General features: G+C 42.5%; 1 protein-coding gene and 2 long non-coding RNA genes across 8 annotated transcripts; 2 read left to right on the forward strand and 1 right to left on the reverse strand.

Moving 5' to 3' along the window:
- Positions 1-4,277: 4,277 nt before the first annotated feature.
- Positions 4,278-71,872, forward strand: GPCPD1 (glycerophosphocholine phosphodiesterase 1). 5 transcript variants are annotated; one of them, XM_082744429.1, is made up of 20 exons: positions 4,278-4,357; positions 23,816-23,892; positions 26,809-26,905; positions 31,089-31,173; positions 36,902-36,977; positions 38,874-38,915; positions 40,703-40,826; positions 44,568-44,799; positions 46,467-46,629; positions 46,953-47,085; positions 48,023-48,077; positions 51,198-51,290; positions 53,706-53,783; positions 54,474-54,513; positions 56,866-56,927; positions 59,431-59,496; positions 61,246-61,382; positions 61,881-62,016; positions 62,546-62,706; positions 68,465-71,872. In XM_082744429.1, the coding sequence occupies exons 2-20, from the start codon at positions 23,844-23,846 to the stop codon at positions 68,652-68,654; spliced, it is 2,019 nt and encodes a 672-aa protein (XP_082600555.1). In that variant the 5' UTR covers positions 4,278-4,357; positions 23,816-23,843; the 3' UTR covers positions 68,655-71,872. The 5 variants fall into 5 exon arrangements, with proteins under 5 accessions (XP_082600555.1, XP_082600557.1, XP_082600554.1 ...); XM_082744428.1 differs by lacking the exon at positions 4,278-4,357 and adding an exon at positions 18,162-18,376; XM_082744430.1 differs by lacking the exon at positions 4,278-4,357 and adding an exon at positions 22,151-22,317.
- A 25,476-nt stretch (positions 71,873-97,348) lies between these two features.
- LOC309870716 lies at positions 97,349-104,188 on the forward strand. Of its 2 annotated transcripts, none has more exons than XR_014314764.1 (3): positions 97,349-97,547; positions 99,368-99,685; positions 100,382-104,188. It is a non-coding gene; the product is annotated as an uncharacterized lncRNA (long non-coding RNA). The 2 variants fall into 2 exon arrangements; XR_014314765.1 differs by having other exon boundaries at positions 97,349-97,534.
- Positions 104,189-115,972: 11,784 nt separating this feature from the next.
- Positions 115,973-120,109, reverse strand: LOC309872345. The gene is made up of 3 exons (XR_014315800.1): positions 119,929-120,109; positions 117,802-118,119; positions 115,973-117,124 (listed from the first exon to the last, which is right to left on the reverse strand). It is a non-coding gene; the product is annotated as an uncharacterized lncRNA (long non-coding RNA).
- Positions 120,110-144,179: the final 24,070 nt, after the last annotated feature.

The raw sequence follows: 144,179 nt of genomic DNA on the forward strand, positions 1-144,179 counted from the left end.
TTGATCAGAGAACACTAGGATGTATTAATGCAGAGGTGCTCACTAGTTTGCAACGTAGCTATTGTTTAGTGGTGTGACTTCTTCCAGCTCAGCCTCTCAAGTTCAGGAAGAGAGGAATAACTAGCAGGTCTGGGAAAGATTATTATTTTGCCACATGACATGAAGAGACAGCAAACCAAGGGGTGATAAATGAGCATGTAATGAAACTAAATTTGATTTAAAAAGGAGGCAAAGAATCCAGAAAATGGAGATATGGCTCCCAAAGTCTTGTTGTCTAGGGCCAGTGTTGCTCCCAAAATTAACCTGTTAAAAAAAACCCACAGCTAATAGTTGACCATTAGCATTTTCCTTGTGAACTCTTGGCCACATCATTTCATCACCCTTTTCTGTCTTCCACTGTAATAACTTAGGCACTGAGTTATTCCCAGCTATGATGTGATGACAGTTCATAGGGCAATGGCCATCTTGTTCTTTTGAACATCCTGGTAGCCCCCTGCCTTGTGCTTCAAACAGGCCTTCAATGAAGGTTTGTAGTGCTGTTAGTTATTTAGTTTTTAAGAAGAAACATCAACATCCTCTTATTGTTAACATTTTTCTTGATCATGAAGCAGAGTGCTGGAAGCTTATGGTACTGGCACCAAAATAGACACATAGATCAATGGAACAGATTAGAGCCCAGAAATGGACCCTCAACTCTATGGTCAACTAATCTTCAACAAATCAGGAAAGAATATCTAAGGGAAAAAGGACAGTATCTTCAACAAATAGTGCTGGAAATATTGGACAGCCACATATAGAGAAATGAAACTGGACCATTTTCTTACACCATACACAAAGACAAACTCAAAATGTGAGACTGAAATCCATCAAAATCCTAGAGGAGAACACAGGCAGCAACCTCTACAACCTCAGTCACAATGACTTATTGCTAGAAACGACTTCAAAGGCAAGAGAAACAAAAGCAAAAATGAACTATTGGGACTTTATCAAGATAAAAAGCCTCTGCACAGTAAAGGAAACAGTCAACAAAACTAAAAGGTAACCTACAGAAATGGGAGAAACAACATGTCAGATAAAGGACTAGTATTCAAGATCTATAAAGAACTTATCAAACTCAACACCCAATAAACAAAGAATCCAGTCAAGAAATGGGTAGAATACATGAACAGACACTTCTCCAAAGAAGACATACAAATGCCCAATACACATGAAAAAATGCTCAACATCGTTTGGCATCAGGGAAATACAAATCAAAACCACGATGAGATACCACCTCATTCCAGTCAGAATGGCTACAATTAACATGTCAGGAAATGACAGCTTTTGGCAAGCATATAGAGAAAGGGGAACCCTCTTACACTGCTGGTAGGAATGTAAGCTGATACAGCCACTCTGGAAAACAGTATGGAGGTTCCTCAAGAAGTTCAAAAAATGTCTACAATAGCCAAACTATGGAAAGAGCTGAAATGTCCATTGACAGATAAATGGATAAAGAAGATGTGAGACATGCACACACACACACACACACTGAAATATTACTCAGCCATCAGAAAGGATGAATACTTGCCATTTACATAGATGTGGAGGGAACTGGATGGTATTATACTAAGCTAAGTAAATCAATCAGAAATAATTATCATATAGTTTCATTCACATGTGGAATACAAGAAATGGCAGAGAGGAGCATAGGGGAAGGGAGGGAAAATGGAATGGAAAGAAATCAGAGAGGGAGGCAAACCATGAAAGACTCTTAACTATAGGAAACTGAGGGTTGCTGGAGGGGAGGTAGTGGGAGGATGGAGTAATTGGGTGACGGGCATTAAGGAGGACACGTGATGTGATGAGGTGCTGGGCGTTACATGCAATTGATGAATTATTGAACTTGATATCTGAAACTAATGATGAACTATATGTTGGCTAATTGAATTTAAGTTAAAAAAAACCACTATAGTGGCGACTGGCTGACTCAGTCAGTGGAGCCTGTGACTCTTGATTTCAAGGTTGTAAGTTTGAACCCCATGTTAGTCATGGAGTCTACTTAGAACAAACAAACAAAACACTGGAAATATACTTCCTATCATTGTTTTTGGTCACTTTGATTACTTCTTTTGGTCAGGTCAACCTCCTCAATCTTGGGCTGGCTCTTGACTTTGGTAAGGCTTCCAATAACAAATACTTCAGACTCAGCTATTATGTGTTGACCATTTAATAATGAAAATGCTTATTCTTCAGGGGAGGTAGGCTAAGGTAGGATGTTTGTTTTGGTTTTGGGGTTTGTTTTTTGTGTTGTTTTTTTTTTTTTCCAATATAAGCCTTTGGCAGGGCCTTCGGCTGGCAACAAAACGATATTTGAGACATTAGAGAAAGGATTTAGGAACTGAGTGTTCCCAGGCTTATCAAGTGGATGGTTTGTTCTAGACCGTCAAGAAAGAAGGATTTATTTTCAGAAAGGAGGTACATGCTATTAAGAGAGTTAATGGGATGAAAGTTTTCTCTCTTGCCTTGTATACCTGCTATTCCGAGGCTATTCTGCTTGAAGAACAAAATGTGAGAATTATCGTCTGCAGTTTTCCATAGAAGTTGTCTCGATGGTTGCTGATAAGTTACAGACTCTACAACAACCACTCCCAAGCCATTAAAACAGGTCTGAACCCATCCTGTCTGGTAAGTTGCTGATACTTCACAAAAAAAAAGTGAGAAGAGTAAATGCAGTTGGAGCCCAAGATTTCAACCCAAGACTGCGGTGACTGGGCGTAGGATAGGAAATACACCGGTATCTACGGAGTTGGGTTTTTAATCTCCATATCCAGAAAGGCTCAAAATCTTTTGTGCAGAGACAATTAAATGCAATTAGTACCTATCCTACTGTATTGTGATTAGTACATACCCTACTATGTCTACCAAAGCCTGAGAATTCAGGGATAGGAAACACTGGCTTTCATTTCCCTAAAAAAGTAAAAGACAAAGGTTATTTACTATATACCTTGGGAAAATTTTTAGATGACTTAATATTTGGCAACCAAAGCAGCTAGAATTCTATAATCTCACCATATCAAATGAATAAGTAGGATATTTTATGAATGTATCATTTAACTTAGAAGACTTTTTTTTTGGTCACTTAAAGAACACTTTAGGGGTGGAGAGCTTTAATCCTTTTGTTACTGAACAAAGTGGCATTGTGAAATTAAAGTGGGTAGATTTTTATAGTAATAAACACAATACGGGTAAATACCTTTGGAATGCAAAAATCTTTATTAAGTTAAATAAATTTTAAAAGTTATGAGCTAAGTGTAGCGGCGCCCAGGTGCCTCAGTCAGTTAAGCATCGGACTCTTAATGTCAGCTCAGGTCTTGATCTCAGAGTCGTGAGTTCAAGCCCCACACTGGGCTCCACACCAGGCATGGAGCCAACTTAAAAAAAAAAAAGTTATGGACTAAGTATTTAAATAAACTTTTATCTAATTATCTTTCCATTTATTTGATCAATAGCACCTTTTTTTTAAAAAAAGATTTTATTTATCTGTTTGTCAGAGAGAGAAAGAAAGCATGCACAAGCAAGAAGAGTGGCAGACAGAGAGAGAAGCAGGCTCCCTGCTGAGCAAGGAGCCCAATGAGGGACTCAATCCCAGGACCCTGAGATCATGACCTGAGCTGAAGGCAGATGCTTAACCAACTGAGCCACCCAGGTGTCCCCTGATAGTATTTTTAGTACGTCATATTGCAATTGTTTACATTCTAAGCTATGATTCACATTTAATACAAATTGCTATCCTTTGAGCAAGGATACTCTTCGAGGAAGGACATTTTTCCCAAATAACCAAGTCATATAGAATTTTTAAGCCCCAAAGAAAGATCTCTGTAGGTGAAAGGGACATGGTATCCTTTAGCTCAGCCTAACTTCTACTTGACTTGGGAAATTTGTAGAGTTTATCTCTGTTTTTTGTTTTTTGTTTTTTGTTTTTTGTTTTTTTTTAGAGAGATCACCAAACCCAAACGTTTTCACAACATCCCTCATGGGTTGTAAATATATTGCCACTGCTTACTGGCTGTGGAAATAGCCGAAGAAATTCAGGGATTTATCAAAGTTCTTGGCAAATGTGTTGTTGGAAAAGGTAAATGAAATTGGAGCCAAGGATATTGGATATAGTCTTGATGTTCGTTATTTACCTTCTATGCAAATATTTTCCCCGCTTTTGGTTTGCTTTCGTGAGTCATTATGTAAAAGCAACCACACAAGGGCAGGGTGTAAATTATTAGCTGGTGTCTGCCGGAGGCGGCGGGTGTGGGACCGAGCTAGTCTGGTAGAGGAGGCCTATGATGCAGCAGTGAAAGGATTCGCCTAAAGCACGACAAAGGAGGTAAGATACAAGTTTACTGAATACACTACAAGGGAGTGGAGGTGGGGCAGGACATCCAAGAAGAGCCCAGAAAGCAGTAAGGGGTGGGAGGAAGGGAGCTGTTTTTAGGGGGAACGAGAGGAGGTATGGGAAGTATGGAAGTTTCCTTTTTGGGTACCTGTGCCCAGTTGTAAGTACCCCATTGTTCAACCAGGACATGTGGATGTTTTGAGGTGGGCCGTCTAATGGGCCTGTTGTATTCGGTCTGCTGGTCCCTGTGGAAACTACCTTACTCAGGTCTCCATTGTTCAAGCCTGCTGCCTAAAAGCAGCCTTTACAGGGGAGGCAATTTAAACTCGGGATCACAGTACCAGGTCACGTGCAGTGAGTGATGAGTGCTTTCGTTCAAGAGGCAACCCTCTGATTGTAGGTGTCCATATCGTGTTTTGATGACTCATATTGGCATCACCTTGAGGTCTAGATGGTGGTCCGCCCTCTGGAGCTCCTGAAAATACATGACATAACCCAAGAACATCAGGCGAGAGACGAATCACAGACACGAAAGGCCTACAGCAAGACGTATTCCGCTGTGGCTAGACTGCGGTAAGACTCTCTACTCAAAGTCTTGCAACTCAGAGTACTTTCTTGCTCAAAGAGGTTGATAGCATCAGCCACCCCCTCCCCACCCTCCTCCTTTGTTAGAAATTCAGAATTTCAGGCCCCAGACCCGCTGAATTAGAATCTGCACTTTAACAACATCCTTGGTGATTCAAGGGTTAAGTTGGAGTTTGAGAGGCCATGATTTAGGTCCTAGATTCTAGGGTATCCCATTATTGTATTTGATTTTCCTGAATTATCCAAAAGACCCAGGACAACCTCTCTCCCACTTCCTTCCATCCATTTCTCCTCTGTTCTCTTTATTCCTCCTCCCCCTGCTTCTTAGTCTCTTTCTCTCTCTCTCTCTCTTCCTCCCTCCCTCCCTCTCTGCTTTTTCTCCTCTCTCCCCCTCTAGAACATATGCCAGGGAAATAGAGACCTTCAACTCATGCGTTTTTATGTGTATTCGCAAAGCCAAATAATTCCAACCACAAGGAGCATGAATCTATAAAGGAGCTGAAAGAGGAGTATCGAAAGGTGGTGGTGATGGGTCTCTCCACTGAGTTGGAGCAGAGCCAGGAGGGGAGAAACAGGTGGATGTGGATGGATGTGGAAAGGTGTGAGTTTTGCCTCCCTCCTCTGCTAGCCTGCGGTCAGTCACTGAGATCTCATCACTTACTGAAGTTGCTGAACAGGAGGCAAGGCATCAAGATTCTGCCCCTTTTCTTTTGTTACTGTTTTATTTTGAAAGAATTTCACACTTCAAGAAAATTGCAAAAATAATGCAAGGACATTCTGTATATCCTTTATCCAGATTCGCCTTTTTTTTTTTTTTTTTTTTTGTAAAGTAAGCTCTACCCTACCCCCAACATGGCGCTTGAATTTATAACCCCAAGATTAAGAGCCAGATGCACTACTGACTGAGCCAGCCAGGTGCCCCCAGATTCACCATTTTTAACATTTGACAATATTTGCTAGCTCTCTGTCTCTTTGTACATATATGTACACACACTCATGAATTATTAGCTCAGAAGGCTGTATCTATTTTATCCCTTACCCCCACCCCGCCCTTTTTTAAATGTAGGGTCGGTAAGGATCATATCTTATTTTCTTAGGCTCATGATTTGAGTTTTAGATTTTGGAGATTATTTATACTGATTGCTTAACAAGAAAAAAGAAATTCAAAGTTTGCAGTATTAAAATCTTGCCTTGTCCATGAATTCCAATCTTAGAGTTAATTAGGATTTTTGTTTGGTTTTTCCTCTATGCCTGCTTAGATATTCCATCATCCTTGAGAACAAATAGCCAGATTTTAAGCTATCTTTCCAATCATTTTTTTGTGTAATTTTTTTTTACATATCATGGGGAGACCTGACAAGAGCTAACCACCTTTTGGGTTTGAGTTTGTGTGGAGTTGGTTTTTCTTCCCTCAGCTTTATTGAGATAACTGACATACAACCTTGTGTACATTTAAGGTGTACAACTTGTTGATTTGATACATTTCTATACTGCAAAATGATCGTCAAAATAGCATCGGCTCTCACACCTCTATTCCATGCAAAAATATCATTTCTTTGGTAAGATCTACTCTCTTAGCCACTTTCAAGTACAAGATACAGTGTTGTTGGCTTTAATCACCCTGCTGTACATTAGGTCCCCATGTGCATTAGACCTTATAATTGGGAGTTTGCTCCCTTTGACTAATACCTCACAGTTTCCCACATCCCCCAACCCCTGGGAACCAACACTTAGTCCTGTTTCTCTACTCATAATACTTCAGAGTATATTTCTTAAAAACAATATTCTTTTATGAAATCACAGAAATGTAACGTTGGTAGAATACTATTCCCTAATGTAGTCCATATTCCAGTTTCATCAATTGCCCCCAAAAAGTCTTGTATAGGAACTTTTTACTGAAGCAGGATCCAGCCCAAGAACACATGTTATTATTATTATTAATTTTTAAAGATTTTATTCACCCATCTGCCAGGCAGAGATCACAGGTAGGCAGAGAGAGAGGGAGAAGCAGACTCCCTGCCGAGCAGAGAGCCCGATGCAGGGCTCCATCCCAGGACCCTGAGATCATGACTTGAGCCAAAGGCAGAGGCTTAACCCACTAAGCCACCCAGGCACCCTCATTTCAGTTTTAATGGCTATTTTAACCTTTAACAAGTAACACAGATAGTATTTATTACAGGATCTCTTTTTATGTGATAAATTTGGCTTCATGGGGGAATTTATGGCATTTCCTCTGTATTTCTCATTTCTCTTCTGGCTAGTGCACATGGCTCCAAGGAATCATTACTTGTCCACACTGACTTTGGGGAAATCACTCTTCTGGGCAGAGTTCTAACGGTTTTACAGTATCCAAAGAGTCTCTGAAGTGAACGAAAATAAAAAAAAATGAATGTTTTCATGGCAAGGAAGCATGGAGATCACACCATCCATCTTTCATAGACTCTTCTTTCTGCTTCCCTCTGTACATCTACTCTGCTTGTCATTTCCTCTTCCTATTGCCTTCCCCTGTTGACTCATCTTGGACTTGCCCTGATTATTTACAACCTACTGGCCTAAATACATAGCACTTACAGAGAACTTCCTTCTCAGTGTCTGTTATGGGAGGAACTGTGACCCACCAAAGACAAGTTCAAACCCAACCCCCATCCCTGTGAATGTGACCTTACTTGGAAATAAGGGTCTTTGCAGACATAATCAGGTTAGGATGAGGTCATGAAGGTTGGCATGAATCCAATGTAACTGGTGTCCTTAGAGAAAGAGAAGAAACACAGAGACAGACACACACAGAGGGAAGATGTCTCCAAGACAGACAGACAGGGAGAATGCTATGTGAGGATTGAGGCAGAGACTGGAGTGAGCAATCCAGCTACAAGTCGAGGAATGTTGAGGATTGCTACAACACCAGAAGAGGAAAACATAGACTAGATTCTCCTAGGGCCTTCAGAGACAGCATGGTTCTTAGAACTTGATTTTGCTCTTCTGGTGTTTAGAACTATGACAGTAAGTCTCGGATGTTTTTAGCCACTGACATTGTGGTCCTTGGTTACAGGAGTCCTAGGAAACTATCACAGTGTCCCAGCTAAAGTCGCTGAGCGAAGCTGCTTGGCTGTCTAACCCTGGTCTGGTTAGAGGTCAGCTTTGCTTCCCAGCCTGAGTAACTGTGAGTGGGGCCGTCTGACCTACATGTCTAATATAGGAAGGCTGGCAGTCTAGGACCCACTTGGAGAAAGGCCAGGGAGTGTGGCCGTGGCTTGAAGACACAGACAAGGAAGTAGGACTCTAACTCTCTGTCTTTGTTGGCTTGCAACTTTGCTTTCAGGAGGGGGCAATGAACCCCAAAATTTCTCACTTCTGCAGCCATACTGAGAAGCTCTTGAACTTTTATCATGGAGGAGAGGGAAGCTTTCTAGGTTTGAATACCAACTGTTAAAATAGTGTTGACCAATACTGTCTTATTTTGATAAACTATCTTAATTTCTCCATGCCAGGCATTCTTGCAAGATATGGGTCCATGGGAGAAGAAATATGGTCTGATTAATGAGCTTGCTTATTCCAAGGCACAAGTATGCCACAAAAAAGGGAGGGGGCTATTCATAAAAATATTAATCTGGGCCCTTTATGGCAACAACAAGCAGGATAGAGAGTCAGAAGAAAAAAAAAAAAAAGCCCACATCAACATCCAAAGATCCTGTATGTGGTGTATTGTTTCTCTAATCAGATTGAAACAGCTGAAATAGGAAAAATCTTTTTCTGGGGCTTTTTTCCATTCTTGAAATTCCTTCACATTGCACTGGGAAAATAGACCTCATGACATGCAGAGCCAAGTGATGAATCATTCTCCCTAAATACATAAATAAAACCTGAATTTGAGCCAAACCAGTAAATCCATTATCTTTCAATCTAGGCGTTGTGGCTTGCTAGTAAATATCCAACAACCAACTCTTGGGAGGGAAAAGCTCTGATCCGCAGTGCGTGCTGGTTTCCGACTCCCACCGTGGCTCATTTCAAGTCGCCAACCTTAAAGACAGTGAACTTGAAGATGGGAAAAGGTGTGCACAACCCACTCACGAGCTAGCTCCTCCCTGCTATTGCTTAGGAATTTATTTTAATACTTAAACTTGACACCTGTAGAGAAATTTTAAAATGATGTGTTCTTTGGACTGAGTGTTGCACATAAGAACTCCTTCACATTCGACATTCTTTTTCATCTTTACACTTGATGAGGTCAAAGACATCTTAGGTTTATAGGCCATAAAATTGAGTGCCTAAAAGAATGAGGCGTTCATATAAAGCCAGGTAGCGGAGCTGAACTCAGCAAGTTATTTCAACTCAAGGGCCTTTGTTTCCTTTGCTGAAAAGTGGTCTAATATGAGTATCCCAAGATGGTTGGGACGGTTTAATAAAATAATGCATGTAAAATTCTTAGCACATTGTCTGGTATGCAGTTCTTCCCTATTTCAAATGCAATAAATATTCATTGTAGAACATTAGAAAGTATCAATCGGCAAAAAAGAAGAAAATTTAAAATTTAATTTAAAATATTAACTGCGGGGGCGCCTGGGTGGCTCAGTGGGTTAAAGCCTCTGCCTTCAGCTCAGGTCATGATCCCAGGGTCCTGGGATCGAGCCCCGCATTGGGCTCTCTGTTCAGCGGGAAGTCTGCTTCCTCCTCCCTCTCTGCCTGCTTGTGATCTCTGTCTGTCAAATAAATAAATAAAATCTTTAAAAATTTAAAAAAAAAAAACATTAGCTGCGAACAATCTTGGTACAAAATTCTGGTTCTGCAGAACCATGAGTTGGATAGGGCAGACTGAGCATATGAAATACTTTACCAGTGATGAAGTATTTGAGCAATGGTTGAGTGCAATTTTGTTTGAATCATGATGGGAGCTTAGGTTGCATACCGATGTATGCAAATGACTTTTTAAAATAAATTAGAGGAATAATAATGTCATTGTCAATTCGAGTGTGCTATGATGTTTTTTTTTCTGGATTGTGAGTCCTAAGAAAGGAGATGCTACCAAGGCCCAGAGTCAGGACACCCATGGAAACACATAGTGGCTAAAAATTATACCCCCCATGAATGTTGCAAGAGAGATGGGGAGAGAACAAAGTCAGACAAATTATTATTAGGGAAAGCTAATGTGTTTCTTCCAAGCCCAGTCATTGGTAAGTGTTCCCTATGTTGTACGCTCTGTTGCAAAGGAGAGCAGGGCCTCTCCTCTGAGGGGTACAGCAGGGCTATGTGTGCATAATGCTTACTGTGGACAGAGGAGGGGCACTTGCGGTTTGCATGCCAAGGATGTGCTATTTTTGGTAGATGGCATTTCTCTGCCTGATTTGACTGAGGATTTTCAGTGGAAACAAGAAGTGATACTTTTCTTTTGTTCCCCAAATTTTATATTCTCGTTTTATTTTTGTTTCCTTTGTTACCACAATTCAGTATTTAGAAGATGGGCTTGTAGTTTAGAGTGCTTATATATGAAAAATCTTTCCTATTGTTCTCAGGCACAATAAAAAAATTAACACTTACAGGGGTGCCTGGGTGGCTCAGTGGGTTAAAATGTCTGCCTTTCGCTCAGGTTGTGATCCCGGGGTGCTGGGATCGAGCCCCGTGTCAGGCTCTCTGCTCAGCGGGGAGGCTGCTTCCTCCTCTCTCTCTGCCTGCCTCTCTGCCTGCTTGTGATCTCTGTCAAATAAATAAATAAAATATTTTTTTTAAAAAATTAACACTTATTCACATCGAATCTTTGAAAAACTGAGAAAAATGCAAAAACGCCACAATATTATAGCCCTACTGCCTTTTTGTGCATTTCTTCAGCCTTTTAAAAAGTATGATAGCAACATCCATTGCTATAAGTGTATCTACCCACCTATCTGTCTATCAACATATACTTTTTTAAAAAGCGGCATCATATGCACGCTACCATTTTTTTTTTAAACTTAAAAATAGACTGTTGAACGTCTTTCTAAGTGGGTGCATGAGGAGTAATCAGATCCTTTCAGTGGCTGTGTCTTTCATGTGCAAATAAATAAGCATCACTTAAGTATCCATTGTCACCCTTCCCATTGCCAGATGTTTACCTTGCTTTACTGTTCACTTTTGGTTTTTGTTTCTGGTTTTTTGTGTTTGGGGGGGTGTTTGTTTTAGGCAATTTCAAACTATGCTACATGAATATTCTTGGTATATCTTTATGTGCCTGAATTAGTATTTCTGTAAATATACATTTCTAGACGTGCAATTCCTGGGTTGAAAACGATGCATGCTTAAATTTTTCATAGCTGTGATCCACATAGTCTCCAAAAAAAAAGTGTTATCAATGAATTCAATAAGGATTAACATGCCAGAGCACTCATTTCCTCACATCCTTCCAGCAATGGGTACTATAAACCCTTATCACAGAAACAGATGACTTCCGTGATTGCCTCCTTATTAAGGATTCTTGGAAACTGAAGTGGTTGAAGGCCACAGAACTAGAGACTGGGTGTACTGCTCCATGGGCTGCTAGGAGAAGTCTTTGGACCCAGAGTCAAATGGGACTCTCCTGAGGCCTGGGAGGAAGAGAGTTGTATTTGGCCTCAAACCTCAAAGACCAATGCACCGCACACAGTGTAAGCCTGTTGTGGCAATACAGTAGCATAGTAGGGTGACAGATCGCTTCATTTTGGCTCAGGGCATCTCTTGTACTGGAAACAGGATCAGGAGCTAATTTGTACGGGGAAAACAGGATGGAGAAGAGTTTAGTGCTCAACCCTGTGCCAAATTTAAATAGTCATGTGAGATTCAAGATTTGTGATTCTGAAATCCCTTAAAACTCTACTAAAGATTAGATGATCCTTTAAGTGGCTGAGTCTAATTATAAGATAGGATGGGCTCTAAAAGTCAATCTTTCACTTCCTCAGGCAACAGAACTCATCAAGGCCATCTTGTAGGCATTGTTCTTGGCACTGGGACTTCAAAATAAAAATAAAATAAGGTTTTTGACTTAAAGGAGGTTACAGCCTCTGTTGGGGAGGGCAGAAAAGATTGAAAACCAGAAACTAATACCTTCCATAGAGTTCAGTCGGGTTGTGAGGGACATTTACTTAGGCAGATTTACCCACAGAAAGTTTTGGCACATCCATAATGGAAGAACTAAGAAGAAGGGAGGAGGGTGGTTACAAAGAAATGCTTCCAGGATGAGCACCAGATCACTTGATTGCTTCTTGGAGATAATTTTCACCTTGGTTCAAGTGGGTGGGTTGGTGGGTGGCCAGTGAAGAAGGGTTTTTTAAGGGATCTTCTCAAATTTTCTGTTCATACAAATCCTTAGAGTTCTTGTTAAAATGGAAATTTTGAATTGGCACGTCTGGGGTAAGGCCCGAGATTCAGCATTTCTAATAGGCTCCCAAGGAATGTCAGTGCCGCTGGCTCAAAAACCACACATTGAACCTTGAATGCCAAAGATCTAGATTGAGGAGGCCCTGAATCCTTTAGAATGACTGGGAATGAAAGAAGTGGCTTGGGTCAGAAACAAAACTGGAGAGGTAGTGGGAACTAGCTAAAGAAAAACTATCTAATGGTGGAGAGCCATTGGGGTACTAAAAAGAGAAGGGATAAATTGGGGGAGGTGGTGGAATCTAATTCAGAGAAGCAGACTATGGAGAATAAATCTCCTGACCTCCTCCCTTTCTCCTTCTTAGCCATTTTCTTCTAAGAATTCTTCTTCCTCTCCTTGTCCTCTTTCTCCTCCTTTCCTTCCACCTCCTCCTTATCATCATCATCATCATCACCATCACCATCTTGTATTTAGGTCATATAATTGGAGAATTACTTCGTGCAAGCAAAGGGGAAGACTTCTAAAACCATAGATTCCTAATAATACAGTTTCTGACACAACTTGGCCTATACAACCCAGACAACATATGCCAACAATATTTAAATAGATGAATAGATATCCTGGAGGGAATTTTGGTTTGGCTGAGTTTAGCACACAGTGAAGTCAGCACTATTTTGGGGACAAAAAGAGATTTTTGGCTATTGCAGGATTCTTAGGTCTTTGAGTTCCTTAAAATTTCCAAAATGAGTTTTTATCTACAGAACAATTCAGATTGTTTGCCTCACACAATGGGTGCTGCTTTGACCATAATTCTACGATTTGAATGGTGACTTGGTGACTCTGCAGTGGCTTCTCTGGGCCCTGACCTGATACCTAAGGAAATAACCACTGATTTTAATGACAAGCTTTCTCAGGCTCAGAGGCCATTTTTTTATAGAATTTTTCTATAATAAACTATAATATCTGTCTTCTTTCCTCAGACTCAGTAAAGTAAACATCTCTAAAGCCAAATAGTTGAATTTATCAATGCTCATTTCTGCTGTTAGCTGGGTAAGAAAATCATCAGGGAGATGATTTCCATTTCTGATGGACTTTGGTTGACTACACATGCTAGAATTTAGTCCTCTAACCATGAATCATAGATATGATGTCTGTATTAAATAAAGGAAGGCCACTTAATCAGATTTTTAAAATTTTTTATAAGATTTTATTTAGTTATTTGACAGAGAGAGAGAGAGAGATCACAAGTAGGCAGAGAGGCAGGTAGAGAGAGGGGGAAGCAGGCTTCCTCCTGAATAGAGAGCCTGATACAGGGCTCTAGCCCAGGACTCTGAGATTAAGACCTGAGCTGAAGGCAGAGGCTTAACCTGCTGAGCCATGCAGGTGCCCCTCTTAATCAGATTTTAAAAACCCAGCTTAGTAGTTAGATATTCAGAAAAAAAGATGGCCCCCAAATTCTAACTGCCATCACTTTCATAGGTCCTTGGTGTCTTTTTCCTCTTCTTTAGGAAAATATTTTGATTATTTTAATTTTTGAGGGCTTAGCATTTTTATGTATAGTCACATTAATTGATTGCATAAGGTGGATGAATCCCAAGTGATTTGGATGATTCTCACCCTCTCTCCGTGCCCCTTGGGTTGGGACTTACAATTGCTTTTTCAGGAGGAAATGCAATAAGGAGCGTAGCCACAGCATACACTTTTTTTCATGAAAAGAAGACAAGGTTCCTTTTAGCCTAGCTGGACTAGGATAATCAGTTTGTTCTGTTGCCTTGGAATCCAAACTCAGAGGCCTATCTGGGCCAGGAAGGACATGTGAAATGTATGATTAGTACAATGGATGAGTAACAGGGAGTGGCGGGGTCTATGCTGGATGAGGGTGTGTACTCACAACTAAATTTAAAACAACAACACTGATATGTGAGCCACACATCCATGACTGCAGGTTTGAATGTCATCTAACTCAATGTCAGTGTTGATAGCCAGAGCAGTACTCTCCTAAGATGAAGTGATGTGAGTGCAAGGGGAAGCCATACCACAGAACCCATAGCATGAATCCCTGCTTCCCCAGTGGGTAGACACAACATTGCTTAGTATTAAATGTTCACATCTGGAATTGACACACTTGCTTCATACTTTTTCCTGAAATTTTCAGTAATTTCTATAAGCATGTGTATACCTGCTCTGTGCCAACCACTGTGCTGGGATGTGCAGATCAATAATACAGAGTCCTTGCCCTTGAGAGCCTAATGATAGGAGAACAAAGTAGAGACATAACAGATTAAGGCAATCAAGTGTTAGTTCTCACTCTCATTTTTGTTTTATAGGAAAAATAACAATGGTACGGCATAAGCCAACAAGTTGGGAGTACAACAGAGAGCAGAATCATTGCCTCTAATCTCCCCCATCTAAATCATTCACATAATAAATGCACCACTATTGCCAAGAACCTCTGCCTTCCTGACTTCACTCCCGGCTCCCTGGCGCTCTGCCAGCCGGGAGGGAGCAGCTGGGATTTTGAGGCCGCTGTGTGGTAGTGGTGCTGTTAGAGTCCTTTTGTTCAAAGTAAGGATATGCCCAGAGGACAACAGCTCATTCTGTGGACAGTCATCAATAGTTTCACTAAAATAATAAAATGGTAGCCAGTCGCTATTGGACAATTTGAGCCGTAATGGGAATTCCCTTGGGGAGTCCATTTTAATGCAGAATGTACGAGACTGAGAGGCATTTGGAAAGACAAAAAATAATAAGTGGAAAAGGCTAAAAACAAAATGGCTCAGTTCAGTATTTTCTGATGTAACTCGTACTTCTTAGTTTTACAACATCTTCATTCCTAGAGCCCGTAAGACAGATGCCTTCCAGAGTTGTAATTATGTTTATGTTACACGTGGTCATTTTTCTTCAGAGACTGTTTCATCATATCTGGTTTTACCAATGTATTGGTCATTTACAGATAGTATCCTATTACTCTAAATATGAAAACTTGAGCTAACACCTCTGTGGGGCTGGTTAGTGACCCACAATGGGACCCATAGATACCTTATTTATAGATGAAAACTCACTGTAGTCAAAATCAAATTGAAGATGTCCCCATTATGAAAAACGATTATTTATACTCAAAATGTCAGAGATGGGGAGGGGCAGAATTCAAGTCTAGGTCTGGCCTCGAAATATGGAGCTTTTCCATCGATATCATTATTGTAACCAAGCTTGTGTTAATTTGTTTCTTGGTGACCCACAGAAACTACACCACGTGAGTTGTTGCACAAAGAAAAAAAAAACTTCATTTGCAGCAAATAAGGAGATGATATAGGACAGCTTCCAAAGTCATGACTCCCTAAAAATGGGTGAATGGGTACCTTATGTTTAGGGTTAGGATGAATATTTAGATAGGGACGCCTTGTCAGCATGTATAGGGTCAGGCGTAAGGTAGAATATGGGCCTTAAAGAAACATGCCTATAGGCACATTGTTATGTCCTGTAAATGGGGCTGAGGCTCCTCCTTGGCCAGACATTTTAATATTATAATGAGGTAAAAGTAATGGTAGGTCATTCCATTGATCACTCCATGGTACCTCTGCACAGGGTAAAGTTGGGATTTAGCTCAAAGGGTCTGAGTGTTCTGGGCCAGGGAAGACTTGTTAAGGCGGTTGCTATCACCTAAGGCGTGGTTTCAGGTTTTCATTTGCCTGAGTTGAGAGGAAAGCTGGAAGGAAGAACTTAAGGGAAAATATAAGAGGACAACAAGTACAAGCAGGTAGGCTGTATAGATCAGATCTTGAAGTCTAGCTGGGGACATTACCACCTTCAAAAAAATTAAGGTATAAAGTGAGATCATGCCGTGTTGATTTTAGGCAAATGAGATAACCTATTTCATTATGTAATCTAATAAGATGTTAATCTTTTGTAAAATTCAATACATATGGAGCCCCTCTGGAAATTACAAGTTAATTAACCTCATTAACCATGTTTTTGAGAAATTGTAACATTCCACAGAAGTGACAGGAGGAAAGAATATATTCTCTATATTCTATTTCGGTATCTCAATATCTCATATAAGTTGTAATCTAAATATGTTGCACTAATTTTTTTGAAAATTTTATTTATTTAAGAGAGAGAGAGAGAGAGAGCATGAGGAGGGAGGATCAGAAGAAGAAGCAGACTCCCTGCTGAGTGTGGAGCCTGATGTGGGACTGGATTCTGGGACTCCAGAATCGTGACCTGAGCTGAAGGCAGCCACTTATCTGCATGTTGCACTATTAAAGAGTTTCTAAGCAAAGTTTTGTAAAATGGCATTTCCCGGAGTATCTTCTTCCCCTGTATGGGTCCATGTTTCTCTGTTCTCATTATTCTTCCTATCATCTAATGCTACTGGTTCATTTTAAATCTTGAAGAAGTTCCTCAGCTTCCAACCCACTGATGACATCTCTCAAATATGTATAATTCTTCTATAATTTCAATAGGATTTAAGGAAAGAACATGGATTTGGTCCATCAACTTGAACTATGAACATCAGACAAATAATGGCTTGACTAAGTGGTGATCACAGGAAAATAAAGATCTATTATAAATATTTAAGGGAAGCAAACTGGAAGGGAAGAAATCCATCACTGAAGTATGGCTAACAATAGTGAAATGAAACTCCAAGCTATTAGGAAATGTACAACAGCAGGCTTGAGCAGATAATGGTACATAATTAGGAGGAAATTTTAATTCTTTAAGAAATTTGGGATTAAAAGGAGTGCCATCAAAAAACCATTGCATCCTATGCCTGGCACAAAGCATACACTTAATAATTATTTAGTAACTGAATGGGTGACATTGTCAGAAATGCTGTGGGATCTCATCCAAGCTGAAATATCAAGCTGTGAGTCGTGAGTGGTTGTGAGTGCTTTGATTTATAAAACTAGAAACTCTTTCTAAATCTAGTGTTTATCTAATACAAATGCTTTTTTTAGTAGGCCCATTTCAACCAATTCGCAATTGGGAGCTATCTCTTACTGCAAGAGTTCTTTGACACCCACTAAAAAGGCGGCTCTTTAATTTTCGGGATCTCACTTAAATGAAATATTGATAACGTAATTTTATATTAGAGGTTAACCAGACGTTAACTTTGACGCTGGGAAGGTAACACTTGAAGTTAGGTAAGTGGTAAATGCTGATTAACTTTCTGGGACCTTCAAAAGAGAGAAAAAACTTTTTTTTTTTTTTTTTTTTTGGTATGGTTGATTTTTCACAAAATCATAAAGTACATTTGCAGAGAGAGTCTGTGAGGGTCTGTCTTGCTTTCGGAAAAGTTCCTTCAAACTTCAGTTTGCATACAAACAACCCGGGCGTCCTGTTAAATGCAAATTAGGTTAGGCAGGTCTGAAAAGGTCCTAGGAGTGCAATTTTGACAGCTCCCAGGTGGTGCTGCCCGCGTTGTAAGAGTCTGCGTAGCAAAAGTATAAACGCTCCAACATCTTACGTCACTCAATTTTCGTTTTCGACTTAAAAGATTTGATCCAAATGTGCTTGCTGTTTTATAACGAAAGTAAGTTCCCAGAAAACACTAAGCCTGCTATCTTCCCTCACTTTTGAACGGCAAAAAATGCGATTCAAAACTGCAGCTCCGGCCTCCACGTTTGGTCGTCCTAAGGCGGCTTTGGGGACCAAGGAATGCGTCTAATACCCCAGTCCGGGTGTTGGCGCTGCATCTAGCCGGGCTCCGGGTCTGCGGAAAACACTCACGGGCGGGGGAGACCCCGGGGATGCCCTACCGCCCCCGGTCGCCGACGCTAGCCCTTTCCAGGAACGCGCGGGCCCGCCCCCTGCGCGCGGCCGCCGATTGGCCGGGAGGCGCCGGCGTGACGTCAGGCCCCGCCCTCTCTCCCCTCCGGCCCCGCCCCGCGGGGTGGCCTGGCGGTTTGGTCTGGAGCAGCTGAAACCGGTTTGAGCGGAGCCGCTTCCTGCCGCTCGGCGCCGCCGCGGGCTGCCTGGGGGAGCGCTGGCGAGGCGCTGACGGCGGGTGCCCGGCTTCTCGGCCCGCGGCCCTCGCTCTCGAGCGCGGCGGCGGCGACGGCGTCGGCGACGACGACGACGACGGCGCGGACCCGCGGACCCGGCAGGTGAGGCGGGCCGCCAGGCCTGGTCCGGCGCTCGGTGCGGAGGCCGCGGCGACAGCTCACGTGGCGGCCGAGCTGTCAGGGCGGCCGGACCGGGGACGCAGCGGGGCGAGGGGTGGGCAGCGTGCCCCGGCGCCCGCGGGCACTGCCCTCTCCCCCACCCGCCGGGAAACAGCGGCCTGGACGTTCGAGCCGGTCCGTCGGTGGGCAGTCTCTACCTGTTTCCACTTTTATTGTTTGCTGCCACGATCCCGTTGGGCTGCCTGGTGCTTAGTTCCCCTCCGAAAGATTTGTCAAGTGCGGGATTCTCCCTGTGCCAGAATGCAGAGAGCGTACGACCGCCACGAGTACGCGAACTTCGGGAACGAAGAAACAAAAATTGCCACTGAAGTCGTTCGTGCACCCCTAGCCCGCAGCTGGCCCCTCGCCTACCCCTACTCGCTCTGTCCATGCGTAATTCATAGTGTTTTGGCAACTGCTTATTTTCTGAAATTGCCTAACCACATAGTTGAAGGCATGCTTGTATAATTCAGTTATTCTAAAAAAAAAAAAAACCCGAAGTCCCTTCTTATCCTAAGGAGAGGTCCCAGCCATAGACATCTTTGCTCTCCATGCAATTTTGGGAAATCTGCATCTTCTCTCCCAAACTGCACTTGGCCCAAGGCTCTGCAGATAGCCTTGGTGACTGCTGGGGGAAAGCCTCGATCAGTTAGGGGCTTCATCAGCCCCCTCTCACCCCACTGCCCGGTTATAAAGGAAATCGTTCATGAATTCAGTCATGAATTTTTTGTAGAGAATTCTTTCATTTTGAGGCAGCTGTGGAGTCCGTGTAGTGCCGACATAGAAAAAGAGAGGAACCAAGCAGGATGTTTAGACTTGATGTTTTCTTCATGGTGTTCTCTGACGCTCCCTATTCTTGCCGCGTAACTACCCTCTCCTCTACCTCTTCATGTTCTCCCTCTTGCTACATTTTTGACAGTTGTGATTTAGTTAAGAAGTAAATACAAGCTGTCAGTCCTTTTTTCAACTCCTGATGGTCTGGATACAAATAATTCAGGATAAAGCAAACAGGTAAAACTGCACACGGCCTAATCTGTTCTGGACTTAAGAACTAGGGAGAACCAGTATTCTGGACAAAATAAGACTTAGGAAAGTTCTGTTGAGAAAAATAATGACCACAAAAGAAATCTCATAGTGACCGAGTAAAATCTGATACCTACAAAAAGTCGGTTGATGAATCAAATCCTTGTATGTAACCTAACCAGGGAAAGTATATGAACTATACATGAAGTAATATCAAGACCAAGTGAAATGGAAAACATTTGGAAAACTTTTACAGCATTGCTTAGAAAGTTGAACCAGGAATAAAGTAAAGCTGGCTTAGTGAAATCTCCAGAAATGCTTTCTTTATGAAAATCCATTCATTTTTGCATACATTTGTTTAAAATACTGGCTCAAGTATACTGGGGTCAGAATAGTGGGGTCATAACGATCCTCCAAAAGGATGACCAGAAATTAACTCAGGAAAACGTAGGCATTTCATATATTCCTTATAGCCAGCCAGTTAAGAGAACCAAAGCTGCTGGAGTCTAGGAAAAAGCAAGACTTGGAAATGGCTTTTTTCTTTGAAAAAATTTGAAGGAAGACAGAGATGTTCTTTTTGGCCAGAAAAACACATTTTAGCTAAAAATATCTGTGCTCTCAATTTAGCTCTAAACTAAATGTTCCTGTACCTTGGTTTGTTTAAATACCCCGTTTGTTCCTCAAGCTGGTAAACCAGTAAGGTCATGTGTTGGGATAGTTTCTCTGACCACAAAAATAAAGTAGAATTTATTTCAGCAGGTAGTGTAAACTCTGAAATATTTCTTTTTTTTTTTTTTAAGATTTTATTTATTTATTTGACAGAGAGAAATCACAAGTACACTGAGAGGCAGGCAGAGAGAGAGAGAGAAGGAAGCAGGCTCCCTGCTGAGCAGAGAGCCCGATGCGGGACTCGATCCCAGGACCCTGAGATCATGACCTGAGCCGAAGGTAGCGGCTTAACCCACTGAGCCACCCAGGCGCCCCAACTCTGAAATATTTCTTGAATGTAAATTACAATGTCACACTTTACTGATTGCTTAATTCTTTTTTAAAAAGTGCTAAAATACAGTTAGATGCTACTCAAAATCTCAGATGAGAATCCTGTTTGATATTTATCTGAAGTTATATATAAAACAAATTGAGTTGGTTGAATTACATTTACTATCAGCTCATGTACATGAAAATGGCTAGATTTTTTCATCTGACTCTTGTTTTGTTTATATCTGGAAGACCTCCCCAGTCCAAGTTGGGATGATGATGATGATGATTTTTTTGGCTTGTTTGAAAGAAGAGGAAGTGTTGGTGTGTAAACTTTGCATTCCACAACAGGACAATATTTTAATTTGTCACTACTGTCTTGGTGGTAGCTGGGTGCCAAAATTATGCATGCCAATCCTGCACCAGAATTTTGGCCTCTGTCCACAATCAAGTAAACTGGTGTAGGAGCAGCTCCCCAGGCTTTTATTTGGTATGGTATTAAATTGTGGGAGGAAGACGGCAGGAAATTAAGCCAGACTATAGGACTTTTGGCAATTCAAGTGGAAAATGATGCTTTGTTGACATCCAGGAAGGTTTTTGGGTGGTGGGGGGGGGGAGGTATTTTTGTGCTTGTGTATGTAGTTTGTACAGTACATTTACTGCAGTTGTTACTATAGCTGTTACCAAGTTACAATAGCCACTTTTACAAGCAACCTTAAGAATGAAAGTCAATTTTAATAATCAATTGAATTTGTATAAGTTTCCCATTTAATGCAGTAGAAATTTAGAGGTAATTTTGTGCCAGTTGTTGATTTTAATACATAGGAATAATTACATTTGATTTCCCTAAAATTGGCTAAAATAGATATTTAAAATTGATCATAAAATAGTTGTAGCAACTGTGTAATTATGCAGATGAGATTATGTAGTCCTTTGCTGAAAACTGTAACTGTAAATACTGGGTGAAAGTAGAAGTTGTAGGTTGAGATTAAGCTTGGTTATTCAGCAGTTTTGCTAGATGATGGGGCTTTTTGCTGTGTCTCAAAATTAATTCAGTTATGTAAAAGCCAAGCTCTTTTGCTAGTCTTGAGGTTTCTTCATATAACATAAAATAAATGTTAGAGTGTGGTGTTTAAGTGAACTATTTAATTATTAGAAGGGAAATAATTCCTTTTCTTAGAATTAGTACTCTGATTCCTATCAGATGTCATATTAAAGGAGAGCTAATAAGATACTTGGATAATGATTGCTTAATGAGAGGGTTGATATTCTACAGCTATTTTTAGATTTAGAACATTCTTTGGCAGTGCTAGAACTGGATGTATATGCTTTAAATAGATCATGTTTATTCTTAGACACAAATTATTTTGATCAAGGACAGGATTTTCTCTAGTGCACAGTCTTAGGTTTTCTAACTGAAATGGTAGAGTTACAAATAGGGAATTCTGTATTCAGGTGATATGAAACCACATTGACTGGTGGTCTTGTTTAATATGAATATTCAACATTTACATTTTATCACTGATGTGAGGGGGATGATAAATAGTTCATAGCAAACATTGAGTCTGGATTCTTGGCCCTCATAGCAGTCCCTGTGGATCAGGTTTCTCAGTCTCAGCCCTAATGATATTTGGAGCTGGACAGTTATTTGTGAAGAGCTGTTCTATGCATTACATGGTGTTTAACAGCTCTGTTGACCTCTACCCACTAGATACCAGCAGTATCACTCCCAGTTGCGACAACCGAAAAGGTCTCTTGACATTGCCAAATATCCCTTGGAGGGCAGAATTGTCTCCAGTGAGAACTGCTGCTGTATATTACCTTGACTTGGAAGTGTAGTTACCTGAGCAGCAGTGTTGGTTGAATGGTCATTGCGGAGTTGGGTATGTGTTCATGGAGAGGGAAAGGGAGCAAAGGGGAAATAGAAGAATGAATAGCTATAAAAATTACTTTATGGTTTTTAAAATAATGTAGAAATACAAATAACCTTTAAGCTGGTAACTTAATGAAATGCAGGGTAAAGACATTGGAATTGGTTTAGGAATATTGGTGAATTGGGGCACAAAATTTGGGGGAGGGTTTGGAGAAGTTATGTAGAATCTGCTCTTTGTGTCAAGTATGTGTTCTTCCTATATATAAGTTATATAGCACTCTTTCGAATTGATACTGTACATGTTTTTAAGAAAATCTGTTATCTTCCCTCAGGTACTTAAATTAGGGAGTGGTAAACAGATTGTTTTGGCTGGGAAAACAACCAAGAAATGAAAAATCAGCTATGGAGATAATGTGAATAAGAAATCAAGGATTAGGGGTTTAGATTTCTGTTAGTAATGGAAGTAATTCCAAGTCAGGGACATGAGGAAGAATTTTTTTTTTTTTTTTTAAGATTTTATTTATTTGACAGAGAGGGAGAGTGCACTAGTAGGGGGAGCAGCAGGCAGACAGAGAAGCAGGCTCCTTGCTGAGTGCAGGGCTCGATCCCTGGACCCTGGGATCAGGACCTGAGCAGAAGGCAGGCGCTTAACTGACTGAGCCACCCAGGTGCCCCTGAGGAAGAATATTCTAACTGACATAAAATGTATTATTAGGAATACAGAATCCAAAACATAGCTTAGAATACTTAGGATTTTGAATGAAATTCAGACCGTACAAAGAAAGTCATGTATGTAGGATCAATTAGAATCAACAGGGTTCGGTAATAGATCACAGAGTTGAGACTTTAAATTTGAGTCTACAGAACTAGAGCAATGAAAGTCCTATGGTTAATACAGAGAAAATTTGAAAAAAGAGTGGTTTATGGGGGAGGATTTTTTTGGTAAGTTATTAGTTACATTACTTAGAAGCAGAACCTGCATCTTGTTGCAGAACATGACTAGTTTGTTTCAGTGAATGGTACTTAAGTTCTTCAGTTGTTTCCTTGTTATTAAATTTGTAACCTTACTGAAGTAGACTCTTGAGCCAAGTTTTTTCTATCTGCAGTTGTTTTTTTGCTTTTGTTTTTGTTTGGCTTTTTTTTCCCCCTCCATCATAACATGAACCTGGTTGTGAAAGATAGGTCGAATTTGGAACAGCTGCTTATCAGAAGAGAAAGTTTGTAACAAAATCTTAAATCCTTTAAAAAAAAGTGTTTGGACACACTTGTTTTGCATTTTTTCTGGTCCGTACACACAGAATAGGTTTTAATATTAGGTCTTAAATATTTCTAGGTATTTCCTAAATAACTCAACCTTTATGTAAGTTTTCTGAAATCTTTTGTTCATAGTTTTGATTTATTTCTTTTTGTTTTTTTTTGTTTCATTTTTTAATTTGTTTCTTGGTGGCAGCTATCTAGAGCTAAGTTTTTTATGTATTTTAAATGACATCTTCTCTTTTTCTTCCTAGCTCAACATTGTAAAATAAATCCATCAGAATGACACCTTCTCAGGTTACCTTTGAGATAAGAGGAACTCTTTTGCCAGGTATTGTAAAGTTTTAGTTTAAAACAAAATTTTAAATGAGTATTTTCCCCATCTTGATTGTCTTAAATATGCTATTTGTTATTACAGTAGGCCTCATTTTTAGATGAAAATATCTTTAGGACTTCTCTGATTTCAGAAATGTGCTTGGAGTGTAATAAGAAGGAAAAACATACTTCCCCAAACAGTAAATGTCTTAGTCTCATATTTTCCAAGAAGGCTATGAATGTATTTAATTTTGCACAGGATGAAGACTATGGGCTATGATTTTTAAGTACCATGAAAATGAGGGAAATTTTGCCAGTGCAAGAAGTTGGTGAAATATTTGGTTAAGATAATTTTGTTTCCTATTTGTAAATTTTTTGGCTTATTGTATTTTTTGCTGTCTGCTAACACAGTGTGAAGTAATTTTAGGGTAAATAGCATATCAAAATAGTATCAAGCCTGAGGCATGTATCTCCTTATTTAATATACTCACCAACTGGCCAGTTCCTCAAATCTGCTACATTCTTTCTCTCTTTGGGGCCTTTCTTAAAATTGTTTCCTCTGTCTAGATCTGTGGCCTCCCTTCTTCCCTTTAACTCTGCTTCACTCCAGCCCTGCATTTAGCTAGGTTAGGATTCCGGTGAAATTAAGGGTTCTAGGACTTTTTGTAGTACCTACAGATTTTATGGAATTATTTGAGTAATTGTGTTTATGGATAGATTGTCAGCTCTGTGAAAATGTGACTATTTTTTCATGCTGAGTGCATGTACCTAACACAGTGCCTGACTCAGAGCAGGAGTAAATACATGTTCAAGGAATAAATAAATGATTAACTCTGTATGTCCAACGTCTTTGGCCTAGCAGCCATCAGAGTGGCTGACGGAGTGTATATTTGTCCCAATTCAAATTCTTAGCCAAGATGATCTGGTAGAGAGCTCTCATTTCTGGGCAGGATTCTGCAGATTGAAAATTGCTAGTCAGCTGATAAGTTGGCTCACTGAGGTCCAGAGCTCACCTCTAGTCCAGTGTGTAGCCTTCTCTGTGGAGAGAAGACTGCAGAGCTGTATCATACCCTTTCAGGGAATTGTACATAGACAACTTAAGGTAGAAGGAGCTGGCCATGTCAGGCATATGGACCAACCACAAAATTAGCCCTAGAAGGGTGAGCTTGGCAAGGTCTTACTCTCAAGGACTAGAGGGAAGATAGTGGTGGACGTGAATGTAAGAGAGGACTGTGTGCACAGCAGTGTGTTTGACTCTGGGAATGAATATTTGTATTTAGCAACAGCCTTTATCTTTCTTTTTAATCAGAGAAGGTAGTGATAACTTAATTACAAAACAAAATCTGGTTGCTCTAAAGGATTGGTGAATATTTTAACGTGAAATCTCTTTATATAACCACTCCATTCTTGACAAACATGTATTTAGAACCCCCCAAACTCCTGAGTGATTATTGCATTTGAAATTTCAGTTAAATTTTAGATAGTCCAACCTTAAAAAATGCTCATGAGGGCAGTTAAAGCCAACTACAATTTTGGTTTTACTAGAGTAGTGCGTAAAAGCCACTTGGAATGTGGAGGAGTTTGTCTTGCACTGTTCACTTGGCATCAGTTCATTATCTTTTTCTCCACGAATTTTAATAATAGTAATTCAGAATATATCACTGTGTAAGTCAAAGACTTCTCCATACTTCTATCCAAGAATTTTTTTTAAAGATTTATTCATTTTAGAGAGAGCATGTGCAAGCTGGGGTGGGGGCTCGGGGGACCGGGTGAGAGAGAACCTCAAGGAGACTCCCTGCTCAGTGTGGAACCCAAAAGAGGGCTCAATCCCATGACCCAAACATGAACCCAGCCAAAACCAAGAGTGAGATGCTCAACTGACTAAACGACCCAGGCACCTTGTAGACTTTTGCTGAATGCGTATAATTCAGCAAATACAGGTGACAGTTGTATTTTGGTTTGTCTATTGATGAGAAGCGTTCAGATAAAACAATAGTCATTATTTAGTAAGGAGAACTGATTTTTCAGTAAGTCTTTGGAAGAAGTTTTGTTGTTGTTGTTGTCCCATTGATAATTTTCTTAATCTTTAGTTTGTTTTAATAGCCACTGTTTGAGTTCCTGGAAAATAATGGTTACTATTTCTCTAGAATGCTTCTTTGCATTTAGTGTGGGCCTTTTTTTTTTTTTTAAGATTTTATTTATTTATTTGACAGAGATCACAAGTAGGCAGAGAGGCAGGCGGAGAGAGAGGAGGAAGCAGGCTCCCTGCCAAGCAGAGAGCCTGATTCGGGGCTCGATCCCAGGACCCCGGAATCACAACCCAAGCCGAAGGCAGAGGCTTTAACCCATTGAGAGACCCAGGCACCCCTAGTGTGTGCCTTTTTAAATCAGAAGCTGCCTGGGGCGCCTGGGTAACTCAGTGGGTTAAAGCCTCTGCCTTCGGCTCAGGTCATGATCCCAGGGTCCTGGGATTGAGCCCCACATTGGGCTCTCTGCTCAGCAGGGAGCCTGCTTCCTCATCTCTCTGATTGCCTCTCTGCCTACTTGTAATCTCTGTCTGTCAAATAAATAAAATCTTAAAAAAAAAAATCAGAAGCTGCCTTGAAGACAGGAACTGTGGCATGATCACTTTGTCTTCTTGGTGCTTGTTATTAGCTCACTTAAGTGGTTGAACAAATGAAGTAAGTTCACCCCTATCCATCCCTCCTTTTCTTTGGTTTTGGTTCTGTAGAGTTAGGTCAAGTTAAGAAGTCAGGTATTAGTGTGGTACCTAGGTCTGAAACATGTCTCAGTGAGGCTCCTCCATCTCTGCTAGTGGGGGCTCTGCATCTAGGTGAACTAGTGCAACTGACTGCTCTTTTTTGGCTTCCTAAAACTACAGTCTGAAATTTCCTTACTTAGCCCACTATAACTGGTTGTTCTCTTTCTTTAGGAGAGGTTTATGCCATATGTGGGAGCTGTGATGCTTTGGGAAACTGGAGTCCTCAGAATGCTGTGGCTCTTCTTCCAGAAAATGAGACAGGTGAAAGGTAAGAAGGGTAATAAAAGGTTACAGAATGATTGTGACACCCAGATTAGAAACGTGGAGGGTTTCTAAGATACCTTCATGTAGTTTTTCTCTTTTAATTTTTATGATAGTTCTTGCTTGTGCATAGAATGAAGTAGTTGTACAAAGTTGGTTGTTTAAAAAAAAAAGTTTCTCTGTTTCTCAGTTTCCCACTTCAACCATTTCAACTTTTGGCTGGTTCTTTTGGTAGTTACCACTATATTTCTGAATAACAGCATTATATTGCTATTTTTTATTTTTTTAAGCTTTTTTAAGGTATTGTCTTTTAGCTTTCAATATATATTTATATATATGGATACATCTATCTATCTATAGGTATATATATTTATTTTTTTAATTTTATTTATTTGAGAGAGAGATCAAGAGAGAGAGCACACCAGCGGTGGTGGGGGAGAGGCAAAGGGAGAAGGAGGAGCAGGCTCCCTGTTGGGCAGGGACTCTGACACAGGGCTGGATCCCAGGATCCTGAGATCATGAACTGAGCTGAAGGCAGACACTTTACTAACTGAGCCACCCAGGTGCCTTTCGGCACAAATTCTATTTTTTTTTTTTTTAAGATTTTATTTATTTGAGAAAGCAGGGGGAGGGGCATGGGGAGAGTGAGAAGCAGGGTCCCTGCCTATCAGGGAGCCCAATGTGGTGCTCTATCCCAGGGATCATGACCTGAGCCAAAAGCAGTTGCTTAACTGCCTGAGCCCCTCTCCATACATATTCTTAATAAAAGATCTGATTTTTTCTTTAGTCTATAAAATATTTTTCTAGAGCAGAGTGTGAAACAGGTATTTTAGCTAATATACTGAAATGAGTTTGCAACTGACATTAAATAGAATGCTAAAGTTAGTGTGGGTGTATTGGTGCATTGCACTGTTGAAAGAAGGGCCTGGGTGCAGGTTTCAGTTCCACAGTTAACTGCAGTCTTGGGCAGATCTGATTTCTCTAGGCCTGGGTTACCTCATCTGCATTGTAAAGGGGTTAGGACAAAATCAGTGAATATTAGGGATATTTGGGGCATTATGGGTTGTCAAGATGTATATGTGGGAGGTAAAGAGAGAGGAGATCTTAAACAGTATACAAATACATGCAGTGCCCCTAGGGAGAAACACCAGATTACATATTATTAAGCTCAACTTGTTTTCCATGTAGAGCATGGCTACTGAAAATGTGGCCTGTGGGCCAGTGCTAGGGGAAAAAAAAAAACAAAAAAAACCTTTAGTTTTTCTAATAATCAGTGCATTATATGAAAAATACATAAATTAAGAGCAAGCATTTAGAAATGTTTATAGCACTTTGAGATCGTTAGGGCATTCATGTATGTCACCGTGGACTCATCTCTTGTTGTGCTAGATACATAGATCAGACGTGTTGGTTACAGGACAGACAAGCAAACAAAAACTGGTCCTTTGCAGCAGATAGCTTGAGGAGCACTGATGACAGAGCAAAAGAAAATAACAAATACAGTACCATAACACAAATCAAGGAAAAGGAAAACGGACACCTGGGTGACTCAGTCAGTTAAGCATTCGCCTTTGGCTCAAGTACCTCACTGGGCTCCCTACTTAGCAGGGAGCCTGCTTCTCCCTCTGCCTGCTGCTCTCCCTGCTTGTGCTCTTTCCCTCTCTCTCACAATATAAATAAAATCTTAAAAAAAAAAAAAGTCTATAGAACATCCTTTTCCTCTTTGCCATGATTGGGACATATTTTCTCAGCCAGTTCGCAGCTGTTTTTATAAGTGAAGTTGATAATACTGGAATCACAGAGGAATGAAATGTTTATTCCCTTCAAGTGGCTATTTTTTCCTTCATTTTCAGTTCAGCCATTGCTGTCTGAAGTAAAACCTTATACCTTTCTGAACTTGTTCCTAAAACACACCTTGCTGTGAACGTTTGAGCTGCACTGTCACCTGTCTTAAGTCCATTTCAGCTAGCCTGATCAAAGTTATGTGAACAGATGAGATAACACTTAACTACATAACTTGAAGGGACCAGCCACTTTACCTTGCTGACATGCACTGAAATGTAATTGATTGACATATGGCAGATAAACAGTGTTTCCTTCCTGAGAAAGGAAGTAGATGATACAAGAGGATACAAAAACATTTGCCTTGGACACCGTTCTTGTGTTTTAGAATTGTGTCTATTTGGATTTCAGTGTCTTGTGCATCTAAGCCCTTTGCACAGAGCTCTTTTTCAGAGTCTCTTAAGCTTCTCCATACCTGTAGGCTTATAGTGACAAGAGCTCTGTTAGGATTTTTTTTTTCAACTTACAGATAATTTGAAAGTCGTGGTATTGTTTCCTAGTAATGCAGAAAATGTGGGTCACTTGTGGTTTTATTTGCTCTTGTAGATTTTACGGTATTTGGGGGGAGGATATGAGGGCATTCAAAATAAAGCAGGTGCACTAAGACTTGTTGCCCCTCTTTCCTGACTTTTCTTGAATTTCATCAGATTATATTCATTTTTGATGTCATTGAACAGTTCCGGTTCATTTTTAACTTTGCAGCATTTACTTAGGAAGGTAAAATAAAAAACTCATTGCTTTGCTCTCTGCATCTCTTTTAACCAGGGGCTCACTTAGACTCACTTGTGAGGGATTTAACAAATACACATGTCTAGATCCTACCCCTGGGGAATGAGGAATAGTGCATGAGAGAGGGATCCCATACATTTTCAGAGCTTCCTGCTAATTCTGCTGGTCACATCTGAGGTTGGCTTCACAGTATCTGGCTGACCGATTTATGAATGAAATAGTACTAGAAATTTGCCATTTTTTGTAGCAGAGATGGGAAATAATTTCACCTTAGAGTTGGTAGAGTGTGCCTGGAATGCTGTGTTGAAAAGGACTCTGAGGCTTAACAGAGAAAAGTAGTACGGATGCCTGTGCTGAGCATTTGCTGGTCTTGCTTTATAGCAGTGGCCCTCAACCAGTCTTCTCTCTTCACCTATCCTGTGCAAACTCCACATGACCGGGCTCCACCCAGACCTCTGGAATCAGAGTTTCTCAGCGTGGAACCAGGGCATATGTATTTTATTGCTACTAGATTAATCTAATTGTTGACCAGGGGTGACAGGTGGTTGTGGGTATTTTGTTGGGAACCCAGGATTGAGTCCGAGTGAAAATAATGCCCTAAAGCCTGCCTTGGCAGAGCCAGGTGGGAAACAGTGCTAGCCATCTGGTATCATGGAAGAACATTTGGAGCTGATGTTTATTCACTAAACTATTCATGCTGAATTAATGTTTGGGTAATGGTCTATGACAGCGGCTCTCAAACTTTAGTGTTCATCATCAAGAGTCACCTGGAGGCTTGTTAAATTACGGATTGCTGGACTCTCCCCCCAGAGTTTCTATAGTAAGTCTAGGTGTGGCCTGAAAATTTGGATTTCTAACAGTCTCCCAGGGTGATATTCATGGTCCTTGGATTATACTTTGGATACCACTGGTGTGTGATTAGAAGGTAATAAAAATCAGTTACAATCATGAGTTGTAGTCACTGCTTTCACTTGAGTCAAAGCTTTAGAATAGCAGTAGACTATGTTAGCATAGCATAGTTCAGAGCAAGACATTGAGTTGAAACAAGTAAGATATAGATGCCAATTGTTTGGCCAGGGGATTAGCCGGAAGCTGGGGAAGAAATCAGGACAAGGGACACTTGGGAACGTGAATATAACTCACTTGCCTCAGCCCCAAAGCCTTTTAGCAGCCCTGTAACATCTCTAACTAAGTGGAAAGTCAGAAAAGATTCTAACTCTCACTTCCACCTTTGTGTTACTTTTTCTGTTTAAAATACTTCTCCTTGTCTTTGTGTGGCTGGTTCCTTCTCATTACATAGGACTCCGCTCAGACTGTTCTTCCTCATTGAGGCCTCTCCTCCAAAACTTGCTGTCACGTCAGAAAGGTCAAATAGCCCTTTCTATGTATGTTTGGTTATTTGTCTCCCTTCACCAGAAAGCAATCTACTTGAAGATAGGGCTCTTTCTGCTTTATTCTTCACTGTGTTCCCAGTGCCTGATGCAGGGTCGCCCTGGAGTATAACTCTGTGTAGGAATAAACAAGTGGTATTGGTCACAGACCTTGCTGGAGGGGTTTTATGCATTATGAAGTCTATGCATTGTACTTTGATATTAATGCTTCTGCTCTTTTCCTCACAGCATGTTGTGGAAAGCAACCATTGTACTCACTAGAGGAGTATCAGTTCAGTATCGCTACTTCAAAGGGTGCTTTCTAGAACCAAAGGTATGTTTTCTTTATCTCGTTTCCAGTTTCTTTAACAAACTTACTTCTTTCAAAAGCAACTAATTTAAGTTTGGAAACATTGAAAGTAATGCGAGTTTGTTTTGATCAAATAAGGGAAACCGAACTCTAGATTAATGATATTTTAGTGCTAAAAAGCAAGCAAGTAGCCACTTCAGAGGCAGACGATGTCTGCAGTGGAATTTTTAAGACTAATAGTAAGTATATTCTGCAGTATTCTTGTTATGAGATTGGTTTTAATGATAAACGAGTGTTCTCAGTAGCTGTGCTTTTTCTCTAACTTTTGTAAAGTAACCAGTTAAAAGGGTTTTCTTTTTGTTTCATTTTTTAATTCTTATGTGGTATAAATACATTTGAAGGAGTATATAGCCAGCTTTAAGTGAGTAATTATTTTTAAAAAATTATTTCATAAAAGCCATCTCTTAGTGGCTGAGTTTGTTTAACTCCTATCAGAACTGAAGTAATTCCTCTTAGATTTTTTTTTTCAACCATGGTGTTGATAGAGTAGGATCTTTTCTGAAGGCCTTTGGAGTATCTGTTAAATCTAATCTGCTTGCTCACAATGATTTATTATTTTGGGATTGTTTTCATATTTGGAAAAGAAAAAAGTTGATTCTTTCCCTCTTATTTTAAAGATGCTTATTTCCTGAAAGGATTCTTTTCCTTCAGATTTTTATCTTTGAGTACACTTAGGCTGCATGTGAGCAGGGGTTTAGGCAGGCATCTAGGAAGCAAAACGTGGATTAAACCGTTTTAAAATTTTTATTTCCCTTTGGGATCATTGAATACTTGTTACATGTGAAAAATGCAACCAGCCACTGTTACCTCATGCTCTTAGCCACCATTATAGAAAAGAAAAAACTGACAAAGCCACTTCAGCTGTCTTTTGCACCTATTACGTTTCTTATTCCAACAATATATTGTAAATACTCAGTAATTAAAATTACATTATGGTTGATCGTTGTGTTGGCTTATCTTGACAATAGTCTCATTTTAATGACTTAATATCATTTATTTGGCTTAAGGGTTGTGCATTGTGGCAGAGTTTTTCAGTTTAAATTGAACAGTTGTGCAGTGATAAATAGGTCATAGCACTCATGACATTGAAAGTTAATTTGAGGATCCTGGTATGTGAAATTTGTAATACGTGAAGTCAACTAAATTTTACGTAAAGGGGCATTTGGACAAGACAAATCATAATGAATCCTTTGGGCATAGTTTTCTAAAGTAAGACTATTGTCAACATAGATAAATTAAGCCAACCTACAGTATTTTCCCTCTTCATTAAAGTGTAACCAAAAGCAGCAAATCAGTCCAAACTGCCTTCTGAAAAAATTGGCAAGAAGTCTGCTTACAGTAAAAAACAAGTTTTTCCCCTTGTAATACTTGCAAAAGTTTACAGTATGTGTTGGTGAGTGTGTTTCTTTAAGTAGGTGCTCTGTATCGTGTACACATGTACCGTGTGATGCAGGGGCTGCCATGGTAAGTATGTTTTTCATGGACTAGAGTAAATAGATACATAAAATCCCATGCATATAGCTAGAGGTTTTTTTTTCCACATGCCAGCTTAAAGTGACACTTCTTTTCTTTTAAAAGTTGGTGGCGCTCTTTAAATGACACTTAATTTTAAATAGAAATAATTATGAAACTTTATCTCAGTTGTGCATTGTCAAATGATAAAACTAATGTGCAAAGAATCTTAAATTGTAAAATGAAATTATTGGAATATATATTTTATAAATATAAAGAATGATAGGAAAGCAAAGTAATTATGAAACAGTGAAAAGCCTGAAATGAGTAATAAGATTAATTTTGCTGAGGTAGTCTACCCACGCATTAGTAGAGCTTAAGCTAAAAATCTTAGGTCTTGTCAATTGACCTTCATATTTCAGTTTTTTTACCTATAAAATGAAGGGTTTGGACCATGGATTTCTTAGGTCCCTTCCATTGTGAAAATTTTATTGCAAATAAAATTTTACCATTTGTATTTTCTCATTTTTTGCTCTTTCTGGCATATTCTTTTTAGCTTATAAGAGTCCCTTTACTTAACTTTTTATAACTAACTGTTGTCTTCCACTCTGTAGAATTAGAATGAGGTGTTAATATGTTGATTTTAAAATAATTTTACAGGTGACAAATCAAATACTATCTTGAACATAGCAAACAAAGGTTGTAGGTAATCTTGGAATGAAAACACAGGTGGGAGCTGCAGATGGTCCCTTAGTTTCACATCTTCACCAGAGATAATTTTTCAGTGTGAACATCAATTAAAACATTTTTTTTTTTTAGTCCATGTCCATCCTTCTATACTTGTGGGCAGAATTAGTGATGTAACCTGATGAAATGTTAGCCAATTTATAATAATGTTGTCTTTGATTTTCCCTTCATTTCAGTGGAAATAGCTCTTTATTTTTTAGTAACTTCTGTTTCTAATTTTTATAGGTGTTCACATTCACTCATAATTAGATTTGTTATAAACCCTTATTTTGTTCTTAATCTCCCTTGATTTTTGTTTAAATTCTTTAACAAAAGAATCAGTCATCTGTGATAGGCAGATCATTGTTTATTTATAGAATAGCCCAGGTATCTTATTTTGCTGAGTGGTTTTCTTAATGAAATTCTTCTGTATGCTAAATACCCTCAGCTGTTAACCTCAGACTTGAACCATCTCACAGATATCTGTCTGCCTAGCTTCTTCACCTCCCACTTTAGTTACCCATAAGTGACTATTTTTCTTATTAGTCTTATCCAAAATCGTTATTTTTAAATGAGTGTTGGTCTGGCTTTACCATCATAGATGCAAATTCCTCAGAGCCCCTTTTACATGCCCCCCCTTTTTTCAAAATGTGGAAAGACAACAGTAAAATTTTAGACGTTTTATTTTTCATGATATTTGAAAGCAGTGATACAACTTGACTAGTTGACGATTTTGCTACATGTTTTGTTCAAAACAAAACAGACCAAAAACCTCGGTCTACATGTTGTTTCTCTCAGGCTTGATATAGCTAGCTCAGTGATGTTGATCATTGCTTACGAAAGCAGTCATTATACTTTTCTTTCTTTGCAGAAATAGATTACTTTGTATTTTTTTAATATGCTTAATAGTATTGATAGAGTTGTTTCACAACTTAACATACATTTTAGCAATCAACTGATTTAATATATGTTAAATTGTGAAACAACTCTATCTATCTATTAATGGAATAATGTCTTAGACTGATGATGTTACTTTTTTCTTCAAAGATCCACCTTGCACTTGACTCCAAAGTGCTTAAAATTGTGGCAGCCTTTTATGGAATGAAACTGCTCTTTTTTCTAAGATCTTGAAGAATGAGTTTATTACATTTAGCTTGTTAAAAAGGATTGCAGGTTTTGGAGTCATTACTGAGATTTTAAATTTTAAGAAGTTCAGTAAGCTAAAATTTAAGATTACCTTCTAAAGTTTGACAAAGTAGTACCATTTTGAAAGATAACTGTATTTTAAAACTTGGTTAATTTTTTTTTTTTATTTTAACACTTTGTTGTACCAATAAACATGATTTGTAGTGTGAACACTTATATACCCAGTTAGAAGTCATCTGTTGAATCAGCTCTTTGGATTGCTCCTCGAATGCCCCATTCAGTTCAAGCCTAGGCGGTTTTATGCTGTGAGTGGGTTTGCTACTAAAACAGATGAGGGTAGAGTTATTAAAATACTATTAAAATATATTTCCTGCCGAATATTTTAACCACAGGGCTATTCTGACATTAGATGTAGATATTGTAGTCAACAGTTTGTAAAGATCCCCTGACACTGAATTGATACAAAAACAAAAATAAACTCTCCTTTCTTCTGTCCACTTCTTATCGTTGCTGGTATTTAATACTATGTTCCTGGCACCTTTTAAAGTCACCTTTGTTTAGTAACTTCTGTAACAATGTAGAGCTAGCTATACCATCTTTGTAGCAAAGAGGATTATTTTTTTGGGAAGGAGGATGTGCAGGGGACATGAGAGGAATGGGGGAAGATTATAGGTTAGACCTTTCTGGATACTGTCTATTGCTAAGAAACATTGTTCCTTTTTTAACGTATATATTGTATCTTTTGAGGATCAGAAAGTTTGATGTTTAAGAAATTCAAAAAAATGTGACAGGAAAGTCGTGATAAAAAACATCTAACAGATATAGGAATAAAACTATCTCCATGTTTTAGTGTAAAGGAAATGAAATTCACTATATTTAAGATGAGCAGTTTCACAGTAAAAAAATTTTAAAAACATCTGCCCAGTTTACCAACTTATAAGTTGAACCCTTAAAACAAGGAGTTATTCAGCAAGAGAAAATGAGGATTTGATAATTATCCTATTTGCTTTATGATTTGAATGAATAGCAAATGCTGTATTAGTTTTCAAAGTTCAGAAGTTTGCAAGTTTTAAAAAGAATTTCAACCTCTGGTTATTTTTAAGTAGAATATCTCTTGCATTTAATTACTTAATGTGCTTAATTTGTCTCATCATTTAGCACATTATTATTAATACTGAAAGCTATAAAATGATATAGAAGAGTATTTAATACCATCTAAAGGCATACACAGTGTATAGAGAGCTTATATGTTCTGTGCTTTTTAAGAGTATGTAATATATGCCTAGGAAAGGGGTTGAAGATTTATGTATGAAAATATCAGTAGTGATTATCACTAAGTGGTGTGATAATGAATGACTTTTGTGTTTTCTTTTTGCTTCTTTGTATTTTATTAAATGTCTTCTGAAGATGTGAAGAGAAATATAAAATACCTTGTAATGTTACAGTTTGAAATTTTGCTTCTAAATTATGTATTTAATAGTTTTATTTTGGCACACAAGTTCAGTTGATTTTTTTAAATAATTAAAATTAGGAAGCATTTAGTTAGTAGTTCAATCCTTTAGGTATACATAGAGAATCTTAGTCAACAGTTCATTTTTATTTTTAAATCGCTGTAGATGTTAACGCATAAAGCTCTATTTTCCCTTTTAGTAAGAGAATTTGATAACAGAAGACAGTATTAGTTTTCACTCTGTATGAGTTTTTGAACTGTAGGGCATAAAGAGAAAAACTAGATGGTAGTTCCCTTTTTGTCAGACTTATTCTTCGAATTTACTCATGCACATGTATTTTCTTTTAGGGTTTTCCTGTACTCTTTAGAAACAATGGTTACTATAATACAAGAAATCTGATGTTCTTCCTGTTATTTACTTACTATAATAAAGAACCTTGTTATGCCCTCTAGTTCCTTGTGATCACTGATCTAGTACTTGTACCTACTATTCCTACTATCACAGAGTATAGGCTTTTCCCAAACACTTGGAGAGTTACTTGAGATAACTTTATTCAGTAATACCTCATTGACCACTGACAACCAGGCATAAAGTATATTTGGTGTTAACTTTAATTTATGGGAGTTTACCAACTAATTAGGAGTACTGTAGGCAGATTTAAGAAAGGATTTAAGATGGTTTTATGTGCCAGTTTCATCTCCTTTTTCTTGTTTACTGCCTCACCGTCCTTTTCTTCCAGCACTCATGTTTTGTGACCTGGTACATCCTGATTTTTGGCATATAATATTGATAAATAACAAGATGAATCTTTTGGTTTCATATTTAGTATAAGACTTAGGCCACAAACATCTAATGGAGTCATGGGTAGAAAATAAGATATAAGAAATTATTGCAGACGTTTAACTTTTAAATTGCAGACTATCGGTGGTCCATGCCAAGTCATAGTTCACAAGTGGGAGACTCATCTACAACCACGATCAATAACCCCTTTAGGTATGGGCATTAACTGCATCTGTTTGAGGCATATGCATAAAGTTACTAATATGCTGCACAATGGCTTAGTGGGATTTAATAAATTTTTATTCTAAAGTTTAAGGTCAATGCATTATCAGTACTGCAAATTTCACTTAGCATATCATGGATCTTTTAAAACTAAACAGTTCTTAATTGCCTTTCTTTATAAACTTTGTTAGAAATGCTTGCCAGGTTATTTTTATTTGGGGGGATTTGATTAATTTATTGTGGAATATTTATTTTCATTTGGAATATTTAACAAAGTTTGCAAAATAACATTCTTCTTGACTGAGCATCCATGGCTTTATTTGATTACTTGCTCAGAGAGCTTAGAGAACATTTGAGGAAAGAGTTAATCCAAAACAAAAATTCTTAAATTTTTAACTTTGAATAGTAGGAGCAATAGAATAAGTTATCCTATTTATTCTGTGTTGTTGTTTTTTTAAACTAGTAAATACTTGAATAAACTTGTATGAATGCATTCAGATTTCTTGGTTGTAGCAGACATATTTTCCTCCTGATTTACTTAAATACCTGCTGGCTATGTTAAAATTGATACTCAGATAGTTGATTTTATTTTGTTCTTGTTTTTTTCCCCCCTAAAACATCATTCTGTTTTTTTGTGCCCAAAAAATGGCAATTCTCTTCATACAAGTATTTTTGAATTTCCTTTTCCTTACTGAGATTAAAATTTGAAGTTCATATCATATGCATAAATTACCCACTTGGATTCATCTGTAGATTCACTCGTGCTGAGAACTGTATCTTTTATTTTCTAGAGAAAATTAGAATTTAAAGATAATAATGGCTTGCTAGTAGCTATCTTAGATTAGAAAGTAGTGAGAGATCCTGCTTTACCCTGTGGCAAGGACATGTCTTGTTTAAACAGATACTTCATTCCATCCTCTTTATTGGATTTTCTTTTAATACATTTTTGATCGTATATTTAAAGTTTTCATGAACAGCATACTATAGAATTATAATAGTCCCATACTGAGGTTGGAAATTATTAGGTATTAAACATTTAAAAAATAATTGCATTTGGAAGCATCTTGCAGTTAAATATATTTCCTTATTATAAGAAATGGGATGTTTGTTTCTGATCTTTTAAAAATTAATTTTATACTTTTGCAAAGCATAATCTCTAAACTTAAGAGCTGCGTGAAATCTACCAAGAATCTTTATTGGGAACTATCACACCTATTTTGACAAATATTTCAAACTTAACGTTTAAAGTTAAACTGGGAAAGGAAGTAGCAGGGAAGATCATTAGTGTTTTACTGAAGAGGGTGGGGCTTACCAGCTTTTCTTATTTAGCTGAAATTTCTGTTAGAAAGGAATGTGCTAGCACTTATTCTTTTGGTAGTTCCTCACAGCTCTGTATATGCAGGTAAGTTTGTGCTGTTTTTGAAGCTTGTAGCTGGCTCTAGAGAATAGTTGGGATTCGAGGAGAGTTACGTTTTAGATAAGTTCAGAATATGCACTACATAAGAATAAGCATTTTAATTGTGCCAAGACCTTTGGTTTAAAAAATCACCCAGGAGATACTGTTGTCTAGCAGCCTGTCATATAAATTGGTGGGTGTAGAGGTTTGTCCCAGTGCCTCTAGAGGGCCTCTCTGAGGAGTTTTCTTTCCCTTCCTTGTAACACCACAAATCATCACCAAGTTTGTAAGAACTTCTACTGTTTGAGTACCTCCTTAAAAGGGAATTCTTTATTGAGGGCTACAATAAATATGCTTATTCATTTGGGGCTGCTTTTAAATTTTAGATTTCATATTTTAAAAATCCTTAAGGTGGGTAATTTCTCAGTTGTGCATTCTGTATAAATCATGAATTTTAACTAGGTGTTTTTTTTATTTTCCTTCAATTCTAGAAACTGAAATTATTATTGACGATGGACAATTTGGAATCCACAGTAAGTGAGACTGAATTTTGACAGTCTTTACTGATACCACTGAGATGTTACCTTTCTTTTCATTAGAAACAGTACAGGGAAATGTTACAGTATGATACTGAAAATAGAGGCTAGATCCAAGAAACAACCACATTGTGTTAAATAGTAGTTTCCAGTATAATTCTTAAGCTTTAAAATTTTATCCTTTTGGTTTTTGACTGGTGACTTAGATCTATGAATTACTATGCTTAATTTAAGAGTATTATACTTAACTGTTAATATATCATCCCCTTTTAACCCCTGTGTTTGGTATTAATGTTTCCAAGCATTCTAGACTCTTAAGTGAGGTTTGTGCAGTTTGTGTGTATATGCACTTACAGTAAAATCCAGATTAAACAAAATGTTCCAGTAATTCTCCTGAGACTTTAAAAATTAATTTATGGTGGAGTAGATGATCCTTTTACTTCTGAATATGTTGAAAATTTCATGCATTCATATATTTTTGTGCTTCACTAAGGTTCAAGTTGTCTTTGGTGACTGGGGTTCTCACAGTAGAATAGTGTTACGATGCTAAACTGCATTTTTGTTTTAGATCCTAAACTGGTCAAAGATACAGAGGGGGTGAGCAGAAGGTGTACTTGCACTGGCCGTGAACCAGAGATAAATTGCTGATACTAGGCGCCTATGTTTATACACTTGAGAAATGTGCACATGCTTTGGCAGTGTTTGGATAGGAATTTTACTACTTTTCCTTAATTTTATTTGGGATGACTTATATTACATTGTAAGGTAGTCTAAAATACTTGCATAGCTTTAGTTTTAGTATTTTAGAGTCTTGTTCTCTTTATTTACAAAAGATATTTATGCTACATGTTTTAGAGAGCTTGCTGGATGGAGAAGTAGCTTTCTCATGTCCCTAACTATAAGGCAGGACATGTCCCTCTACTGTATGTTAATATCTCTGCAGAGTTACAAATGCAGGTATTTCTTTGCTCTTTTGTAGTTGTTCTCTTAAACTCAGCTTAAGTTAGCTGTCAGGATGGAAGACTGTCTTTCCAAATTTGTCCATTTCTGAGAACAGTTTAAAATTAAGAGAGGATAGTGGTTTCTCTTTACTTTTAAAATTTAGTAATTATTGAACCTAAGTTATACCTAAAGAGAAAAACTTCTTTTTTTTTTTTAAGTCTTATTGATAAAAAACTTAGGTCCAAAATGGCTGACAGCTCTCTGGTATTTATAAAAATTTTATGACCTATTTTAACAGGAAACTTCAAGTTAAATAATACTAATACAGTGTTATCACAATCCTGCCATTTATTTATGTCTGAATTTCTAAATGCAAGAATACAGAATTGACTCACAGTTTTGGTTTCAACCTTCTGTCTCAAGCTCCAGCGTTAGTGGTAGAACTTGTTCCAGCTGGGTAGCTCATGTGACCCTTTGGAAGTGTGATAGTGGTCCTCAGTGAAACACTATTAGGTTAGAACCAGTGAGGAATGTGGTATTCTCTCAGAAATAGATGCTGTTACCTCGATAATGGATTCAGTAAGAAATTTTAATTTACTTAAGTGGTTAAATATGGCTAATTGTTAACATTTAACTTTTTTCCCCTGACTTCATATAAAAGTTTTTGAGGAACAAATTTAAAACTACATGTGTGTTTGCTTTGGAGAGAAGTTCCAGTGATATATAAACTGAGTGTATGCAAATGTGAACATGAACTAGAATTGTCAAAGGTGTGTTGTACTTACCAGATTGTTTGAAAAAGTGTGTATAATAATTACTGTTCTTCATACTTACTCTGCCAGATGGTGTTGAGACTCTGGATTCTGGATGGCTGACATGTCAGACTGAAATACGATTACGTTTGCATTATTCTGAAAAACCTCCTGTCTCAATAACAAAGAAAAAATTAAAAAAATCTAGATTTAGGTATGACCATGTGAATTTGTTACTTAAACTGTTCATTTTTACTAATGCTGTAGATTTCTGACCTATTTGTTTTTAGCCTTTAAGTGTATATACTAAGAACATAGCACACATATAGATAAGGTTACATTTTCTTATTGAAGGGTCTTGTGAGAGTGAACTGCTTCCCTGACTCAGATTGTTCCCTGACTCAGATTGTTAATATTAATTGCTAAATTTGAAAGCAGAAAATTTTTCTATCTAGGTAAGTGATTTCCAAATGTATATACCTTTGTGGTTTCTAGCATTCAGAATTTTTTTTTTTTTAAGGATTTTGTGTATTTATTAGAGAAAGAAAACATGAATGTGAGCTGGGGGAGCAGAGGGAAAGGGGCAAGCTGACTGTGCAGAGATCCCATGATCCTGAGATCATGACCTTAGCTGAAACTAGGAGTTGGACATTTAACCAACTGAGCCACCTAGGGGCCCCCATTTAAAATTTCTTAGTGTAGCGATATTTTGTCTTAAAATTGATATGACAGAAATGAATTTGTGCTAAATGAGGGGATAATGGTATAAACAGAGAAAAATGACTATTGGGAATATCCTTCAGTGATCTGAAGTGTTCCTGTGGCTTGAAAATGAAAATTTTTTCATGAAGAAAGTTAACAGTGATCATGGCAGTTCCAGATTAGTTTCTTCCTAATTCTGTATTAGGAGTAGATTTCAAGCTTTGTGTAAATAGCTACATAGTGGGTAACTTGATTTTTCTGTAATGTCCATCATATATACCTTTAAGTGAGCTGGCTTCTCAGTGACCCAGGCAGCCCTATCATTTGAGTTTTTATAACTTAGGGACTGAGAGTTGTAAGTTTTGGTATGTAATGCATCCTTTTCTGACAAAATGTCAGGGTTGGGTTGAAAGGGCCATTTTCAGCAACTGAAGTAATCAATAATACAGTACTTAGTGTCTTTATAATAAAACTTAAAAAATACTGTAGGTAATAACTCATAAATGTTTTGTAATAACCGCTTAAATACTGTAGTACTTATTCCAGTCATAAAATAAAAAGGAACAGAGTGGGTAGCATTTCGAAGTCCTTTGCATTAGCTATTCTGAGAAGTGAAAGGTTTTGGGTGTATCTTATCTTTGTTCATAGTGCTTCTAGGCCTTTTTCATACATAATTGAATCCTTTTTTCTTTTAAACTTTATTTATTTAGGGATTTTTTTTGCAGGAGAGCTCCAATGCACCCACATGAGACCCACCCTGACCCCCCACCTAGGGCGGAGGGGCAGGCTGGATGGCTCAGTCAGTAAAGCCTCTTGCTTTTGGCTCCTGTATTGATCTCACTTGGTGGTGAGATTTGGCTCTGTGCTTGGGGTGGAGTGTTTACATAATTGAATCTTTTATTTACATGGGAGAAGAAATAAATTGTGTTACAACTATAAAGGGTCTTCTTAAAATAAGAATAAAACCTTGAGGGGTGCCTGGGTGGCTCAGATGGTTGGGCATCTGTCTTTAGCTTAGGGTGTGATCCCAGGGTCATCTGGCTCCCTGCTCAGTGGGGAGCCTGCTTCTCCCTCTCCCTCTGCCGTTTCTACTGCTTGTGCTCTCTCGCTATGTCAAATAGATAAATAAAATCTTTAAAAAAAAAAAAAGAGAGAGAGAGAGAGAGAGAGAGTAAGACCTTGAAATAACTGTAGAAGATAAACCAGATGGTTGGTTGGGCTTACGAGGATTTTTTTCTTTCCTTGACTTAAGTTAAGAAATTAATAGATAATTAATGGTTGGGGTTCTGCTTGCAGATTTCTGATTGCAAATGCATACTGAGTCCTATACCATTCTTGTTTATATAGAAGTTATTTTGAGTGTTAGTATATATTATTGTGTTAATCAGGCTTAAATTGGAATATTTTTGTATAACCAAACTTCGGTGGGCTCTGCAAATTAAATAACTGATTGCTGTTGAAATAATTGTGTATGGAGTACCTGGCTGGCTCAGTCTGAAGAGTATGTGACTCTTGATCTCAGGGTCGTGAATATGAGCCCCATGTTGGATGGAGAAATTACTTTAAAAAAAAAAAGTGGTAAACTTTATTAAAATTTGTGTTTAACTAGAAATTTGTGTTCTGACCACCTTTTCCTCCCAAACTAGTATTTAATGATAAACTAAACCTTTATGGGGTAGGAGATAAATTGGTCTGCAAGAATATCAGGACTTTAAAAACTTAGCAACAGCTTATGCATTTTAAATAAAATGCTAGACATGTTGTTCTTTCTCATTATCAGCAAGTTTTTAAAAAAATTTTTTTCATTACCACTAAGTTTTAAACAAGCTTCTCATTCAGTTTACTCTCTCTGTAAGTGGAAAGAGATTATAACCATTATAGAGCTGTTTGAAGAAAACATTTAATATAAATGACTGAAATTTTTTCATAAATCCCTTTAAACTTGAATTTATTTATTTTTTTGTAAAATAAAATTTACAAAATTTTTCTGGTAACATTGCTGTTTTCAGAATAGTTATTTTTATCTTTGTACCTTTCTTGCTTATTTATTACTGTCCAAATGTGGTCTCTCTTCATATATCCTGGTGGAGAATGTTCCTTGAGGTTCACTAAAAGAATTAGTTATCCAGACCTATTCTTTATGTAATTTTTAAATTTTTTTTATTTTTTGAGAGAATAAGAGAGAGACTGTTCAAGTGGGGTGGAGGGGCAGGGAGCCCCATGTGGGGCTCAAAGCCAGGACCCTGAGATGATGACCTAAACTGAAGGCAGATGCTTAACTGACTGAGCCACCCAGCTGCCCTGTTTGTTTCATTTAAAAAGTAGTTATATGGAAGTACATACACACATGTAAAAAATGTGCATGCATACAAATAAACATTTAGTGTACTATTTTTTAAAAATAATGTACTTTTCACAGAATACCTGGACACACTGTGGTAAGGTAGAAGAAAGGGGAAATTTCTTTAAAAATATTTTTTTCAAAATTATTTTTATTAACATATAATGTGTTACTTGCCCCAGGGGTACAGGTCTGTGAATCATCAGACTTACACATTTCACAACACTCACCATAGCACATACCCTCCCCAATGTTCATAACCCAACCACCCTCTCCCTATTTTTAAAAGATTTTATTTTTTTATTTGACACAGAACACTACAACGAGAGAGGGAACACAAGCAAGGGAGTGGGAGAGGGAGAAGCAGGCTCCCCACTGAGCAAAGAGACCTGTGCAGGGCCTGATGGGATGAAGACCTGAGCTGAAGGCAGATGCTTAACCACTGAGCCACCCAGGCACCCGAAAGGAGAAAATTTTTAATTTACAGCCTCCTACTCTAGTCTTGTAATGTACACTAAGAGAATATGGTTTCAGTATTATGCTTGTTTTTATACATATATTCTTTTGTGAGACTTTTCAAAAGAAATTGAGATAGCCATATATAAATGAGATAATAGTAAATGCCTCTATAGAAAAAGAATTACTGATAACCTTAGATACAATGAGCATTTATCTTGTTTTAATTCTTTGCAGAAATACATGTAGATAAAGACATCAATATCTTATAAAACATAACTAACGCCTTAACCAGTAATACGTGTAGTCTCATATAATACCATATTTTTGTTACTTGAAGGATTAGCATATTCAGGGTGCACTTTTAAAGTTGGTGTTCAGGTAACATTTGTATGAGTTTTCCTTTTCCATTTTTTTTTTTTTTTTTACATTTCATTATTTTTTCCAACGGTGTAGGGTAAAGCTGACATTAGAGGGCCTGGAAGAAGATGATGATGATAGGGTGTCTCCCACCGTTCTTCACAAAATGTCCAACAGCCTCGAGATATCCTTAATAAGCGACAATGAGTTCAAGTGCAGGCATTCCCAGCCAGAGTGTGGGTATGGCTTGCAGCCCGATCGTTGGACAGAGTACAGCATACAGACAATGGAACCAGATAACCTGGAGCTAATATTTGATTTTTTTGAGGTGAGTAATTATTTCATGGAGAGAGTTGAGAAAGAATGCAGGCATGGGCTTATTTTTAAATGTTTTGATTTTTATTTTAGTCTGAGTGTAAATCCATGATTCATGCATCCTTTTAGATGTTTATTTTTCTATACATTTTAGCAGGCTTAAAAAACTTGGGAGTTGATAGACTCAAGTACTATAAAAAAAAGTCTCGGTTGAATTGATGTTTTACATCAAGACCAGATGTCTTAATGTTTATGCCTGTTCTTTTTTTTTAAACCAACATGGGGCTTGAACTCACAATCCTGAGATTAAGAGTTGTGTGCTCTGCTGACTGAGCCAACCAGGCGCCCTTGTACCTATTCTAAGTATAAATGAATAATATACAAAGGAGCCTCCAAGGATAAACAGAGGGATGAGCAGACTGTGTAACTCTTGATAGGCAACCCAGGACTCAATATGATTGAGGCCTCCTCATGACTAAAGTGTGTAGCTTATTGAGGCATTTTATTATAAGAATTCTTAACAGTGGACTCATTTTTGCAATTTCACTTGATATTGTAAATATGTAGCAAAAAAGAGTTGCTGTGAAAATTGTGCCAGGTTGTTCAGAATCTGCTGCTAGCCTTCCAGAGTTACTCATGACTCCTAACACTAGAGCCCTCTGACTTGGTGGCTGTACAAGTGCTCTCGTCTTCACAAGTTTTGCTGGGTTCTTGGTAATGAAGGTCCTTGCTTGATTGTGCCCAGCTAGTGGTTATTGCTTTCCTTAGATTCTTGATCTTTGGTACTTCCACTCCCATTTCCTTTAGATGAGGGCACCCAACCACAGTTTTGTGAAAATAGCAGAAGACAGAATGGATTTAACCCCACAAGTAACATATGTTACACTTGTCAATTAAAATTATTATACTCTTTGAGTTATTTAATTTGATGATGCCTTTATGCATCGCCTTTGCTACTGGCTTTTTGGCTGCTTTGCATTGTATGAAATTTTAAGTGTTTCCTTTCAGAAAACTATAATAAGGAACTTTTATTTTTTAAAAAACCTATAATTTGATCTTACCTAAGTAAGGAGATCTGTGGGACTTTATTGTTAAAATGTGAGGTTTTCGTTGAACATTTCCTTATTTCTTAAGGATGTACCTTTTAATACTCTTAAATGTCCTAACTTGCTTTTCGTTTGTTTAGCAATTTTGGAAATACTATTTTATTTGTAGACTGGGCTGATAAAATATCCAGTGTAATGTCCAAATGAGTATTCAGTTTCCTGGAGAGTTAACCATCTCTTTATGTCCTCTGTTGGAAAGCATTTTTAGAGAATATAATACACATTAACGGCTCAGTACAGGTGTTTGTTAGTCTTTGAATATAAAGATACTTAGAAACTTTGTCAGTGTTTGAAATTCATCTGATACATGTTAGAGAATCAGAAGTGCCAATCACCAGAGTTATGACTAATGAAGTACTATATAAAATTTTCAAATATTATATACTAAAAGAAAATGTATCATTTATTTTATAAATACTCTATCTAAATTACCTGAATATAAATTTGATTCCTATTTATTACTGATCTTCTTCAATAGATTTTGGATTAATTTTAAGGGAGTTTTTTTACTTTCAAATGGGAAATACTGAAGTGTAAGAATATGGATTATTTTAAACCTCATTTTTTATTTCAGGAAGATCTCAGTGAACATGTAGTTCAGGGTGATGCCCTTCCTGGACATGTAGGGACAGCATGCCTCTTATCATCTACCATTGCTGAGAGTGGGAAGAGTGCTGGAATTCTCACTCTTCCCATAATGAGCAGAAATTCCAGAAAAACAATAGGCAAAGTGAGAGGTAAGCTGGGAGAAACAGAGGGGCCCTTTATAAATGAGCAAAGATTAGATTTGAATTTTGGTTAGTTAATTTCGAATTGAGCTTTTGGGAATGGTGTTAAATTATTTGTTTATAGAATATTATCTACTATAGTAGCAATAAGGGGCATCTGTGAAATTTTCTGGAAGCTTTGCTTTGAATCGGTTTTGGCGTGTTACTTGTTTTCTGTTTGATAGAGATTGATAAAGTTGGTTCAAGTACTTAAATGTTAATACTATTTAGATGCTCATTGTGGCCTTTTTAATCGGCTTTATCTTTATTTCTCCCCCTTTTTTCTATGGAAGTTGACTATATAATTATTAAGCCATTACCAGGATACAGTTGTGACATGAAATCTTCATTTTCCAAGTATTGGAAGCCGAGAACACCATTGGACGTTGGACACCGAGGTGCAGGGAATTCGACAACAACTGCTCAGTAGGTTGAATATTTGAGCAGCATCTAGTGCTTGGTAGCTTGTGCATGATAAGGCTCCGTTGGGTTGGCCCACTGAAGGTCAGGGATCCTTTATTACCTGGGATTTAATGTAATTCAAATTAAGTAGAAACTCTCTCATAAGACTCTGGACAGTCTGTCTAAATTCTACTAAACTGATGCAAAGAGGGACATTAAAACAGAAAGCCAGGAGGAAAAGCTTGATGCAGGAAGCAACCTGAATCTCAGTGTGTGTGTTGTGGTCCCAACTTTTCGCGTGCTCCCCTTTCTGGGTCTCAGTTTCCTCACCCGTACTTCTTGGTATCATTTCCATACTGCTGTCCTGCCGGGTCTCAGCCTTTCCCGTTCTCCCGGTCTGCCAGGATTAAATCCTCTGAGGCACCATTGCAAGGAGCAAGTCTTTGTGTTCTACTTTATGCAACTGCAAAAGGTGGTTTTCCTTGACTGGCCACCTTACTGGGGGAGGTATGTGTGGCTGTGGGATATGTTTATATTTGGCTTATACGTACTTGTCATTAGAGCTTGTTTTTATGGAATAAATGCATCACCAAGTGATGGTCACAGTCTTAATTTGGGGATGGCAGAAGTAGTTTCAGAATAGAGAATTTTGAACTGGTTCCATTGTTAGAGACATAGTTGGCTTCTTTATTTTTATTTTTTTAAGATTTTACATATTTATTAGAGAGAGACAGCAAGAGCACAGGGAGGGACAAACAGACTTATCCCTCCGACTCCAAGCACAGAGCCTGATGTCAGCAGGGCTCCATCCCAGAACACTGAGATCCTGACCTGAACCTAAGTCAGGCGCTTAATGACTCAGCCCTCCAGGGTCTTCAGTTGGCTTCTTTATTACATTTGTTTTCTTTATCCTTTCTATAGTCGGTGATAACTGTATATCTATATATTTCTTCTCTTTCAGGCTTGCTAAAGTTCAAGAAAATACTATTGCTTCTTTAAGAAATGCTGCTAGTCATGTAAGTGACCCTCTCTTTTTTTGAAAACTTGGGACTGTTGGTCCAAAGGTAGCAAAGTAGAGAAATGTGGGCCTGGGTAGTCTGTTCCATTAAAAGCTTATAAAGGTTAAGTAGGTTAAAAATGCATTCTTCTGAATATGATTCTAAGCGAAGGTAAAGTATCTTTGAGCATTTGTTTTTAGATTCTTGATTAGGATTGTGATGAAAACTATAGAATCATTAGCATCTTTGTTTGAGATTACAAGGGTTTTTTTGTTGTTTGTTTTAAAAGATTTTATTTATTGGGACGCCTGGGTGGCTCAGTTGGTTAAGCAGCTGCCTTCGGCTCAGGTCATGATCCCAGCGTCCTGGGATCGAGTCCCATATCGGGCTCCTTACTCCACAGGGAGCCTGCTTCTCCCTCTGACTCTGCCTTCCACTCTGTCTGCCTGTGCTCGCTCTCACTCTCTCTCACAAATAAATAAATAAATAAATCTTTAAAAAAAAAAAAAAAAAAAAAGATTTTATTTATTGAGAGAGAGCAAGAGAGCATAAGCAGGGGGAGGGACAGAGGGAGAGAGAAAAGCAGGCTCCCCACTCAGCAGGAAGCCCAATGTGGGCCTCAATCCCAGAACCCAGAGATCATGGTCCCTGGTGTAGGCAAACATTCAACCGACTGAGCCACCCAGGAGCCCCTGAGTTTACAAATTTTGAGTGATTGGGACAAGAAAAACATTCCCCATTAAGCACTGGTTTTCATTAACTGAATATTGTCTCATTCAGATACTTTGGAAATAATGAGTCTATTTTTTAGCTTTTCGTTTTTTTCAGCAACTACAACTTGACATTTTTATTATTTTTTTATTTTTATTTTTTTAAAGATTTTATTTATTTATTTGACAGACAGAGATCACAAGTAGGCAGAGAGGCAGGCAGAGAGAGAAGTGGAGGCCAGCTGCCTGCTGAGCGGAGAGCTCGATGCAGTGCTCCATCCCAGGACCCTGGGGTTATGACCTGAGTTGAAGGCAGAGGCTTAACCCACTGAGCCACCCAGCCGCCCCCAACTTGACATTTTTAATCAAGAACCTGAGATTTCCAGGTCTCCCCCTGCTGCCTTGTACCTGACTGAAAAGCTTCATGCTCTGAAGTTAAACTAGGGAGGAAATGGAGGAACAACTCATTCTTTTATTTTCATTTTTTCCACAGTGTGCTCCGCATGCCTTAAGCTTTTGCCTCTTTATAAAATAGTTCAGCAAATAAACTTGATTAGTGTGATGTTTAATCTTATCACTTATATGAGCAAACATCTATTCCAAGACATACTTTTTTCATATTTGAGCATCTCTACAATTGGTAAGGGTTTTACTACTTTCTTAGCCTTGCATCCTGGTATCATGGGCAGCATTTTTTCCTCTTTCTAGTGGTATATGAAGCATTTTATAATTCATGACATTTTACATTAATTATTTTAGTGTTTAAAAATATGAATAGTGGATTTCTTTGCCTTTTGTTGAAAGGATATTAAATCTATGAGTGTTGGGCTCTACTTCATTATTTGGAACTGGTTTTCATGGTAGCTAATAACTATTCTATACATTGATTTATTCTGTAAACACATGAAGATCATGTTAACGAACTTACAGTGTCTCCATGCTTTTTTTTTTTTTTTTTAAAGAGAGGAAGGTTGGGAGAGGGAGTGGAAGGAGAGAATCTTAAGCAGGCTCCACGCCTAGCACAGAGTCTGACACAGGGCTTAGTCTCACATCCTTGAGATCATGACCTGAGCCAAAATCAAGAGTCGGTTACTTAATTGACTGAGCCATCCATGCATCCCTCTGTGCTTTTCGAGAGAAAATTTCATTAAGCTTTTTTTCTTCCATGTTCTGTTGAGATCCTTCGTAAGTCATATAGATCGCATTTTAGAATGCCATATGCTGGTTATTAATGGCTTGTTTATTTTAATACTAAAAACATATCCTTAAAGGGGTTCTTTGTGTTATTATCTTACTCCTTAAAGCTTACACATGGATCTAGGGATCAGATTTTATCTCTTAGTAAAATTACCTTCCTAAAGGGTGGTGATCCTGTAAAGTTAAACATTTTAACTACAGAGCTATAATTTGTTTAAGGATTGCAGGTTTTGTTCTCTAGTAGAAATGCTTTGTGTTACTGTCTTGTTTATACACTAGAAGGAGCTAAACTTATTTCCTGCTTCAGAAGTCATCAAGGAAATAGGCTCCTTTGATTCTGGTCTGTGATCCATGTGACCTCAAAAGTTGGACACCCTTTTCGTGACCTAAAGCTTGGGGACGGGTGGAAGCATATCATCCATCCTTACACAAGCACTTCTCTAGGCTGCAGTAACGTACAGAATGCTCAGACCTAGTTTCCTTTGATCCCAGCCAGCTTTCTTTCCGTGAATGCACACCTTTGTGGGTCAGTTTATGTTCTCAGCTTTATTTGGATTAATTCCTGTGTCAGAATGGTTCTGACTTGGAAAAATGCACCCTTAACTCCGTGTCATCATCCTTCTTCCTTTTGACACTCTGTCAGGAGATTGGGCTTGTGCGGCACCATTCTTGACCCCCTTGCTTCTTTCTGTCTTTTCAGCAGCACCTGTCATTTCCTCTTTACTCTGCTTCTGGGGTTTTGCAAGGAAAGGCTGTAAGGTGTGCCGCCCAAGTGCACCAGGGTGCAGAGCTGAGACAGTGGCTTCTTCCTTTAACCTCCTCATCTTTGAAGGTCTGCTGCCTATGGTACTTAGGGGCAATAAGGCATAAGGTGACCCCGCTCCCTGTTCCGGCAGGCTCTGTTTATGCTTATAGTAGTAGCAAAGGTGACAGGCTGGCTACTGCCATAGAGTGGCCCTAGAGTGTGTTCAGATGGATCAGTGTGCCCATGTTTTTGCCAGAAAAAAAAATTGCTGTGCTATTACAGTGAAGAATGATAAAAACATTATAAGAGAAGAAACTACTTTTTAGAAAAGCTTAAAGCATAACATAATTCATGAGGAAGTTTTTTGTTTTATGTACAGGTCTGTGAGTTTATAGTGAACAGTAAATTTCTAATGTCCTTGTAGTTTTAGATGTATTGTGGGCTAGATAATGTTTTTCAAGTACTCATTTCCTTTATTTCTTCTAGGGTGCAGCCTTTGTAGAATTTGATGTACATCTTTCAAAAGATTTTGTGCCTGTGGTGTATCATGATCTCACCTGTTGTTTGACAATGAAAAAGGTATGTTGAAATTCCTTCATTTTATTTTATTTATTTTTTCGGAGAGGGACGACAGGGAGAGAGAATCTTAAGCTCTGTGCCCAGTGCAGAGCCTGACACGGGGTTTGCTCTCACAACCCTGAGATCATGACCTGAGCTGAAATCAAGAGTTGGTCACTCAATTGACTGAGCCACCCTGTTGCCCCCAAATTCCTTCATTTTAAACTCTTACAGTTAGATAGGTTTAAAGGCTAGGAAGTTTATTTTACATATATGCATACAGTTATTTATTAGAGTTGACCAATTCATTTTTGGGGGCAATTAATGCCAGTTCTTTCCTCTGTCAAGTTCCTGTAACATTGAGTAAAGAGATAAGAATAATAATTGCCTGGAGCAGTGTCTCTGTATTGCTGATTTGTTTTCTTCTACTGTCTAACAAAGGAACCTTCCAGGTGGCTTCTGTATCAGTCTGCCACTCTCCCTGTAGTAAAGCAAGAGAGGAAGCTGTCACAGTGTCTGTTTTCTAGCCTCCCTTCTAGTTTTGCCTCAAGCTTGTCCTTAGATTTTAATAGGTTAGTATGATTTGGCCAGAAGAGAAGAGCCACAGTGGAAAAGCACTTTCAAGCAAATGGAAGAGGGCCTTAGGAAAGGGGTGTAGATTTAGGAGCTAGGGGAACGTGACAGACTTTTGAGTCAGGAAGGGAAATGTTCAGAACTAAACCTCTAGATGTAAGTACCTGATGTCAGGGGAATTGAAGAGGACAGAGAGGCAGGGGGAGTGGTAATGTGGTCAAAGGTACAGTAAGCCTGGCCCAGAGTAGAGATAGAATGAAGAATGGCACAAGGGAGGAGAAAGTCCAGAAGGAGATTTAAAAATTTAAAATTATTGTTCAAACATAATTGTGTAATACTTAAACTTTAGTGTATAAAGTAACCAAGTGATTTCTTAAGAACTTTCTAGGTTTATTTGGCATTTTCTATTAAACTGTTGGGTATTGTTTTCTGTTGAGGTGATTTAACATTAAGGCTAGTTTGCCAGCATACAATACTTTACCAGGCATGATTGTTGTAGTGTACATGGTAAGGTGCCTGCCTGCTCATGGATTTGAATCAGTCATGGGGGTTTGGATTGCTATGATGTATGAAAAAGCATGCTTTCATTTCTAGAAGTGGACCCCCCTGTTTTTGCATTTGTGAAGGGGCTAGGCTATAAGTCTTTCTTGGTAGACCATAGGGTCTGACCCTTCTTGTCCATAGTCTTAGGAGAGGGAAGGAGATACACCTATTTAGATAATAGAGGTAAAATAACTTAGTAGAAAAAGAGGAGATTGTTTTGCCCTGGGAAAAAAAATCAATGCAAAAGTGGACAGGAAGGAATGGAGCAGAAAGATCTTTATAACCAAGATTGAGGTTAATGAATCAAGCTGTAATTTCAAAAAACCTATGAGAGTTAATGGAAAAGTATTACTGATCCTGTTTTCACCAGACTTTATCTTGTTCTTAAGTTGAATCTGGATGAGTTAGAGAATGAAAGTAAAAAATTATATGTATTTTTAGTTTTAATTTTCAAGCTGCTATTTTCCTTAACAAAATCAATTCATGTACATTATAAAACTGAAGAAAATTATGAAATGAAAAATAAATCTTTCTTTCCCCTTTGTCTTTGGTCACACTCCCTTACTCTTAACAGTTTCTTGTGTGTCTTCTAGAAGAGCCATATGTACAGGTTTATACCATATGTATGTGAACGAATAGAAATGTAGTAGATTTTAGCACATTTGTTGGCTTGATGATTTATTGGTGGTCCGTTAATGCATTTCCTTAAGGTAGGGGTGCCTAAATAGTGTGATGTTTGATAGTAGTAAACTCATAAAACGGGTTTTTTCATGGGGAAAACATTTGTAATAGATTAGAGTTCCTGTTAAGTATTACTACTTAAGTCTAAACAGACTTTTTTTTTTTCCATGACCATTGAAAAAATGTGGCTGTTTTTAAACCAAACTTAAGTTTAAAAGGTTTAGAAAAGTTTAGAAACTTATTGACAGAAATTAATCTTTGTATAGTACTTGTACATGTTGATTGCCTGGTCATGTAGCATGGATATGCATATGTCAGAATGTCAGCAGTATGACAGGAAGTAGGGAAATGACTGATTCCTGGCTCAGTATGTCTGCAGGGCCCTAGCCTCCTCCCAGCTGCTTTTTTCTTCCAGGCGCTCCCACCTACATCAAAAACAAAAACCAGAATTTAAGAGCTGGAAGGTGTTTTGTTTGTTTGTTTGTTTGTTTGTTTTTTAAGGGGGGCTCCCCTGCATGGGCTTGCTGTGGGCTCTGAACATTTGTTCTCATCATTCACTATGTTGGGATGTTAGACCTGTCTAGGGTTAAATATTCAGTAATAATTTGAGGCCTATTTTTCTCTTTATTTTCTATTTAGAAATTTGATGCTGATCCAGTTGAATTATTTGAAATTCCAGTAAAGGAATTAACATTTGACCAACTCCAGTTGTTAAAGGTAGTAATGATACATAAAATGAAAATGATCTTTTAGTTTTAGAATGATTTATACCTTGTTTATGTTCACTTTCTGCATGGAGATGACTATATATTCAGCATCAGTAGACTGTATGCTTGGTTCTCTGTTCTAGTAGGAAGAATGGGTTTGTGCTACTCCATCTGTCTTTAACAGTTTCCACAGACCCCACTGATTTTGCATATGTGAAGAGGCTAGGCTGTAAGTCTGTGTGTAGACCATAGGGGCTGACCCTTCTCATCCAGTCCTAGGTTGCCTCTGGTGTGCATTAGCTCTTCTTTATAGAACTGTTACAGTTGACCTTTTATGCTCTCCTTGGTTTTTATACTTCCATTACTAGGATCTTTGTATGTATGTTTTTTATACCATGTAATTTTATACGATTACTCTTCCTGTTTTCACTAGATACCTATATAAATGGTTGGTTGAGTATAAAGAGTTTCTTAAGAATTTTTATATTCTTCCCTATTTGGGTATTTGATCATGATCTTAGATGTATGTGTACACATGTAAAATACATGTAGTGATTAGTGATTATTCTTACTAAACTGATTTAAGTCTACATTTTATGGTTTTCTTACTAGCTTTTCAAGTTATAGTTCTGTTAACCATATCTTCATAAACTAAGGCTTTTTTTCTTGCATTTTATGTTTGTGTGTGTGTGTTTTCTAGCTCGCTCATGTGACTGCTCTAAAATCTAAAGATCTGAAAGGTATGTACCAATATGGAGGCACCATTTTCATTTTGTAGTTAACATGTATATGGTATTTCCTTCTTTTTTTTTTTTTTCTTTTAACATACCCTTGGTCATTTTAATGAATATAATATTGGGCTGTCTAAATCATTTTATAGACATGAAGTCTTTATATATATTCATTTTCAGATGCATTTATGTCATGTTTTAATAATTATGAGTTTTTACTTTTAGGAGTTTTCTTAGCTTGATGATCAAAACTCTCTGTAATTTTGTACCTGTCATTTTTTCTAAATGTTCTTTTTTTTCCCCAATATATATTTTTAAAGATTTTATTTATTTGACAGAGAGAGAGAGAGAGCATGAGCAGGGGGAGCAGTAGAGAGAGAGGAAGAAGCAGGCTCCCTGCCAAGCAGGACCCTGGGATCATGACCCGAGCCAAAAGCTGAGGCTTAACCATCTGAGCCTCCCAGGCCCCCCTTTTCCAAAGATTCTGAACCTAAGAACAAAGTGGACGATATATAAAGTATGAAAGCTGGCCCTAGAGCCAGGAGTTTGAATCCAACTCTGACATTTACCAGCTGTGACCTTGGACAGGTTACTTTACTTTAACCACTTTGTTCCTCAGTTTCCCTGAAACTTGTCCTGCCTATAAAATCCCTTTGTGATTGTACTTTACTTGGCACTCTCATAGAACTTCATAGTTTGTGCCATTCATTTGAGGTTTAATGACTCCTTTTTTTTTTAATTTTAAATTTTTTTAAATTTCTTTTCAGTGTTCCAGAATTCATTCTTTATGCACCATACCCAGTGTTCCATGCAATATGTGCCCTCCGTAATACCTACCACCAGGCTCACCCAACCTTCCACCCCCCTCCCTTCCAAAACCCTCAGTTTGTTTCTCAGAGTCCACAGTCTCTCATGGATCATCTCCCCCTCCAATTTCCCCCAACTCACTTCTCCTCTCCATCTCCCCATGTCCTCTGTGTTATTCCTTATGCTCCACAAATAGGTGAAACCATATGATAATTGACCCTCTGCTTGACTTATTTCACTCAGCATCATCTCTTCCAGTCCCATCCACATTGATATAAAAATTGGGTATTTATTTTTTCTGACGGAGGCATAATACTCCATTGTATATATGGACTCCATTGCAATTTGGACCATATCTTCTTCATCCGTTCGTTTGTCGAAGGGCATCTTGGTTCTTTCCACAGTTTGGCAACTGTGAATGGCTCCTCCTTTTTTTTAACACTTTATTCTATGTATGTCCTGTCTCTTCAACTAGAATATAAATCTCTCTAGGGTGGAAAACATGTTTTTGTATTCCCCAAGACACTTAAAATGCTCTATATGTAGTAGGTGCTCGTTAGATATTTATCTGCAATTGTGGTAACAGGGTGGTTGGAATGACTTTGTGAAGATATTGTAAAGTGTTAAAGACTCCAGGGGTTATCCCCAGAGCACTGATAGGACTTTGTAGGCTTTGTAGCTATTTCACGACTGTTAATAACAAAATGAATGTTATTTATTATTTTTACTCTTACTTATTTAGTTGGAAATTTTTATATGACTTTAGTCTTTGTAATACACAGGGCTTTTTTTTCTTAACAAAAGAAAAGTTTAATAATTAGTTTGATATCAATTATTTTTTTCCCTCTTGGAAAAAAATTCTTAGGTGTCTTGAGATATAATCTATTTTTAATTAAATGGTAGTGTAGCAAAAGCACAGTTTTAACTTTTCTTTATATTCTCTTAATTTCTAACTTCTGAGCTGATTTTAATATTTCAAAAAGAAGCCTTAGCACGAGGACACAGCTTTTATTTTATTTATTTATTTTTTTAATATTTTTTTATTTTTAAAAGATTTTATTTATTCATTTGACAGAGATCACAAGTATGCAGAGAGGCAGGCAGAGAGAGAGGAGGAAGCAGGCTCCCTGCTGAGCAGAAAGCCTGATGCGGGGCTCGATCCCAGGACCCTGGGATCATGACCTGAGCCGAAAGCAGAGGCTTTAACCCACTGAGCCACCCAGGTGCCCCAGGACACAGCTTTTAATTCCATTGAGAAATAATGAATTACTGCTGGTGACTACTTTGTAAAAAGTAGTATTACAGTGTCTGTAAGAAAGTACTCAACTGTTGGGGCCTCAAACTTGGTGTTACTATGAAATGTGGTAAACTAGTTTTCATAAAGGATGCTTATTTCCTTCAAAAATACTGCATATGAAGGAATCTCATAATTACCTTTACATCTCTCTCTCTCTCTCTCTTTTTTTTTTTTTTTTTTGTCCTGAGAGTTTAGGATAAGATCTTAGTGATAAAATAGTATCCTATCTACTGAGTTTTTATAATTTTAATTTTCAGAATCTGTGGTTGAAGAAGAAAATTCTTTTTCTGAAAATCAGCCGTTTCCTTCTCTTAAGATGGTAAGTTCCTTAGGGAAACTAGCAAAGGCTGTCTCATTATTCTGTTGTAACCGAATCAGTTATTTTGGTCTCTTAGATGGGCACTAAAAAGACTGTGTCAAAGATAGCATTTATATAAACTTGTCATTCTTTTTAGAGAGGATATATTTTTGTATGGTGTATGTATGCTACTTTTTTTTAAGAGTAATTTCTCTGCCCAAATGAATAAAAATCCTCATCTCAATGGGTTAATTTGATAAGAATGGGAAATTCACATATTTCTGTATATAAACAAGAAATAGAGGGCACAGAAGAAGGGGTGGGAGGGACTGGTGATGGTAAGAGAGCATTTTTACAATATTTATTCATTCATTTATTTTTTTTTTTTAAAGATTTTATTTATTTATTTGACAGAGAGACAGTGAGAGAGAGCATGAGTGAGGAGAAGGTCAGAGAGAGAAGCAGACTCCCCGTGGAGCTGGGAGCCCGATGCAGGACTCGATCCCGGGACCCCGGGATCATGACCTGAGCCGAAGGCAGTTGTCCAACCAGCTGAGCCACCCAGGCGTCCCATTTTTACAATATTTAAAACTGTCCCTGGGGCACCTGGATGGCTCAATCAGAGGAGCATGTGATTTCTTGATTTTGGGATTGTGAGTTCGAGCCCCATTTGGGTGGTGTAGAGCTTACTTAATTAAATAAAAACTTGGAAAACAAACAAACTGTTCCTTAGCTTTTAGAGAGAAATGAGATTCTCCAGCCAAAGAAAATAACTACCCTCATTACTCAAAATGAGACACAAATTTCAAGAATTCACTTGAAAAAGTATAACAAATACTATTACAAAGATTTAAAAACTAGACACAATTCATACAGGAATCCGCTGACCAGTATCAATCAAGTCCCTGTGGATGCCAGGCTCTCCTTGCTCATGCTGGGTCTGCTTTCTTTCCTACTGGCTCCATCTCTAACTTCTTTTCTTCTCCATTGCCTTTTTCTGGTGATGTCAGGTACACTAGGTGTCTTAGGCAACAGTTCATCATGATTATTTACACAACAGAAAAGAAGCTATAAGAGAGCTCGTAAAACATGATTGGAATAATTTTCCAGATTTTTATGATGCCCAGCCAAGTAACGTCATTCCTTCTGGTTCAGAAATCTGAAATCATTTGGTTCTGAAAAATCTCTTGATTCCTAGACTTGTGATTAAAAACAACTTTTAAAAAAAATGTGTATTGGGGAGCCTGGGTGGCTCAGTGGGTTAAAGCATCTGCCTTCGGCTCTGGTCATGATCCCAGGATCCTGGGATCAAGCCGCACATTGGGCTCTGCTCGGCGGGGAGCCTGCTTCCCCCTCTCTCTCAGCCCGCCTCTCTACCTGCTTGTGATCTGTGTCGGTCAAATAAATAAACAAAATCTTAAAAAAAAAAAAAGTGTATTAACGGTTTAACATTTACTTAGCCAAATACCTTAAACACACTTTTGTTCGTGTACTTTGGCACTGTCACTATAATTTAATCACAGAAATTTTAAAACCAAAAAGACCAAATAAAATCTGTGTATTTATTTATTTATTTTTTTGATTTATTTGACACACAGAGAGAGCACAAGTAGGCAGAGAGGCAGGCAGAGAGAGAGGGGGAAGCAGGCTCCCTGCCAAGCAGAGAGCCCGATGTGGGACTCGATCCCAGGACCCTGAGATCATGACCTGAGCCGAAGGCAGCGGCTTTACCCACTGAGCCACCCAGGCACCCCAAAATCTGTTTATTTTTAAGAGAGGTAAAGAGAGTGCTCAAGGCGGGTTGGGGGAGGACGAGCAGAGGGAGGAAGAGAATCTTAAGCAGGCTCAGGCTCAGCATAGAGCCCTACTCAGGGCTCAATTTCACAACCCTAAGGTCTTGATCCGAGCTGAAATCAGGAGTCGGATGCTTAACAGACTGAGGCACCTGGGTGCCCCTAAAAGTCTCGATTTAAAGGAGAATCTTAGTAAATTTGATGTTTAGCACTCTCAACACTAACATACACTATTGTCCTTATTTTTCTAATGTTGCATTAGTCCAGTAAAAACGTGATAGGTACATTAAATAAAATAAGGCTAAAGGTATCAGAGAAGAAAGTCAAAAAGCTCCACATGAAATTGAGTACACAGTTTTAGGTGCTGTACTTTCCATGCAGTGGGTTGGTGTATACCCCAGAGCTATGCTGGTGGAAGCATTTGAGGTGAAAGATACACCTTTTGATGGTAGTGCATCTGCCATCACTGACACTGCCCGAAATTGCTGCTTTTGTTGTTTAATTTCTGTCGACTTTCTTATTTGACTTAATCATCAACCAGGATGTCAGTTTGGGTATGAGAAAAGATAGTGGTTTCTGCTGAAGGCACAAAACATTTTATCCATACTTAGTGATATGTTTTACTATAGGTAGCATTTTGTAATAATTCTCTTTTCCTTTTTTTTCTTCTCTTATTCTGTTCATCTCACCAAAAACAAAACAAAATTCACCTCCAACAAATAAAACTCTAGGTTTTAGAGTCTTTGCCAGAAGATGTAGGGTTTAACATAGAAATAAAATGGATCTGCCAACAGAGGGTAAGTAATCCTTGAAGTAATGCCTTCTTCCTCTCTCCCCCTCATTTCTTTAAATGCATTTATTCCCATCTCCTTGTTTTAATGGAAAAGTAAAGCTGAAATCTTACTGTGGCTTCTCCCAACATTATTGGACCTTTTCAATAAAGCATCCTTTATCCTTATACTATATATGAGTACTTAAAAGTAATGATGAATGTATCGTAGTGTAAATTTCAGTTTACATGTGTCTTGTGTGAACATTAATATGGATTATTCTGAATACACTTATAAAATGAATGTGAAAACTGGGCTGTTAACTTTATAACTGATTAGTTTTTGTTTTCTTATTCTCTATCTAAATATATATTTTAAATAATTCCCTAAGCAGTGTCCTGTTAGGTGGCAGTAGTAGATAGTAATAGTTAACCAAGAAAAGAAATTTCCGTAGGTGTGTTGTAAATCATTCCCAGATTTAGTCTTTTTTTTGTTCAAAAGTTTATATTGAAAGTGAGGCATTTTGTGGGTGCTGGGTTCAAGTTGTGAACAAATAATAAACCTTACCTTCTTGGAACTTACAGTCTAGTTGAAAAAAACAATTAACTGTTGAATATATCAATGGGGATATGTATAAATGGTTGGGATGCATGGGAAGAGGGTTCTTGGGCCTGGGGGTTGCTGAAAGGGTTTAATTCAGGTGTGACTAGGCAGTCAGAGCAATATCCTGGATTTCCTTTGTCAGAATACTCTATAACTGCCCTCAAATCTTGCTTTCTAAGTAGCTGTTTATGATAACCTGGTCCCAGTTAACATTGTAAGTGATTTTTCTTAATAGGTGATTTTTAGTTTTCTGAGCTTTTAGGATTATTTTAATGACTGGTATATAAAACATCTAATATTTGAATATCAGCAGGGCTCTTAGTGTCTTAGCTGTATTTAGAGAATATTTTTATTATTTGTTAAGGGTACTTCATATGACTTTAAGAGCCAAAGAATGAAGCTTTTAATTTAGTAATTAGTAATTACCTGGATTTTGTTGTTGTGGGGGGCACCTGGGAGGCTCAGTTGGTTGAGCATCCAACTCTTGATCTCAACTCGGATCTTGATCTCTGGGCCATGACTATAAGCCTTTACGGGGCTCAACACTGGGTATGAAGCCTACTTTAAAAAAAAAAAAAAAAGTTACCTGGGTTTTTTGGTAATGAATTAGCAAATGAAGTCCTTTTGTCTTATAGTTCATGAAGATTATATAAATATTTTATTTTTTAAAAAGATGTTATTTATTTATTTGAGATCGAGTATGAACATGGGTGGGGATAGTTTGGGAGAAGCAGACTCCCCGCTGAGCAGAGAGCCTGATGCAGGGCTCCATCCTAGCACCCTGAGATCATGACCTGAGCCAAAGTCAGACGTTTAACCGACTGAGCCATCCAGGCACCCCATATAAAAATATTTTAAATATTTTTAATATTAATTTATTCTAATATTTTATTAGAGTGCAGAGTTCCAGAGTTTTAGCTTTTATTTTGTTAACTTTATTAAAGCAAAAGTTTATTGATGGTATAATCACTTTGTATATGTGTCTTTACCTGAATTGCGACAGCTACACAATCACTAAGTAGCTGTGTGGTCTTGGGCAAGTTACTTAATCTTCTTAGGCCTTTGATTTCCACAGGTAAAATAAGAGTTAGATTAGGTGATCTCAAGATTTTTTTCTGGCACTATGATTCTAGGGTATCTAATGACTTTTGTTTTCCTATTTCTTCTACATAGGATGGAATGTGGGATGGTAACTTATCAACGTATTTTGACATGAATCTGTTTTTGGATATAATTTTGAAAACTGTCTTAGAAAATTCTGGGAAGAGGAGAATAGTGTTTTCTTCATTTGATGCAGATATTTGCACAATGTGAGTAATAATTCAGTTTTTTCACCCTTAGATAGTAGCTGGGATTTAGGGTACAAAGATTGTGGTTGAAGGTAGGAAGGTTGCCCAGACTTCACCCTTGACTTGACCTCTTAGGTTACATATGTTTTCACATCCCTTTAGGTACAGGATGCCCTCCCAACTCCTCCAATGAACTCTACACCCACTGGATCCTAGTACCTCACACCCTGTGTTTCATTTTATAGGCATGTAACATCTTCCTTATGAACTCATAAGCCTTCAAAGGCTTTTTTATTGCCCATTCTGAGAATCTTTCAGCTCTTGTATAGAATGGTTTAAAATCTTTCTTTCTGATTGACAGGTGTAATACATGTTAATGGTGATTATATCTCAATAATGGGATTATGCTCTTTTGGGGGAGGTGGTTTCTTTATATTTTTAGAGTTTCCTAAAATTCTAAAACAATATATTAGAATTATCTCTCTGATGAGAAAAGTATTTTTAAATTGTCTTTTTTAGGGTTCGGCAGAAGCAGAACAAATACCCCATATTATTTCTGACTCAAGGAAAATCTGATATTTACCCTGAACTCATGGACCTCAGATCTCGGACAACCCCCATTGCAATGAGCTTTGCACAGTTTGAAAACCTCCTAGTAAGTTATGCTTGCTTTTTTTTTCTTTTACTTTTTTTTTTTTTTTAAAGAAATGTCTGAGAGCAGTAGTAAATATGTTTTCATGTTATTTTACACATCTAATTGGTTAGTTTTGACACTCTTATAACAAGCTGAGAGCTCTACTTAAATAAGGATATTAGATCTCAGACTGAAAAGCAGTTAAATGAGCAACAAAATATTTTCTTTCTGGCCTAGGTCAAGTAAATTTTTATAGGTTTTTTTTTTCTTTCAGTCTTTTTTTTTTTTAAGGTTAGTTCGGTTGACATTTAATATTGGGTTTTGGTGAGTTTTTGTAGATTTCTGAGTGTATTTTATGAATCATCTAAAATGGCTGGACTGAAAAAATATGTTAGAAGTTTTTCTTCCAATTTATTTTCCGAAATTTAAAGTTCTAACTTTTTTTTCTCTACTCACTCTACTTTGGGGAACACTGATGTAGATTATGACCTTTTAGCATTTGCAGTTAGTAAGTTATTTTTTCATGAGTAACTAATTTTTCTTCTTTTAGGGGATCAATGCTCATACTGAAGACCTGCTCAGAAACCCGTCCTATATTCAGGAGGCAAAAGCTAAGGGACTAGTCATATTCTGCTGGGGTGATGATACCAATGATCCGGAAAACAGAAAGAAACTGAAGGAACTTGGAGTTAATGGTCTAATTTATGATAGGTATTTGTTTTTCATGAAAAGTTTCTATGGATTGTTAGAAAAAAAATAGTTGTTTTATAAAATTAAAAATAATATTAAACTTAGTTAAGTTAAAATTCTGTAGTTCAGCTTGAGGTTTATCTTAACATTTGTCAGTGGAATTTTTCAAACTCTGGAGTGTAGCACAGCCATGTGGGAAGCTTATTAAACATTTGGATAACTGGGCTCTATATCAGATGTAGTGTCCTCTTGAGGGTTGGGGGGCTATCTCCCCCATACCTCTCCACACCAACTTTCTTGGGGATCTCATCCAGTTCTGTGTCTTTTCATACCTTTATTCTTTAAATTTTTTTTTTTAACCTCCAACCTGTGTGTCTTTCCCCTGACTGCCTAAACTTTTATATCCAGCTATAAATACCTAACCTTTCTATAGACTTCCCGATTTCAATATAAATGACAACTCTGTCTTTCTGGTTTCTCATTCCAAATCCTGAGAGTCTTTTGTGGCTCTCATCTTAAACTCATACTTTAAAACCAGTCGGACAGAATCTTTTTGATTCTGTCTTCAGAATATAACCTGAATGTATGCACTCACCATATTTACTACTGTCACTGTCTGCTAAGACAAGCTCATTTCTCATGTGGCTTATTGAAGTCTGTCTGCTTACCATCCACTCCTTTATCTACGCCTCCTTGCTCTCTGTTCCCAGCGCGGCAGCCAGAGGGGAGCCTGTTCTAACTGAAGTCAGATCCTGTTACTGCTTAAAACTCTCCCACAGTTCTCTTTGTCACCTAGAGTAAAATCCAAGGTCCTTTCAAGGCCCCACGTGAGCTGATTGACATCTTTCTTCCTCCATCTCCTACCCCAACATACCCACACAAACATAAGCTCCACGAGGACAGGCTCTTTGCCTGTTTTGTTCACTTCTGTATCTCCAAAAGTTAGAACAATGTGTGACATGCAGTAGGGGCTCAAATATTTGTTGAACAAAAGTTTTTTCCTTTTTTAATAAGCTCCCTAGGTGTTTATGATAGAAATTTGAGAGCCACTGATCTGAGAGATTAAAAGATTTCTTAATATAAAGAAAGTTTGGGTTAGGAGGGATGTCATTTAGTCTGTTAAGAGATTAGCAGGCTTTGTAATACTTGAGCAACATCATATAAAGAATAAGTGATGAAATTCTTACAGGCCTGCTTTTAAAAATACTTCCCCTGAATTTAGTTCACTTTACTGTTTGTCCTGTGTAGTTAATATCACTTATGATAGACCCTTCCAACTAATTAAAAGAAGATAAAATTTTTGCAGTAACCATTTGAAAGAAGTGCTGGCTTTAGCAAAATTTTTGAATATTTTTCCTGGAGGAAGAGGAAGGAATGATTGCAAGTATATTCAGGCAAGAAAACAGTTTGTGAGACAGATCCTTTGAAGGGCCTTACTTGGTTGGAACCAAATTGTGACGTGTAATGGAGAACAGGAAGATGCTTTGCGATATTAAAGGCCCTGAAGAAAGTGAGCTCTTTCTGGCCTGGGTCAGTAAGAATAATTTCAAAGAGGAAGCCTGGATTTGGATTTTGAGAGTGGCCGTTTGCTTTGACAGGATTTGAGTTTTAGGCAGAAGCAATAGTGTGACTCAGGGCAGGACTGTGTCAAAGGTGTGGAAGCCGTTGAGGAAATAGCCTAGGACAGGGCTTCTGCTACGGTCTGTTAGGGTTGTATTTACCTGCAAAAGTTTGGGGGTTTTTTAAATGTTTTAATTAAAGAAGTGTGTGTATATGCAAGGTTTACAATAAAAACCAACAGTTCCCTATGCCTATCCTTTTCATTGTTTTTAGCTGAGTTCTTGTGCCTGAATGTTTTTTACTGAGAGAGAGAGAGTGCGCATCACATGCAGGCACGGAGTTGGGGGGCATAGGGAGAGGAAGTCTTAAGCAAACTCTTGTCCAGTGTGTGGAACCTGTCTCATGACCCGAGGTTATGACCTAAGCCAAAATCACGCTTAACCAAATGAGCCACCCAAGTGCCCCACCCTAATGGGTTTTTTTTTAGCTGTTTCTTTTGGCACATAATGTGGTTATGCTATTATTTTTCTTATTGTCAAATCTAGACATAACAGGGAGGGTTTTGAACGATTCATGATTTTGGAGCCTTTGATCTCTTTTACGTTGGGGAAATTGTTGATGAGAGTGGGTGTTTTAGTTGATCAAAACTGATTTTTTCTCTTCTTTCCAAAGTCAGTAACATATAGATTTTACATTTAATCATGGTTTTATGGTACATTATGTTTTGATGCTGATATTTGGAATTTTTGCATTTGTGATAAAGAGTAAGATGACCTTTAAATTTACCTTTCTCAACTGGTTGTTGTCTCATTTTGGTACGGGGAAAATACTGCCTCAGTAATTAGGCAGTGTTTCCTCTTTTTATTAAAAAAATTACTGTGCTCAAATGATTAAAAAATAAATCCAGTAGCAAACACCCCCATTTAAAGTAAAGAATGTTATCTTTAGCTTTGAGGTCTCCCATATACCTCTCCCTAATCCAATTCCTTATCTCCTCCCTCAGATAAAACTGCTTATCAGATTATTATTCTCTTTGTAAAAATTTTAAATTCTGTTTCTATCACTAAATAATATACTATCTTTAAACTTTATTTGTACTTTTTTCTCACTTGTGGTAATATTCTTAAAATTAATCTATTTGTTGTATATACCTATAATTTGTTCATCTTTGTGGTTATATAATACTCATGGCTATGTCTCTATTACAATTTATTCTGTATGAGAACATTTAGGGAGTTGCCAGGTTTTTGCTTTTGCAGTGTTTGCTGTAAACATTGTTGAACCAGGCCTTCTAGAAAATATGTAGAGTTTCTCTAGGCCAATGACTTTCAAACCTTCTTGACCCAACCCAGCTAGAAATGCATTCTACACTATGACAAGGTGCACACATTGATAGGTATATCTACAAGTAAGTACCTGAAACAGAATTTTAAAAATAATGGCCCTCCGACATTTTCTGTTTGTATGTGTACTTTTGAAATGCTAGTCCATTTTGCCACTGGCCTTCATGTTTTTAAATGCTAGTCTTAACTTTCAAAGTTGTTTTGCAACCAACCCATTCCATTGTAAGGTGTCTGTGGGTCATGTATTGGAAGAGTATGTAAAGATTATGGTCCTGTGGAGTGGATGGTTCTGTATCCCTTGGTTCTGTACCCATTGTAGCCTGCTACCAGTTCTCAGGAGGAGGCCAGTGCATAACAAACTGTCTGCCTGACAGTTTATTATCATCAACACATGGTTAAGCCATGTGTAAGTAGGATTCTGAATCAGGCCTGGTAGGGCGCTCTGTCCTTAGGGTACAATGCTGGTCCAGTGGCATTGGCCCTCTTGGAGTGATGGTAGTCCCACACACGCCTTCCTTTTTACTCAGACTGCTCCTAGACTCACTGACTTCTTTGGGAACCGCTGTCATACTGAGTGAAGACTGCTCCCCTACTGCTCCTGTGTCAGAGCTCCCATCAACTGTAGTCCTGATCTTTCCCCTTTCCTGTCATTTTTATGGAACACATCCTTTAGTATCTTCTTGAGAAAGGAAGACATGGAAGTAAATGTTTGGTCTTGTGTGCCTGGAAGTATTGTGGCTGGGCATAAAATTTCGTGTTAGGAATAATTTTCTTTTAGAATTTTAAAAGCATTTCTGTCACATTCACAGTTTCGGTGTTACTATTGAGGAGTGTGAACTATGTTGACTTGTTCCTGCACATGTGATTTCTTTGTTTCCTATCTGGAAGCTTACAGAGTCTTCTTTTTGTCACTAGTGTTATAAAATTTCATAGAGATGGATCTTGGTGTGGGTCTCCTTCCATCCCTTGTGCTGGGCACACAGCAGCCCATTTAATCTGTTGATATGTGTCTTTGAAGACACAGAGATTTTGTGAATTATCGTTTGATTTTTGTCTCTTCTGTTTTTCTGGGTTCTCCCTCTTTCCCGCTCGTTATAGAAATCCTTTAGTTTATATACTATTCACTCTTGGACCAGACTTCTAATTCTTATGTTTTCTATTTCCTATCTTTGTCTTTTTGCTCTACTTGGAAAGATTTTGCCAACCTTATCATCCACCATTCTATTGCGTTTTTTCTGTCTTCAATTTTAAGAACTGTCTTTTTTCTCTGAATGCTTTTTTCTTCTACATATAACATCCTGTTTTGGCTCAGTGAACTATTTCTGTGAAGGCATCAAGGACTTCTTTTGTGTCTTTGGAATTTTTTTCTCTTTGACTCACTATCTTACATGTTAGAAGCTTTCCTCGGTTGTTGGGAAATCCTTGGTTCCTTCTCGTGGTAAGAAACTGGGATCTAAATACTTGTTGGAGGCTCCTGAATGTGTGAATGGGGCTTGTTAACTTGGAGTTCACTGAGGGGTGATCTGGGTGGCCTGTTTGGTCATAGTTCTGCTGTCAGTAGATTTAGAACTTTACTTTTTGGCTGACCAGATTCCTCACAGAAGAGTCTATATAAACTACCTAGAGGACCCAGATCTGGCTCCCAGGGTTCTTGGGATTCAGGTAAGGGAAGAGAGCTGGGGAAGGGAGGGCATGTCTCTGAATTTTGCATGTGTTATATGTATGGACTGTCTCTAATTCCCCTGGTGCTGGTGGCTTTTGTAAAACGCCCAAACCCTCACCTGGTCTTCTAGTCCTCCATTCCAAGAGGTTTTCTGTTAAGCTCTCGAAATCAAATCAACCTAAGTGGGGGAGCGGGGTGCCAGGCAGCCTTCATGGCAGGAAGTTAGAAGGAAGGGAGATGCTTAATGCTGCTCAAGAGCCTTTACTCATCCTCCCTGTTTTAGTTGCCACCCCCCTCTTTCCCCAGTTCTAGGGGAATCTGGTGCTGCTTTTAACTCAGCCTTTTCATGTTTTCCACTACTGGCTTGTGGCCTTTTATGTTCTGCTAACTGAAACACTTTGTTATTATTTATGCATCTGTTTTCCAGCTTCCAAAATTTTGTTGCTGTATGTCTCTTTTTTTTTTCCCCCATACGCATGGATTCTTTTTAAATCCTTTTATTTTCTTTTTAATGGGATATACAGAGAATGCATAGTTGCTTCTGATTTTGGTCTGATATCTTGACCCAGAGGTCACTTCTCACTCTCTTAGAAATTCTTTCCTACTATGATGTCACAACGACCTCTGTTGTAGCATGAGTTGCCTGGCCCTCACATTTAGGCCTGAAAGGCCATCCTCTCTCTGCTGATGGGCAGTGCAGTGCTGCTGTTGTCACATGGGACGTTTTCTGGCCTTTCAACTAGAGGTACCTTAGCCTAGGCTGTACAACTTTAGGACAGTTCTCACAGTCCAGATCTTCAGTGCTTTGAAGTCACACCTGGGTATGAATTCCAACCCTGCCTCTTAATAGCTTCCCATCGGTAAAATGCGGCATTGCCGGGTGCTTGGCTTGGAGAGAAGATACCTGACGAATCAATCACTAGTAAACTACAGGTTTATTTCATTTTCTGATTCAGTTGCTTTGTAATCCGTTCTTTTTCATTATGGGCACAAAAGGAAATGCTGCTATTCTTTGTTGTTGGAAAGATGGAAGAGAAGTTATTTTTAAACTGAACCTGATAACTTTCATCTTTTAAAAGGGAGGTGGGCTCTTGTACAATGGATATTCCAGGCATTCTGTAGTCAGATTGCCCTGAAAAGGTTAAGGCAGGCGGATCTTACGTAAACCATAAAATTATACTATTTTTTGTGTTTTGTGTTTGTTTCATCATAGGATATATGATTGGATGCCTGAACAGCCAAATATATTCCAAGTGGAGCAGTTGGAACGCCTGAAGCAAGAATTGCCAGAGCTTAAGAGCTGTTTGTGTCCCACTGTTAGCCGCTTTGTTCCCTCATCTCTGTGTGGGGAGCCTGATATTCATGTGGATGCCAACGGCATCGATAATGTTGAGAGTGCTTAGTTCTTATTGGACAGAGGCCATTTGGGGGCATGCACCACTGTTCTGGGTATTCCCTTCTCATCGTCGAGCATCGTCTTATCTACGCCTTCTAGGTTTCTCAGTCCACTGAAGCAATAATGAAGTATTTTACTCTTTTCACTACACTTCTTGCTCGAATTTCAAGTATGCTATTTAAATCACTTGGCCAGGTATAATTACCAGTCAGTCTCTTTCCAATGAGAAAATTTATTGGTTGGCAAACATATTAAACGAAATATATAAACATATAATGTTAAACAGGTGTTCATTAAAAGCATAGTGCTTTGAAATTAACTATATAAATATATTTACAGTTCTTACAGCTTTCATTTGATCAGGTCTGAAACACTTAGCACTTGGGGAACATGACTATGCATAATTATACCTGACCATGGAAAAAATAAGTACCTCAAATGCATGCATTTGCACTGGTGATTCCAACTGCACAAATCTTTGTGCCATCGATGTACATATGTATTTTTTACATGGATTGACATGCACAGACAACATTTCCATTCAGTATGAACCTTGAGGCTGCTGCCATTCTCCCACTTAACCAAACCAATGCCTGTGTAAACAGCCTGGAGGTGATCCTTGAAAACTTGTTTCATAAGTCTTTCAAAAAATTGTTTTGCATAAATGTTAAAATGCTGCAGGGTAATTTAATGTATAAAATAGTAGAAGTATGTCTACATAGTTAATAGAGTAGATCATAATGTAGAAATCCTATTGAGTGCATGCTTTAGGTTGTAAGCATGAGATTGTACGCGTTTACTATAAGTCCTTGCATCTGTGGTGCTAGGTGAGTGTGAGAAGGTGTCAAGGACTGAAAATATTTTGTCGCTAAAAAAAAAAGAAAAAAAGCCTGTTTGTAGGCGTTTTCAGTATGCTTATTTTAAGTGTCTCTCACTACCTATTACACACCGTTGCTTTGTGGGTTTGTTGTGTGTGTGTTGTACAGTAGTTAAATCTCCATGCAGAAAAATAAATGTCCTGAATTCTCATATTGGTATTCTTTATTGGTTAATGTATATGAGGCATGTAATTTATTTAGAAATGTAGAAGAGCCTTCTAAATGTATATGCGTGTTTTTAGGATTATACTAAGGTTTCTTTCATTACATGCTGATTGTTTTGGCATAACTGTAACTTAAGAATGTATGTTAAATAAAATATACAGATTTATTTTCTTCCTTATAAAACAAAATTTCAAGAAGGTATTACTTTTATAGAATTGATTCTATACTATTATTATGAGAAATTGGAATTTAAGAATTGGAATCCTACCCTAAAGTGATGGTTTATTTGCATCTACTTTTTACTGCATGTTCTTCACTAGGCAACTTATTCATGCATTGACATATTTTAGTACTAGCTGAGAACCTAAGACTTGGAATTACACGTTGTATCTTTTTTTTTTTTTTTAAAGCCAAACAATGCAATTGTGGTTTAGTCTTAATTGTGTGAAGACAGGCTTTGAACTCCTGTGGTGTTGGGCTATAACACCATTATTTAATGGAAAAGAGTTTAGGAAATGCAGTCTTCTGCAAGTGTTCTATATACTTTTCTCATGTTGAACGAGATTTTCCCATGCTTTGGTGTGAGTTAGGCAGTTTTAGAAAACTACTAAAAAGGAATTCATTTTCTTTGTAGACCTTTGTACAATACAGTGACCATTACCTTATGGTAACTTGATTAGCCATAGGTGTACGTTTCTGATCTTGTTTGTTTGCTCTCTTCCCCTCTGCCTTTCCATCCAGTGGCAATGCAGCTTCCATGTTGAAAACTCACAGATCATTAAAGGAAAGGAGAGGTGATGGGGAGGGGGAGGAGTTTCCTGAACAGTGTAATTTGCTGCAAAGAACTTACAAGGACTGCTTAGGCCCCAGACAGAAGCTCACTGTCCCTTCCCAACCTTGCAAACCAGGGTTAGCAGACAGTTAAAGCATAGCAGTAGCTCCCCATTGCTATAGGACTGAGTCTAGGCTTCCTTATCACTAACTGTTGCCCTGTACACTCTGCTCCGGCCACATTATACCCATGGTAGGCCCTGGCCGTGCCATGCTCCTACACTATGCCCTGTCTGTGGTCATGTGTCCTCTGCCTGGAAGCCCTCTCCTCCCCACAGACACTCTCCCTGCCACACACCTTTCTCCTGAGCCATCAGCCTCTCTGAAGTTCTTGCTGGAAGTTATGCAGAAGGGTGTGAATCCATCTCTTACTCCATAGCCATATGCTTGTACCTTGATCATGCCTTGTGTCCTAGCACATTCTAAGTAGATGGCGTTGTTCGGCTCACCTACCAGGCTGCGGGCTTTTTCCAGGGCAGGGAATTCGTCTTACTCGCTATTTCCACAGTGTGTGTAACACAGTAGAGAATAAATGTTGGAATTGTTGGGATAATATAATTTGTATCAAATGTCCTTTTGAATTAAGAGATTTAATTATGTTTACTAAGAATGTAAACTTTGGTTTACATTTTTTGACAGTTGGAACAGTTTGTTGATGTCAATTTTAAATGTAGAGGTATAATGTTAAAATCATTTTATATTTTCTGGAAATTGAGTGCAATGTTCGATAAAATGCCGCCGTTGTTCTCTGGTGTTTTCTACCCTCTGGAATTATGTACTGTAACTGACTAGATGTAAATTTGAGGAATACAGTTCATTCCTGTGTCGGTAGTGCCTAAGGGCTACCACAGCCACCCATTACCTCACCACTCCCACCGTCCCTTGTGTTTTCGTCCCTCCAAACCCCACGCTTACACCTACCTCAGTACCGCTTTCCTTGTCCGAAATGCCTTCTCTGTCTTCCCTCTGTGTCCAGCTCAGGTGCCACCACCTCCATAAAACTTGGCTCAGCTTTCGATCAGAATCATGATGCAAACAAATGCTTATGGCCTCTCAATCTCACGACTTCATTTTGCAGCTGGGCTACTAAACCCAGGGAGGTTAACTGACTGACCAGGTTGGGACTAAAACTGGGTTTTGTGATTCCTAACCCCGTGTTCTTAAACTACGCTGCCTTCTGAATTCTTGTGGCATTTGTTAGCATGTGCTTTCTTACGGTCTTTTTATGTGCCTGTTCTATTTCCCTAAGATTGTAAGCCCCTTAAGGGCAGGGACTTCTTTGCATTTCTAGCACTGCTATCATGTTCTCTCCTTAGGTATGAACTAGACAAATAAATGGCGGTGGCAACGATCCTAGTTTCCTCACTCAGATTGTTTCACAGTCTGCATACAGTTTTGTATGGCCTGCTTGGCTATGTCGTCTGGAGTGTGTGTGCTTGTGTGCATGCGTGTGCATGTGTGTCTGCATGTACACTCATGGAGTTCCCTCTCTGCCCCAGTTGTTTAAGGTCACAGACAGGTTACCGTAAACCAATTTTCTGCTCCGTGCTGAATGAGGACAACTGTGGGACCCAATGGAAGGTGAGGTCTGGTTTCTCCCGCAGGCCTGGCTGGCCCTCCCTGGGCTGATACACCTAAATCCCGCAGCTGGTGGTCTGGGAGTGCGGGATGTGCTGCCTCGGGTCGGACTCAGGTGACCTGTGGGCCGGCTGTCTCATTAGCCCTGGTGGAGCGTCACTGCCCTTTATGCCTTGGCACTTCCTCTTCACAGCTGACCACATTCTGTTTCACGTTTCTACTGGTTTGGTACTCCAGGTTGGCAGTGGAGGCCTGTTAATTTAGATTTGGATATAATTCACTCCTTTTGCATGTTATGTTTGGATTGTATATTTGGGGGGTAGGAAGCAAAACGCACATATGAAGAACATTGATTATTTTGTTGTTCCTGAGTGGAAGTCTATTCAAATATAATCTGTGAGTTTATATAGTTTGAGAAATGGATTTGAAATCTTTAAAATGCAAGAGAGCATATGATTAAGAGTGTTTTATATTTTCTTTGTGTTGGAGACAAGAGGAAGAGATAATAGGTTAAAGCAAGGCTCTTGAGCCCTTGCGGAATAGGGTGGATGGAGGTCAGGGTAGTTGTGAAGCCTCTTTGGGGTACGGCTTTTGTAAACTCAGAGGCCAGGGTAGTAGTTGTGGAGTGTTGAAAGAATGAAGGAACCATCCCGATAATGGAGAGGATTTTTTTTTAATGGATTTTGAAGGAAAATGAGAGAAATGTACTTTATTTTTTTAATTTTATTTAATTTTTTTCAGTGTTCCAAAATTCATCGCTTATGCACCGCACCCAGAGAAATGTACTTTAAAATAATGAGGAAAGTAGTATTGGTACAGGAATAATAAAAGAAATACAAAGATGAGTTTATCTAATCCTCTACTAAATTGGTCCAAGCATCCATCTTACCTGCTCAGACCAAAAACAGAAATGCGGATGGGTTAAGTGAGTTTCTGAAACTTAACTTGCACATGTGCAAAGCTAAACTAACGTAATGTCACAGGAAGAAAGCTTAAAAGTGTATAGCAAAAGTCTGTCCCATGGTTTCAAATGTGTGTCTCTGCAGCCTAGATTTCTCCTATTAAGCTCAGATTCACACACCTAGCTCTGTGTCCGCATCTTCACTTGGAGGTGTGATGGGCACCTCACATGTGTACCGCCCAAACGCTCTTCTTGCTTCCTGTGAAACTGTTCCTGTCCCACTTCCTCCAGTGATCCATGTCACAGTCAGTGACACTCCGGAGTATTACACTAATCACAAGTTACCATAAGAGAGCGCTCATGGAACTTTATTTTATGATATGTGAGAGGTCAGTTGCCTGTTTCTTTTCAATTAAAAAAGAAATCGTCCATGTATTCTTTTGCTTAATAGCATAGAATCATCTTTTGTGCCAGAAACGTCCCCTTGGGATTTTTTTGAGCAGTGTTGGATTGATTTTCTAGATTAATATGTGGGAAGGATTAATGTTTTAAAAATAGGGTTTTTCCAGAACACAGAGTGTGCCTCCAACTTATTTTTTTCAGAATTTTTTACATCTTCTAGGAAAATCAGTTCTTCCATTTACATGTTGTATACTTTTTTCTTACGTTTAAAAGAACTAATGAGTTTTAATTCCCATTTTCTTTACATACCTTCTTCAATAATACACAGTTTTTGCTTATTGCTCTCATCTGTAGCTACTCTGCTGAATTCAGTCAAAATATTTTGTTATTTAAGTATCTGGGATTTTCTAGTTAATCCTATCTGCAAGTACATTTTTCTAATTTTTAAAATAACAGCTTTTTCTTTATCTTATTTCAGTAACTAAAAACAATTGTAGGCATCCTTGTTTCTTTACTGACTGTAATGGGAAATAGTATGATGGCTTCTGGGGTTTCTATCAAATTAAGGAAATTTCTTCTTGATTTGCTAAAGAATCTCTTCTTCGCTTCCCAACCCCTCTCTCCCCCCAAGGGGTAGGTGTCGAATTTATTCAGTGAGTGAGTGAGGAGTTAGAAAACAATCATAGCTTTTCACTTAATCTGTTAATTTTTCATGAAGTGAATGATGCTGATATGTTTTCTAATGTTGCATTACCCTTCAATAATTGGTATAAAACCTCTTGTTCTTTTGACAGTGATTGGCTGATTCATTTAGGATTTATCTATATTCATAAATGAGATTGACTTAGTTTTCTTCTGCTATTTATGTCTAGTTTTAGAGACCATCAGGATCACTTTATGAAGTCATTTGAGTTAGCCTTTCAGGTTTTTCTGTCATGTGGAACAGTGTGTATAATGTTAGTATCCTCTGTTGATGGTTTGATAAGCACTGCTATAAAACTGCATATTTTCAAGTGTTTCTTTTCAGCCCTCACAGTTTCTTCTTTAGCCATAGCCTGTTTGTGTTCTCTACTTTTTTATTAAATTTATATTTGGGGGGGAAAGCAGGCAGTTTTCCTAGATTTTAAAAAAATTACTTGTCTACATACAACCATGTGTTGTATGTAGTCTGTATTAGTGTGGTGTATATATTATATAACATGTAATACATATACACACATACAAATACTGGATATCATATATATGTAAAATCTTCTGAGATACAATCACTTTTTTGTTTTTAATATTTTCTTTGACATGAAGTAGGAAGTTATCCTTGATTAGATTGCCAAACATCTTTTTTTTTTAACTAGGCTTTAGTGGTATTGAGCAATGTTTTTACTATTTCATTAATTACTGCTCTTAAATTTAGTGTGTAAAATTCTACCTAATTTGGATTTATTTTGTACCTTTTCTTGCTCCTTGAGTTGAATCTATCGCAGTACTAAAAACAGTACTGATTCTATAACAGCAGAATAATAGACTTGACCTTGGAAAAATATGTTTTAGTGGAAGGGGAACAAGAACTACTTTTTGAAAAAGAAAAAAATCTGTATAAAGAGCTGTTTTTCTATAATAATGGAAGCGTGTACCATGTAAAGTATGAACCTTATTTTTTAGTTTTTAGCTAGTCTGATTTAACTGAATTCCCTTATGTTGTAATTCTTTAAGGGATAACCATGACCAAATATTTGCCAAGGGCTTGGTTAGGAGAATAAAGCAGCTTCTGTCTTCAACGTGCTTATTATTTAGTTGAGGTATTACATGTTTTAAAAAATGCAAGATAGGGGGCACCTGGGTGGCTCAGTGAAGTGGCTGCCTTCAGTTCAGGTCATGATCCCAGGGACCTGGGAATTGAGCCAGTGGTTTGCCCATTTTCCCTGTATTTTTGGAGAAAAGATTTGTTTGGTGTTTTGTTTTGTTTGGGCACAAACTCACCAAATCATCATACAGTGTTAAAAATTCCCGCCATCGCAGAGTGCCGTGGTATAGGTTCCTCCTTCCCAGAGGGTGCCAGAGCTAATGTGTGTGGTGTGTGTGGTGAGGGTTAGGGTTGTCTAGCTGCCCAGTGCCCAACTCCTACTTTTGGGAGCAGTACTTTGGTGAGGGTGGTGGATGTTCTCTCTCCCCTGTTGGGTACAGTCTTTGGGGACCTGTAAAATAAAACGTCCTCCTTTCCCCCAGCCAAGGACTAGGTGCATGAACAGAGCCAGGCCAACTGGACCCTCGACTGTCTTGGATCACTGTATATTAATCAGAACAGCCAAAGGATAGAATAAGTACTTTGAGTGTTTCCCTTCTAGAGCAACTTTAGTTCCTGCAGTGAAGCCCATAGGATCTTCCTGCTTGCTCCTTTGGACCTGCGCTCGGGCCTTCACTTCTGTGAGATCACCTACATCCCTCTAGTAAACTCCTTTCTTCTACTATTAGAGGAAAATTTTGTTGTTTAACACCCAGGGAAGCTTGACGGGTGGACCACGTAGCCTTACAGATGTGTGTGTAATTGTTTAGATAAAAATTTTTACGTACTCTGCTTTTCAGGATGGCAGTTTGCGGTTTCTTCAGGCAGGTCAGACACTCCGTGTACTTGGCATGTGGATAGATGAACAACGGGGTAGGCCACATCTCAGTTAACCAGGCAAGTGTCTTGGTGGATCAGCGCCCCAGCCTGTGCTGTTGCTGCCTGGTGAACAGTGTGGCCAGAGTGACTTCTCTATTTTCATGGGTGCCCTGCTTCCCCTGTCACCTCCCAGCCTTGTCTCTGGCCATCCAGCACTAGTCTCCTGTCACACCTCTCTACTTGGTGTCTCAGAAGGCACTTAAACACTCTTCGTGGTATCTGCTTTTATTGTTTTTATTATTATTATTATTATTATTATTATTTGCCTGCAAGACCAGTTCAATGGCCTGAAGCCTTTTCTGAACTCCCAAGCGACAGTGCAGGGCCTTCCCCCACCCCCTGCCCTAAATTCCCAGAACAGCCAACAGCTGCTCACTTAACAGTTGATTGCCTTGTCACTTGTGTGTCTGAGTCCAGGACATAAAGAACACCCTGACGCTGTCTGACCGCATGTCAGAGAGGCTTATTGCCGTGCCTGATACATGCACACTTGCCTTCTGTCCTATGAGTGCCCATCACGGCACGATGTTCACACCATTTCATCCATTAAGTGGGCAGATCCTGTACGCATGCAGGAGATATATTTCATTACCCAACACCAAAGGAAAAGAAGAAGCCACCTTCACCCCAAAAAAAGATTTGTCTCTATTTTTGCCTCAGAAAAACCTTCTGAAGTCACTTTTTTTCCCTGGCTGGTTCTAGTTCTTAAGGAGCTATCAGCAACTTTCTTATGAGCTGTGAATTGGAGAGACCAAGGTCCTGCATGTCCTCAAGGACAGGAGCCTGGGCCTCTGATGACAGATTTAGCTACCTTGTTTATAGCATACATGAAGAACTTCCTTCACTAATGAAATTCTTGTTTTGGTAGCAGGGAGACTCAGATATTTTTAATTTCTGAGAACTAAGAAAAGCCAAAATCAGCCTAACATCAATCAGAGGTCATAACAGTCTCTTGAAAATCTCAAATGGCCAGGGGCTCAGCAGTACAGTAATATTTAAATATTTAATACTTTTCTAGCAGGTGAAATTGTTTTGTACTAATGTCAGTTAATATCCATAGGAAGTGAACTGAGCTGAATATATTGTTTCTGCAAAAAATTTCTAATATTCTGAAGATGAGAATGGTAAATGGCTGCTTCCTGCCAAAGACAACCAAGAAGAGAAGATGGAAAGCATTGGAACAGGGTTTATATTGTCAGGAAGGGCTTCCTATTGAGAGTTATTAAACATGAACAGGTGGCACTTCGTTAATTAGTGGGCTAGGGAGCTGGAACATTAAAATCTCGTACGACCTGTAAAACAAGGGAATGAGCAATGACTGGATTTTCCTGTGACCTCATATTTGAGCCGTTTTCATGGTTTCTTTAATAGGTACTTAGCATACAGCCAGCCATTCCCTCCTGTTTATCACAAAAAGTGAAAGCCTGCTCCCACATAAAGCCTTGAATGTATATCACAGCATACCTGTGAGAGTCCCAAATCGGAAACAACCTATGTGTCCGTTAAAAAGCGAATGGATATAAAAATTGTGGTATATCCACTCAACAGAATGCTCTCCACCAATACAAAAGAACAAACTATTAATACAACATAGATGAATCCTGAAAATTTTACTGAGTATAAGAAGCAAGGCAAAAGTTCATACCATGTAAATCCACTTACATAAAATTCTAGAATATGAAAACAGCAAATCAGTGATGGCAGAGGAATGGGGGCGAAGTGGGGAGGGAGAAATGGGTTATACAAAGACGGGGAAATTTGGGGGAGTAACATGTTCAGTATATTGATTGAAAGCTCTTGTCTTAAAAACATTCTTCGTATCCTAGCTCCATCTAAATAAAACTAGTGTTTGGAAGATAAGCGAGATCTCCCAAGAAAGGTTGTTAGAACGGATTCTAGATCACAGTGTTGCTGTAAGGTGGCAAAGTATACCTTGATTCTCAAGAGGACCCATCACGTTCATGCAGGAGGTGACGTTGCTCAGGTTTGTCTGGGTCGGCCCGCTGGCTTACAAAGAGAGTTTGCTAGCAGCGGCAATCACAGAGGGCCTTTGCCCAAGATAACCAGCTTTTTTCTCCCCTCTGGCTTCAGTGATTCCCTCGGGCAGAAAGAACCCAGAGGACCTTTTCCTGGAAAGTAGGGACCAGGATGTGATTCTGCAAAGCACCAGCTTGCTTGGGAGTTTTAAAAAGCATACTAAAATAAGGACTCAGGGGCACCTGGGTGGCTCAGTGGGTTAAAGCCTCTGCCTTCAACTCAGGTCATGATCTCAGGGTCCTGGGATCGAGCTCTCTGCTCAGCAGGGAGCCTGCTTCCCCCTCTCTCTGCCTGCCTCTCTGCCTATTTGTGATCTCTCTCTCTCTCTCTCTGTCAAATAAATAAAATCTTTCAAAATAAATAAAATAAAATAAGGACTCAAATACTTTGGCTTCAGGTATTTGGAACCCATACTCACATAGGGAAAGTGAGCATAACCTGTTGGTTTCACATGAAGGGAAGATACCAGTTGAAAGTGACCTGTAGGAAAACAATTTTTTTTTATTTCCAAAGCGATTTATTATTTAAAAATGGAAAATAGATGTAAACAAAAGACACAAATATCCATAAGCCTACTACCTGAATGTTACCATTAGTATAATTTGGTATAATAGTACATTTTAATTTTAGTAAAATTGTGGATCTTTTTTCTCATTTTTTGACTTAATATATAGTGAGAAATTGGACTCCTTCCACAAAGATGGAATAGACAGACTTCCCATATTCTCACTGCTTGTCCAACTAAAAATCCTGAACATTCTGTGTAAAACATAAGAAGACCCAAAGCCAGAGAGAAGACAGATTAGTTAGGGACCTAAGGATTCAAGGAACTCCATGGTGGTGAGGTCCTCGGGTTTTCTTTTTGCCTCATCTGTCCCAGATAATACCAGAGAAGCTGGCAACCAGGAAACACCAAGTACAGAAAAAAGAAAACAACAAACCAAAGCAACAACAAAGCCTACTCTCCAACCCAAGAACCAGGGAAAAGGGCAGGCTAGCAAGACAAATCTTGCAGGCAATAGCTGCTCTATTCCGATCAAATGCCATGGGAAAGCCTGCAGCCCCGTCCTCCCCCTGCCCTCCAGCCAGTAAAGACCGAATGGAGAGCCTAGACTTCACCCCTGCCAGGCTGAAACTAACACCCCAACCCCCTGCCAAGGTGTTGTCAGAGAAGGCCTAGTGGGAACCTATCGTCCACCTCCACTTGCAATAACGAGACCCCTCTCTCCTTCCCTTCTGGGATGGAGGCGGAAGAGAGCCAGGAGAATCAAGGTTCTCAGCAGCGCCCAGCAGTAATGAGGCTGCTTTGTCACAGGGGAGAACTCCGAGGGGAACTATATATGATGATATATAATGATACCGGCAGGTTGAACGATAAACCATGCCCAAGTTAATCAAATGAATGAATGAACTGAAACTATAAACATTGGGGACCTAAAAAAGGAAAATGATTATAAATGTGCATACATGAATTTTATAGGGCATGTGGCCAGCTCCACAGACAGATACCGTCTGAAAAAAAGAACAGTAACTGAAGTCACTTATTTCTCTTCCGAGTCGATAGCACACTGTTCGTGGGGTCCTGTTCTTGAAAATGGTGAATGAACACGAAAGGACAAAAATTCAGGATGGCCTCCTCCCACCTGGGAATGCATTCCTCTTTCCGTCTTTGCTGATGTCAGTTACAAAACATGAGTAATTCTAAGATGAGGAGAGAAATGTCCGTCTTCCGTCCCTCTCCTGTCTCTTAGTCCTTGACCTCCTCCTTACTCCTCCTTATTCATTGAATAAATGGCAAATGTCATGCTACCTGGTGAGCTGTCACAGTCAAACCTGCTTCTTTTGGGGGGACCCAGATCTCTGGGCTGAGGTGCCCTCTGCTGCCTTTGCAGAGAGTGGCCACTGTGTCTCGCCCAGAATGGCAATGCCACTGCCACCTCTCCAAACTGCCTGCTGCCCTTGGCTCTGTTTCAAAGCTGATTCCAGAGAAAGGGGATTCTGTCCAGCTTAGCAGCTACCACTGTCTTCTGCGGGGCGGGTGGGAAGCCACAGAGCTTCGGGAGCTGCAGGACTTGGTGTGGGGGCACCGTGGGAGGGAAAGGGTGATGACACTGACTCCGAGTGACTGGATGCCATGGCCATGTGCTGCCGGATGGCATGTAGTGACTTCCCCTGTGGGTCTGGCTGGTCTGCATTGTCTGGGAACGCCCAAGGGGACAGTCACATTGGCCACCAGGTATACTGGTCTGGAACTGAGCAGGCTGACGAGGAAGAGATCAGAGTCATTACCATGGAGATCTGCCTGCCACAATGTTGCGAGTGTGTGCGCACGTGCACACACACACACTCAAATGAGCCAGGAAAGTTCCTTTGCATTTTGTTACAGTCAGAAATTCCAACACTTAGCAGTTTATTAGAGTCATAGGCCTATTTCAAAAATGCAAAAACTTCAGGACAACGTTTCCATAGTGTGTACGATGGTATTCTGAAGCCAAAGGTAGGATGTTGGATGTTCTACACGGGGCTCTGCAGGTGAAAGCTTAGGGAGACATTCCTACTCTCCTCCTGCAGAAATTCTGACCAACAGCCTATCAGAAATTCTGGGGACTCAGTAATCTAGAAATCAGCAATCAAGGAATAAATAATAAAGGAATAAAAGAATCAGAAATATAGTTAACTTAAAAAAACACTTATCTGTATAGTCTTTTTTTGGAAACACAGCTATAGAAAGGTTTGCCTCCAATCAGTCCTGTACCTGAGTGTGGGTCAGTTTCCAGTTGCAGGTGCTGGGGAATGTGTCTCATCAGCAAAGAGGGCAGGAGGAGTCTTTTGGGGCACAGGCTATCTGGGCCTTGTCCTGCCTTCCAGAATACAGGTGTGCAAGACAGTGTGGGGAACAAGAGCCCAGGGAAACACAGAACAGAGGAGGGTGTGAAAGCCCATCAAAGAGAAAAGAGTTTCTTTTCAATTAGTTTAACAAACTAAAAAATAAAATAAAGGCCACAAGAATCCCTGAGAGAGAACAGAGTCAACATCAGCCTGGGACCCTCTAGGCCACTCCGGGCTCTGGAACCTGGAAGGAGTGGCTTCCCCTCCTGGGAGCAGGGAGGATGGCCCTGGGCATCAGGACAGATCTCCACTGGAGTGGTGATGTCACGCCATGGCATAAAAGCCAGGAGCAAGCTCTGGGGAGGGCAACAAGGGAAGGGAGGGGACAGCCCATTTCTCTGTGTCCCTTGTGTCCGAACCCCTGAGACTAGGTTGCAGGCACTTGGAAGCCATGTGGGTGGGGAGAACAGTACTGCGTGGGCTTTCCTAAAACACCGAAGGGGACATGGGGAGGTGGGTCCAGGGACACTGTCCTGGTATCAGGAGGACTGTCACCAGTAACTGCTTCTCCCAAGGGGAGACATTGCTCGTCCAGTTGTTGTATAAACCTTTACTGATTTCCTACAATGACAGGCATCACAGTGTAAACACATACCATCTATATATTTTTTAAAGATTTTATGTATTTATTTGACAGAGAGAGAGAGAGCACACAAGCAGGGGGAACAGCAAAGGGAGAAGAAGCAGGCTCTGCTGAGCAGGGAGCCCAGTGTGGAACTCGATCCCAGGCCCCTGAGATCATGACCTGAGCCAAAAGCAGACTCTTAACCGACTGAGCCACCCAGGCGCCCCTACATTTCATCTGTATTTTAAGAGGCCTTCACCGTCAATTAAGTTTAAAGTGGAGCTGTGTTAGGGGTGGTTGAGGGCTCCCGGGCTCACCGTGAGACGGGATGGTCACCAAGGACCCTCCTCAATGAGATGACTGTTAACGCTAATATTAAAATTAAATGCATGTTTATTGCAAACACTCATTGGCTTGTTCTGACCCCATCATCTAGCCAGCTTCATCCATGGTGTCACAACAAGTTCTGGGCTTTCCTCCAAAGCTGGGTGAGGGCTATAGGAAGGCAGTGGGAGGGAATGAGAAAAGAACTTATCAGTCTGGGGCCAGATGTTTTCTGGACGGTCTGACGGCAACACGCACATCCCCACAGCAGGCCTCACTGATAACCCGCCCCGGGCTGACTCACCACTGGAATGTTCCCGTCCTGGCTTCTGGGCAGTCAGGGGCCACAGGGGCACCCCCTCTGCCTAACTCCGAGCTGCACCCATTCTTCCATGCCGAGCCCACCATCCCTGCATGGGGAGCTGGTCACACCCCACCCCCACCCATTACAGTGAATGGAGCGGGTGATGGTCTGATCCCATTCGGAGGCATGAATATTTTGATACACAAATGACAAAGGATGTCATCATCATCCTGAGCAATCTCAGGACAAAATTGTTTTACAAGTTATTCGTCATGCTAAATAAACAAACACAGCTTGTTCAAGTGGACTTTTAGCCAGTATGTAGGCACTGGGTAATTTTACTCCACCTTCAGGCCTCCGCTGGCCCTCTATGGCCTCCCCTCTCTTCCTCATCCTCCCTGATTCCCCACATCAGCTCTGAGCCTCAGTCCCTCCTGCTCCTGCTGCTCCTACCTCTGCTGTCTGTCCCTTGTCCCTAATCCTCAGAAATGGAGGAAGAGTCAGAAGTGAACAACAGTAGGTAGAAAGTTATTCTTTGGATGTTGGATTCCAGAACCTGCCTCAGAGGAGCGTATCCACCTTGCGCCAAGGGCATCAGTGCTCGGAGAGGAGGGGATAGACAAAGGAATGCCCGAATCGACACTGGATTCTTCCAAGGGCTGAGCTAAACCTCCAGAATGTTCTGATTTCTTCCGCTTCCTCTCTGTTTCTGCCTCGGTGGTTATGAAGCAGCCATATTAAAACCAAAAACAAAACTAAAAGCAAAGCAAAGCATGAGATCTGGGCATGCAAAGGGCTTCCAAGGCCTTAAAGAAACGAGCCATACAAAACTCACAGAGTTTTGTACAACTCTCCAGGTATCTTGCTGAGCATAGAGGTGTCTAAGACCAGTATTTAATGACCATGACCGTTAGCCAGAGGAAAGGCGCAGACCAGCCCAAAGGAATAGGGGGTATAAAGAGAGGCAATGGAATGTCTCAACCAGCAGAAAATAGATGTTAACAGGTCTTGGGCAGGGCATGAGGGAGACATGCATGGGCATCTCACTAAGTCAGAAGCAAGGAAAGTGTCAAAGGCTAATGGAATGAAGTCAAAGGGACACACGAGCCAATCTGAAAGGACTTTCACTCGCCTAAGACTGAACAGTTTTAGCACCGACATGCATATAATATCTATAGTGGACAGAAATGTCATAATGATAGGGGAACAAAATGAAACAACAGAAAATCCTGCCCTTGTCACCATTAGACGTTTCAAGGGCACAACCCAGTTCTCTGAGAGTTGATAAATAAATGGACAGAATCGAGCATTTATCCTATCTTTATTGAATCAGCTGCATTTCAGGAAAACCTAGTAGTTGCTAAGGAAGTCTTCCATTTTAGCAGCTAATAGAAGCAAAAAGAATGATAGAGTCCAAAAGCCCACCAACCTCAAGCACCATGAAACAATGAGTGCGGACGGAGATCATCGCAAGATGTTGGAATCACGCATGGAAGCGGATGCGGAGCTTTTCCGTGGAGGGATCAGGTCAGCGCCACCTGCGCTTGCCCAAGGGTCTTAGCACAACCAGAGGTAGCTGGAAGCTATTATATGACCCCCAATTTGCACCAGCAAATTCTCCACTGGCCTACTCTCGATTTTTCTTGCCTCCAAAGCTGAATCTGAATCTGAACCAGCCTCTACACCTGACGTCCAGTGCACAGGACATACAGGTAATGGAGAACACCATGGGATATGGAGGACACCGCAGGAAATTAAAAAAAAAAATCAAACCTAGAACACGGAACCTTCTAGAATGCGTCACTCTCTCTAAGAAATCAGTGGCATTAAAGCCAAAAGAGAGAGAAGACTGCCGTAGACCAAAAGGGACCTCAGAGACATACAACCAGATGCAATGTGTGGACCCTTTTAATCCTGATTCAAACAACCCAACTTTTAAGACACCTTTGAGATAAATGGGGAAATGAATATGGGCAGATGTTAGGTGATATGAAAGGAATCATCATTAATTTTCTTGAAAGTTTAATGGTCTGGGGTTTTTACATTTTTAAAAAGATTTTATTTATTTATTTATTTATTTATTTATCTGAGGGAGAGAGCATGAGCCAGGGGAGGGGCAGAGGGACAGAGAGAGAGACTCTCAATGAGACAGCACTAAGGACAGAGCCCAAGGCTGAGCTCCATCCCACGACCTTGAGATCATGACCCAGCCTGAAATTAAGAGTCAGTCGCTCAACCAACTGAGCTACCCAACTGCCCAGGTTTTAGTTTTATTTTTTAAGTATTTTTACCTGAGTTCGAGAAGCATGCTAAAGTGCACAAGAAAAATGATGTATCTCCCATTTGCTTTGAGACAATCCAGTACCAACAGAAGGGGAGATAGATAAAACAACACTGACAAAATGCTAACTGTAGCTGAGTGATGAGTATCTAGGAGTTCATTATACTATTTTTTTTTTTTAATTATTTGTCAGAGAGAGGGAGAGCATGAGTCGGGGGAGGGGCAAAGGGAGAAGCAGGCTCCCTGCTGAGCAGGACACCAGATATGGGGCTCAATCCCAGGACCTTGGGATCATGACCTGAGCCAAAGGCAGATGCTTAACCCACTGAGACACCCAGACATCCTTCATTATACTATTCTGTCTACTTTTTTATACACCTGAAATTTTCTTTAACAAAAAGTTAAGAGAAGGCAGAAACTGACCAGTTTTTTTTTAATTTAAATTAATTAACATGTAGTGTCTTATTAGTTTCAGAGGTAGAGTTCTGTGATTCATCAGTCTTATATAATACCCAGAACTCATTACATCACGTGCCCTCCTTAACGTCCATCACCCAGTTACCCCATCCCCCCACATCCCTCCCCTCCAGCAACCCTGTTTGTTTCTTATGATTAAGAGTCTCTTATGGTTTGTCTCCCTCGATGATTTCATCTTCTTTTATTTTTCCCTCCATTTCCCCTATGATCCTCTATTTTGAGAAACTGACCAGTTCTAAACTTGAGCAAGTCAGTTCACCTTTCTGGGCTTTGGTTTCCTTATGGGTGAAATCAGTTCATTGAAATAGCCAGCTTCCAGCTCTGGATTTCTGGGGTTCTTTATCCTCTCTTTGGTTTGGGCACTGCTCCCCCCCCAAGATTTTTATTTATTTATTTATTTGACAGAGACAGCGAGAGAGGGAACACAAAGAGGGGGAGTGGGAAAAAGAGAAGCAGGGAGCCCGATGAGGGCTTGATCCCAAGACGCTGGGATCATGACCTGAGCCGAAGGCAGACACTTAATGACTGAGCCACCCAGGCGCCCCGGGAGCCAATTTTAAATGCCTTTCTGGTTATGTCCATGTGAAGAGGCATCTGCAGTATTGGTTGCATAGGAAGTGGGGCATGGGGGGCTCTGAGGGAAGAAAGGGGAAGGCGGAACCAACTCGTGGTTAAATGGTGATAAACAAGGGTTGACTGGTGTTTTGTTTTAGGTAGACAAGGAACTGCAAAAGGGAAGACAGATTTGTCTGATGCAACTTTCTTGTTTCTAAACTGTGTTTTTGTTTTTCAGTGTATACTATTGGTTAATTTCTGTATGGGAACCTCGATGCTGAGGGTTGGAACAGGAGGATTTCTTGTTTACCAGTTGGCCTAACACAGAGGGAATGGCTTTCTTCAGCTCAGGTGATGTGGCTGGTTCAACCCCCCAAATTCTTGCCCAATATTTTATTTTTTTGTAGCAAAATTCCAAGTGTGTAGGGAGAGTTTGCAAGGAGATGGGAGCAACTTGTGAGCAGGGCAAGCAGAGGGTAGAAAGTTCTTGATGAGAAGCTATAGATTCTCTATGTTATAAAATGTAGAAATACAAATCTGGCTTCTGGACCTTGTACTTTCTATCAGCTGAACTGTGTTTGAGGTAATACTGGATTGGGCCATATGTCAAAGGAAGTTACATCTGTTAAAAAAAAAGTCACCTTACAAAATGAATTGGGACTTATTTATATTGTGGTTATTCAGCAAGCTATGGGGCGATGACTGGATTGATCTAGAATTCTTTGATCTCAGAATATCTCTAGCGTTATCTCCCCTGTGAACCACAGACCCCTACAACCAATTGCCCCTTCAAGATTTCTACTTGAGGGTTCAACAGGGTCCTTGAGCCTTCCATACCCCATATGAAGTCATGATGTCGATGACCACCCCCAATAACCAACCTGCAGTCTCCCCTATTCAATTGAAGGCAACTCTATTCTTTCAGTTGTTCAGGCCAAATCTTAGAGTCACCCTTGACATCTCTTACAGTTTGTGCCCCATAGCCAATCCATCAGAAAATCCTGTTGGATGCTTCCTTCAAAATATTTTTGTTTTCCCTGCCTCCTTTGACAGAGTGAATGGGAGTCCCTGACTAGAACTGGATCACCCCCTTCACCTCCAAGGTCATGACTTCACCATGCATATCTATGTTGAGAAAATCAGGACTTACCTCTTTTGACCTTGGTCTCTACTTTCTCCTGGCACCACAAGCATCTCAGGACTCCCTGGAGAGTCCTCAGTCCTGCAACACTCGTCCTCATGTGACCTACGCATTGGCCTTTCTGACACTTTCTGGCAGCCTCTTCCAACCCCCACCCACCATGTCTTCTGGAACGTTTCGTCAGAGGTCAGCTAAGTACCCTGCGTCTTCTACCTCTTCTCTAGCTGTCCCCTTCATCATGGTTCTCTAAGCCAGCACTGTCCAAGAAAAATGTAATGTGAGCCGCATATGTAATTCTCAATTTTCCAGTTGTCACATTAAAATAAACAGAAAAAAGGCAGGTAAAACTAATATAACATTGTATGTCGAGTATACTCTTATCATAAAAAAGCAGGTAAAATTAATTTTTATAATATATTTCATCAAACACAATAGACATACAAAAACACATTTTATGTAGCTCAATATATTCCAACAAGCAAAATGCATAAAAATATTAATGAAGTATTTTGTATCTTTTTTTCATACTGTCTGAAATCTGGTACGCATTTTACACTTAGGGTATATTTTGCTTTGGTTTTTTGATAGTTAAAGTGTCATGAAGTCCTACCAAAACATGAAGGCTATGTTTAACAGAAAGAATAATTTACAGCATTTCAATTTTTAGCTTAATTGGAATGAAGTGCAATTAAATATTCAGTTCCTCATTTCAAAGTGCTCTCTAGCCACGAGTGGCTGGCGGCTGCCATATTGGACTTTGTCCATCTAAGGGAAACCTCACTTTTCCTGCTGCTCTCAAGAGCTGGGTCTTTTCTAGACTTTTTGTGTATCTGTGAGCCCGAAGGTGGATGGACGTCTTCCTCCACACTCATCACTGCTTTCCTGGGACATTCTCCCTGGAAATACCACAAAGCCTGGGTAGATGCCACTTTTCCTCATAGACCTCACTTCCTGGCTCACTGTCACTTTCTTTAACACTCTCCAGTCACGATCCTTGGAAATATCAGTATCTCTGAATACTATTTCCAATAGAAGGGCTTTCAGTTCTCCACGAATGGTCTTGTCTGCTTAGCCATTTGTTCCCATGGTCAGACCCTAGACCTGGTCTGTCCACTGTCGACACCCCTTTAGAACTCGAGATGTCATGCATCCTGCTCTCCTATCATGGCTCACGCCTTTGTGTGCCTTCCGCACAACCAAACCACCTGTGCATTGATTCGTCTTCAACTACAGCCCCCTCCTGTCTTGCCCAGCTTTAAATGGATGGTCCATTGTCAGAGTCCTTTGCTCAACTGTGCCTTCAAGATATGCTTCACCACACCCCTCTGACTCTGTCCCCCACACCTTCAAGTCTGCACCTGCACCCACACAGCTGAAAGTGCTGGAGGAGGGCACATCTGCCTGGCTGCCACCATAGTCACCCCTGGCCACCCTCAGTAGGTCTGCAGAGCTGACCCAAATCCAACAGTTCTCTCTGAACTTCGTCCCTGATTCTCCTAGATGGTAGTTTACTCTCCTTCAAAAAGTACAAAAGACTTCCACTTAGCTAAATTCATTTTCTCCCCCAGATAGACCACTGAGGAAAGTTACCCGCTGCCACGTTTTCCTGATTTGAAGAAAGACATAATGCCCAACTTATGGGGTTAACATGAAGGCTTTACATAACTTATGTAAGTCACATATGCCAAAAGTATGCATATCAAAAAATCAGAGACATTAGTTCTAGGAACCCCCTAGGCCAAATATGTTCTGATAGGATCTGGCATTTTCCTTTTTTTTAAAGAAATGGAGAAATAATTGACATCCAGCACTGTGTGAGTTTTAGGTAGATCACATGCTGGTGGGATACACTTACATATCCCCAAATGATTACCAGAATAGTTCTAATTATTATATTTCTTTCTTATGGTGAGAACATTAAAGACCCAGTTTCTTAGCAACACTCAAGTAGATAAAATGGTTTGTTAGCCATAATCACAGTGCTGAGCATTTGATGGATTTGGCATTTTCAATACACACAACAGTAAAAAGACAAGGACGTGTGATTTCCTATTGACTGAATCCCGAATGCCTGCCTGCCTGTCTTTTCATGCATTCACCATCCAATTACTTAAGTGCTACCGGTTGTGGATGATCTTGGTCCCCTCCACCCATGGTCATAAATAGGAACTGAGAAAGGCTAACTTGCCAGAGTTTCCAGAAAAGGTCTAAGCATTCATGTCAAGCCCCCTCACTGATCCCTGCCCATCACCAAAGGAGCCATGCGTCTGGATGTGGGCTATGCGAAATCAGCCATCTATGCTTACCTGAGATCTGCCACTCCCGTGAGTCTTCTTGCCAACAGATGGCACTTTGGGTCTTGATGTAATTTTAGTCCTACAATTATGGAAGTGGAAGATAACCCATCGGGTGCCCATGTACTGTTATGAAGACTTTTTTTTTTTTTTTTTAATAGGCTTCATGCTCAACGTGGGACATGAACTCAAGACCCTTGAAACCAAGACCTGAGCTGAGATCGAGTCAGAAGCTTAACCGACTGAACCACCCAGGTGCCCCTTGAAACTTTTTTTGACAATAAGTTGCTAGTTCCTATTCTTGCGTTTCCAAACGAGGGTTATCCCCAATCGGTATTAGTACAAAATATTCTTGATGAAAGGAGAAAGACCCCTTACGCTTCAGGGAATCATCAATCAGTAAAAACTCAGACATGAGCGCCACCTAGAGGATCCCTCGTGTACTGGGGAGCGCCGGGAGTCAGTCCGCTTGGGTTTAGAGCCACCTCGGGCGTCGCTAGCTCTGCATCGTTACCAAAGTTCCTAACCGGTCCAGTCCTTATCACCTGTAAAAGTAGGCTATCCGTAATCGCCACTTGAAACAGCTGCGGTACAGTTTAAGCATAATGCATGTAGAGTATTGGCAATTTGCCCAGCAACTGACCAAATACTCAACAAATGAGATGTAGGAAAATTGTCCAGCACAGCCAGTCTCAAGCCATGAATCCAAAGAGGAAACCTGTGCTTAAGAAATCCTTTTATCAAATATTGTTCATTTCTGGCTTCAGGTGCAAGATACATATTCTTTACCAAAAGGTGAAGTCTAACTACATGATCTATGGTCATTCTTATCCACCTAAAGAAATTCTTCATGCATTTGCAGCACATTATCATTAAAATATGCTTCGTTGTAAACTTTTAAGTGTAGGGTTTTCCGGAGGGCAGGGGTGTTGCTGAATCGTTTAATTGCAAGGTAAGGCATAGGGGAAAGCTCTTTAAATGCTATGTGCATGTGCTGCCATCTTGTGGTAGTTAAGGGAACATGTCCCTGCTGCATTTTGGTGACTTGGTGAATTCTATCCATTCTGAGGGTTACATACACTCCTAAGCACATGTGTCACATCAAGACCCATAACTGCACACACAAGAAATGACTTTCACGAAGTGGGTCACTTTGCCCATGAAGTTATTCAAAGTTGTTCTACTGTAGGAGAACAGATGGCGAGACATTTTTATTCATTTTCCTCTATTTTTGAAATTTCCCGGGAGTTCCTTTTTGATGCCTAGATTATTCAGAATGTGTGGTTTCTTTCTCAAGTGTGTTGGAGAGTTTCTCATTATCTTTCTGTTATGAATTTCTAGTTTGGTTGTTGGGCGACTAGCCTTATTTATTCCCTTCTGTAACTTCCTGTGTCTTCCTGAACCAATCCTCCCTCCCCCCCTGGTAGGAAGGTAGGGGCCACCAAGGGACCCTCCTGACCTCCCTGCCCCCCCCCTTGGAGTTAGTTGACACTGGGAATTGCCTCTCTGCTGGCCCCAGCCCAACACCCAGTCTCAGAGGGGCCCCCCAGTGACGGCTCTTCCCCACTTCCAGGTCCCCGTTCTCTCTCCTCACTTCACCCCCATCTGTCCACAGTGAAGTCAATGATACACCCCAGGTTTGCGTGAGAAAAAAAAAAATCCTGAGGTTCCAGGAGAGCAGCTACAGGTTGCTAGCCCAGGTGTTCAGATGCCATGAACAGGAACACAGAGGAACAGAACCCCCAGGTGAGTGATCAGGCTTTGCAAAGAGACTCAAAAAAGGACAGGGGAGGCACTACGGCCTGGGGCTCTGGACCTGGGGACCAGGGTGGCAGCAACAGGGAGCACAGGAAACAGTGTCTCAGCAGCTTAATTTGGGGAATATGGGTAGAGGTTTGGCTGAGGGCACCTAGATGTTTGCAGGTCCTTGGCGGCCAGCAGTAGGATCAGCCTGAGAAGGACATACTACGGCAGGTAGGAGAGGCTCTGTTTATGGAAGACCTTGATGTTGGTGCGATTGTCGAGGAAGGGACTTTGCCAGCAGAGGCCTGAGACTCCCGCAGGGCACAGGGTCTCTGGGTCAGCACTGGCTGATGGCCAAGAAAGGGGCTTTCTATTATTTCCTTTTTTTTTTTAATCAAACTTATTTATTCACGTAGATCGAATGAAGAACTTCAAAGAGCTTTTATTTCAGGGAACCTCCTCCCCTGACCTGTCCCCATTGCCTGCCCCCCTCCAGAAAGCCATTTTCTGCTCTTTGAGCTGAGCTGCAAAGATCTTCTGTCCTATTCCTTCCCTCTCCCCATGCCCCCAGCTCTGACAGCTCCGGTTCTCGGCGCCCTGCTGTCTCCCCTTCTGTTCCGGGAGCTGTTAGATCTCACCAGGCCTGCATGGTAATTGGTGGCAACAATCTGGGTCATAGTCGTCTCTGCTCGAACATTCTGGGGCATGTTCTCAGTAGGCCTTGTTTGGCTTTTCTTTTCTTCCCAATTCTTTCACAGTTTGTTGTTGTCGTGGTTGTTATTACTGTCGTCCTTCGGTCCAGCTCTTATCCTACGTATTATTGAATGGAGGAAGCTTTTCCCAAATCGGTTTTTAGCAGGGAGTCTGTCCAGAGGAAGACTGAACACTGTGGCCCAGACTCATAAATTTCATTGAAATGAAGGTTTCCATGTATAGGTCTTTTACTCCATCTTTAAAAATGAAATGTAGTAGCCAAACTGGAAAGAACATAAATTGCATAAATGAAGCAGAAAGAGAACAAATCACAGAATCTCCTTTGTGTGACTATCCCTCGGGGTGACTGTCCCTTGGCTCTGGAAACCAGCCTCTGGGCACTCACCATCAGCCACATCCTTGGAAACCAGTACCCAGAATCGTGGTTCTCAATTGATTGCCTTTCTTTGTAGATGGATGACAATTCTTTTTGCACATTTATTTTAAAATATTTTATTTATTTATTTAAGCGAGCAAGAGAGAGAGATCACAAGTAGGCAGAGAAGGGGGGGAAGCAGGCTCCCCACTGAGCAGAGAGCCTGATCTCGGTCAATCCTGGACTCGATCCCAGGACCCTGAGACCATGACCAGAGCCGAAGGCAGAGGCTTAACCCACTGAGCCACATTTGCAAAGAATGGAGCATTTTGTGTGTCTCTTTCCCTCATGTTGTTTTCTGGATTCCTTGGCTTTCTTACTGTATGCATAGTGAAGTGTAGAGAGCTTGTTTGCACGTTTTTACCTCTATTAAGGGTTCCATGGCGGTGGCTCTACCACAATTCTTCTGTTCGTGTACAGTTGGATTGTTCTTAGTTATTATTCTTAGTTTCACTCCTTTGTACAAGAGTTACCTGTCCTCCGGGTCAGAGGTGCGAAGTTTTATCTAGTGGTGCGATTGCAGGGTCAAAGTTACATGCTCAACGTCACTGGATGAGGCTGAACTCTCTTCCAAAGTGGTTGTACCAAACCCAGGGTCAATGAGTTCCTCGCATTCTCCTTCCCTGCAAATACATTCATTTTTGCGTTCCCACTGACCCCTCCCTTTTCAGCCGGCTGACAGTGGCAGGTGGTTGTAAGGCTGCTCACGAGGACTCTCCCCTTCCTCCTCCATCAAGGTGTTTCGATCTCAGCAATGCCCCTCCCATATCACCCTCTGTGTTTATTTGTTGCTGCTCCCCCTCCCCCCACCACCCCTGCCTTCTCCATATGTAAGTTCCAGGGGGCAGGGATTTCATCTGCCTCTTCAAAGCCGTTGTTCGGGGTTCAGAAATGTGTAAGGCACACAGCAGGTTCTCAACAAACACCTGCTAAGTGAATTAATAAAAACACAAACTAAATCAGAATTATTGCAGTAAAAGCATTCAAACACGCACAACCTTAAAATCACATGAACACTTAGGAAGAGGCCCAGAGTCCAAAAGGAATCTGCAGGATTGCCTGGGAAGTGTTGGATTTCTCTCTCTCTCTGGTTATGTTCTCTGTTTAGGAACTTATTTCTGGCCATTATCCTCTCTTACCCATTTGCCAGTCCCTCTTCTGTTCACAGGCAAATTTCTTGAGATGCCAGACACAAATTCTGAATAGTTTCAGCCCAATTCCACCTGATCTCAGAACCCACCCCTCTGTCCTAACCCTTCTCCCCACAGTTACTGTGTCTCCCATCCTCATCTGACCCCCACCCCTGGACAGGGCGCCCTGGGTGGACGTCTCTGTTCTCCTTGACCCCTCTTTCCCCGAGCCTCAATGACACCACCACCTTCCCATAGCTCTGGCTTAACATAGTAACTTTTCTGCATTGTCTCCCCCCACCTCCCAGTGTCCTACGTGGGATTCTATAAGCGGAGCCTGTGTACAGGACTTATGAACACAGGACTTCTTGGAGTCTGGTCCCAGGAGGAACCGAGGGAGGGACCAGGGCTGTTGCACTGTTGGGTGCAGTGAAACTGAACTTCCATCTAATCCTGGCATGCGGTAGAGTGTGAATTGCACTGTGCTATCTGTTCTGTCTTTCAATCAGGGACCGGCACTTTTGTCCCCCTCACCGAGGGCAAGCCTTTGCTAGCCCGCCTCTAGGAAGGTGACTGGCATTCCTGCCACTAGGCAGCAGGGAGGATTCGAGGGTGGCCCTGCAGAGTAGGTGAGTGGGTAAGCCACTAGGCCATGCCCCCATAGTCCCTGGGACCCAGGGCTTCTGTGTCCAGGCACACCAGGACAGTTGTTCACTATGGTGGCAATGGATTTTTGTGGGGGTTTTAAAAGATTTTTATTTATTTACTTGACAGACAGAGAGAGATGACAAGTAGGCAGAGAGAGAGGGGGGAAGCAGGCTCCCTGCTGAGCAGAAAGCCCTATGTGGGGTTCAATCCCCGGACCCTGGGATCATAACCTGAGTCAAAGGCAGAGGCTTAACCTACTGAGCCACCGAGGCGCCCCGGCAACAGGTGTTTTTTGTTTTGTTTTGTTTTGTTTTTTTAATTTATTTGACAGAGAGAGATCACAAGTAGGCAGAGAGGCAGGCAGAGAGAGAGAGGAGGAAGCAGGCTCCCCGCTGAGCAGAGAGCCCGATGCGGGGACTCGATCCCAGGACCCCGAGATCATGACCTGAGCCAAAGGCAGCGGCTTAACCTACTGAGCCACCCAGGCCCCCCAACAGGTGTTTTGATGAAGGAGGTCCCACGTGAAAATGAGGGGTACTTGCTAGAAGGATGAAGGATTGGAACAGAGGGTTTCAACCTCAGCTGCTCATTGCATTAGCCTGGAGGAGGTTTACAACCCCTGATGTTCACTCCGCACTGCCAAACACTTGTCTCAGGGGCTGGGGAGGTGAGATTCCAGGGGCAAGAACTGGGGGAAGGCTCCCGGGTGGGCTTCATGGGCGACTAGGATGACAGCATGGTTATAGCAGGGCCCTAACCTTAAGTTCCAGGCAAAAGACCCTAGGAGACGCCCCTCTCAGCAGTACCAGCCACCAGCGAGGGCAGGATTCTCATGTGGGGTCCCCATGTTATGGCCTTGTGAGGATCTTTGGTTGGGGGGGGGTGGCTGCGGTTTCAGAGGACCTGCTCCTTACAGTGCTTGGCACCTGCCTTTCCTGGCATGTTATTGATCACCGCAGGGTGCCAGACAGAGCCCCATGGAGCTCTCAGCAAGGAGAGTGGTGGCAGTCTAAGGCTCCACCTCAGTGTGCAGCTTTCAGTGATGAAACAGGTCACCAGGACTCATGTCCCAGGGACACATCGCGGTGTCAGCTATGTTGTGCGTGTGGACATCCAGAGACACAGAATGGCATGGGTGCCTCTGTGCCCCCACCTGCCTGTGCACACACACACACACACACACATATATATACCTTATTCTGTTTGTCTTGTGAACCCTGACAAGCATAACTCCCCAGGTTGACCTATAGATTCAGCACAATGCCTACCAGAACCGCAGCTGGTCTCCTTACAGAGGTTGACAAGCTGACCCTAAAATTCATGCAGAAAATCAAGGGACCCAGAATTGCCAAAACAATCTGGTGAAAGAACAGCCAAGTTGGAGGATTCACATTTCCTGGTTGCAAAACTTATTACGAAGCTACAGTAATCAAGACAGTGTAGCATTAGCATTAAGGATAGACGTGTAGACCAATGGAATAGAATCAAAAATCCAAAAAGAAACCCTTATATTTATGGTGAATTGCTTTTCGAGAAAGATGCCAAAGCAATTCAATGGGGGAAAGGATAGTCTTTCCAGCAAAGGGTGCTGGAACAACTGGTAGCCATGGGCAAAATAATAAACCTGGATCCCTATCTCACACCATATACAAGCAGTAGTTCAAAATGGATCAAAGACTTAAGTGTAAGGGCTACACTGTTAAACTTCTAGAAGGAAACATAGGAGTAAATCTTTGTGACTTTGGGTGAGGCAATGATTTGATGCCCAAAGCACAAGTGACTAAGGAAAAAATAAATTGGATTTCATGAAAATTTAAAATTTTGTACTTCAGAGGATACCACCAAGAAAGTGAAAATACACCTCACAGGATGGAGACAAATATTTGCAAATTATATATCTGATAAGAGACTTTTTTCTGATAAAAGACTTTTATCTAGGATGCACAAGGGACTCTTACAACGCAATAAAAAGACAAAAATCAGTTAAAATTCATACATGAATGAGAATTTGTATTATTTCCCTTTTTGCCTCTTATGCATGAAACTACTTATGAATGGGTGAGTACCATGTGGTTTCTATGTACAATAGACTGTGTTTCAGCAATAAAAGAATGAAGTTGTTCTTGTTTTTGAGAGAGTGTGACAGTGCTTGCGAGCCGGGGGCCAGCGCAGAGGGAGAGGGAGAGAGAGACTCTCAAGCAGGCTCCAGCACGAGTCCCATTCAAGGCTCCATCTCATGACCCTGAGATCAGGTCCTGAGTCTGACCCTTAATCGATTGAGCCTCTTAGGTGCCCCTGGAATGCAGTTTTGATACATGATTTAATAAGGATGGACTTTGAAAATATACTAAGTGAAAGAAGTTCATTGCAAAAAAAACTACATATTGTATCATCCTGTTTACATGCAGTGTCCAAATTGGCAAATCTCTAGAGAATAGTAGGTTAGTAGTTGTCTAGGACTGGGGGACGGTGGTGAGTAGAGGGGACTGCTAACAAGTACAGTTTCTCTTTGGGATGATAAAAATGTCCTAAGTTTAACTTGTGGCGATGGATATATGACTCTGAATACACTAAAAACCAGTGTAGATTTAAAATGAGTGAAAGGGGGGCACCTGGGTGGCTCAGTGGGTTAAAGCCTCTGCCTTCAGCTCAGGTCATGATCTTAGGGTCCTGGGATCAAGCCCCGCGTCAGGCTCTCTGCTTAGTGGGGGGCCTGCTTCCTCCTCTCTCTGCCTGCCTCTCTGCCTACTTGTGATCTCTGTCTTTCAAATAAATAAAATCTTAAAAAAAAAAAAGAGTGATCGGTATGGTATGTGAAATATATCTGGATAAGTCTGTAAACAAACAGAAAAGGGAGATCAGTAGGAAAGTGACTCAAAGAGCCTGTGGTCAGCCCCCAGGCATTCCTGCCCAGCCTCCCCTCTCTCCTGTCCCACCACCGTCTCTCAGGCCCTCCAGGCTCCCAGGGTCTGTCCCTCCGGCAGGAGCTGGTGACTGTAAGGGCCTATTTAACCAGAGAGACTCCATCTCGGTTAAAAGCCATTTTAATGTTTGTGCAGTAAAACTAAAACGGACCCTGACCCCCCTTCCCCCACCCCACCACCAGAGAAACTTACTTAGAAGCAAGTCTGGGAAGCTTAGTAAACTATGGTCAGCCAGTTCCTAATAACAAGAGCCCATAATACAAGGACGAGTCGGGCCAGGTGGAGACATCCAATCAGTAAAAAGCACACATACTTACTCTCTCCCTAACCACCAGAGAATGTAAACCCCGCCTTTTGGGCGCCAAACTTGAGCACCAGTTCTGACCAGAGTTAATAGGTTGGATCAAACAGCTACTATAGGGCAAATTGTAATTCAATTGGCCACCTGCACGTGGCCTAACATGACTCTACAGCGTTACAATCTCATTGCTGCCTATGTGTGGCCAGGCTTTTGCTCTATAAAAATTAGTCTGTGAGGCTGGGAGGGGTCGCTCTCTTCTGAAGCAGCCCTGGCCGGTCAATCTTATTTCTAATGCTTCTAATGCTTGGCATAGAATAAAGCTTTGCATAACTTAACTTTGTTTCAGTCTCATTCCCTTGGCCAATCAGTCTGACTTCTAATGCTTGGCATAGAATAAAGTTTTAAATAACTGTCACCTTGTCTCAGTCTCATTCCTTTGATAACCGACCCTAACAGTGACCAGCTGGCCGGCTGGGCCATGCCGCTCAGCCAATCAGCACCATCCGGCAGTTGGTTCCCCGGAGACGGAATCAGTTAAACCGACAGAGCCTCCCTCAGACTCCTCCGTGGGTCAGGATTGTTCGTTGGTCTAGGCTCAGCCGGGAGGGCAGTTACTGGAATGTTCGGGGTCAGGGGCGGCGACCCATAGTCAGTAGGGTCAGGCCACGCAGGCACACAGTGTATACAGCCGGCCCTGGGCCTGGAGAAGTGCTTAAACCTTGCTGCTTGCGGTGAGTGGAGGAGGTGAGGATGGGGAAGTCTCCATGTGGCTGTGAGAGGGGACAGCGTGCAGGGCTGGGTAGGAGGAGAGCCCTCTGGGCTCAGGCCCACTTCCAGGGGCCGGACTCCCTCCTGTGGCCTCAGGACAGGCCTCGCTGAGAATACTCTGTGCACAGACTGGGACCTGGGAGGGGGCGGGAGCGGGAGCTCAGACACAGGCATTAGGGCAGGTCCCAGGATCTGACTTGTGGGGGGGGGGGAGAACAGCACCCACCATGCTTGGTGTGGCAGACAATGGTGTGAACCCTGATTTTACCTCTACCAAATTCATTCCCATGGGTCCAGGGGAGGGTGGCCTGGGAGCTGTGGCCTGGATGGGGAGGGCCCCCGGTGCTGAGCTCAAGTGCAGCCTGCAGTACCCCACTGTGCTGTCGGCCAGAATGTGCCCTTGGAGGGTGGGCTGAGAGGCCGCGGTACCCCAGGCCACGTGCTTGTTCTGACACGACGACAGCTACCTGGGCGGCTGACAAGACCCCTCTTGGAGCCTCTGGCTCTCTCTGCGTTGATGTAAGGAGTAGGCCCTCCATCGGGGTGTCATGAATTTGAGGGCCGTGCCCTGCTGAGTCACTGAGCCCCCTCTTCCTGGAGGGACTGTCCCGGGGGGGGATGGACCCCATCTCCCCGCTGACCCTTCAGGGGCCCCAGGGCTGGCATGGTGCCCAGCAGGATGCTGCCTCTTCTCTGACAGCCCACGTCACAGGCCCGTCCAAGTGTCCAGTAAGGCCACAGGGCTCCGACAGCTTCCCCAGAGCTGCTTCCCGATCTCCGGCTTCAGCCAGAGCCTGTTCCCTTTGGCCTTGGAGCTACCAGAGGAGGATGTGGGCTCAGAAAACATGCTCACGTTGATGGGTTCTTCCAGCTGCCAAAAAACCAACCCAGTGGGGACTGTGGGTGGGGAAAGGCCTCCCTCCAGCTCTGGGAACTCCCGTGATCACACAGGCCCAACATGGAAGCTCTGGGCTGAGCATGGGATCTGGGGGTGCACTGAGGCTCGTGTGGGTGGGAGGGTGATGAATAGGAGGACAGAGGGAGAGGTCTCCGTTCTGGGTGCTTCTATCAGGCCCTCGCCCCAGCTGCCAGGTTTATCCGAAGTAAAGACATGACCCAGACGAGCTCTCTCCGCTCCTGAAGTGGCTTCAAGAGTCCACACAGAAGGGAAGGGTTGGGGAGAGTCCACTCGGGGCCAGACTGCTGGGTTCCAACCGCAGCTCCCGCATGGAGGCACCCCGTGGCCCCGAGCATTTTCTGTGCTTCTCTGTGCTTCCACGTCGTCCTTGGCAAAGCAGGCGCGGTGGGAGCATTTCTGTGTGGGAAGAAGTCATGAGCCTGTAGTTCCTGTCCTGGGCTCCGAGAAGGGACAGGTGCCCAGGAAGCACCCCACACAGGACAGCGTGGGGTGGGAAGGGGTTCAGAGCACAGAGGGCCCTGCCGGCAGGGCAGACCCCTGCTGGTCACTGGTGACCTGGCCACAGAGAATTGAGGCTCTGTCCCGTGGGCAGGGAGATCCCTTTGAAATGTCTTTGGGCAGAGTTGGGGAGGAGGGGGAGGTGGGCAACAGCATAACCAGGATGGCCGGAGGCCCTGTGTGCCGCGGGGCATGGTGGGTCCAGTGCCAGGGCCATAAACTTAGGAGGCTGAGCTGAAGAATCATCTGGGCCCTCAGCTCAGGGGGTGTGTTTGCTAAGCTCGCCCCTCCCCCCACCACACAAGTGTACGAGCACACGGATAACAGACCCACTGAGACGTGCCCACATTCAGACACAGCCCTGCTCTCCTCCCCGCAGCCCAAGAGCAGACTGAGGCCACCGGAGAGGCTGAGAGGCTGACAGGCTCCCTGGACACCAGGACAGGGGACCCACCCCCTCCCCCGACACCCCTGTGCTCTGCATGGACAAGGACAGACAGACAGCTCCTCGAGGGCCCATGGCCACAAGAGTCAGCCACACCGGCCTCTGCAGCTGGGGCAGAGAGGCTCAGAGGAGGTGAAGGGACTGAAGGACCCGCTCACCAGGCTCCGCCCACTCCCAGGGCCCCTTGGGTCCCCAGCACCTTCCTCCAGGACCTCCTGCGCTGCCCACTCCTCTGAAGGTCTTCAGTGACAGGTAAGGCTGAAGCACGACCCGGGGCTGCTGCACAGGGCAGATGGGCACCCACTTGGGCTTTAGGGGCCGCTTCTCCTGCATCCAGTACCTGGTCTCCCCCCACCTCCCTGGCTTTGCCCTAGGATGCCCAGCCACCCACCCCCACTCAGCCCACCTGAGCTCTGGCCCTGCAGTTTCAACAGGCTTAAGCTCACTGGCTTTCCTGTCCCCTAGGGAACCAGACTCAAGGCAATTTTCATTAACCCGCTGATGGCGATTGATACGCTTGCCAAAACGGACTCGAGGCACACTGGGAGGGAACTGCACACACCCCGGGCAGCAGGGAGTCCTCAGAGCTGAGCCTGTGCTTCTCGCTGATTCTGCTCAGCGGGTGCTTGACTGTGCTGTGGGCAGCGAGTGGTCAGACTCGCAGAGGGACTGTCAGGGGTAGAAATCCCAGAGGCTGGACCCAGCGGACACTGCTGGAGTCCCTGACCCTGCCCAGTCTGCCTGGGGAGAAGAGGAAACACAAGGCTGGCCCTGAGATCTGCTCCCCAAGCCTTACCCCCGCGCCCCTCGCCCCCACCCCGTCCATCTTGGCCTCCCATTTGGAACAGGAAGTGGGGAGCACAGAGCAACACCCAAGACCCCACAGAGGGGCAGCAGGAAGGATAGAAACGCTCAGGCCTTTCACTGTGTCCTTTTGCTAATCCACAGGTGCGGATCCGGTTTGGATGCTGATGGAGAGGAAGGAGGCGGCCCCACGGGTGGCTCCCGCCCCCCACAAGATGCCCCGCCCCTCTCCTGTGGGCTCAGCTTCAGTTTTCCAGGCTAAGGGAGGCCTCAAGGGCACAGATGCCTCCTCCCTGTCCCACGGGGACAGGACAGGACTTGACGGCCCCTGGAGAGATCCTGTGCCTTCTGGCTTCCCCTGGAAACGTGTCCCTGGCAGGCCTCCCTCGTGCTGTGCTCCTGGTCTCAGCCCTCCCTTCTGCCAGGAAAGGGCCTGGGCTGGAGGGAGAAGCCTGGAACCTGCCCGCGGTCCCTGCTGGGCCAGCTGGGGCCACTTCCTAAACTCCCGGGGCCTCGGCCTTCTCCTCCTCCTCCCGCGGGAGACCCTGGGACAGCCTGTGAGCAGAGCGGACAGCTGGGAGAGGGGCGTCCAAGGGACCAGGGCTGAACAGGTGATGCTCCTCAGATGCCCGGGTTCAAGGCCTGTGGCGCCACCTGCTGGCCGCGTGCTGTGGGCACCAGTAAGAACCTCTTTGTGCCTTTGCTGTCCTGCCAAGGTGGTGGTAATGAGGGAACCGCCTCCGCTGGCGTCTGCGCAGAGACCCAGGGCGCATGTGGGCTTCTGGGCGAGGGTCAGCCCTCATTCCGGTTCGCTGCGGGGAGAGCCTCAGAGCTGCATGAGCTTTTTGAGCTCGGCCATCCTTGTCCATCTCAGGCCTTAGTCTGGAGGCTGGTGGGAGCTAAAGGTGGGAGCGTCCTTCAGCAGCCTCCCGGGGAGCCAGGAGTCCTTCCCTCTGCACTCTCCAAGGCAGGGTCCTGTTGGCCTGGCCAGTGAGTCCATTTCCCAAGAAGGACTCAGCAGGTGAGGTGACTGGTGTTCTCTTTGGTTTTGTTTCTCATGACTGAAAACAGGAGTATGTGATTGTTTTTCATGCACCCTCAAGTTGTAATCAAGTTTTAATCACCCGGAGAGGAAGTGAAAGTCCCAAGTTCAATGCTAAGTCCATCTCTCCCATGAAAAGGGAAGAAGGTCATTGCAGGTGGAACATGATTGAGGGACCATGGCCCTCACGGTGTCACTGCGTGGCCCAGGCCCTGAATTTGGGTTGAGGACCTCTCTCTGGAAGGGTTTCATGACCAGATCATCCTGGACATGGCAGCACAGGCGTTGGGCTTCAACGTATATCTCTTGCTGGGCCATGACTTTCTTCTCATTTATTCTCTCTTCCATTCTATTGTCTTTTGGGGCTCATTTGCTGGTTGTTCACAGAACCTTACAGAGTAACTCTCTTCCAGTGAATCCCATCCCCAGAGAGCTCATGTTGGCCTCCTCAAGTTCTTTCTGGAATCTGCTTCCTTGGACGAGCTCTGCTGGTGTTTTCAAAAGGTTCCTTGTTGGCTTGTCTTTATTTTTTTTTCAGAAGCTGATAATCTTTTAACCCCTTTTTGCTTTTTTGTGGTGACTTTTTTTGAGCTTTTACTAAATCCATCGTTGATCCCTTGATTGGTTTATGGAGTGTACCAGAAGAAAAATATGGTCATTATGGGCTCCCCCCGAGACTTCAGAACAACATGACCTAAGCCTATAAGCCTGGGTGGGGTAGCCAGCACCAACCCAATCTTGCCCTCTCCATCTGTAGCTTTAGATATTGAGGGTTCGTCTAAGATTATGGGGATACTTCAGTGTTTTGGCTCCAATGGATCAAACAAGTCAGAACTGGCCTAGGTACTTCCTTTAGAAGACTCGTTCTCTCATGTCCTTCCTATTTCTCCAGGGGTAATGGACTTGTTTATTTCACTCTCTGTTGTTTCAATTCCTTTCTTGTGTCTTGATGATTAGGGAGTGTCACTAAGTAGTTGTCATCCAAGGGCCAATAATTGGCCACTGTGATATGACCCTCCCCTCGAGAAAGTTTGTACCTGATTTGTTGGGCTTTACTTGAGGCAATGACTGGCCACCTTCCTCACCCCCATGGCATCTTATCTTCCTGAAGGAGCCATCCCGCCACATGGGTTCTTTCCCAGTGCCCCAGTGGTCCCAGATGGACTCATCAGTAAGAGTTGAGTTAGTAGGGTGTTAGGAAGGAATGTGTCAGAAGTGCAGGGGCTGAAGAGCCTCTATGTGCCCAGACTCCTCTACACCTTGTCCCCAGGGGTCAAGTGATTACCCGGCCAACAGCTAGCTCCTATTCTAACTGAATCTCAGTGGGACATTTGCATTCACCCATTCCCTCCCTCTGTGACTCATCCACGGACATCTCCCGGGATCCACTTGCTCTCTGAGTCCCATCGCTGCTGAGGGAACCATCCTGACAACATTCTGTGTCTTCCTCCAGCTTGGTGTGTCTCCCACTCCATCCTACCTGTCCACTGTTCCCTATAGAGTCAGAAAATGTCCCATGCTCTAGAGGTTAAAAAAAAAAACAAAACAAAAAACTGAGTTCAGGAAAAGTGGTCTTCACAGGTTCACATGGAGTTGGCAGTGAGGTAAGACCTCAACTCCAGGGCTTGGTAATACTGGGCAGCCTCCGTGGGATTCCTGATGTCCGAGAGTCCTGATGAGAGAGGACAGGTAGGGATCCCAAGGTCCCAAGGGCTCCAAGTGTTGTCCAAGCCTGCCACCTCCAAAGCCCCACCCAGTGCACCTGGCCTGGGGTATCCTTGGTGAAAATAAGTAAATTTTACCTGTTGCCTCTTCCATTGCTGCCATGTCTCCTCTCATCCTATTCCTTGATAAATATCCAAATGTTATCAACATAATTGGGAAATGGAGCCTGGAGGTGAAGGGCCAGACCCTGGAAATGGCAGCATTGCAGTCTGGAGGCATGGAGGCTCAGAAGCTCCGAGTTCAGGGCCTTCTAACCTTGGGAACAGTAGTAGTAGTGCCCAGGGGAACAGGGAATTAGGGACCAAGTTTATACTGGGCAACAAGATTATAGGCATAGTTTGAATGATGTTTACGTGGTCCCAGCACAAAGAGCTGGGACTGCTTGGATTGAAGCCTGGGTGCTAGAAGGTTGTCTGAGAACAGGGCAGACATGTGTACCAACGTGGGCTCTCCCAGACCCTGGAAGCCCAAACACTGCAGCAGGGACAGTGCGAAGGGGACTCTGACATGGGGGAGGGGCAAGGAAGGGTGATTTGTATACATTTTCAGAATCCAATGATGAATTCCCATTTTAAGAGGCAGATAGCTCTTCAAGGTGCACAACGAATGTCTTCCTCTCCCTACCATCTGATCTCAGAATGAAGTGTTGTCATTTGAACCTCTTCTATTTTTTAGAGATGACTGCTTCCTTAACCTTATAAACTGCTTTATTAATGTGATTGAAAATATTTGGTCATGCTTTTCATTTACCTGTGGCACCATTTTTGGGGGGAAGCTTTTCCTGGCCTTTTTCTCATCTTTGATTCAAAGATTTTTGATTTTTTTAGAGAACACATATGTGAATGAGTTGAATTTACTTGTACTCAATTTTTGTAAAAGTTTCGTGTGGGCTGTGTCCCAAACTCCAATACACTTTTATTATGTCTCAAGGTTTTGTGTGTGGTTGTTTTCATTCATCCAAAGGAGAATGAAAAACATAGTATCTATGTGAGGTCTTGTAATATGTATAGTAGGCTACAGTGAATACTAATAAACTATGTGTCCACTCTCAGCTTAAGAAATAAACCACCATTATCTGATGGCCTCTGTGCATCCCCAAACATTGTGTCTCCCTCTCTCACACCCAAGGTAACCACTGTCCTGAATTTTGTTTTATGAGTCACTTGCATTTCTTTATAATTTTACATTTTTGGTATATTCACAGAAGTCATTAAGTGCATGACCTAGGACATTGTATATAAATGATTTTTGTTTGGATGTCTGTCTGAGGTCGTTATTGGTCAACAATACCACAAGACAAATCACCCCAAAGCTCAGTGGGATGTCCCAATAAACATTTATTTCACTGCTGTGTGCCTAGTGGGGGCAGTGGAACTCAGCTGGGCTTGGGCGCTGGGTCTAGGCTGCTTCCAGATCTAGTCCACATGTTTCCAAACTATATGACCTTCTGGTTCCCTGAGGCAGGCTTTTTGGGCTGCAAAAGACAGGAGCACCAAGGGAACAAGACCAAGCATGCAAGCTCATTTGAGCTTTTAGTTAGTGTCACCTCCACTAATCACATTGGCCAAAGCCAGACCTATGGCTTAGCCCAAAGTCAAGTGTCAAAATTATATTGTGGAGTTGTTCCCTGGTAGAACATGCAGCTGTAGTGTGTTTTTATTGATGTGTCATACTTTATTATAAAGACAATTTTTCCATTGTTCTCATAATAAACATTTGAGTGATTTCCAGATATCACTAATGAAGAGAGAACTATTGTGGACAATCTTGCAAATATGTCCTACAGCCGACATGTGAGAAGGGCTACGGATTATGTAACTAGTTAGCGTAGTTATCCAAAATTTTGAGATAGAGTGAAAAGAAGTTGTTGTAACATTTTATTAAGTCCATTTAAATGTCACCTGATTCCCCTGGAATGAAACTGTTGATGGCTCTTGGAGTTGATTGGAGCTAATCTTTTCTAACTCCCTAATGTTAAAGGTTAACTCGAAGAAAACTGGTTAGGTGTGTTGATTCTAAAATTAGTCAGGAAAGGAGGTAGAACCAAAAGTTAGTGTCACGGTGTGGGGCAACAGTCAGTTTATATCTAACTTAGCAATTTATATCTCGGCATTTTCCCCACAGGTTATATAAAAATACTCATGTCCTCTCTGAATTAGTTTTGCATTATGCTGCATTCTTTATTAATGAGTTGAGGAAAATCTTGGCATATGCTTGCCATTTATATGAAGATTGTTTTTAGCAATTTGAGAAGGACATGTTTATATATCTAGGAGGAGAATTTCTGGTTCACAGGAGAGATCATATTTAATTTCAGTAAGATCAAACCATTTTCCAAGGTGACTGGATCCAGACCCCAAATCCCACCTCCCCACTACCAGTTCAAGAATAACCCACCTTGCACCGTGGCAGCTATAGGTCTGGTTCTAAGAATAAGCTGTCCCTTTTGCATTCATCAAACCACTTCCTGTGAATGTGGCTTGCCTCTGCAGCCTCACTGGCCTCCTCTCCCTTCTCTGTTGGGTGATAATCGAGGGAAGCTCCCACTGGACCTGTGTCCCCCATTTCCCATCTGGCAAGGAAGGGGTTTGGTTTTGCAACTCAAGGGCACGTTTCACGAGCCTCTGCATTCTGCATCCTTGAACATCTTCTCAGTCTCGATGGGGCTCGGTCCTTCTTCCACTTAGTCTGTGGTTTGTTTGGGATTCAGTTCCGTGGACTATGTGAAAATAGATGGGTAAACAGGTCAGAGCCTAGGGCTGCTATCTTCAGGAATAAAGGCACAGTCATACCTATGGGCTGGCCGTTGTTGGGGGGCAGTGGGTGGGATGGAAGAGGCTTTGGGTTCACTCCTGTCCTTTCTGCCTTGAATCCCCAAACCCACTTATCTCATGCCGTGCCCTCTCTCTGTTCCTGTGTCCTGTTCTCTTCCTTAGATTCTTAGTTCATGACTATCCCATCTTGTCTCATCCCATTCTTTCGCATTCTATTCTATTCTATCCAACACATGTCAGCAGGGCATCATCTGCACTCCAGAGGTGAGCGAACTTCAAGTCCTGCCCTCGCTCAGCAACTTCCCAGTCCCCAGAGGTGGTGCAGCCCTTCCTCCCCATTCTGGGTCTCCAGTGCACCCCCATATCCAGCCTTCCTTCCAGCTGGGCTCAAACCCCATGCAAGTCTCATTTGCCTGTAAAGTATAAGCCACCCCTACAGTTCTTGCTGGTGGCCAAGAAGACTTGACGCCAGGAATTAAAAAGGATCATCACTCCCAGTCTCCCATCGGCTCACCTAGCCTTCTGTCCAGAGTCCCCTCTCACTCACATGGCCATACCCGGGTCTCTGAGCACTGAATAGGCTCTGACCCACAGGCCTGAGCCGAAAATGGAACTGACATTTTGGGAGGAAGGAGCTAAAGAGAATCCTTCAGAAGTAATTCTCATCCTTTCCTGGTTGAAAATGTAGGACATTCCCACTTGGATTTTGATCATTCAGCCAACATCCATCCATCCGTCCGTCCGTCCATCCATCCATCCATTCTTCTCTTAGAGCTGGTATCGTGTTCCAGTTTGCACAGTAATATTAAGCTTACCCAGACATTTTTAGGAAGAAAAATACTTTTTAAAACATCAAGAATCTGAAGTGGAGGCTTCTTCCATCTTGGCTGCTTAATAGTGATATAAAAGATCAGATTAATGCTATGACCGTAGACTAGGATTCTTGCCTCTGCACAGACGACTCTCAGCTTTCTATCTCCAGCCCTGATTAATCTTCTGGGCCTAGATTTATGCAGTCACCTGCCTACTTGAAATCTCCACTTGGTTGTCTAATGAGCATCACACGCTTTCCAAATCATCCGTTGTCAATGGGACCCTCAGAACCACCTACGCATCATGGGATTATAGGGACACAAAATTGTAACATGCTTACAAAAGGGCTAAGCATGTAATAAATGTATCAGTTTGGATTCCAATCAGGAAACAAACCACACTGATTGAAATAAGGAATTCCAATATAAATAATAGTTAAACTATGATAAAATGATAAGATGTAAAGAGAACTCTGTAGGGAGGGGTTCTTAGAGGGGACTCAAAGACACGCCCACGCCGCTGATCAGTCTGGCCACCACCAGAGCCAACAAGAGACGCTCTTTACTCTTGCAATACTGCTCCCATCTGATCCTTTTTTGTGTGTTCTAAAGAATTTCATACTTCATCAATAAAGTAAAACCAGTCAACCATTGCAACTTTCCAAAAGGCTGAGATCAGAGTTTTAACAGAAGGAATATCCCCAAGAAAATCGGCAATCTCATTTAACCTACTATGAGCTGTAAAACTGGGTTAAATGTCAAATTGCGGCCACGAAATTGTTGCAACAAGTTACTAGTGCAGTGATCGGGCACAGATCTAAGTGCTCACGGAACAGAAGAGGTCGCCAGCGCCCCATGAGAGGAGCAGGAAAGATGTCTGTGTCCCAGCTCAAAGAGAAAAAGGCTTTCTGAGGAGGCAGTCAATGGGGAAAGAGGGACGGACAGGGTTGCGATTTCCTGAAATAAGGCCTTTTAAGTGTGATTTGATGGTTCATTCATTAGTTCTATGTGAATGTGTACCTTTGAATTTTTAAAAAAAGCTGCTTTCCTATTATAAATGTCAAGCCCCTGGGGCTCAGGCCCCACCTGCCTGCCCCAGCTTCTAGGAAAGCCTCCTAGTGCTTCCTAGAAGTAGGACTTCCTAGAACACTGGTGGGTGCTCCCTCTGCTGGCCCTAGCTTTGCACACTGAGGGCAGAGGAACCTCTGGGCTCCCTCAGCCACGCTTCCTTCTGTGGTCCCCCATCTCTACATTTGAGACCCTGCTACTGGGTCGTAATTGACTGCCTGGCTGCTGGGCTCCACATCCACCACCAAGGCCAGCTCCCCTCCAATGACTCACTACCTGCTGAGACTCTGGGCCTTTCCCTGATTTTGTTTCAAAGACTCCCCATGGGGCTCCATCTGAACTACAGTTTAGGGCATTCCCACCCAGGGTGGGCGAGACTCACGCTGAGATTCCCCTAGCTGTTCCTAGTTCTTTTCACACAGGTATGGCCCCTGTTATCTTTGAAAGTTATTTCACCAGCAAAAATGGGTTTGTTCAGGGGTAGCAGAGAATTGCGATTCAGAACATGTAAGCTGCGGCAAAACCACAGGCAAGTTCAACAAAGGAGAGAAAAATTATTTTACAGAAAAGAAGGAAGTTGAGAGGGGGTGCTCTGAATGAAAGTCCTTTGGAGAAAAGCAGTTCAGGGTGATGACGGTTTCTCGCTGGCTGAGTTGCAGGGGCTTCTTACAGAACATTCTGTGTGCATCTTTTCCCATTGAGTCCTGTAGTTGATGGTTCTTTCTTGATGATCATTCTGTTGGGGTTTGTAATTGACCACTCTTTTTTTTTTTTTTTTAAAGATTTTATTTGACACAGAGAGAGATCACAAGTAGGCAGAGAGGCAGGCAGAGAGAGGAAAGCAGGCTCCCCACTGAGCGGAAAACCCGACTCGGAGCTCGATCCCAGGACCCTGAGATCATGACCTGAGCTGAAGGCAGAGGCTTAACCCACTGAGCCACCCAGGCGCTCCTTATTATTACCAAAGACTTTATTTATTTGACAGAGAGAGATCACAAATAGGCAGAGAGGCAGGCAGAGAGGAGGAAGCAGGCTCCCCACTGAGCAGAGAGCCCAATGTGCTCGATCCCAGGACCCTGGGATTATGACCTGAGCCAAAGGCAGAAGCTTAGCCCATTGAGCCACCCAGGCGCCCCGTAATTGACCATTCTTCCTGTGGTTGACTTTCAGCGGTATGGCTCCTGCTCTGGCCTCTAGAATGGCAGGTTTGCGGCCTGCTTCTGCCTGGAGAACTTAATGTCCATCAGTGGTGCCCACCCCGGGGGAATCTACAAGAAGGGCTCTGCACAGGTGCAATCAGATGCCTTCTGTCCCCTTCCTGTACTTCTGCGGTCATTCACTAATGAAACATACATGCACTGACCTGTCTTCTGTGTGTGGCTTTCTATGTGCCAGATACTGAAGATGAAAAAGGTAAGAGCTCCTTTAGGAGCTCATGGTTCCCTCGGTGAGCAGCCATTCCCTTCTCAACCTCTTCTCCTTGCTCAGTGCATTGACTCCAAATCACGGCGCTCAAAACATCCCACTTCTCCTTGCTCAGTGCATTGACTCCAAATCACGGCGCTCAAAATATCCCACTTCCGAAAACATCGTGGTTGCTGCCTCTGCCCCTTCTGACCCAGCCCCCTTTCTCTGCCTCCTCTGAGTCTCGAGTTCTTCCCACCCACCCAACTCCTACAGCCCTGAGACAGTGGATGAAAATTGCATTTCCGAATCCTTCATTTGCTTGTGCATGGTAGGAAAACCTCATGAGTCAAAGCGGTGAACATATTTGTCAAACTTCTCGATGAAGGATTAAGAGAGTCTAAAACAGCCTCTGCCCCTTCAAAGCACAGTCCCCTACCAGGAGGAGGGAAAAAGACCTTTTGACTACGAAGTTTCCATATGCACCCTTCAAAACATATTAGAACTTACATAAAACAATGCAACATCTCTATTTCCACCAGACAAAAGACAGCCTTCTTTTTGTGTCTGAAGATATTCTCAATTAGTCTTAGTGGAGTGACCCCCAAACTCCATGCCCGAAGGGGCCAAGTCCTCCATCATCCTTCTGCCTTTTATTTCCAGTAGTTCCATTAACCTTTACAACCGAGCATGGAAGCAGCAGGAGATACCCCAGACAATCCCCCCGGGCTTCTGCCACAGCCCTCCTTGCCCCCACTGGGTAGTAGCGACCATATTGTCCTTGGAATCAGGATCAATTACACTGGACAGCAAAGTAATCCTTTATGGTCTGTTGGTTCAAGGGAATAAGGAAGTTCTTCAAGGTAGAAGTCTCCTTTTTAATAGAATAATTTCTGTGTCCCTTGATATGAATCCCTTGGGGACTAAGCCCCTAAACGATCAGAGCTCTAAGTGGCTGGGACAAGATGCAAAAATTCTGCAAGTGGGTTGATAAGTGTAATTGTCAAAGGAGCCACACCCAGTTCTACTCACTCACACCCATTCACTGCCTCACGGATCCTGGCTATGGGAAGACAATACCATACAATGGTCTCTGCTTCAAAGCATATGCCAGGAGCAGGTAAAACAGAGCCTGTCCTTCTAGGTTTCTCTCCCTACTGATACTGCAATAAGACCTCAGTCGTTCCACCTTTCAGTTAGGCAGCCCCCTTCCAGGCGATGGAGTGTGGCAGGATCCCACTGCTGAGCATCCTTTGTTGTGAAATGAACTCCTTGATCAGACGCCAACAGCGACTGATTGCCGTAAGGGTAGAGAAGGCATCCTGTGAGTATGCCGATGGTGTTGCTGGCGGGAGTAGCAAGCAAGGCAGGCAAACCCACTGTCCTTTGGGGTCATTCTGTAGTGCTGCAGGGGGCCCCTTGTGTGGTACAGCTCACTGTGCAAACCTAGCTGCAAACCAGATTCAAGTGCTTTCCTCAGCCAGGAGGTCTTAAGGAACACGTCATGAGGCCAGAGGCATGGACTGAGGGAGAGGGTCAACGCAACAGGGGTTTGTATCAAAGAAGTGCAACCACCAGTTCTTTCAGTCTGCTCATATCTTTCCGACTTCCTCAAACTTAATCTCTTCTATACTCTTCCCATCTGAGAACAAATGCTTCTGTACATGCCCATCCTTTTGGGTGAGTGTGTTCGTGCTGGGGAGCTCAGGCCACGGGGTTCCGTATCACAGTTGCAAGCCAGAAACTGAATTATCTGCAGAAAAGGACATAGATGTCCTTAAAGATCTTAGAAATGAAGCTTTCATGCTCCTTGTCAGGCTTGTGAGAAGCTCCAGACATCAATGATATTTACCCCCAAAACACATTGCGAATATCTTATTGGGTCCGCTGGAGCCGAAAGAACCAAGGATAGAACGGAGTGTTCTAGAGCCTGAATATCCTGCACAGCCTTCCCATTCTCTAGTCCTTATGGAAATGGGCAGCCTTATCAGTGTCTCTACAATGGATCCAAAAAAGCCCATGCATATGTGCAGTGGGTTGCTTCAGAATCCCAAAAGGCTCACTAAGAGTTAGGTCTCTCCGTTCATGGCAGATGGTGCAAGGTGCAGAAACTTGTCTTTTGCTTTGGAAGACCTCTCTGCATGCTACAGACTCCTGAACCCCCAGAAACTTCTCTCGGGTGACAAACCCCTGAGTTCGCATGGCCTGTGTGTCTTCATTGTGTCCTACCAAAGGCATCTGAAGTACTTGCTACTTCCTGGTCATATCCCATCAGCATAATGTCAATATAGTGGATCATTGTTGTGCTTCATGAAATGTCAACGAAATTGAGAACTTTGTAGGTGGGTCGAGGCAGAGAACTGAATAGACCCAGCCTTGTGGCAACACTGTTAGCAGTGCAGGGTAAAAACAAACTTGCTAGGGGATTTGGCAAGTTGATGTGAAGAAAAAGGGATTAGCCTGGTCCGTAACTACCTATCAAGTCCCAGAGGCCACGTGCATTTGCTCCAATAAAGTTCTTCTCTCGGAGCCCAGGATCAGAGACTCTCTACCTGGCAGAGTTCATGAGAACCAGTCTCTCCCCAGAATTCATCCACTTCCTATACAGGCCAAACTGGGGAGTTCAGGTCTTGGATGGTGGCATTAGTCTATACATTTCCCTGAGTAATGCTGTTTGGTGTTGGGTTTTCAGTCTTGCTTCTGGGCAGAGAGGGGATATTGTGGGGCCTTTCATTTGTCAAGCATACACAAAAAACATCAAGGCATGAGTGACTGGGCCCGTAAAGATGCAAAAGCCACTTTTAAGATTTGGCTGGTTTATCATGTATGTAGACGTTGAAAGGAGGACGAGCCCGAACTGACAGCTCCATGTGGTCCTTGGACACACACCCAAGACACAGAAATAAAAGGAGCCAGAGGGCTGCGACCCAGGCTGCGGAGCACCCAACACCGAGGAGCTGATTATGAACTGCCTCTAGGCATTTCACCATTCCATGACTCTTGAGGGGGGCAGGGCGGAAAGCCTCAGCCCTTGTGGGATGCCAAGAGGCAACGGTGGCCTTCAAGGGACATAGGGAAGAGAGTAGAGAGTGGCCCAGAGCAGCCCCTCACAGATGTTCCGTCCTCCTGTGTTTCCAGGGAGATTGCAAGGTGTTCTTCCAAGGCTCAGATGGACCTGTGATTCAAGCCTTTGCCTGCAAGGTCTGTGTGAATACATACAAGGTCGACAGGTGCCAATGTAGAGCCATTTCTCTACATGTTCACATCCTTGGCCTTTCATATATCTGGCTAAGAATTCTTAGTAGCCAAAGCCATCCCATCTCATGCTGTAAGTAATTGCACTGATAGGGGCTTAGAACCAATCTGTTGTTGGTCTTGGGCAACATTGGACAAGAGCGTCCATGCTGTGACTCCCATCAGTGTGTTAAGCCTATCTGGAAGATGGTCCACAGCCTGATCCTCCATCTGGGTTAAGCTCGTTAACTAGGATTTTAACCCAGATGCAGTCCAAGGCGTTGGCAAGTACACACCCCCCGCACCAGCGGACAGGAGGTCCAGGGCTCTGCAATGTGTCCATTATTACTTATGCTGTAGCATTTAGAACAATCAGTAGTCAGTGAGATGTGTACCAAAAAAAAGTATAACAATAATATCCATGTCCATAAGGTTAATCTACCTCTGTTGTTTCAGGTGGAGGCTTCTTCTTCCTGGAGTCAGTGGCTATGGGAGGGTTCTGATAAGTCTGTGTTGGCCAGCAGCTGAGGGTCACGGTGGCAGTGCTGGGTTACATTGGCCAAGTGCCCTGTAGACCATGCTCAACGAGAGATTGTGCCACGCCCCTCCACCCCTGACATCACAGGGTCTAACGGGTTCTTTTCCTACAACCTGGCATTGGCCTTTTCCTTCCACAGCCAGGTGATGAGTGTGACCAGTCCCTGTAGCTGTCACTCCGTCATGTTTGCAAGCCTTCTCGTGTCTTCCTCACACCATACACTCAGACTGGCCCTTATGTGGCTCAATGGATTTTTTTTCCTTTTATACTTTGCACTATTTTAGAAAATCTCCATCACCACCTAACGTGTGGGTCACAGCAGGACCACCTTCAGTGTCCTCACCTCATACTCCTGGTCATTATCACATGCATCACTGCCTAAATGCAGAAAGGACAGCCAGCCAGCAAGAGAAACCCCCACCCTTGCCTCTTCTCTGCTACTCTTGAAATTCCATGAACCCTGTTTCCAAAATGTATGCACGGGTGGTAGGGCAAGAAGGGTTAATTATGGGGTTTGGGCATCTTAACAGCCAAGCTGGGCCTTCTGGGTCTCCTAACCTGGCCAAGAGTCTATTTTAATCGGAGGTACCACTTCTGGGAATTCCTTCATTTAGAACCAAAGTGCCTGGATTTAGCATATGCTCCCCTGGGGGCAGAACCTCTGCTGTTCATTCTCTTGATCAGTTTCCGTTTCCAGAGGGCCTAGCTCATCCTTCAATGGCACCTGCTACCTGCTGGCACAGGTCGCATCGGCTGGTGGACCCCAGCAACGGCCATCCTCCAAGGCTCCCTTTTCCTTGGCATCCCCATGGGTCACAAACAGGGGTCTTGGAGTCTTGTGTGCTCTGCTGCTATGTTTGTCCCTGTAAAAGAGGACACATCTTGATCCATTTGTCCCTCCACGTGGCAATTGCCCACAGGTCAGCGAAAATGCAACCAGGCGCAATTTGGGGGATGTTTCTGGGGCAAGCATCACCGCCTGCATCTCCCTGCATTGAGCAGAGGGTCCTTTTCCGTGCAGTTTTGAGTTTTCTTCAGGGTGGAGCCTGTCAGCCTGTAACTTAGCTGACCCATTGGTGAGCCAGGGTCAGATGTCCTCAGGAACCTTGGTGTGCTGAAGCTCCTGAGAAGCCCAGCGTGCTGGTACAGACCCTGCATCTGAGAAGCCGTATTTGGCGGGTGAATGGACGATTTGCATATGCAGTGAGACGCCATGAATGCCGGTTTCCTTTCCAGAACGTACCATCTCCTCTAGTAATGGAGGCTGGATGGGCAACAGCCACTCTGTCTGTGTTCTCCTTTCTGACTCACCCCTGGATAGGGACGGCAGGTGTCACGACACTTGCCGTTACCTTTGTAGCCTTTTAGGTCCTCCCAGAGCCTAATAACAAGCAATGATTTTCTCTCCAATGGAGTACATGGGTTGACAGTGTTGGGCACAGGCACTGAAAAGTGGCCTTCTCGGGTTGTTAGAAACAGGATTCTCCTACAAATAGGTGGTATTTAAAGTTTTATTTAATTCCTTACCGAAAGCAGCAGAATGACAAAACTAATTTAATGAGAAGATGACAAACTAGGATTTATGCAATCAGAGGAAAAATTGCTGAACATAATACAAAACTTTATTGTGCCAAGGGACAACATAGCGGCAAATTTCAGGGTTTATCATCTTTACCAAATACAAAAATCACAACTTACCGGTTTTCTACAAGTGCACCTCTACCTGTACTGAGTTGTAAAAGTTCATCTATCGGTTCAGCGTCTGACCCTTGATCTTGGCTGAGGTCATGATCTCAGCGTTGTGAGACTGAGTCCTGCGTCCAGGCCTGAGATTCTCTCCCTCTTCCGCTGTCCCTCGCCGCCCTTGCTCCTATGCTCTTTCCCTGCCTCAAAAAAGAACCTCATCTATAAAGCTTCATTTTGAAACTAACCATTAATAAGTTACATTCCTGAGTTAGATGAGCTTCAGGAAGCTTGATGAAAATGCTCTTACAATTCTATTTGAAGGTTGTATGATCATCTTTTTGCTCAATTTCCAAGTTTGGGGTTATTTTGCTCTACAGTGATTTAATCTTGAGCAATTCTCCAGACCCTTGCCCTGGAGACAGATGCAAGCGTTTTTCCAAGCAGAGTCATATTAGCAAAGCTCAAGTGTCCACAGAATCATAGCAACATGAAATAGTCCTTACAGCAGAGTACTACCCAGCAGTTATAATGGAGAAGTAGAACTACATAGTTCCGAGATGGAATCATATTGTGCGTTCTGGTAGACTGAGTGACAAACACAGTTGTGGCTTCCTGCTGTGATAGGACTGATCAACTCTCCTCCCCAGGCCTCATGGTGGGCAAAGAATTCATCACCTCTGGATTTCAAGCTAAGCCATAGGACTCACGTCGGCCCCTGAGATGTTGTGGAGTATGACACGAGTGAAGGCTAAAATCATGCTTACCTGCTTGGGTTTTGCTTTCTTGGGCACCTGCCTTTGGCCATGTGAAGAGAATGCCTAGGACAGACAAGCGCCCCAGATGCCTAGGACAGACAAGTGCCCCAGGAGAAGGAGATCTACATGGAGCAGGCCTAGATCCGAAACACAAACCGGCTGAGCCTACCCCAGTCAAACCCAACGAACCCCTAGATGCATGTCTGAGAAATAGCATGTCATTGCATGCTACTGAATTTTGCAATTGTTACATACTATTGGACAGTCATGGACTCAGAAAGACATGTAGTGTGAAAAAATAAGTGGGATGCCTGAGTGTCTCAGTCAGTTAAGCATCTGCCTTTGGCTCAAGTCATGATCCCAGGGTCCTGGGATCTTGTCCTACATAGGGCTCCTTGCTCAGTGAGTAGTGTACTTTTCCCTCTGCCGGCCTCTCCCCCTGCTTGTATGAGCTCTCTCTCTAATTTAAAAAATATATATATATGTTATATATATATTATATATAAAGAAAAGCAAGTGATCAATAAAAATCCAGGATAGTGCTTACCCTAAGGGTGACGGAGGAGATAGGATTATTGAGAAGTACACGAAAGACTTCAAAATGTAAGGTAGTATTGCATTTCTGAAGCTGACAGATGGGTGTATTGGTATTCATTGAGACCCTCTATACATTACATATACACTTTATATAACCTCTCATAATCTTTCATTTTATTTAAATTGGGGGAACAATAACTACATGCAGAAACTTAAATAAGATAATGTCTTAAGAGAGTGGGGCATAACCTTGGACCATCCCTAACACGAATTCCTAAAAAGAAAGGAGGAAAACATGTTATTAAAAAGAAGCTCAAGATTTAATCAACATTACAAATAAAGGAACAGAAAAACCAAATAAATGTGAAAGAAAACTCACAAGAAAAGTGAATGCGCAAAGCACGTTAAAAAAAATGTGAGCAAACGTTCCAATCAAATGAAAGACCTGATGAGTCAATTCTGTCAATGACAACAGTAGGGTACAAGAGCCTTGGAGAGTGCAGAGAGAAGGACTCCTGGCTCCCCGGGAGGCTGCTGAAGGACGCTCCCACCTTTAGCTCCCCCCAGCCTCCGGACTGAGGCCTGAGGTGGACAAGGATGGCCGAGCTCGGAAAGCTCATGCAGCTCTGAGGCTCTCCCCGCAGCGAACCGGAATGAGGGCTGACCCTCGCCCAGAAGCCCACATGCGCCCTGGGTCTCTGCGCAGACGCCAGCGGAGGCGGTTCCCTCATTACCACCACCTTGGCAGGACAGCAAAGGCACAAAGAGGTTCTTACTGGTGCCCACAGCACACGGCCAGCAGGTGGCGCCACAGGCCTTGAACCCGGGCATCTGAGGAGCATCACCTGTTCAGCCCTGGTCCCTTGGACGCCCCCCTCCCAGCTGTCCGCCCTGCTCACAGGCTGTCCCAGGGTCTCCCGCGGGAGGAGGAGGAGAAGGCCGAGGCCCCGGGAGTTTAGGAAGTGGCCCCAGCTGGCCCAGCAGGGACCGCGGGCAGGTTCCAGGCTTCTCCCTCCAGCCCAGGCCCTTTCCTGGCAGAAGGGAGGGCTGAGACCAGGAGCACAGCACGAGGGAGGCCTGCCAGGGACACGTTTCCAGGGGAAGCCAGAAGGCACAGGATCTCTCCAGGGGCCGTCAAGTCCTGTCCTGTCCCCGTGGGACAGGGAGGAGGCATCTGTGCCCTTGAGGCCTCCCTTAGCCTGGAAAACTGAAGCTGAGCCCACAGGAGAGGGGCGGGGCATCTTGTGGGGGGCGGGAGCCACCCGTGGGGCCGTCTCCTTCCTCTCCATCAGCATCCAAACCGGATCCGCACCTGTGGATTAGCAAAAGGACACAGTGAAAGGCCTGAGCGTTTCTATCCTTCCTGCTGCCCCTCTGTGGGGTCTTGGGTGTTGCTCTGTGCTCCCCACTTCCTGTTCCAAATGGGAGGCCAAGATGGACGGGGTGGGGGCGAGGGGCGCGGGGGTAGGGAGTGGGGAGCAGATCTCAGGGCCAGCCTTGTGCTTCCTCTTCTCCCCAGGCAGACTGCGCAGGGTCAGGGACTCCAGCAGTGTCCGCTGGGTCCGGCCTCTGGGATTTCTATCCCTGACAGTCCCTCTGCGAGTCTGACCACTCGTTGCCCACAGCAGAGTCAAGCACCCGCTGAGCAGAATCAGCGAGAAGCACAGGCTCAGCTCTGAGGACTCCCTGCTGCCCCGGGGTGTGTGCAGTTCCCTCCCAGTGTGCCTCGAGTCCGTTTTGGCAAGCGTATCAATCACCATCAGCGGGTTAATGGAAATTGCCATAGATCTGGTTCCCTAGGGGACAGGAAAGCTCCTGGCAGGGCCAGAGCTCAGGTGGGCTGAGTGGGGGTGGGGGGCTGGGCGTCCTAGGGCAAAGCCAGGGAGGTGGGGGGAGACCAGGTACTGGATGCAGGAGAAGCAGCCCCTAGAGCCCAAGTGGGTGCCCATCTGCCCTGTGCAGCAGCCCTGGGTCGTGCTTCAGCCTTACCTGTCACTGAAGACCTTCAGAGGAGTGGGCAGCGCAGGAGGTCCTGGAGGAAGGTGCTGGGGACCCAAGGGGCCCTGGGAGTGGGCAGAGCCTGGTGAGCGGGTCCTTCAGTCCCTTCACCTCCTCTGAGCCTCTCTGCCCCAGCTGCAGAGGCCAGTGTGGCTGACTCTTGTGGCCATGGGCCCTAGAGGAGCTGTCTGTCTGTCCTTGTCCATGCAGAGCACAGGGGCGTCGGGGGAGGGGGTGGGTCCCCTGTCCTGGTGCCCAGGGAGCCTGTCAGCCTCTCAGTCTCTCCGGTGGCCTCAGTCAGCAATTGGGCTGCGGGGAGGAGAGCAGGGCTGTGTCTGAATGTGGGCACGTCTCAGTGGGTCTGTTATCCGTGTGCTCGTACACTTGTGTGGTGGGGGGAGGGGCGAGCTTAGCAAACACACCCCCTGAGCTGAGGGCCCAGATGATTCTTCAGCTCAGCCTCCTAAGTTTATGGCCCTGGCGCTGGACCCACCATGCCCCGCGGCACACAGGGCCTCGGGCCATCCTGGTTGTGCTGTTGCCCCCCTTCCCCCCAACTCTGCCCAAAGACATCTCAAAGGGATCTCCCTGACCACGGGACAGAGCCTCAATTCTCTGTGGCCTGGAGGACTCCCAGGTCACCAGTGACCAGCAGGTGTGTGCCCTGCCCGCGGGACTCTCTGTGCTCTAAACCCCTTCTGACCCACCGCTGTCCTGTGTGGGGTGCTTCCTGGGCACTGTCCCTTCTCGGAGCCCAGGACAGGAACTACAGGCTCATGACTTCTTCCCACACAGGGATGCTCTCACCGTGCCCGCTTTACTGAGGAAAGCACAGAGAAGCACAGAAAATGTGCTGTTCTCACCCTCGGGGCCACAGGGTGCCTCCATGCGGGAGCTGCTGTTGGAACCCAGCAGTCTGGCCCCAAGTGGACTCTCCCCAACCCTTCCCTTCTGTGTGGACTCTTGAAGCCACTTCAGGAGCGGAGAGAGCTCGTCTGGGTCATGTCTTTACTTCGGATAAACCTGGCAGCTGGGGCGAGGGCCTGATAGAAGCACCCAGAACGGAGACCTCTCCCTCTGTCCTCCTATTCATCACCCTCCCACCCACACGAGCCTCAGTGCACCCCCAGATCCCATGCTCAGCCCAGAGCTTCCATGTTGGGCCTGTGGGATCACGGGAGTTCCCAGAGCTGGAGGGAGGCCTTTCCCCACCCACAGTCCCCACTGGGTTGGTTTTTTGGCAGCTGGAAGAACCCATCAACGTGAGCATGTTTTCTGAGCCCACATCCTCCTCTGGTAGCTCCAAGGTCAAAAGGAACAGGCTCTGGCTGAAGCCGGAGGAGAAAGGGGAAGCAGCTCTGGGGAAGCTGTCGGAGCCCTGTGGCCTCACTGGATACCTGCATGGGCCTGTGACAAGGGCTGTCACGGAAGAGGCAATGTCCTCCTGGGCACCACATTAGCCCTGGGATCCCTGACGGACCAGCGGGGAGATGGGGGCCATCCCCCCGGGACAGCCCTCCAGGAAGAGGGGGCTCAGTGGCTCAGCAGGGGACGGTCCTCATGTTCATGACCCCTCCGATGGAGGACCTGCTCCTCGAATCAACACAGAGAGAGCCAGAGGCCCTGAGAGGGGCCTTGTCAGCCGCTCAGGTGGCTGTTGTCATGTCAGAACGGGGCAGGTGGCCCGAGGGTACCGAGGCCCCTCAGCCCACCCTCTTGCAGTACAGTGGGGTACCGCAGGCTGCACTTGAGCTCAGCACTGGGGGTCCCTCTCCATCCAGGCCACAGCTCCCAGGCTGCCCTCCCATGGACCCACGGGAATGAATTTGGTAGAAGTAAAATCAGGGTTCGCCCCATCCTTTCCCACACCAAGCATGGTGGGTGCTGTTCTCACCCCCACAAGTCAGATCCTGGGACCTGCCCTAATCCCTGTGTCCGAGCCCCCCCCCCCCCAGGTCCCAGTCTGTGCACATTGCACTCTCAGTGAGGCCTGACTTCAGGTCACGGGTGGGAGTCTGGCCCCTGGAAGTGGGCCTAAGCCCGGAGGGCTCTCCTCCTGCCCAGCCCTGCGGCATGCTGTCCCCTCTCATGGCCAGATGGCGACTCCCCCATCCTCACCTCCTCCTCTGCCCACCACAAGCAGCAGGTGTCAGGGCTTCCCCAGGCCCAGGGCGGCTCTACACACTGTGTCCCTACGTGGCCTGACCTTGCTGACTGTGGGTGCCCCCCACCGATCCTGAACATTCCAGTAACTGCCCTCCCGGCTGAGCCTAGACCAACGAACAGTCCTGACCCACGGAGGAGTCTGAGGGAGGCTCTGTCGGTTTAACTGATTCCGTCTCCGGGGAACCAACTGCCGGACAGTGCTGATTGGCTGAGCGGCATGGCCCAGCTGGCCAGCTGGTCACCAGCTCCTGCTGGATGACAGTGGGACAGGAGAGAGGTGAGGCTGGTCAGGAATACCTGGGGGCTGACTTTCTGGAGCCAGGGCCCCGTCTGGCTCTCCTCTGTGGGACCCTGCAGTGATCAGGGCCACTTCAAGAAGGTCTTGTTGTGAGGTTTATGAATGCGTGTCCCTGAAAATATGCTCACCTGGCGTTGGGATAGACCATCTTAGACCTAAAAGATATTAGGGGGCTACCTCTCCCAGAGAGGCTCAGGAAGGTTAGGAAGGTATCAGCATAACATTTGTCAAGTTCCATTTCCCTGTTCCCAGAAGCCCAAGGTGGCATAGGGTACCACAGGGGATACCAAGGCTTGGGCCAGAGGTGACAAAAAGTTGTCCACCCCTCCCCCAAATTCATGTGTTATAGCCCCAGCTCCCAGTTTGATAGTTTTTGGAGCTGGAGCCTTTGGGAGTTCATTTTAGGTGAAGTGTGAAGTGGAAGGTCTCTTGACAGGATTCATTCCCTTAGAAGAAGAAGCAACAGAGATCTCCTCTTTCCCTCTGTGTCCCTCACGTAAGGACAGAGTGAAGAGTCCGCCTTCTGTGAGCCAGGAAGAGATCCCTCACCAGAAACAAACCCTCTTGGACCTTGATCTGGGACTTTCCAGCCCCAGAACTGTGAGACATAAATTTCTATTATTTAAGCCATTCAGTGCATGGTATTTTCTTAGAGCAGCCTGTGTATTATACAAATGAGGGATGTGAATTTTTCCCCACGAATGCCCTGTGGCATTTGGCTCTAGTTGAGCTACCAATTAGTTTTAATCGGGTATTGTGATTTCAGTGATGGATCCAAATAGGTTTTAAGTGTTTCAGATACTCTGGGAGCATCTACTAATAAAAGCTCTCCTGCAAAGGAGAGGCCTCTGTGTTAGGTATTTAATAAGACCCTCCTGATCTTCACAATCACCCTAGGAAGTGGTGTACCCATTTAACAGATGAGGAAACTGAGCTTCTGAGAGGCAACATGATTTGCCCAAGATGATCCAGTTAGGGATGACTAGAACCAAGATGAGTTTCAAGACTGTTGGCTTCAAAGACAATTCTGCTACAATTCTGACTCCCTTTTGCATCGAAACTAGAGGCCAATTGCCAATAACTGACTGATTCAAGCAAATGAATCCTGAAGGAGAGGCAAAGGTATTCCTTACCAAACACACTCTGCTTCAGCCTTCTCCCAAGCTCCCCTTCCCCATCACCACCCCCAACACTTTGGATGAATAGAACCCACCTCTGGACAGGCCTTTTTTGTCCACTGTCCCCCTCCTTCCCCAACAGGACTCATCGGTCAGGCTGCCTTAGATTTATTTTCTAATCCCCTGAAGCACACAGGCCAACGTGGGTGTCAGGGGTCCAAGCTGGAGGGCGTGATGTACCAAGGAAGGCACGGAAGGAAGCAGAGGGGGCGGTCCATTGGAAGAGGCCCCACTCTCTGCAAAGCAGAACATTTTGCCTAGTGGCGATTTGGTTAGCAACTGGGGCAGTGGATAAGTAAGGAGGAAGGAAAGGAAAGCAAGGTCCTGGAGAAGGGGAAACCCGGAGGGGAGCCAGGCTCTGTCCCTCCCACATGAGAAGTTCTTTTTTCCTTAAGGACCCAGACACTGGCTCCCCCTGAGGGGCCTCCCGGATCTCTGTGGCTGACGGCCCTTCCCTCTTTCTCTGTAGCCCCCAGGCCCTGCTGGGTCCATACAGGCCACTCTGGTTCTGCGTCTGGTCCCACCGCTGCTTGATGTTCTCTCTCACTCAATAAAACTTAAATTCCTTTGGGGCCAGAGCCATGCGTTCTTCTCTGGGGTTCCAGCAGCTCCAGTCACAGTGCCGCTGACACACCAAGAGGCTGTTGGCTGGGAGTCAGCAGGAAGTGAATGTGTCCCGTGCAGAGCGGACCCGAGAGCATTCATAACCCAGGGGCCTTGAATGGCACGCTGAGGCTGCAAGTACTTTGCCGCTCAGATTAGAGTGTTGCTATCCAGTCAGCCGCCAGAGGGCGCTCCGACAAAAAGCTCCCGAGGCCGTCTTCAGCCCTTTATTGCAAACTGCCCCCAAATTCTGGAAATCTCAGCTGTCTCCCAGAGACGCGAAGAGGGGTGAGGATATTTCCTGACTTCCATGCAGGTGGCGGCCAGCATCTCAAGGCATGGGCGTTTATAGTTTGCTGGCATTTCCTCTGGGAGAGCAGAGGCAAGAAAATCATCAAATTGACGATCACCTGTTTGCTGGATAAAGAACACGGCTGGAAAAAAGGCAAGGCTGTTAGTGCAAAGGGGTCAGGAGCCCCGAGCTGTCTGGTGCCTGCTTTACAGACTTCTAGAAGTGTGACCTTAAGAAAATCATTCTCTTCTCTGGGCCTGTGGAATGGCCGGGCTCAAGTTCCAGCCTGTACGGGTTTGTCCGCTCCCACAACCCACAACCCTCCTGGGCCGTAGGCGTGCATGCAATTTAGTCCACACAAGGGTTTAGTCCCTGCTTTCTGCCCCTCTTGGGGACTCACGGTCATGGCCACCATGCAAGCCTGCAGCCCCTTTATTGGTAGGAACCAATAAGGTCCTGGACATTCTCCGTATCCTTCCTGAGCTGACCCATATACAACCGGAGATGTGAACCATTCAGAGAAGCAGAAGCCGCCCAGGGCATCCTTCAGAAGTGAGCCTCAAATGGGCGTATGCAGAAGGAAACCATTCATGCAAATTCTTCCAAAACACAGAGATGATGATGGCCTATGATAAAGGACTCATTCTTGTGTGTAACAGTAGAGAAACACGGAAATGCAGGAGGCGGCGCTCAGGGTGCGGGAACCTTGGAAGAGAGACAACGAGGAGGAGGGAGGGAAGGAATGGTTTCTGTAGCCTTTTATTTTAGACTAAACAGGCAGAAGGGCAGACTTCAAGAATCTGTAGCAAAATCTGGTTCGTTCTTTTTTTTTTTTTTAAATATAGTTGGTTCTTACATTGTTTTATGTAATTCTGTGTTTGATCCATTCTTTGGACTAAAAAGAAAACATGATTTACAGTAATTTTTAAGGGAACAGAGCCCACCAGCCCCTCAGAACACCTCAAAATGAGACTTGACCTAAGGCAGGTTTGTTTGTTTTTCCCTGTAACAGAACTTTCCATAGCTGAAGACATGTGTTCATAAAGGGTCTTGGGTTTCCCAGGCCCGGGTGGGGCAGGATAAGGGAGGGAGGGTGGCACTCTGTGGGGGAGGGACCAGTCCCTGCTCTGGATCCAAGCAGCCCTTTAGTGACTCAGATCTATGGGGCTTTGTTTTCCTCATCTGTGAAATGGGATGATATTTATCTTCTCTACTGAGTTAGGACTTGCATTAAATGAGCTCTTTGTAAAAATAATGACCTGCTTGAAAATAATCATAGAAGCAGGGAAATAGCGTTTATTTATTTGTCAAGCTATGAGTCCCAAGGTCTCATTAGTAACATTAGCAGTAACAACGAGAAGAAATGAAGGGAGGTTGTATGGTTGTAAGGAATATGGGGGGAAGGAAATATGAAGAGGAAAAACCTTGTGATGAAAGCTGAAACCTCCAAGGAAAGAGCTCTTCTTCCTGGATCCCGACTTGAGGCCTGTCTCTCAAAATAATGAAAATTATACTCTGTGAAAAATGATCCCAGTGGTCATTGCGATTAGAACTTAGAACAATGTTTATATATTTCACCACAGTGAGTCAATGGTTATTTCCTACGAAAGCCACAGGGCTTCAATTTCCAGAGTTTAAATAATGGGCCTACAGATACCACCAAAGCAGCACTTATTAAGTATCAATATAGAAAAAACTGGAAGAAAAAGAGAAAAACATCAAGCTTGCTGCCCTGTTTCCAACTTTGACTCTGTTCCGCAGACCCTGGGGGAGGGACGCGGACTGCGGTGTTTCCTGAGGCCCAGGTTAACCCCTTAGGCTGCAGACTTCCAGCAGCAGGGTGCGGGAGCAGAAACAAACAAGAAACAAGCAGAAACTGTGTCTTCCAGAAACCTGGCAGGAAGAAAATCCAAGCCCATCAGATGGAAGCTTTGCAGGAAGATTGTTAATGGTGTAAAAGAGTGCTGGGAGATACACCAGCAGAGACTTTCTGACCGCTGATGTTGGCGTCAGCAAAAGCAAATTGCGCCGTGTGTGGTCGATGACTTGCCCCGCCCAACTCTGCTTTCTGGGCCTGTCTTGTGTTCAGTGTCCCCCATTTCTCTCCTCTGAGGTCAGACCAAAGGATCCAGGCTTCTCCACCTCTCTCATGACATTCCTAATAGAAGCGATGTATCTCTTCCATGCTCTTGCAGGCCTAAGGTGATATCCCTTTCAGAAGGACCACATTCAGAGAGAATGCTTGAGGACAGAAGCACAGCAAGGTCAAGGGCTTTGCCATTGGACGGACCTGGATGTGAGTCCTAATCTCCACGTGTGGCAGACTTCCCCACCACAGCCCACAGTGATCTGTCTCCTGGTATCCCTGCCTTTGCCAGTTCCTCCTGCCCCAAGACTGAATCAGGGTGACCAAGGGTGATTGAACCTGGGTGACCAAGAGAGTATGGCGGATGTGACAGCATACGAATTTTGAAGCTGGGTCACAAAAAGCATTACAGCTTCTGCCTTGACCTCTTGGATCCGTCTCTCTGGGGAAGCCAGCTATCACTGTGTGCGACACTCACGTCGTTCTATAGGGGGACCCTTGTAAGTGAATCCTCTTGGAAGTGGGGCTTTCAGCCTCGGCTGACATTGAACTGCAAAGTCTCGAGGGACCTTGAGTTTGAGCCCCTCTGCTGAGCTGCGTCTGAACCCCTAAGTCACCGAAACCCTGAGAGATAATCGATGGTGGTGGTTGTTACTTTAAATTCTAAACTTGGGGGGCACCTGGGTGGCTCAGTGGGTTAAAGCCTCTGCCTTCGGCTCAGGTCATGATCTCAAGGTCTTGGGATCGAGCCCCACATCATCGGGCTCTCTGCTCAATGAGGAGCCTGCTTCCCCTTCTCTCTCTGCCTACTTGTGATCTCTGTCAAATAAAGAAAATTAAAAAAAAAAATTCTAAATCTGGAGGCAAGGTGTTACACAGCCATAGGAACAAGAACTTAACCTTTCTAAGTAGTGAGGGCAGTCAAGGCTGATACTTGTTTGGGAGACAGCTGTGCAGCTATATTGTTAAAATATAGAACTATTTCTAGGCTGCTTTGTAAAGAGCCTTGGACTCAAATTAATGTGATCTTAGGTAGCTAGCTCCCCAAGGTCCTTTACAAAGGCAAATCAAATCCTCTTCAGAAGGAGGAAAGGAAACATTATCCTTGGCCACAAATTATTTCAAAAAATAGTTTATAAATACCACGTCTGGCACAAAAACAAAGACAAATGAGATGGTCAAACGCAGAATTTTTTAGGCACCCGTTAAGCAATGGGATGGCAGTGGATTTTGTGTGTGGTGGCAAGGGAAAAAACAAAGGCTGGAAGGGATGCAGATGGGACTAATGAAAGAGAAAAGTGGCTCCCATTGCTTCTGGAAGCCAGCTCTGGAAATAGCAGGGAGCAAACCCTTCTTCCCGGTGTTCTTTAGAGGGTAGCAGGACCTCCGTATCCAGAGGTCCCTACAGCACAGATTTCATTTCTCTACAAATTCCATGTCCAAGCTTCGCTGGAGAGTGGCGAAGTTGTTTCTTTTTACTTTTTCCTTTTTCAAGATTTTATTTATTTATTTGACAGACAGAGATCACAAGTAGGCAGAGAGGCAGGCAGAGAGAGAGAGAGGGAAGCAGACTCCCTGCTGAGCAGAGAGCCCAATGCGGGGCTCAATCCCAGGACCCTGGGATCATGACCTGAGCCGAAGGCAGAGGCTTAAGCCACTGAGCCACCCAGGGGCCCAGTGAAGTTGCTTCTTGAACGTGGCCCAAACCACGGACCCATGAAAGGGACCAAGGTGTCTGGAAGATCTGTAGCTGAATGTTCCAGACTGCACGAGACCCAGAGACTCCTAGAAAACATGACTAAAGGAAAATAATTCTCCATCCCAGAAGGCGAAGACTTGGAACAGCTATATCCGATCTAGAGGGGGCAAAAAAATGTTTTTTTTTTTTTGCATGGAATAATGTAAAATAAAATTAAACCCCACTCTAGGATATTAGCAGGATCTGTGGCAAGTCTCTCATGATACAGATGAGGAAAATAAGAGCCGGAAGGTTGAGAGAGTGAGTCCTAGCCTGCTGACCCACTCGGCATGAGGCTCTATCCCGGTGGGCGTGGTCGCATGCGATTCCTGCCTTACTCTCAGGATATCGATACCCTGAATTTCATAGACCACCTGGCACTTCTCTCTCAACAAGCTAATCTTGGCCCACCCAAACTGAAAGGTTCAATTTGACATCATTTCAGGTATCCTCTCTTTTTCTTTCTTGAACTCAGTTTCAACATCCACTGTTTTTTCTGGGCAGACATCCATCCAAGGTCTGTCTTCTGACCCTGCCAGCTCATCGTCATGGCGTAGCATTTTGGGTTAGGTGGCATCTAGCTTAGCTTACTTCTCTGTGCCTTTGTCCAGAGTTTTATACATTTATAAACTCTCACCAATAGAAGCTTCCTGCTTCCTCTTTATAAAGTAATTTTGATTAGTGATTCCCCAGTGGAGCAGATGATGTGATCAGAATTTGCCAAGTGCTCCCAGCTCCCTGAGGGGATGAGCTCCTTGTCCCTGGAAATATTTGAGCAGGGTCTCAGTGATGGTCTGCCAGTCTCTCGAGTCAAGGAATTTGGTCCCCATACTGAAGGTTCCTTTCCAGGATTAATCATGATAAATAATATCTTTTGATTTCTCACCATTTCTGGGGTGCCGACTCTGCCTTACCAACCCCCAACTCCCAGCCCCCTCCTATCTCCATTCACAGTGATTTTCAATCCCTTCTCCACACCTCCATGGCAACCCCTGTCATGGTCTGGAGAGACCCAGGTTTTAATCCCAACTTGACCACCAACTAGCTGTGAAAACCTGAACAAATTCGCTAATTCCTGTGGACCCCAGTCTCTTCCTCTCTCCCTTCATCATTGGAACTGCTGTGGAAAAGAGCAATAATGAATATAAAGGATGAGCCGTTCTCCAACACGAAGTTCTTCAGTACCCAGAATCTTCCATAGGCTGGCTACCCTGTCTTGTGATCATTGAGTCACATATCCTCCTTCCTTTTAGCCTCCTGGAAGGCAGGGTCCGGGTCTTCTCTATCACTCTCCCCAGGGCTCCAGTCCAGAGCCTCAGGACTAACAGACACTCCACAGACTCGTTACTCAGATGTTACCGAGGTAAGGGACAGTGTTGTTGACACAGGGTCAGACCAGATCTACACTCTCAAGGAAGTTCTATTTGAGGAAGTGAGATAAAAAGGGGGCAAATGCCAAGTTATTTGAGCTGGGTTGTAATTTTTAGCTTTTCTTGACCTTCTAGTAGGACTGCTCCTGCTTTAGCATATGTCAAAATAATTGACCTAGATGGGCAAAAAGTCATTAAGCAGGGAAGTATTTCAATTAAGGGAGATTTTATTTGCCATGGGGTCTTTGAGAGCTTAGAGAGAAAAGAAGCAATAGTGAAATAATAGCAAGCAGACTGCTGCAATTAAATGTGATTTACCACAAGTTAAGTATCACTTTCAGATAGTGTCAAATTAAAGCATTTAGGAAGATTGCTGAAAAAAGGCTTTTTTTTTTTTTTCTTATCTAAGTGAAATGCTGGCACAGGAGTCTTCCAAAGGGAAATGGCCAGATGCTGTTTTATATGCGTGGTGTGTTGGTGCCTAACATCTCCTTAGTGTTTTTGAATTCTACATTGTCTGCAGAATTGCCACTTCATTAAAACCGGCTCAGAAATTCCCTTTTAAATGATGCAGGTAGCTGTCAGTCCCTGTCCTGCCTCGTTTGCATTTTAGAAATGCCGGAGTTACTTCCAAAAATACCTTAATTTAACCTTAAATTTCCTGTGTGATTCAGGAAAAATGCCAGCCAGTCAAGGAAACCAGGGGATGACATTTTACAGTCGACATATTTATCTCTTTGCTTTCACTGTTAGGAGCTAAAAATTCCTGAAGTTTGACCTTCCTGTTGTCTTGATCTATGCCCAAAACCTTCAACATAATTTTGTTTTGGTTTAGACTGTAGTCTCTTGCTACTTGGGTTCAGTAGGATTAGAGTAGGGTTCAGTAAGATGGGAGTAAGTGGGTGTTATAGAGATAGGGACAGACATGGACAAAGAAGTGGCAAGGTGGGAGACACAGTTTAATTTGTAAATTTAAAAATCCCCAATGTATATATACAAATAAAGGATTCAGCCTAATAAATTAGTATGGCTCATTCCAGCCTGAGGTCAAGGCTGAGTGTGGCTCAAGTACTAAAGTTTATTTCTCAGCTAAAAATAATCTATAGATTTAAAAACTGTAGCAGAAAGGTGAAAAATCTTCCTAAATGGCAGGAGCCAAGGTGAACTACAGGTGTTAGTGGGCATCAACAATATTGGACATGCTTGATAAAAAATAAGTAAAAAAATATGTGGGTTATGGAAAGCTTATTGGTCACAATGTGTATTAGATCTTTTATTTATATTAAAAATTAATCTTTTTATCTCTTTGTACTTTTTTCCCAAACCAGTGAAAAATAAAATATATTTTATAGTTAACCATATGAAGTTCCTTTATTATTGATACAGTATGTAAGTGTTTGTTTAGTGGCTAAAAAAATTACAGTTCCCAGGGTGACTGGGTGGCTCAGTCAGTTAAACACCTGACTCCTGATTTTTGGCTCAGGTCAGAATGTCAGGTCCTGAGACTGAGCCCTACGTTGGGCTCCATACTCAGTGCAGAATCTGCTTGTCTCTCTCTCTCTCTCTCTTCCTCTCTCTAATAAATAAATAAAATCTTAAAAATACATTAAAAAAGGGGCACCTGGGTGGCTCAGTGGGTTGAGCCGCTGCCTTCGGCTCGGGTCATGATCTCAGAGTCCTGGGATCAAGTCCCGCGTCGGGCTCTCTGCTCAGCAGAGAGCCTGCTTCCCTCTCTCTCTCTGCCTGCCTCTCCATCTACTTGTGATTTCTCTCTGTCAAATAAATAAATAAAATCTTTAAAAAAAATACATTAAAAAATTCTAATTCCCAATGTCACTGATGTGACAAGGTAAAAGAAATTGCACACAAGCACTATAGTCTAGCTGATGACATTGTTTTCCGTGGGAGTACAGGTGAGCAATTCTGATACTTCCATATATGTATATTGGAATCAAATAATTAAGCAAATGGATAGCAAATGGTGGGAGCCAGATTCCTCACTTGTGGAGTGAAAATTATAGATAAGCAAGGGGATTAGGAGAATAGAATGATCCATGTCATAATGGATTAGAGTAGGAGACATCAGGTGAATTTGTATTTACTTAGTTCAAATGACTATATTGAAATGTTTATAGATGTGCATGTATGTGCGTTAGCATATACACATGCATTCCCGTGAGGTGACCGTACCTAAGAGAAATGAAACCCAGTAACAACTAGCACACTCAGCTCCCAGATCTTGGTTTCTACTACCATTCTCCATTAAAGGAAATAGAGCTTCTTGGAGAGATGACTGATTCTAGGACTGAGGAAGGAAATATACGAGATGAATCTGGAGCATCTTGTAGTGCTTGAAAGGAAGTGCTGAACAAAATAAAACAAAACAAATAACAATAAGAAAACATTGATAAGAAGGTGTCAGAGGGACACAGATACCAACTGAAGATCACCTCATGCAAAGCTGGAACAATGTGACATAAATATCCATGGGTCCATAACTATTTAAGTAAATTACTGAATAAATGAATGAATGAATGAATGAATGAGTCAGTGAGTGAATGAATGAGTGAAAAAGAGGAGAGAAGAGACAATGCAGAATTCCAAATAATTTATATAGATACAGGGACGCCTGGGTGGCTCAGTTGGTTAAGCAGCTGCCTTCGGCTCAGGTCACGATCCCAGTGTCCTGGGATCGAGTCCCACATCAGGCTCCTTGTTCCGCAGGGAGCCTGCTTCTCCCTCTGCCTCTGCTTTCCACTCTGTCTGCCTGTGCTTGCTCTCACTCTCTCTCTCTCTGACAAATAAATAAATAAAATCTTAAAAAAAAATTATATAGATACTTAACTCTCAAGGAGGGGGGAGCATAAATTCTCACTCCTTAAGTGTAGGCTACACATAGAGACTTCCTTCCAAAAAGCACAGTATGGGAAAAGGGTAGGAGGGGAGCAGCAGTAACTTTATAGTGAAGAAATCTGACAAGCACTACCTTAGGTGATCAAGGTCAACATCAGCAGTGAAAGGTCACGTTGATAGTATGTTCCCTTTACTCTACAATGTGATGAGCATGGCATTTTACCGCCACGTTTTTCCTCCCTAAGCCCATAACTCTAGTCTAATCATGAGAAAAACATTAGATGAATTCCAGTAGAGAGACCTCCTACAAATTACCTGACCAGCACTCTTGAAACTGTCATGGTCACCAAAAAAAAGGAAAAGTCTGAGAAACTGTCACAGTCAAGAGGAGCTTAAGGAAACATGAAAACTAAATGCAATGTGATATCTGGATAGGATACTGAAACAGAAAAGGACATTAGGTAAAAGGTAAGGAAATCTGAATAAAGCATGGGCTTCAGCTAATAATAATGTGTCAGTATATGTACATTAATTGTAACAAACATACCACAGTAGTGTAAGATGTTAGCCATAGGGGGAAGAAGTATAAGGCATATGGGAGCTCTCTCTTCTATCTTCTCAATTTTCCTGTAAGTCTAGAACTCTTATTGAAAAGTTTATTTTTTTTTAAATCAAAAAAAGTGATATGGGCTGTAGGCCAAATGCAAGTCCAAGTCTATGGAAGTACACAGAAGGAATATCATTGACATTGATATACCTATAAACTTGTGTAATTCTCACATAAGGAAGGTGCTATTAATATTCTCATTTTAAAGATAAGGAAATTAAATAAAATCTTTTTTAAAAGATGAGGAAATTATGGTTTGGTAAGGTTTAATGAATTGCCCAAGTTTGGACAGTTAATAAGTAATAAACACAGATCTGAATTTGGAAAGTATGAATCCTGTACCCACAGAGTTAACCCTTTGTGTACATACCAACATTAACCACTGAAAATATGACTTTTGTTTTAGACAAGTTGATTTGTAGACATTTTTCTGACAGAAGCTTGAAATCAGAGACTGTTGACTATTAGACAGCCCATGGGCATTTTAAAAAACTTGTAAAACTTGCAAAAAAATCCAACCATCTCACGAAAAAATTATCTTCATACTACAATTTTACATGGTGTTGAAAGAGATTATTGAACTTAGAACATCGGGTTTCTGCCTGAAAACTATTTTTACTTACCAAGAGATATTGTTCAGTGGAAGCAACATTATGTCCAAGACACTGACTTCTCATAAAAAAATTAGATAAAAGTAATTTTTTCCATGAGGACATGGACTTTTCACCATTGGTTACTCTTAGCATGTTATGAGTGAAATTCAGATTAGTATATAATAACATTTCAAAGGAGCCTCTTAGCCTAACACACACACACCCAAGATGCAGTCTTTGACCCAGAAGACTCCATCTCACAAATGATCATTTCCATGAAATGAATGTGATTTTCACCCCAAGATGGTACTGACAAGTTTTGCCTTAAAGAATCTAAAAACCTAAAAACTGGTGGCTCAGTCAGTTAAGCCGCTGCCTTCAGCCCCGGTCATGATCCCAGGGTCTTGGAATCAAGTCCCGCACTGGGATCCTTGCTCAGCAGGGGGCCTGCTTCTCTCTCTGCCTCTGCCTGACTCTCTGCCTGCTTGTTCTCTCTCTCTATCTCTTTCTCTCTCTCTCTGACAAATAAATAAATAAAATCTTCAAAAAAGAACCTAAAAACTTAGTTTTAAAATTCTCCTGTACTCCTCTTAAGGTAAAGTCATCAACAATTTCTGAACTTAATAGCAAGACCAGAGGAAGATGAAAACACCCAATAAATTGAGCCTTACATTCTACAATTATAGAGGACTCAGGAGCCCTACTTCTGTGGCTGTACCAGCGTGATCTGTGTTCCAGCTCTGAGCTCCATATTTTGATTCCTCAGCACTGGTTACAGGAGGGAGCTTTGCATGGCTGGTGCTGGATTTCCTTGGGCCTAACTTGACCACGTCATCAGACCTCAACATTATCTTTCTTCTCTCCCATTTGAGTCTTCTTCTTCCACTATGGAAGAATGGTAGAAGATGTAGGCTATGGAGTTCATTCTGCTTTCATTTTTTATTTCTTTGGGCAGACAGTAGGTGGCAGTGGTGAGGATGAGAAGACACCTGGAATGGGGCATGGTTGACAGTAGGTCACTAAGCCACTGGTGTGGAAGAGAAATCATCATGGAAGATAAGGCCATGTGACATCTTCCCACACGAGGGAAGGCTTTCCTCACACCTTTCTGTGTAGCTCTGTGGTGGGTGGGCTGGTAGGGATGAGAAGCTTGATGGGAGTAGCTTTGCAACCAAGGCCGAAGAGATGACTGTGTCCACAGCCTGGGCCTCCAACATTTTAATGCATACCATGACAATCCCGGTGAGAGAAGTAATTCTCTTGACACCTATCTTGTTACAGGCTGGTATATCTCTATACCTACCCTCGACTAGGAGAGTGCCAAAAAAGAAAATGAGAGGTTCATGGAAGTTCATTCTAAGCCTTGGCTCTTCCCATCTGCAGTAAGACATATCACCTCTTGGCTCCAACAAGTGGGAATAACAGCCCTCTCCTGCCTTTGCTCGCGAGACTGGGGAATCACAGCCACACAGGGTGGGCTGGCCTCTTCCCCACACAGCTGTCAGGGACACTTTTCAAGTTCCCCAACCTCCTCTACCTTTATCTGGTATTTTTATTTTTTTTTTTATTTTTTTTTTTTAAGATTTTATTTATTTATTTGACAGACAGAGATCACAAGCAGACAGAGAGGCAGGCAGAGAGAGGGGGGAGAAAGCAGGCTCCCCGTTGAGCAGAGAGCCCGATGTGGGACTCGATCCCAGGACCCTGAGATCATGACCTGAGCCGAAGGCAGCGGCTTAACACACTGAGCCACCCAGGCGCCCCTATCTGGTATTTTTAAATACAATTGTGGGAAAGGCAAGTCCGCTTCATCAGCAAGTGTCAGGCATCTTGGGAACCCAGAGAAGGAGGCGTGAGTCTAATTCCTGCTGTGTTTCCCAGGCCTCCAGCAAAGCCTCCTCTCAACAGCAGGACACAGCTCAGGCAAATCACCCAATAGATGGTTCAACTCTGTATGTACTAGCTGCCTTCCTGACCTCCTCCTCCTCCCCCTAATTTTCCTCCTTCTTCTCCTTCTCCTTCTTCTTCCTCTTCATGTTGGCTCCACATACAACATAGATCCCAACCGAGGGCCTGTACTTATGACCCTGATATCAAAACCCGAGATGAGATCAGGAGTCAGATGCCCAACTGACTGAGCCACCCAGGCACCCACAGACAGTAGCTTTTGCTTGTGCCGTAAGTCAGTGCCGTGGATATAGAATAACTGTGGGATGACAGAAATCCCTGGTACAGTTCCATCCAAGGCAGACCTTTCTGCCGCCCTCTCAAAGCCTCAAACACCCAAACTCACTGGCAAAAGGAATTAAGGGCTCTGGGCAGGAGGGCAAGCACATTGTTGTGTGGCTCTGAGAATGGGGACCAAACTCTGGACCTTGTATTCTAGCCAAGAGCTTGGTCCTTTGACCTGTGGGCAGCACTGGAGGCCAGCCCAAGAACTGGGATGGTGGCCTTGACCAGGGCGCTCTTGTCTTCTTCAGGTCCCTGAAGGAAGATGAGGAAGTGGTATAGTGAAAGCTGGGCTTAGGAAAGTGGGTCCAAATCCTGCCTCTGTCTCGGTTGGTTACTCAGCTTCCCTGAGCCTCTGTCCCCATCTGTAAGATGGGCATGATGCCAGCGCCCTGGACTGCCTTGAAGAAAGGATCTCCCCAACATGGTGCTTGGAGCCTAAGTTCTCAATACTTCTGTATGTTACACCTAACTCCATCTTAGTCCATTCTGGCTGCCATAGACTGGGTGGCTTACAAACAACAGAAATTGATTTCTCAAGTTCCAGGAGGATGGAAGTCCAAGATCAGGGTGCCAACATGAGAAGCCTCCTGTGGTCTGCACATTGCGGACTTCTCCTTGTATTCTTATACAGTAGAAAGGGCGAACCGGCTCTTCTGGCCTTCTCTTGGAGGAGCACAGATCCCATTCACGGAGGGCGCCACTCTCATAACCCAATTGTCTCTGCGTCCACCCCTAGCCCCAGCCCCTCTCCTCACGCCACAGGGTGAGCACTTCGGGACAGACTGGCTCTGAGACCCAAGTCCACGACAGTATTTTGAGCTTGTCCCGATGTTAAAGCTCCAGCCACAGTTCCAAAAACGAGCTCTTGCAAGTCAAGAGAAAAATCAGTTAAAAATATTGCAGGGTCTAAGAAGTCAGCTCCTGAAAAGAAGGAGACAGGCGGCAGGCGCTGTGGCAGAAGGCCAATTTGGGAACAGCTTGGCAGGTGACAGGTGTGCTTTGGGCTGTCCTGCAGACTCAGCCTCATCTTCTCCATCCATTAGTTGAGAATGATAATACCAGCCCCAAGGCGAGGCCGTTTGTGTACTTAACAAATAGCATCTCTTGGGGCGCCTGGGTGGCTCAGTCATGAAGTGCCCACCTTTTTTGCTCAAGTCATGATCCGAGGGTTCTGGGATCGAGCCTCACATTGGCCTCCCCGCTTAGTGGGAAGCCTGCTTCTCCCTCTCCCACTCCCCCTGCTTCTGTTCCTTCTCTATGTCTCTCTCTCTCTCTTTCAAATAAATAAATAAATAAAATCTTAAAACAAAAGAGCATCTCTTAATGGGAAGAAACTAGAGAGGGAGACAAACCATAAAAGACTCTTAATCTCAGGAAACAAATTGAGGGTTGCTGGGGGGATCCGGGGGAGGGATAGGGTGGCTGGGGGATGGACATGGGGGAGGGTATGTGCTATGGTGAGTGCTGTGAATTGTGTAAGACTGAGAATTCATAGACCGTACCTCTGAAATTAATAATACCTTCTATGTTAGTAAAAGAAAAATAATAATAATAATAACAAGATGTAGGGGAAAAAATAGCATCTCTTAGTCTTCTACACAGATAAGGGGACAATTGAATAACCGAGAGCATGCATATCTGTCCAGAAAAAACGAAGGCCAGAACTCATGGGGAGAAGGCTCTTCTTTGGGAAGGAAAACAGGGAGAATGGAGGAGGGTCCTGAGGTCTGGGACAGAGTCCAGAGGGGAAGCTGGGATATTTCCAGAAGAAAATGTGTTGCCCAGTGGCCCTGTGCAGAGATTGTGCTCTTTGAGGGTCTGCATGTCACCCTACGGGCTGTGACAGGTGGAGAGTGGAACAATCGTCCTGTTTTCTTCTCTGTAACAGAGGCCATGAGGGACCGGCGGGCAGCCAGGACCAGGGGTGGGCCATGGCCTGGAGCTGGGTCCCCACCAGATGTAAGTCCCCTCTCAGGCCCTGGGCCTTTGGCCGTTTGAGCACCTGGATGCTCTTGAGGTTGTCCCAAGATGGAGGTGGGGGGCCCCTTTGTCCAGGGCACATCTGTTTGAAATGGGGGAGCTCCCCTGTCCACCCTGGGGGTGGGGGTGCTGGGGTCTGGTTCTCTTCGGGACGCCGGAAGGTGGATTATTGATTTACCAACAACCTAGCCTTCTCTCCTCAGAACCTACAAACCCGACAGATCCACAAGCAGACCAGAGATCACCTCTCTTCTGGGTTCAATTCAGATGTCCCTGTGGAAGCTGAGATAGAGAATGCTTAATTTTTATAATATATTCAGTTACAGAACCGCAGAGGGGGACGATTCAGAGAAACATACACACACACACACACACAAAACCCCAAGGTCTACTGACTCTGTGTGTGCCTTGGCAGTTGGCAGAGTCAGGATTTCCTAATACGGTTTTGTTTCAGCGAAGCGTCTCCAGGAGATTTCTGTCAGCAAAACATTGTGTCCCTAGTAGCCGCTGGGCCCAGAGATGATCTCTCATCTACAGTCTCTTCTTACCCCATGGCTAAGATTCACAGCGCCTTCTAAAGCCTAATTTTTAAATTTCTTATCATTTTATTTTTAAAATATTTCACTTAGTTATCTACCTATTTATTTATTTATGTGTGCAAAATATCCCAAGATTCTTTTTTTCTCCCTTGGTAAGTGAAAGAAATGTGAAGTCAGTTCTAGAATAAGGTTATAGCTAATACTTCCTTCAGATTCTTTTAAAAGAAGCCTGTGTCAAAGGTCAAGCCATGAAGACAGAAATAAATGAGGAGTTGTGGGCTTCACGGTGGGCTGGCTGGCTGAGATGCAGCCAGAGGGGGTTTCCTGAGCAAGGCAGCTTGGCCCACCAAGGATGTGGCCCCTTTCTATCAGTAAGTGAGGTATTTCCACTCGCAACAGAGGGATCGTGCAATAGCATGACCCCTTTGTCTCCTCTGTCATGAAAATAAGAATCAAGAAAGCCAGAAGGGGCATTTTGAGAATGAGCTGGAGATCTTAGAAAGCAGCATAATACTTTCCAATTATGCTGGAAACAGAATCTTTTAAAAAAATTATCATTTTTTTTTTTAAATAGAAAATCACTCAGTAGAATGCAGCTGAAATGGCTTCCAATACTCTGTGAGCCCCAGAGGATTTGTATTGGGTATATGTTCATGAATGGTTTTTTCCAAATGAGTTTAAGACAAATTTGAATGTCCCCCGTTTCTCGGGGAACAGAGGGAAAGCCAGGTGGATTATGAGATAACTGAGAACAGGTGGCTGTTGCAGATAAAACTGGACTCCAGAATTCATATTTCGTTCCGTTTGGGGGATGGGAGCTAGTTGCCCGGGGAACCAACAATGTGGTTAGAGGACTGGAACTTTCCGCCCCACCCCTGATTTTCAAGGAGAGGGGAGGGGCTGGGGACTGGGTGAATCACCACGGCCAGTGATTTCATTACTCATGCCTACTCATGGAAGCTCTCCACAAACCCTAAGTGACAGGATTTGGGGAGGGTTGGTCTCTTTTATAATATCTTTTGTAAGAAGCCACCAGTAGTGGTGAAGTTTTCCTTGAGTTCCGTGAATCATTATAGAAAATGATCAAACTTGGGGAGAAAATGATCAAACTTGGGAACCACCCACTTGGAGCCAAGTTGGGCGTTAAGTGTGGGTAATTCACCATTTTCTGCAGACAGTGCTAAAACATACATGATCGGAGGCCTATCCCCCATAGATCGCCATGGATTGTGGGCTATAGTCCATGTCCTAATTCCAAGGAAGGCTTCCTAAGAGCACTGAGGATTTGTAGCCCCTCATGTGACATAGTCATAGAGAGACTGCTGCCTTGCATAAGGTAGGAATGCCGTGTTCTTTAGAATGAGTCTTCACCAAAGGCCCGATGCTGGTCTCGGGCCCTACTGGGAGACAAGATCTGGTACTGAACAGGGTTAGTCTCATTCTCCTTTCCAGTGAGTGAAGATAAACCTGCCTGTGATTGCGTTCTCTCTCTCTCTCTGTATGTGTGTATGGAAAGACTAGATTTTTTTCTAATTAATTTTGTCTAAATGAATGTGCTTCAAAGGCTGGTGGAAACATAGGAGATATGATTTTGTCTGCCTTTAAAATTTGACCTAGGGGCGCCTGGGTGGCTCAGTGGGTTAAAGCCTCTGCCTTCGGCTCAGGTCATGATCCCAGGGTCCTGGGATCAAGCCCCACATTGGGCTCTCTGTTCAGCAGGGAGCCTGCTTCCTCCTTTCTCTCTGCCTCTCTGCCTACTTGTGATCTCTGTCTGTCAGATAAAAAAAAAAAAAAAAAAAAAAAAATTTGACCTAATTGCTTATTTGTGCTGAGTTTGGATTGCCAGGGAAATAAAGACATGAGTATTTAACTATATATGATTTTAGTTTCTACGTATTAGAGCAAAAGGTATTTTTCTTTTTGCAAACGAGTTGAAATTGTACTAGAGAAGCTCTTAAATGATCTGTCCCGTTTCCAACAATTACATTTCCCTAGTTCTATACTAAGAATAGATCTGGATTTTTTTTTTTTAAAGGCCTGGCTTTAAATGAAAATCTCCTAAATGGTTGTAATTAAAAAAACAAAACAACAACAACAACAAAAAAAACCCCAAACCCACAACAATCTCCTATCCCCAACTTCTGCTCCCCCAAAACTTCTTTTTTCTTTTCATCTTTTTTTCTGGTTGCTTCCTGCATTTTTCCAAGTAATATGCTTAGGTCATAATTTTATGATTTATTAACTTTAAACACCATCTGCTTCCTGTTAATGCTAGATGAGGAGTTAGTTCTATAAATGCCCCAATCTCTTCTTCTCTTTTTTATTTTATTTTAATATTAATTAAATATTTTATTTTAAATTACAATTTTATTAATATTTTTATTTTAATTAATATTAATATTTTATTTTATTTTAAATATAATTGACATTATGCTTTATTTTAAATTACTAGTCACCACTTCCATTACCATGACTTTTAAAATATTGCCCACAGCAAAGTCCTTGGTGTACTGTGAAAGCATTTCTTTTTGAAGCAGCTTCAGTTAAGTGGTTACAATTGCCCCTTTGAGGGAGATGTCAGGACCCAGCTGATACCACACCTTCTCCCAAGAGAGAAGCCCTCCCCTGAAGGGCACCCAGAGGACTCAGAGCCACCACAGCAAGGCCTGACCTCATTGCTCCTGCTGTGCTCACCAGTGGGCATGGCGGAGCTCAGAGAGTTCTTAGTATCTCAGCAGACTCCCAGAGACACATATTCTGTGTTGTGTGTGTGTGTGTGTGTGTGTGTGTGTGTGTGTGTGGCTCAGCTCCAGTGTGGGCCTCAGGAGCAGGGGGCATGCCCTTGGATGAGCATGGCCTTCAGAGTCACAAAGATCAGAGTTTACATCACCATGGTAGACAGAATAACGACCTTCTGTGATGGTTAATTTTATGTGTCAACTTGACTTGGGTCAGGGTTGCCCAGAAGGGCTGGTAAAACATTATTTCTGGTTGTTTCTGTGAGGGTTTTTCCAGAAGAGATTAACATTTGAATCTGTAAACCGAGCAGATTGGCCTCACCAATGTAGGTAGGGCTGCATTGTGGCATGAGGGCTGAATAGAACAAAAAGGAGGAGGAAGGGCTCATTTTCTCTTTTTGCTTAAGCTGGACAATCAGTCCTCTCCTGCTCTCAGATTGTGGTCCTGGATCTTGAGCCCTCAGACTTGAACCAGACTTTATACCATTGGACTCTTGATTCTTAGGTCTTTGGACTTAGACTGTGCCTTACACATTTGACTCCTGTGATTTTCAGTCCTTCAGACTTGGACTGAATTACACTACTGGATTCCCTGGTTCTCCAGCCTGCAGACAACAGTTCGTGGGACTTCTCAGCCTCCATACTTGCGTAAGACAATCCTTATGGATTCTTTTTCTTCGGAGAATCCTGACTAATGTACTGCCCAAAGATGCCCATGCCCTAATCTCTAGAACCTGCAAATGTTACCTTACCAAAGAGAAATCTTTGTTCCTTCGGAAGCCCTAGGTCTACCAAGGTTGGTGGTTTCTCAGTTCCTTCCAGCTTGAGGAACTCATGACCTATGAAGAATTTAAAGATGAGAGAAATAAATGTACCTGGAGGAATTTAGTGGAAACCCAACTGGGTTGTGAAAAATGGGCCAGATTTGGAAACATGAGTGTCTTCTTCCATACTTGGGTAAACTGAAATGAAGTACTTTGTAGAGATTAATGATCTGTTTTCCATCTTCTGTGTGAAGTTGATCATGATATTCACCCCCTACTTGTGGGAATAGTAAACCTCACCACACACTGTCCTGTCTCCTTGACAGCACTGGGGCCAAGTGGCTCAGCCTGGCAATTTCCAAAGCTTTGTTCTTACAATGTTTTCCATTTTGTCATGTATGGCAGATAGATGCTATTTCCACTATCTCTTTAAAATTATTTGGCCATAAATGCAGGAAATTTATAGACCATGGCCTTGTCTTTTTTACCACTGCCTTCTAAGTGAAATACATTTTTGCTAGATGTACATTAAGATGGAACTAAAAATCCCTAAGAGTTAATACATCTTTCATGATGGAATGTGTCTATTTCTAACTTTAAATATGAAATTACTTGCCTTTGGAACAGGTTTTGTGCTAATGTCCTTATGGGAGATGAAAAATCAGAGTGGAACAGTTTTTGAGATTGTTAATTAAAAATAGCATCTCCCATTATAACAATTCTGAAATGTTCCAGAAGAGAATCAGCAGAAATCAACAAAATGGGGTTGGTAATGGAGGTGTATTTTCCTGAAATTTCTAGACAACATGTTTTCTTTCTCATTGAACTGGACTCCCATAGAGGGCACAAGATGGGACTATTACACAGAGAATAGTATATTTAAATCATGAATGCATGGAAGTTTTCAAAGTATCTGTCTGCTCCTCCTAGACAAGGACTAGAGAAGAAATAAGATATATGCATTGGGTCCAGATCTTCACCTTCACCAAAATGGTGCAGTATAAATCCTGCTGAAGGGCTCTTTAGGACAGCAATTGAAATCTTTTCCAAACTACTACGCTAATTTCCCAATTTCCTTTATTATTATTTTTATTATTATTATTTTTTTAACATAGGTGCTCATCCTGCCCCTCTTTTTTTGGCCATCTGCTTAAATCTTCAATTCAAAAATCACCTTCAAGCAAAGACAGCTACAGATAAAACACCAAGTAATGATGACTATGATATTTTATTTTTAAATTTGTATTTATTCATTTTTTTAAAATCCCAGTATAATTAACGTACAATGTTATATTAGTTTCAGGTGTGCAATAATAGTCATTCAACAGTCCTATACTGTATTCTGTACTTTTAATCCCCTTCACCTGTTCACCCATCTCCCTACCCACCTCCCCTCTGGCAACTGCCAGTTTGTTCTTTAGAGTTAAGAGTCTTTTTTTTGATTGTCTCTTTTTCTCTTTGTTCATTTGTTTTGTCTCTTAAATTCCATATATGAGTGAATCATATGGTATTTGTCTTTTCTGACTTATTTCATTTAGCACTCTACCCTCCAGATCCATCCATATTGTTGCAAATGGCAAGATTTCATCCTTTTTTGTGGCTGAGTGATATATATATTCTTTATCCATTCATCTACCAATGGACACTTGGGCTGCTTCCATGTCTTGGTTATTATAAACAATGCTGCTATAAACATAGGAATGCATGTATCATATTTAAAACAATTTTTAAAAAGATTTATTTATTTGAGAGAGAGAGAGAAAGCAGAGAAAGGAGGAGGGGCAGAGGGAAAGAATATTTCAAGCAGACCCAGCACTGAACTCAGAGCCTGATGCGGGGCTCAATTCCACAACTCATGAGATCATGACCTGAGCTGAAACCAAGAGTCAGATGTTTAAACGCTGAGCCACCCAGGGGCCCTGCATGTATCACAATTTAAATAGATGAGAAGTGTTGTGTTGGGGAAAGGTATAGTTTGCTAAACAGAGATAAGGACATATGCTTAGGAGCATCCTGTGGTTGTTTCTTGGAAATGGCTTTTAGCTTCGATTGCAAACATTTTGCAAAATTGTTCTATTTTGGCCAATACTAGGACAAGTCCACCTGGGCAGAATGGAATGTTTATAGACATGAATCTGAGCTATTTCTTTTTTTTAAGATTTTATTTATTTTTCAGAGAGAGAGTGTTTAGCACAAGTAGGTGGAGCAGCAGACAGAGGGAGAAGCAGACTCCCCGCTGAGCAAGAAGCCCCATGCTGGTCTTGATCCTAGGATTCTGGGATCATGACCTGAGCTAAAGGCAGACCCTTAACCAACTGAGTGACCCAGGCATCCCAAATCTGAGCTATTATCTACTAGTCAAAAAATAAGTAGTTTGTGGTGCTCTCATTATTGGGCCAGACATTTTCCATGAGTAGTTCTGTCTACATAGTTGAAGATGTCACCATGAAAAGTGCCATTAACTCTTGTAGGACACCAAAGTATTCAGGATTTTAAAGGTGTTTGTTTGTTTGTTTGTTTGTCTTACTATGATGGAGTACACAGTGTTTCAGAAGCTAGCATTTTGTATATTAAGTATAGATTTTAATGTTTATTTCAAATATTTCCTCCAGCTGATGATCATGTTTTCTTTACCAAATAGCAATGACTTTGGGTAATTATCTTTCATTTTAAAAAAGATCATTAGACCAGAATCCAACTCAATGAGCTGATTGGACTTCATGTTCTGGTTGACAAATAGTGGGAAAGAGGCTGGGGGCTGGTTAATCAAGCCACCCACCCCAATACCCCAAAGCTGAGAGTCCAGGAAGATCTAGGACACAACCTATTTCCAGCTGCCATCTGAGCATTTCGCCACAGAAGACTCCCTGGCAGGGACAAGAATGTTCAGGGACAAGAATGAGGCCCTACAGTGCTGTCACCTGCATGAAGCAGGGATGGAGTCAGTTCACTGTTTTATCCCCAGGACTTGGTGGCACTGAGAAGGTGCTCAGCAAATATTCAATAGCTGGTTTGGGACTGGCCATTTCATTATTTGCTCGCAAATGTGCTGCAGTTCTAATTATGGAACATGGTGACTTCCTAAGGGTTTCCATGAAATTTGCTTTGTGACACCTCCCCTGTTGAGTGTCTCCAAAGCACAAGTCTGAGGCATTTCGGCAACTAACATATTGAAATTTCTTGACTACTGGGAGAGTGGTCCACTGTCCTCCCTCTCTGAAAGTGTAGGTTAAAAAACCGTATGAGGCTAGCACCTTTATACGATGGGCTTGGTATGGTCGAAAAACGTTTAAGAAGGACAAGAAATCCTCACCAGCGATAAATGAAACTATGCCCTTGGCACATTTCTGGTACCAAGTCTCCTCTACGTTACCTGACACACTGGCTGGCCAATGGCAGGACTGAATCTCCTCTTTCCTCATTCCGGAAGATCCTATGCCCATCCTATGCCTCTTCTCTACAATCCTTTGAGCAAGCTCTGCCAGGTCCTAGAATCTGAAAGAGCCTCCCAACTCCTTGGTGGTGGCAAGTAGATTGGCCATCTTTGTCCTCCTACTTGGGATACTGTGAGTACAGATTGAAAGCCCCCATTTCTGTGTCTTGAATATTATAAAGCCATTCAAAAAGAGCCAACCCAGCGCCAGTGTGTCCTTACCCAACAGACTCTGCTGAGCCCCTGGCCTGTGCCAGGTTCCACACCGGCTACAGGGGATCCATGAACAATGAAGGCACAATCTCTGCTGGCCAAAATGGCACCAAATCACATGGTCCTTAAACACAAAGAGGTGATTTAAATGGGAGCAAAGGAGGGATGTTTCTAACTCCTTCTTCACTGTTGGGTGGCAGCCACCAACACTTTCGGCTCCCTCCAGGTGTCAGCTGCCTCCCAGTGCCAGGGAGTCAAGCACAGGGATGCCAGCTAAGTGCTCCCCCCGAGATGCATGTGGCAATTAAGCCATCAGCCGCCGCAGAAGCTGCACTCTGGTTGCTTTTCTCTCCAACAGAAAATGAATCAAATTACAGGGAAGATTTCAACCCCCCCCACCCCCCACTGCACTATTATCCATGCCAGGGAAATGAGGCAGATTTCTCTGAAGACCTAATTGCCAATTTTAACAGAGTAAACTTGAAAATCGATGTATGGACTTTGCCTAAGAGATCGAGTGTGGGTCACAGAGCAGACCCCAACACACAGAGCAGGGCCTGGTGGGATGTCCCAGGAGAATCAATTTCACAACCAGAATCCTTAGAGATTTTACTCCATAATGATCCATTCTGAAGACGTGGACATTTTCTCTTTCATCTTCCGTATAATCTGATCCCTCAGGGAGC

Source organism: Mustela nivalis (assembly GCF_964662115.1).
Source record: "Mustela nivalis genome assembly, chromosome: 8".
In the NCBI taxonomy this organism is placed as follows: Eukaryota; Metazoa; Chordata; class Mammalia; order Carnivora; family Mustelidae; genus Mustela; species Mustela nivalis.

Coding starts and splice junctions, on each gene's coding strand:
- GPCPD1 (XM_082744429.1), top strand. CDS start 23,844: ATGACACCTTCTCAGGTTACCTTTGAGATAAGAGGAACTCTTTTGCCA. Junction 48,078..51,197: donor TAAGAAATGCTGCTAGTCAT/GTAAGTGACCCT, acceptor TATTTCTTCTAG/GGTGCAGCCTTTGTAGAATT. Junction 56,928..59,430: donor CGTTTCCTTCTCTTAAGATG/GTAAGTTCCTTA, acceptor ATAAAACTCTAG/GTTTTAGAGTCTTTGCCAGA.